General features: G+C 38.9%; 9 protein-coding genes and 1 long non-coding RNA gene across 20 annotated transcripts; 1 reads left to right on the top strand and 9 right to left on the bottom strand.

Annotated features, from left to right (window-relative positions):
• Window positions 1–38131: 38131 nt before the first annotated feature.
• hoxb1a (homeobox B1a) lies at window positions 38132–39812 on the bottom strand. The gene is made up of 2 exons (XM_078224496.1): window positions 39221–39812; window positions 38132–38475 (listed from the first exon to the last, which is right to left on the bottom strand). The coding sequence occupies exons 1-2, from the start codon at window positions 39810–39812 to the stop codon at window positions 38132–38134; spliced, it is 936 nt and encodes a 311-aa protein (XP_078080622.1).
• A 7617-nt stretch (window positions 39813–47429) lies between these two features.
• On the bottom strand, window positions 47430–50796 carry LOC144500784 (homeobox protein Hox-A2-like). 2 transcript variants are annotated; one of them, XM_078224230.1, is made up of 2 exons: window positions 49365–50796; window positions 47430–48748 (listed from the first exon to the last, which is right to left on the bottom strand). In XM_078224230.1, the coding sequence occupies exons 1-2, from the start codon at window positions 49726–49728 to the stop codon at window positions 48033–48035; spliced, it is 1080 nt and encodes a 359-aa protein (XP_078080356.1). In that variant the 5' UTR covers window positions 49729–50796; the 3' UTR covers window positions 47430–48032. The 2 variants fall into 2 exon arrangements, with proteins under 2 accessions (XP_078080356.1, XP_078080357.1); XM_078224231.1 differs by having other exon boundaries at window positions 47430–48745.
• Window positions 50797–54273: 3477 nt separating this feature from the next.
• hoxb3a (homeobox B3a) lies at window positions 54274–73209 on the bottom strand. 3 transcript variants are annotated; one of them, XM_078224216.1, is made up of 5 exons: window positions 73157–73209; window positions 61610–61676; window positions 59546–59626; window positions 56107–56637; window positions 54274–55260 (listed from the first exon to the last, which is right to left on the bottom strand). In XM_078224216.1, the coding sequence occupies exons 4-5, from the start codon at window positions 56519–56521 to the stop codon at window positions 54491–54493; spliced, it is 1185 nt and encodes a 394-aa protein (XP_078080342.1). In that variant the 5' UTR covers window positions 56522–56637; window positions 59546–59626; window positions 61610–61676; window positions 73157–73209; the 3' UTR covers window positions 54274–54490. The 3 variants fall into 3 exon arrangements, with proteins under 3 accessions (XP_078080342.1, XP_078080341.1, XP_078080343.1); XM_078224215.1 differs by lacking the exon at window positions 73157–73209 and adding an exon at window positions 63404–63533 and having other exon boundaries at window positions 59546–61676; XM_078224217.1 differs by lacking the exons at window positions 59546–59626; window positions 73157–73209 and having other exon boundaries at window positions 61610–63531.
• Window positions 73210–74765: 1556 nt separating this feature from the next.
• Window positions 74766–76812, bottom strand: hoxb4a (homeobox B4a). The gene is made up of 2 exons (XM_078224225.1): window positions 76343–76812; window positions 74766–76011 (listed from the first exon to the last, which is right to left on the bottom strand). The coding sequence occupies exons 1-2, from the start codon at window positions 76746–76748 to the stop codon at window positions 75692–75694; spliced, it is 726 nt and encodes a 241-aa protein (XP_078080351.1). The 5' UTR covers window positions 76749–76812; the 3' UTR covers window positions 74766–75691.
• Window positions 76532–96391, top strand: LOC144500783 (uncharacterized). Its single transcript, XR_013499011.1, has 3 exons — window positions 76532–76666; window positions 85695–86007; window positions 95689–96391. It is a non-coding gene; the product is annotated as an uncharacterized LOC144500783 (long non-coding RNA).
• On the bottom strand, window positions 89011–91409 carry hoxb5a (homeobox B5a). Of its 2 annotated transcripts, none has more exons than XM_078224224.1 (2): window positions 90726–91409; window positions 89011–89963 (listed from the first exon to the last, which is right to left on the bottom strand). In XM_078224224.1, the coding sequence occupies exons 1-2, from the start codon at window positions 91258–91260 to the stop codon at window positions 89713–89715; spliced, it is 786 nt and encodes a 261-aa protein (XP_078080350.1). In that variant the 5' UTR covers window positions 91261–91409; the 3' UTR covers window positions 89011–89712. The 2 variants fall into 2 exon arrangements, with proteins under 2 accessions (XP_078080350.1, XP_078080349.1); XM_078224223.1 differs by having other exon boundaries at window positions 89011–89966; window positions 90726–91405.
• Window positions 93072–95095, bottom strand: hoxb6a (homeobox B6a). Its single transcript, XM_078224222.1, has 2 exons — window positions 94526–95095; window positions 93072–93921 (listed from the first exon to the last, which is right to left on the bottom strand). The coding sequence occupies exons 1-2, from the start codon at window positions 95082–95084 to the stop codon at window positions 93662–93664; spliced, it is 819 nt and encodes a 272-aa protein (XP_078080348.1). The 5' UTR covers window positions 95085–95095; the 3' UTR covers window positions 93072–93661.
• A 4731-nt stretch (window positions 96392–101122) lies between the features above and the next one.
• On the bottom strand, window positions 101123–103960 carry hoxb7a (homeobox B7a). Its single transcript, XM_078224228.1, has 2 exons — window positions 103452–103960; window positions 101123–101938 (listed from the first exon to the last, which is right to left on the bottom strand). Exons 1-2 carry the CDS (start codon window positions 103849–103851, stop codon window positions 101703–101705), a joined length of 636 nt encoding a protein of 211 aa, XP_078080354.1. The 5' UTR covers window positions 103852–103960; the 3' UTR covers window positions 101123–101702.
• A 598-nt stretch (window positions 103961–104558) lies between these two features.
• Window positions 104559–110473, bottom strand: hoxb8a (homeobox B8a). Of its 2 annotated transcripts, none has more exons than XM_078224227.1 (3): window positions 109122–110473; window positions 106104–106814; window positions 104559–105718 (listed from the first exon to the last, which is right to left on the bottom strand). In XM_078224227.1, exons 2-3 carry the CDS (start codon window positions 106528–106530, stop codon window positions 105444–105446), a joined length of 702 nt encoding a protein of 233 aa, XP_078080353.1. In that variant the 5' UTR covers window positions 106531–106814; window positions 109122–110473; the 3' UTR covers window positions 104559–105443. The 2 variants fall into 2 exon arrangements, with proteins under 2 accessions (XP_078080353.1, XP_078080352.1); XM_078224226.1 differs by having other exon boundaries at window positions 104565–105721.
• A 3897-nt stretch (window positions 110474–114370) lies between these two features.
• On the bottom strand, window positions 114371–131774 carry LOC144500776 (homeobox protein Hox-B9-like). Of its 6 annotated transcripts, none has more exons than XR_013499009.1 (3): window positions 130965–131774; window positions 127735–128106; window positions 115913–116017 (listed from the first exon to the last, which is right to left on the bottom strand). XR_013499009.1 is itself a non-coding variant. In XM_078224219.1 (2 exons), the coding sequence occupies exons 1-2, from the start codon at window positions 131686–131688 to the stop codon at window positions 115776–115778; spliced, it is 966 nt and encodes a 321-aa protein (XP_078080345.1). In that variant the 5' UTR covers window positions 131689–131774; the 3' UTR covers window positions 114371–115775. The 6 variants fall into 6 exon arrangements, 3 of the variants coding, with proteins under 3 accessions (XP_078080345.1, XP_078080346.1, XP_078080344.1); XR_013499008.1 differs by lacking the exon at window positions 115913–116017 and adding an exon at window positions 125102–125759; XM_078224219.1 differs by lacking the exon at window positions 127735–128106 and having other exon boundaries at window positions 114371–116017.
• Window positions 131775–144179: the final 12405 nt, after the last annotated feature.

Genomic DNA, 144179 nt, shown 5'->3' with positions numbered 1-144179 from the left:
CTCAGTGAGGACACTCAGTGAGGTAATTCTACCTCTGAGCATGAAGGTACTTGAAATAACTCTTCAGAGGCCGGTGTCCCTTCACAAGATTCCCTTTATTTACAAACTCAATTCCATTCTTTAGAGTGCTTCAGATACAAAGTCAGAATCTGGAGTGCCAGTAGACCTGACACTCCCATGTTTATGTACAGATGCAGCTCTCTAATTGGGCAGGCAATTATGGTCTCAGTCAGGAAGTTCATACTACAGACCACATTAAAGTCATTACAGTTCTATGTTCAAGTTGCACTCCTGGGGTCTTTAGCACATAATCTAGAATGATGCTGTGACGCAGTACTGTGTGAATGCTGCATTGGAACAGTGATCTTTTTTCAAAATGCTAATCTGAGGTCCCTTCTGCCTGTCCAAGTGCGTGTAAAAATTCCCATGCACGGAATTTTATGGCCTCACTGTGGCAGGAGTGCGGCAGAAAAATACATTGGTTTTGGTGGGAGCGGAAAATCGCGCTGGTGGGTGGGGCTGTAAAATTCTGCCCAATGGCTCCATTGAAAGAAATGTAGGCAATGTCCCCCTAATGATAATCCCTCAACTGACATCACAAAACAGATTAGCTGGTCCTTGATCTCACCTCTCCTGTGGGAATTCACAAGTACAAATTAACTGACATAGAAACAGAGGCTGCACTTCTAAAGTAGTCTATTGGCTATAACATACTTTGGAGCACCGTCAGAACATTAAAGGGTATCATATGAATGCAAGTAATTTCTTTCTCTTGAAGTTTTTGAAAAGAATTGTCTGTGCTCCTTTAATGAAAGGGGCCTCAGAACCGAGAATGTTCAGAGTGCCTTGCAATTTCTACCCATTTAAACACTATAATAAAGTGCGGGAAGAAAGAGGCTTGTAGAATGTTTACACATTGCAATAATAATAAAGCAAATCAGATCACAGATCAATGGGGATGATAATGGTGTACTGGTTATGTTACTATGATAATAATCCAGAATAATCTAGAGGATGAGTTCAAATCCCATCATGTCAACTCCAATCCCCCATCAATCTGATTTATTCTTAACTTGCCTCCAAGTAAGTCACACACTTGTGTCAAAATACTACAGAGTATTGCTCTGAAATAAGAAGAGAAAATACTGGACAAATTCAGCAGGTCTGGCAGTATCTCTATAGCAGGATACAGAATTAACATTTTGAGTCCATGTCCACAGTTCTGTAGGAGAGTCACAAGGACTCAACATGTTAACTCTGTATCTCGCTACAGAGATGCTGCCAGACCTGCTGAGTTTGTTCAGCATTTTCTGTTTTTATTCAGATTTCAGGCATCTGCAGTATTTTGCTTTTATTTTAAAAATTTTCCCTGATTAAGGAAGAAGGCTTACCCCAACATGGTAAGAAGTTTAACAACACCAGGTTAAAGTCCAACAGGTTTATTTGGTAGCAAAAGCCACACAAGCTTTCGAGGCTCTAAGCCCCTTCTTCAGGTGAGTGGGAATTCTGTTCACAAACAGAACTTATAAAGACACAGACTCAATTTACATAAAAGGAGAGGATACCCCAACATGCACAGGGTAATTAGTGACTAGCAATAAATGCCAGCCTGCCAGTAGCACCCGCATCCCACATCATGCTGCAATCCATTATTTGTTGATAAAATTGCTTTGCAGTGTAGATATTTCCCATTAAGTGATCTGCACTTTATTCAACATCCATGAAATTCCACAGGTCTATTGATCTTGTCACCGGCTCTGCAGACACCTTCTTCTTTGATCATCTTCCTGATGCTGTGAGCAGTTACAGAACGCACAGTATCAACTTCAACTTAGAATCATAGAATCCCTACAGTGCAGAAGGAGGCCATTCAGTCAACCGAGCCTGCACCAACCCTCTTACCCAGGCCAAAGCCCCTTAACCCCACGTATTTACCCAGCTAATAGCCCTAACCTATACATCTTGGGACAACAAAAGGCAATTAAGCATGGCCAATCAAACTACCTGCACATCGTTGGATTGTGGGAGGAAACCGGAGCACCTGGAGGACACCCACGCAGACACGGGGAGAACATTCAAATCCCACATAGTTATCTAAGGCTGGAATCAAACCTGGGTCCCTGGTGCTGTGAGGCAGCTGTGCTAACCACTGTGCCACCGTGCCACCCCATTCTCGACTTGACCATTGGATTACAATCCTAGCAGTGAAACTACTCCCTTATTACTCTGGGGATAGACAGTCCTGGAACTCCAATTGACTAAACTGGCAGACAATGTTGTTTCATAGAATCCTACAGTACAGAAGGAGGCCATTTGCCCCATTGAGTCTGTACCGGCCACAATCCCACCCAGGCCCTATTCCCGCAACCCCATGAATTTACCCTGCTAATCCCCCTGACACTAAGGGGTAATTTAGTGTGGCCAATCAACCTAACCCACACATCTGGGAGGAAACCGGAGCACCCGGAGGAAACCCACGCAGGCATGGGGAGAATGTGCAAACGCCCACACAGAAAGTGACCCGAGGCCGGAATTGAACCTGGAACCCTGGCGCTGTGAGGCAGCAGTGCTAACCACTGTGCCACTGTGCCGCCACCGTTTCACCTTGTGTGTGGCTTGTTGGGCACCTGCTGAACTGTATTTGCAGTGTCCCTGGCATGGGCTTTGCTCCCTATTTGGTTAGGGCTCCTGGATACAGTCTCTGTAATTGTAATGTTCTCCCCACCCCCCCACCCCACCCCCACCCCATACCAAAGGTAATCATGGAATAGTACAGCACATTTGACCTATTGAGTCTGTGTTGGCTCTTTTAGGGAGCAATCCAGGTAATCCCACTCTACCGATTTTCTCTCTTATCCATGATTTTTCTATGGCAGTTATTAACTCCAATGTTGTATAACATTTGTTTGGACCAGTTTTGCTCCAATTGCAGTTCAAATCTCATTGATATTTATATCACATGGCATTTTGTCCCGATATCTGGGATGATGCAGCATCTTGCTAAATTAAGATGCATTTGAGGAGTGAAGGAGTAAAAAAAATGGATTAAAATTTCCCCTAAGCAACAGAAACTCATATGATGAAACTGCTTGACATAAATGTGAACAGAATACCCTATATCCCACCCCCTGCATCTTTTATTCTCTATCACATGCTGGTCTACAATTCTGTGGGACACCAGTCACTCTCTGCTACCTCAGTAATTCATGATTCTTGAACTGAGATGGTATCATCAGCTGGGAATTCAACCATGCTGTCATATGACATCTGCACATGTATGCCTTCCAGCAGGGGTCATTTGATGGTGATCAGGATCAGGAATCTCCCCCTCCCTAGCTTAAGGAAACAAAGGTCAAATATGGTGTTGCTATTACTGCCCTACCCTTTGCACTTTAAGATTAATTCTGGGAAATTGAATGTTAGTGGTCTACAATGACAAATGTGATGCATTTACTCTGCGAGCCATGTATTCATCTGAGAAAATTGGAATAATCCACAGAATATTTAGTTTAATTTAATAAATAAACCTTCCTTTCAGTAAATATTTTCAGCCTTTCAGGAATTGTGTTTAGAATCTGCAGAGAATGAGCACACCTGGATGATAAATAGTGCCGTCAAGGTCAGAGGTTAAGCATCACCTTGAAGCAATGAACAACTTGTAAATCATTAGCCATTTACAGGTCTGCCTTCCTCAAAGCCAAGAAAAATATGTACTTACAGAAGTCTGATTTATGTGAATCTAAGAAGTGAAAGAATCTCCTTTTATTCTTTTCAGAGAGATCAAACCTTCTGATAAAAAGCTCTTATTTGACCTTCATGACAACACTCAAATTTACAGATGGTTTTGTGATGAGGATGTTTTCTTGGAGTTCCCCACAAGGTGGGAGTGCCTTTCAGATTGAGAATGTCCTTGCTTCCAGAGACAGAGCTACAGATTAGTGAAGTTTATATGACATATTCTATTTTATCCCTTGGATGTGGACTTGCCAAATTATTGCCAGTTCAAATGCCCCTAAGAAGGTGATGGTGAGCTATTGTTTTGACAGCTGAATGGCTTGCTAGCTAGATAACCACATTGTACTAGAAGAGTAGATTTCCTTCCTTGAAGGACACAGTAAACTGGATGTGCTTTAGTGACAATCCAGTTATCACTGATACTAGCTTTTTATATTCCAGACTTGCTTAATTGGCTGAATTTGAATTTCCCAGGTGGTGCAGTGATTATTGAACCCATGTTGTCAGATCATTAGCCCAGGTCTCTAGATTACTCGGCCACTCATTTAACCACGACGCTAACGTATCTCAAGCCACAGTGCAGCTAAAACTCTGGCCTTGGAGAGTGTATGTATGCATGTTAATTGCCCAGACATTGCCTGTGCATTTAAATGATTATTAAGTGCTACTTAATGGAGCCGGCTTTTAAACATTCCATTTGAACATCTCTATGGAAGTGGATTGACGTCCTCTTTATGTTGCCAGCACTTGGCGCTATGCTATGCTGGGACTCTCAGGGACACGAGATCAATCCCACGAACAAAGCAAAGCCAATTTTGGAGCATTATACATGACCCAGATACAACTGATTATGTATTTCATTTTCTGGCAGTCGACCTTCCCTGATGTCAGGGGAAATCTTGATACACTCCAGCAATGTTAAAACTACCTCATTGCCCCACTGAGTGTTCTACCCACTGCCAGCAAGAAAGAATGGTGACCTTCACTGCTGTTGATCTTGGCTGCAAGCAGCGCTGCTGAAGCGAGATGGGGAGGGTATGGGGGAGTGTTGGAAAATCATCTCCTGAAGTGGTTCTTCACTCCTCTGGAGTGTTGGCTGGCTTACGCTGTAATGTTGCAGCCAAAACAAGGTCTGCCTTTGGTGACATTCCTTAAAGAGATTTGAAGGGACTCAGATTATTCCATTGGTGACAATCCCAGTGTCCAAGAATGAAAACCCTATGCAATGTGATACTTTTATTGTCCAGCATGCCATGCTGTGGCGTACTAGAATACAGGATTGTGATAAACATTCACTGAGATTCCCAGTCTTCCATATCCACTGGGTGGGATTTTCTGGCTTCTCCCATGAACCAGATCTTCTGTTCCCATCAAAGTCAGTGGAGATTTGAATGGCTCACCGCATCCTCCATGGGGAAACCCATGACAGCGGGGTTGGAATTCTCTTCCGCAGAGAGAAGTGCAGGCTGGATCATTGAATATATTCAAGGTGGAGTTGGACAGATTTTTGATCAACAAGGGAGTCAAAGGTTATGGCGGGAAGAAAGGAAAATGGAGTTGAGGCCACAAAGTGGTCAGCCATGATGTGACTGAATGGCAGTGCAGACTCGAGGGGCCCAATGCCCTACTCCTGCTACTAATCCTTGTGTTCCTGTGAGGAACAATGGACCATTTTATTTTGTTAAAGGTACTATATAAATGCAAGTTGTTGTTGTTTATGTTGCCAGCATATGGGTGATAAGTGAGAATCAGGCACTTCACCATCTGGAGCAGAGCGATGTGCTGTGAAAGACTGTCAAAAAAGCCTTAGATGTCGCAAGCAGTTCCCAGTGTAATCACTGTCAAGATGTAAGGATATGCAGCAGTCAATTTGTGCATAGCGATCTCCCAGAAACAGCAATGAGATAATAACCAGGCAACCTGGTCATAATAAAACAGAAAGTGCTGGACAAACTCTTCTTGAGTTCCAAAAAAGAGTCACATTGAACTTAAAACGTTGGCTCTGTTTCTCTCTCCACAGATGTTGCCAGATGTGCTGAGTGTTTGCAGACTTTCTATTGATATTTCAGATCTTCAGCATCCACCATTAATTGTTTTTATTAACCTGTTCTATTAATGTTGACTAAGGGATAAAAGTTTGCAGGAACAGGAAAACCATTCTCTTGATAATGATCAATTAATCTGTTTTAATGATGTTGGTTGAAGATTAAATATTGGCTAGGATACCAATCTCCTTCAAATAGTCCATGGCATCATTTGCATCCATGTGAATGGGCATATTCATTTTAAAACAATTTTAGCATGGTGTAATTTTCCAAGACACTTCATAGAGGCACGACCAGACATTAGATAGACACAGTCAGTGATATAGAAGAGGTGGGCAAAGGTTTTGTCAAAGGGCGAGGTTTTAACAATAGTGTCACTGAATCTTTTACATCACCCAAGAAGGCAGGCAGGTGATTGGTTTAATGTCTTATCCAAGAGACAATACCTCTGACAATATACTAAACTGTATTGTCAGTGAATGTCACATGCTCAAGTTTTTGGAGTGGGGCTTGAGTCCACTGGCTTCTACCTCAGATGCCAGAGAACCACCTTTGGGTCAAGTCTGGATAGGCAATGTGATATTGTGAGCACTGCTGATTTCCCAAGTTTGGCTGTTTTTCTGACTGGAAACATCTGGGAACAGGAAAAAAACTGGACAAAGTATGAGCAATCGTCATCAGTAAACTTTCCAAAAAACAGACAATAGGAAAGGAATGTATTTGCTTTGTGACATGCCAGCCCCTTACACTGACATATATAGCATCTCTCCCAACCAGAGGCGGGTATAATTTTATCTTTTAAAAAGCATTTAGATAGTTACATGGGTACGATGGGTATAGAGGGATATGGGCCAAATGCGGGCAATTGGGATTAGCTTAGGGGTTTTAAAAAAAAGGGCGGCATGGACAAATTGGGCCAAAGGGCCTGTTTCCAAGCTGTAAACCTCTATGACTCTATGGCTCTATGACACATCATGCTGAACTTCACACTGAAGTTACATAGAGAATCAAGCATGGAAGCAGCCCGATCTTTATAGCTCACCTCCCAATAAGAAAGTACGAATTCCAGATAGCCGTTAAGAGCCATTAATTTTTTATTCTTGATGAAGGAATGGCTCCATTTCAGATGATATCTATTGTCTTACATCCTCTGAATCTCATCCATTCCCTTCCTTTTTTAATAAATTTTCTGGGTTGATATGAGAATGTAAGAGCTTGGCTATGGTCCCATTCATGGTCGAATTGCCAGACTTGAAAAATGGTCACTCTTCAAGTGTCAGCTATGGCTCCGTAAGTCAAAAGGTTTTGGATTCAAGTTCTTGGGTACATAATCTAGGGTGTTGATTCAAAGCAATTCTGAGGAAGTGCTGCATTGTTGAAGATGCCATTTTTCAGGTGAAATGTTAAACAGAGGCCTGACCTGCCCACTCAGGTGGCTGCAAGCGATCCCATGGACTATTTGAGGAAGACCAGGAAAATTCTCTCCAGGGTCCTAGCCAATGTTTAACCTTCAACTGACATCATTAAAGCGCATTATTTAGTCATTATTAAGTTGTTGTTTGCGGGAGCTTGCTGTACACAAATTGGCTGTTGCATTTCCTACATTACAACAATGACCACACTTAAAGTTCACTTCAGTAGCTGTAAAGCACTTTGAATCACCCTGAGGTTGTGATAGGCACTATATAAATGCTGAAAATGCTGGAAAATTTCAGCAGGTCTGACAGCATCTGTGAAGAGAGAATGGGACTAATATTTAGAGTTAGGGTGCTAGCTCGAAAAGTTGGCTCTATTCTCTCTCCACAGATGCTGTCAGACCTGCTGAGATTTTCCAGCATTTTCTGTTTTTGTTTCCGATTCCAGCATCCGCAGTATTTTGCCTTTATATTGCTATATAAATGCTCCTTCATTCTTGCTTCTTGTGGAGTTTCATTATTCAGTGGAATCAAGAGAAGAACCATAGAATCCCTACAGTGCAGAAAGAGGCCATTTGGCCCATCAAGTCTGCACCAACTATCCAAAAGAACATCCAACCCAGCCCCCACCTCCCCCCTCTGCCCTATCCCTGTAACCCCACACATTTAACATGGCTAAACTACCTAAACTACACATCTTTGGAAACTAAGAGGAAACTTAGCATGGCCAGTCCATCTAACCAGCGGAAAGAGGAAATTGGAAAGAATTCAAATATGGTTGAGGCATGAAAGTGTATCTGTTAAATAACAGGTGTGTCTTGCAATGAAACTGCTTCCAGCATTCCTGCAGGGAAGGCACTGAGTACAATCCTCAGCTACTTTCCCTTAAAAGTTTTTGCAGCCAAAAGATATGGATCATTTTTGGCAGCTTAAGCTACTAACCAAGTCAAAGTGCTCTTAACCCTCTGCGCACCAATGAAGTAATTGTGATCATGTTAAAGTCCCACTCCAGAGACATAGAACATAGAACATAGAACATAGAACATTACAGCGCAGAACAGGCCCTTCGGCCCACGATGTTGCACCGACCAGTTAAAAAAAAAACTGTGACCCTCCAACCTAAACCAATTTCTTTTCGTCCATGAACCTATCTACGGATCTCTTAAACGCCCCCAAACTAGGCGCATTTACTACTGATGCTGGCAGGGCATTCCAATCCCTCACCACCCTCTGGGTAAAGAACCTACCCCTGACATCGGTTCTATAACTACCCCCCCTCAATTTAAAGCCATGCCCCCTCGTGCTGGATTTCTCCATCAGAGGAAAAAGGCTATCACTATCCACCCTATCTAAACCTCTAATCATCTTATATGTTTCAATAAGATCCCCTCTTAGCCGCCGCCTTTCCAGCGAAAACAATCCCAAATCCCTCAGCCTCTCCTCATAGGATCTCCCCTCCATACCAGGCAACATCCTGGTAAACCTCCTCTGCACCCTCTCCAAAGCCTCCACATCCTTCCTGTAATGTGGGGACCAGAACTGCACACAGTACTCCAAGTGCGGCCGCACCAGAGTTGTGTACAGTTGCAACATAACGCTACGACTCCTAAATTCAATCCCCCTACCAATAAACGCCAAGACACCATATGCCTTCTTAACAACCTTATCTACTTGATTCCCAACTTTCAGGGATCTATGCACACATACACCTAGATCCCTCTGCTCCTCCACACTATTCAAAGTCCTCCCGTTAGCCCTATACTCAACACATCTGTTATTCCTACCAAAGTGAATTACCTCACACTTCTCCGCATTAAACTCCATCCGCCACCTCTCGGCCCAACTTTGCAACCTGTCTAAGTCTTCCTGCAAACTACGACACCCTTCCTCACTGTCTACCACACCACCGACTTTGGTGTCATCAGCAAATTTGCTAATCCACCCAACTATACCCTCATCCAGATCATTAATAAATATTACAAACAGCAGTGGCCCCAAAACAGATCCCTGAGGTACACCACTTGTAACCGCACTCCATGATGAATATTTACTATCAACCACCACCCTCTGTTTCCTATCCGCTAGCCAATTCCTGATCCAATTTCCTAGATCACCCCCAATCCCATACATCTGCATTTTCTGCAGAAGCCTACCATGGTGAACCTTATCAAACGCCTTACTAAAATCCATATATACCACGTCCACTGCCTTGCCCCCATCCACCTCCTTGGTCACTTTCTCAAAAAACTCAATAAGGTTAGTAAGGCACGACCTACCTGCCACAAAACCATGCTGACTATCACCTATCAATTCATTACTCTCCAAATAACTATAAATCCTATCCCTTATAATTTTTTCCAACATCTTGCCGACAACAGAAGTGAGACTCACCGGTCTATAATTCCCGGGGAAGTCTCTGTTCCCCTTCTTAAACAATGGGACTTGAGCACAAAATGTAGGCTGACAATCCTAGTTCAATACTGAGGGAGGGCTGCACTGTCAAACATGCTGGCCAGAATTCTCTGGTCATTCACACCCCCTCACCGCTGCCAGCGAAAATGGAGAATTTGGCACTCAGCCATTCACTGCAGAGGGATTGGAGAATCCCAGCTGTGGGCAAGATTAGAGAATCTGGCCCATTGTCTTTCAGATGAGATGTTAAAGCTTGTTCCGTCTGCCCTCATGGATGTACAGTGAAACTCCCAGGACATTATGTCAAAGAAGATTAGGGGAATCTTAACTAACATTTATCTTAACCAGCATAAATTATCTGGTCATTATTCTTTTGCAGTTTGTGGGAACTTGCTATTCATAAATTATCTGTTGCACTTCTTACATTACAACTATGACTACACTTCAAAAGTACTTCGGGACATCCTGAGGTCATAAATGGCACAAGATAAATGTATGTCTTTTTTTCCTATTACAGCCCCGAATATTTTGCCTCAAATTCGCAGCCAATTTTGAGTTGGCTGCTGAATGTCCTTGTGCTGTGCCACTGAGAATAGTTGCTTATGAAATGGTGTCACAGGAGCTCCTGTGCTCACTGCATCACAGTTTTGTGTATGCTTCACTATTTAACATCCTTCCCAATGTCTCAATTCAAAAGCTGAAAATGAACATCTATTATAATGTCAGACGACCTTATCACTGAGGAAGAAAATCCAATTGTTCTTCAGTTTTGAGCGAGAGTTAATGGCAGTAACAATCTGAAGCATGTGTGTATGCCAATATCAAGGTTTTCCGTCACAAAAAAAATGTTTGTTAATCCTTTCCTTTCTTTTGCCTCCATCCTCCCGCTCTCGTGAATGTATTGGCTGCAATAGTAAATTTCTGCCAAGGTGGTATATCACATAATTTCACATAATGTACAATAATGTTGAGTGTCAATTGACTCATACCTCCTCATTGGAACTGACAAGTCGAACATTTTGAAGAAAAATTGCTCAATTCACGGAGAACATTCTTCTAAATAACTCACCTGCGCACTGTGACCAGATGACCCAGAAATTAGTCCAGAGATAAATTACACTTAAGTGGAGTGACATGCACATCCCCTCTTCATGCTATCGCCTGCTCACTCAGCACCCTTAAGTGTTCTCACACTCCTGACCCATGCAAGGCCCTCAGGTTCATGTGGATTAAAGTCTCGTCACAGCTCTTCAGACCATGCCACCAGCTGAGTTGTGCCTTGATAAAATTGCAGGGGAGACAATCAAATATAATAACGTCAAGTGTGATTTGTAGCATACATTCTGCCATTGCCTTTTGAATGACATCTTGTAGTTGTGCTTTTCTAAATCCCAACTCTGCTAATCCTTTATTTAGTTGAAGGCACTGCCTCTTGCAGGAATTCAGTTTCATGATCAGTTTTATGATCGTTGCCTGAATTGTCTGTGTACTTTTGTGAGCTTAAACAATGAGGATCAATAGCTATTTGGCAATGACAAGCATCACAGCCAATAAAAACAACAGCAACTTTTTGTAAAGCATTTTGAGATATCCTGATTGTTATGAGGCATTATATAATTGCAATACCTTTCTTTCAGTGATTGCTTTTTCATGCAAGTATCTGAGTTCTGGTGACACTGAGCAAGGATGCGAGATGCTGACATTGTCTTAGATTAGCCTGATGGGTAGCAGGAGTATCGTGTGCAGATAATTAATATGGACTTGGTGCCTATGTTGTGACGCAGAGGCTGTGCTGCCAATCAGGGGTGGCTTTTTTCTTTGTTTATACTGACAACAGATGAAGATGCTTTGACCACGTCCCAGAGGACTGTATACCAATTAAGCCTCTTGTATCTTCCATTTCAGGGTTATAAGAAAACAATTGGTTGTAGAATTCTAGATTCTTTTATGTTGTCCAGGCATCATTTAAAGAGCAGTACTGGCTTAATTCTCTCCTGTCTCCCCTAATTATGTTGGCTCTCACAAAAGCAGAGTTCCACAAGCTCCAGGAACCTTAGCTCTGTCAGAATTGCCACTCGTCATTTCCAGGTTTGGCTAATCAGTACCAATGGGATGTTAAACATGGAGGCATCACAAATAATCCCAATTCTGTTCTTGCACAGTTATCATCCAGTGAAATGATTGGATAATGTTTTATTCCTCCCTTTCCTAACTGCGAGACTGTAAGACTCTGTATTCACCTCCTCATTTCCTTCAGCGCAAAGAATTGAATCTGGGATTTGTTTTCTCTTTAGTTGAATCAGTAGTGCATTATGTAGTCTCTTTATTCATTGGAGCAGTTAACGTTTACAACCAAGTGTCACTTTCTCATTGAATGAAGTGGATTTCTGGGCCTGCGTAATAGTAAACATTATTTGCCCTCAGATCAAATTTATTTTATTTTTTGCCTCAATTTCCTTGCCTGTTTTCCAGAAGGCACTGATTCTTGCTGGGATACAGTTCCACAGTTGCCTTTAGTCAAGTCCTTGCATGTTACGTGTGAACTTAGGCAGTAAACTTAATTCAGACATCAGCGGTAACTGATATGGGTGCTGAAAAATTAGCCGTTTTATCCATTATCCACAAATGTGGAGGCTAACTGAATCTCATCTAACAAACCTCAACAGTGATTGTGTCACTCAATACACATCAAAGATTGAAGCTGTGACTTGTCTGGCATTTATGGTTCAGTTCCTCATTTACCAACTAATCTATACAGGGAGAAGATGCACAAATGAGGTGCAGGAGTAGGCCATTCGGCCCTTGAGCCGGATCAGCTCACATTCTGCCTGACCCCAATAACCTTTGACTCTCTTGTTAGTCAAGAATCTATCTAACTCTGTCTTAAAAATATTCACTGACCCTGTCTTCACCACTGTCAGTGGAAGAGAGATTCATGAGCCTCTTCTCATCTCCATCTTAAATGAGAGACCCTTTATTTTTAAACTATGTTCCTTTGTTCTACCTCCCACAAGGAGAAACATTGGAGGCGATTCTCCCACCCCGAACCGTTAATGTTTTGGCGCGTCGGCCTGGGAGAATCGCGTGTTGGCCACTTTGTGGGATTTGTGCATGCATTCCCGATGAGTGCGCATCTCCGAGCGCCAGATATCTGGAATGGTCTGGATCACGCTGGAAACTGGCGGGAACAGCAGGTAAGTTGTTTTAATCTGTTTTTAAAGTAAATTAAATGCCATTATCGGGCCTGGGACTGAAGTCTCCGGGCCTGCCAACATCTCCCACCCCGTCAGTGCAACTTCACTCTGGGGGAGTTCAGACTAGCTCCCCACTCTTGGGGAACTAGCAGGAGACCCCGGTAGAGTGAAGGGGGAACAATCGGGGCCCCCCAGGGGATTAGGTGGTGGTCTCCCTGGGCATGGGCACCCTGGCAGTGCCAGCCTGTGCTCCCTGGCACTGCCCAAGGGGCAAAGTGCCCGTGCTCAGGGGGTACCATGGCATTGCCCACAGGACACCAGGCAGCACCAGAGGTGGGGCCTAAGGGGGTGTGGCCTGCTTGGGGCAGTGCCTAAGGGGCAAGGCCTGCTGGGGGCAGGGCCTAGGGGGTGATGTGTGGGGGTGGGGGGTCCCGCTGCCACTGCCATTGGGATCATTTGGGGCAGGAGCGAGGCCCCAGTGATCGGGGTGGCCGGGGGGTGGGGGGGTGGGGGGGGGGGTCTGCCGGGGGAGTGGGGGGTCTGTCTCCCATGGGGCTGGGGGTCTGCTGGGGTGAGGGGGCTCTGCTTCCAGGGGTGTCTGCCTCCCATGAGGGGGGGGGACAAAATCTGCTGGGGTGGAGGAGGTGGAGAGGATCGTCATTGCTGGGAGGGGGGTTGGAGATCAGGAGGGAGGGTAGGGGCTGTCATAGGAATGGTCGTGGGGGCCGCAATCAGGCCTCGGAGAGGGGGGGGGGTGGTTGGAGGGGCAGCACTGTGAGGGTCCCGGGCTGCCAGCGATCAAGTTGGTCAACAAACTGCAGGCTGACAGTTTGGGGCCACTGTGCATGTGCAGAGGCCCAGAACTGTCAGGCTCTGGTGTGAATAGGCCCTGCCCCCTGAACCTTTAATGATTGTGACCTCTGCATTGCACAGAGTGTGGGAGATTCTTGTCTGAAGTTGCACGGAAAAAACAATCGTGATTTACATCAGTTTTCCCACAAATTCAGCACTTAGAACTTTTTTAGGAGAATCGCCTCCATCATTTCAGCATCCATCCAGTCACGTCCCCTTGGGAACTGATTTGTTTCAAGAAGATCACCTCAATCTTCTAAACTCCAATGGATACAGTCCCAGTCTGTCCAACCTTTCTTCATAAGATAACCCACCCATCCCAGGTGTTAGTCAAGTGAACCTTTTCTAAACTGCTCCTAAAGGGCAATTGTATCCTTTCTTAAGCAAGGAGGTGAGAATTTCTTGTCAGCCTAGCAGTGAGGATAATGTTGTCTCCATTATTTTGTGCAAATGATACAATTTCAGGTGAGGGGCAGATGTATAGTTCGACTCAAGACAGCAGAAGCCTCTCTGCCAGTTGTATCATATCACTGTTAGTGTTACATCAATGGCATCGTAGGACCTTGGCTGATAAAGCTGGAAAAATTAAAATTGGGATTACGTAAGAGGCCAGAATTGAAGGAACACAGAGATCGCTGAGGATTTCAGGCTGGAAGAGCTTACAGTGATGGGGTTTGGCAACATAGAAGGTGTAGCCCTGGTCTTAGAAATTGTACATTCAAATCCCATTGGGGCATTTAGTTTATCAAATCAGGAAAAGGAACTTGCTGCCTCAACTTGTTCTTTTTTTTAAAGAGTAATTTATGGAATGTGGGCGCAACTGGCCATCCCTAGTTGCCCCTCAGAAGATTACAGGTGACGCGAGTCCTGCATTGTATGGTTGACTCTTTGTCACCTCAGGGCAATAAATGCAACCTTAAAACTCTCACCAATATCTCAACAACAATATGTCTGTCGTAAAAGAAACCTTTTCACATTTAAACCCAGAGTGCAGAATTATTCCACTTGAGACTCTATCAGAGGTGACTGTGTCCCTCTGTTCTGTCTGTTGGGATTTCCCAGCAGGTGGTAGTCTCTCAACACACAAGGACGGCTGGCCTCGATGACACTGCCCTGGAGTGTCTGTCATCCTGTCCATTGCCCCCTCCAGAAAGTGCTGTCAACTCACGAGATATCTCGTCTGTTGGCTGTTCAGCTGATCCTCCATGTGTTGTGGAAAGGAGAGGGAATGCTCTGTGGAGTGCTCTGTCTGCCTGGCATCTCTCTCTTGTCAACATAGCAAGCCTGTGGGAAGAAGATAAGAATATGAAAAGGATTCTTTTCCTTCTCATCTAAGCATAAAGCATTTGAGATTTGATGCTTACAGTTCATGAGAAAAGTAAATTGTTTTAAATTGAAAATGTTCTCTTCCTTTAGTTTCCACAAGATTTTTCATGGTGGGCTGTATTCTAACTATTACTGCATCTCCCAGGTTTAGAGTTAATTTTCAGCAATTTGAGCTAATTATCTGCTCTGATTGATTGTTGCATACTGGCTAACTCTCGCACTGAAAAATGAATTGAATTTGCATTGTGCATTATCAGTTACAAATGTGCTAACACAAAATTCTTCTGTCTGATGTTCTAGTCAAGATGTAAATCCATTTAGAATAAACATACTAATGCCTTCATTTAAAAGCCGGCCATAGGAATTTCACACAGTGCATTCCATTCATTCCTAATATAAAAAAGCACAATTTCAACCCCTGTTACAGTAATAATAGCTCTGCTGATAACTGCGTGGTGTGGTGCTGTGCCAGTCAAAGCAGTAAAGTGCTGATTACAGTGTCTGGTCTGTGTTGAGTTAGTTCGACTCTGTTCATCTGATTTTAAGGAACTAAAATTGGCCTCTGTGTCTTTGGCTTAGAGAGGGGAAAGGGGAAGGAATCAGGCAATTCTTGAAATTCTTCATCAGCATCCGATGATCTCAGTTAAGAAGTGTGTGCGTGAATGTTGAGTGAAGACTGGCCATTGTGATGTTTTCGCCTGCCAAATGTCTAACTGACAGGCAATGCTTAGGCAGTTCGTATTGGAAGAATTGTCACTTGGGTGAGACAGCAGAGAGATGCTTTTGCCAATAGAGAAATAATTTAGAAAGAGTCGGTATTATCAGTTACTTTCAGGAGAAAAGGGTAGAAAACTAGAGGAATCTGGTTTTAAACAATGGGATAGACTTTGTTGAAATGTTATTATTCCTCCCAGAGTTCAGGGTAGGTTCATGAGATGAATAAGGCAGTCTAAAGTTTGATTCAGTCTCTCTTTCCATTCGAGACATTGTTTAACCCGGAACCAGGTTAGGTCAACAAGCACAGAGGTGATGTGTGAACAGCATGCAGTGTGAGTTAGGACGCAGGCAGCAGAGTTCTGAATGATCTCAAGTTTAAGGAAGCTGGAACAGGGAGGCCCGTCACGGTTTCATTAGAATAATCAAATCAGGAGGTAACAAAGGCACACATGAGGATTTCAGCTTCAGAGAATTCGGCTGGGGCGGGCGTGAAAATAGGCAATGTTATAGAGGTAGAAATAATCCACCTTGCCCATGATGCCAACAGCACTCATGATATTAATATTCAAAATTTATTGAAATAAAGAGACTAATAAAAATGTTTTAATGTTAGCCCTAACTTTGATTGTTACATTCAACCTATTAAGTGATCCATGTGTCGCTGATGCACTTGAGTTTAAACATTGGTATGAGATTGGGTTTTCTGCATGACCTGTCATATGGAATTTGGACTTTGGTGTTGTGTACGACTGACATTATCAATTCAGCTGCCCATCAAACATCACTTCCTCGGCCAAGACTGAACCAGATCTTTAGCAATCTTGGTGCCATATTTGAGCTGAGATAAGCTTCCAATCATGTATCCAGGCTGTAAATAAGACCACCTATTCCTACCTCCATAAAGGGCCATCTCCACCGTTCCCTCAGCCATGCCTTTGTTACCTCCAGACTTGACAATTCATATGCGCTCTGGCCAGTTTCCCATCTCCCAAAAACCTGAGATCATTCAAAACACTGCAGTCGTGTCCTAACTCACACCAACATTGTTCACTCTTCAATCCTGTTCTTGCTGACTACACTAGCTCGTGGTTAAATAATGCCTCGATTTAAAAATGATAATCTTTGTTTTCAAATTCTTCTGTGACCTGGTCCTTTCCTATCCCTGTAATTCCCTCTCTCCCTACCATCCTCTGTGAAATCTGCACTCCTCTAATTATGGCCTCTTGAGAAACCTGGATTTGAATCCCTCCACTATTTCTAGCCGTGCTTTCAATTGCCAAGGCCTTCAACTTTGAAATTCCTTCTCTACAACTCTCCTCCTTGCTACCGCGCTTTCTTTCTTTAAGATGCTCCTTAAAACTTACCTCTTTGACAAACCTTTTGATCATCTGTCCTCAGATCTCATTCTGCGGCTTGGTGTTGTATTTTATTTTCTAATGCCTCTTTGAATTGCCTTGGGTTGTTTTATTGCATTGAAGGTGCTATATAAATATAAATTCAAGCTGCTGTTTCATTTTTGTTAATGTCAGTGGAAATGAAAATCAAGAGCAACGTAGAACAGGCAGCTCAGTCAATATCACCTGCTTTACAATATCACTCAAAGTCAAAATTACCAGTACTAATTCTAGATTATGTCACTTCTTGTGTTCTGTCTGGCGTATTCAGCTTAGCAGAGTAACAGAGAGAGTTACGGGAAGTTCAGAGGTGGTTAGGTTACCATGAGTTTTTGAGATGGTGCAGGTCAGAAAACAGATGTGCATTTTTTCATACAACAGTGGAAACTTAGTACTGAAAAGTTTAACCACAGTTCTGCAATGGCCCTGTTCATTATACCCTCTATCCAGCTTGAAAGTGAGTCATGCAGATAACTAAAGTCTCAAGTCTGATCCCCAGTCGATATTGATTAACCTGATGTCAGTCAGGCAGTAAATTCCAGCCCTTTTTTACCCTCAGTGCTGCTAGGAAAATCAACCGCTGCTCCTGATCAATCTTCAGTGACTTCCATTAAGTTGTATCGGGTGAGAACGGGATGTTGCTAAATTGTGATGCCACATATGGTTGAATTCCTTTATCAGGCACAGAAGGTGATTGCTTGGGCAAAGCACAAGAAAATAGCTTGTATCAGTAATTAAAGCAGAGTTGGTGGTGTCGTGATATTGTCACTGGACTAGTAATCCAGAGGTAATGCTCTGGGGACCTGGGTTCAAATCCCAGAACAGCAGATGGTCAAGTTTGAATTCAATAAAAATCTGGAATTAAAAGTCTAATGATTACCATGAAACCATTTTTGATTGTCATAAAAGCCCATCTCATTCATTAACGTCATTTAGGGAATGAAATCTGCTGTCTTTACCTGGTCTGGCCTACACGTGACTCCAGATCCACAATAATGATGTTGACTCTTAAATGGCCTAGCAAGCCACTCAGTTCAAGTTTTTATGGGCAATAAATGCCGGCCCAGCCTGTGACACCCATATACCATGGATGAATAATAACTTTAAAAAAAAATAGAGTGGTTAGAGCAAGAAAGAATAAAAGCTTGAAAAATGAAGTCTAAACTGCAATGTACCAAGTGTGAGTTGGTAGCACTCTTGTCTCTGAGTGAGAAGATTTTGGATTCAATATTGCTCCAAGACTTGAGTGCAAAATTCAGGGTGACATTCCAGTAGAGTACGCAGGGAATGCTGCAGTGTCAGCAGAGGTGCCATCTTTTGAATAAGACATTAAACATAGGCCTAGACTGCCCCTCTCCATGGCACTGATTTGGGGAAGAGCAGGGGGCATAACCCTGGTGTCCTGGCTAATATTTATCGCTCATAAAAATCATCATAAAAACAGATTACTTTCTCATTATCATTGCTTGTGGGAGTTTATTGTATGTAAATTAGCTGCCACATTTCCTATGTCACGATATTGAGTACGCTTCAAATACTACGCTATTAACTGTAAAGTGCTTTGTGATGTCTGATGATTGTGACAAGTGCTATATAAATGTAAGTTTTCTTTTGCACTGAAAACCTGTTTGAAGATAAAATCTAGGCTAGTAGCTTGAGGTAATAGCATTGCTTCATTTGCAATGCTGGCAGTAGTGATATAAATAGATTAGAAAACAAATACTTTTTCTTCACCCGCAAGGTAAAAAATATGGTTCTGGGGGACAGGTAGTTTGAAATCTATGTCAGTCGCTGCTACAGACCATACATAAACAAATCTAAAATTGCAAATTCTCGTTTCAACTGAAGGAAACAGAGAATGAACAGCATTCTTTCAAACCACATAAGTTTGCGTACACTTATAAATTTAAATGCCCTGACTGGTGTAGATTTCTTGCTTTGCTTCCAGATTAGATTTAAAAATGTATATATCCTGGTGTCAGCCTTATACTGGCCTCTGCTACACCAGCGAAGTTAAATGGCTTGTATAAACTCAAAGTGATCATGATGGCACAAACCATATAGTGTAACTGAGGTCTGAACTGAGGCATGCAATATGATAGTGACCACACTTGATAAAGTACATTGTCGACTGCAAAGTGCTCTGAGATGTCCTGAGGTCATGAAAGATACTCTATGAATCCAAATTCTTTCCTTTGTTCTTTCATTCTTTCTTCTCTTTGCCTTCATTTTTCGTGACTGTGGATAAAGATAAGACCAGCTGTGATATCTTCTGCTATCAAGAACAATTAGGGATGGGCAAAAAATGCTGGCCAAGCCAGTGACACCCAAACTCAGTAAAAGAATAGAAAAGGCTGGCGGCATTCATTACCGTGGCTCCCACGTGAAGCATAACCACTTGGGTAAGATGCTGGCAGAACCATTATCCAGCATTTGAGAGAGGAGAGAACAGAGCTGGAAAAAATGGAAGAAAAAGATACTGACATCCAGATGCTAGTTATCAGACTATGCAGCATGGAGATTAGAGTTGAGATGGAATAGTCTGATTCTAATGTCTGCCATTTATCTCCCTAAAGGAAAATGCGAGCATATGCTGTCAGACTTGCAATCTGATCCCTGTCCAATGTATGTATGAGTTCAAAGAAATTGTTAACTATAAACAGTGCCCGGCTGATTGGTGTAAATTCCATTGAACATAATCTGAATTTCAAACAATTGGTTGTGTAAAAGGGAATAATACATAATGGTCTATGACACATAAAAGCCTGACATCAACTGACATCATAGGAGTTATCATAACTCCAGCAAATTCCTAGCTAATAAAAGAACTTGCATTTTTATAGCACCTTATCAGTTTCAATGTGATTCGTAAGCAATTAAACCCTTTTGAAGTACAATCATTCTCTATGTATATGCAAACACAATAGCCAATTTGCAAACACATTTTGTGCCCCAGAAAGCATGCAGAGATGAAAGGCACATTTCTGGTAATGATGGTTATGGGAATAAGTTGGCTGGGAACACTGTGTTCACTGTCAGGATCTGTGATGAGAACAAGTAAGTTAAGGTTTCATGTGTAGTTCATTTATCAGAGCTCAGTATCCAGTTAAATATTGGAAAGATAGAAGCCATTGGGTCTTGCCACAAACTCTGTTTCTGCACATTGATTCCATCCCAATCCCTGGCCACTATCTGATGCTGTACCATACAGTTCACAAATCTGACATCCTATTTGATCCTGAGTTGAGCTTCCACACTCATACTCTCCCCATCATGAAGACCTCCCACTTCTATATTCATTATATCATTCAACTCCATCCCTACCTCAGCTCATCTGTTAAAGAAACCCTCATCCACGCTATTGTTACTTCCATTCTTTATTGTTTCAATTGTCTCATGGCTGGTCTCCCACTTTCCACCTATCTGTAAATGTGAGTTCATCTAAAAACGTATCTATGGCTTCATCCCCCCTTATCTCTGAAATCTCCTCTAACCCTACAACACTCCATAATTTCTGCGTTTCTCCAATTCTGGCCGATAACATATCCTTGATTTCATCATTCCATCATTATCATCTAAAAATCCAGAAGAATGGACCCGAAACTGTGGAATTCCAACCTAAAGCAACTCTACTTGTTTCCACTATTATTGAAATGCTCTCTAAAACAATTCTGAAAAGAAAAACTGTTACAAAATCTTTCTGACCCCAAGAAATGAGTTAAAACTGTTAGAATATTGATACACAATGTAAATGATTCACAATGAGATACAGAAGTAAAGATCTCCGTTTCTCTGACGACAGCTTCTTGTGCTTACCTACCCCAATCATTTTGCTCCACTATTGAAATGCATGCTGTTAGTTTTTTGGAACTCTTTTGCTGAAGTTTTCTCCACTATGCCTTTCCATTTTGTTGCTTCTCTCTACTCTTTTATGTCCCTCTTAAAGCTAATGGTTGTCCCTCATCATCTTTCTGTCTTTGGCCTGGTGGTAATTTATCATTACACATCTCCAAAATGTATTGATAAAAATAGTTTAATTTCTGGGTTATCATCCTTATTGTGTGGTAACCACACAATAAGGGAGGTTGTGTATATGGAACACAGAATTGCACAGAATGACATAGAAATTGCAACTCATTAACTATTTGATCCAACTATTTGTGCCACAACTTTCTTTTTATTCATTTGTGGAACATGGGCGTCACTGGCTGGCCAGTGTTTATTGCCCATCCTTAGTTGCCCTTGTTCAGAAGGCAGTTGAGAATCAACCTCATTGCTCTGGATCTGGAGTCACATGTAGGCCAGACCAGGTAAGGACAGCAGATTTCCTTCCTTAAAGGGTATTAGTGAACCAGGTGAGTTTTTACAACAATCGACAATGGTTTCATGGTCATCAGTAGATTCTTAATTTCAGGTATTTTTTATTGAATTCAAATTCTACCATCTGCCGTGGTGGGATTCGAACCTGGGTCCCCAGAACATTAGCTAAGTTTCTGGATTAATAGTTTGGCAATAATACCACTAGGCCGTCGCCACCCCCTAAACCACCTTCTTCCTGTCCTTTCTCACCTTGCATTGTCAATATAACCTTCTAATGCTTGGAATTTAGTGGCAAAAATCATTAAATGGCTGTAGAGGTAGTGGATGCATTAGTGGTCATCTTCCAAAATTCTATACATTCTGGAACAGTTCCTGCAGACTGGAAAGTGGCAAATGTAATCCCACTATATATGAAAGGATGGAGAGAGTAAATGGAGATCTATAGACCTGTTAGACTGGCATCAGTAGCAGGGAAAGTATGAGAATCTATTATAAAAAATGTGATAACTGGACACTTAGTAAATAATGGTGGCATTGGGTAGCGTCAACATGGATTTATAAAAGGGCAATCATGTTTGACAAACCTGTTAGTATTTTTGAGGATGTAACTAGCAGAATAGATAATGGGGAACCAGTGAATGTGGTGTACTTGGATTTTCAGAAGCTTTTGGCTTCTGAAAACAGGAGGTTAGTAAGCAGAATAAGAACACATGGGATTGGGGGATGATACTGGCATGATTGAAGAACTGGTTAATGGACAAAAAACGACGATAGAAAGAAAAGGGTCATTATTAGATTGGCAGTCTGTGACTGGTTGGCTAGCACAAGGATCAATACTTGGGCCCCAGTTATTCACAATGTTTATCAATGATTAGGATATGGGGACCAAATGTAATATTTCAAGGTTTGCTGATGACATAAAACTAGGTGGAAATGTGAGTTGTGGAAAGATGCAAGGATGCTTCAAGGGGACTTAGATATATTAGTTGAGTGGCCAAGAACATAGCAGATGAAATGTAATGTGGAAAAATGTGAAGTTATTCACTTTGGCAGGAAATAAGAAGTGCAGAGTATTCCTTAAATGGAGAGAGATTGGGAAATATTGATGTCCATAGAGACCTGGATGTCCTTGTTCTTAAGTCCCTGAAAATTAACATACAGGTGCAGCAGGCAATTAGGTAAGCAAATGGCTTGTTGGCATTTTTGCAAATGGATTTGAGTATCGGGGTAAACCACAGTATTCTGTACAGTTTTCATCTCTTTACCTAAGGAAAGACATATTTGTCCGACAACGAATGCAACAATGATGCACCTGACTGATCCCAGGGATAGCGGGATTGTGTTGCGGAGAGATTGAGGAGACTGGGTCTATATTCTTTAGAGTTCAAATGAATGAGAGATAATCTCATTGAAGCATCCAAAATTCTTACAGGACTTGAAAAGGTAGATCATACAATCACAGAATCATAGAATGCCTACAGTGCAGAAGGAGGCCATTCGGCCCACCGAGTCTACACCGACCACAATCCCACCCAGACCCTATCCCCATAACCCTATTAATTTACCCTAACGCCCTGACACTGAGGTACAATTTAGCATGGCCGATCTGCCTAACCAGCACATCTTTTGGACTGTGAGAGGAAACCAGAGCACCCGGAGGAAACCCATGCAGACATGGGGCAAACATGCAGTCTCCATACAGACAATGACCCAAGTTGGGAATCAAACTCAGCACTGTGAGGCAGCAGTGCTAACCACTGTGCCACCATGTTGCCCTAGGATGCAGGAAGGATGTTCCCCCAGTTGTGGGGTGTAGAACCAGGCAGCGCAGTCTCAGAATAAGAGCTGGGCCAAATGTGGACTGAGAGGAATGGTGGGACAGAGGGTGAGGTGGTGGGGGGTGTTGAATTTCTTCACTCAAAGGGAGGAGATCTCTGAAATTCTCAGTCATTGAGTATATTCAAGACAGCGATGAACAGATTCCTTGATATTAAATATGTCAAAGGATATGGGAACAGTGAGGGAAAATGGTGTTGAGGTAGAAGATCAGCCGCAATGTAGTTCAATGGCAGAGCAGGTTCAAGGGGCTGAATGGCCTACCTCCATTTCTATTTTCTATGTTCCTAAATTAGAATCTAACAGAGGAGTTCAGATGATTTATATATAAAGAATCATAGGAGTAACAGGAGTTACTCTTGTGGTTGACATTTAGTAATTTCTTTAGTATTCTGCCTATGTAAAGTTAGGAACTTCCTACCTGATACAGAAAGCCTTCGTACTGCAGTGCAATTACATTGACAAAGTATTAGATCACTGTGTTAGTGATAAGAATCGTGTGACTGCATGTATATTCATAATGAGTGTCACATTTAGATGGTTTAATTATGGCTTCTTTAAATCTCTGTAAGTGTTATGCTCAGAGCTGTCACTCAGAGCTATTACTGGTTTAATGATTTATATGATTCAGTGTTGTCTTTGTTGAGCAGGTAGCAGTTTGAAGTCTGTGTTTGCTTTTGCAACATTGGCCAGTGGCACCCCTGCTTAATACAGACATCACTGCACTGCCCTGCAGTCACACAAAGCAGAACTCCCTGCACATAAGTTTAAACAGATGCAGAGAGCTGCAATCACTGCAAATGGAATTTATAGTGCCGGTCCCGTAAAAAGAAAGGGCGGGATATAAATTCCATTTACGCAGCACATTTCACAACCTCAGGATGTCCCAAAACAATTTGTAGCTCATGAAGTGTTAAATTGTAGCTGCTGTTGTAATGTGGGAAAAACACCAGCCAATATTGCACACAGCAAGATCCCGCAAATGACAAGTGATGATGACCAGATCATCTGTTTCATTGATGTTGCTTGAAGGTTAACAGGACACCTGGCAGAATTTCTTTACTCTTCTTTGTGTTTCAGCAGGTAATGTTCTCACCTCTGAGTCAGAAGGTTATGGGTTCAGGTCCTACTCCAGAGTATGACCTAGGCTGATACTGAAGAGCTGTACTGTCAAAAGTGCTAGCATTTGGGTGAAATGTTAAATGAGGCTCCATCTGCCCTCTCAGTAGATGTAAAAGATCCAATGGCACTGTTTGAAGAACAGCGAGTTCTCTTTGCTTTCAAGGTAATGTCTATATTCCCCCTCCCACCCTCCCCCCCAATACCTAAACAGATTACCAGCCAATACTTAAACAGATAATCTAATTACTTAATTCACTGCTGGTTCATGGGAGCTTGCTGTGTACAAATTGCCTGCTACATTTCCTGCACTTTAAAATTGGCAATAAAATACTTTTGAGGTTGTGAAATGCTCTACATAAATGTATTTTTTTTTAGTACTGGTTTGGATATCATTGGCAAGACATTGTGCTGCATAATAAAATTTTAGAGTCAGATTTATGTATTAATTTCTCTGCCTGCTATTATGACAAAGGCCTACCTAAAATAAATGAGTTAAAGCTTCTGTTAGCAATTTAGAGAAGGAAGTTTCTGTCTCCTCAGATTGTAGAGTGAAATTTTACCCCATTTATATAAGTGCCTGGTTGAGGAGCCAAAGGTAGAAATGAAAGATCTATGGCATGGGTGTCCAGCCTATAACCCATGCCACATGTGGTCTCAAAGACTTGGCAATCCTGCTCCTCCAAAGATCACAAGGCCTGCATCCTATTTGCACTTATTCCTTATTGAATGGCTTGTCTTGTTTTAATTTTGTGAGCCTGAAGATTTGGAAAGGACTTTGCGTATATCCAGTCTCATTGAGCAGCAATGGAGTTTGAGAGGGTAGACACAGTGAAGATGTTTCCACTTGTGGAGGAATCCAAAATTAGGAGCCATTATATAAGGTATTAATTAATAATCACCATAGGTCATAGATGCATTGTAGGGGAAGTTAGCTGATCCCGTGAGGAAGAAAGGATATAGCATAAGGGTGAGATAAAAGGGGGTGAAAGGAGACATGTGTGGAGAATAAACACTAGCATAGACTAGCTGGGCGAAATGCCCTGGTTCTATGTTGTAAAGTATATAATTCTATGTATATAACGAAACGTTTGTCTGTATTAGCAACTTGAGATTTATCTAATGGACACAACAATTCATATCCCATCATGGCTGTATTGAGAAGTTGAATTCAGTCTTTTAAAAACATCAGAAAATAACAACCTGATATCAGGAACAGTGACCCTGAAGCTACTGAATTGTCATAAAAATCTGATTGGTTCACTGGTGTTTGTCAGGGAATGAGACATACTGTTATTCCCCAGTCTGGCCTACATGTGACTCCAGTCATACACCAATGTCGCTGATTCTAACTGCCTTCTGAAATGGCCTAGTAAGCCTCGGATAATGTATCAAACCAGAAGTGCAGCCTCTCAAGAAGGTAATCTACAACCTCCCAAGGGCAGATGGGCAATAAATGATGGCAATGCCAACCATGTCCATTTTCCGAGAATAAATGTAATAAGTAGCCTTTGAGGGTTCAGAGATTGTATCAATATTGCCAACCAACGTAAACGTTTGGACCCCTTGCTCAGTTAGATTACTGCCTCAAATACACAATCTCCCTAAATTTTGCGGATTTTTAGCCAAGGTAGTGATTTAACCAGAACATGTCACTAACTCAATCCAAAGTAATCAGGGACGTATTCAATCCCATTATATGGGCCTCGCATTCTTTATTCCGTAATTAACCTCTTTGCTGACATCATTAGTGCAGTATTACCAGGAAGTCATCTGCTGTATATTACTGGGAAATTCTAACCCCCTATATGTTATAATGGATTACGAGATATTGTAATAAATATTAGTCCCATTACTTAAGGAAGGTCGCGACATTAATTTCTCAGAACCCTAATTGGTAATCAAGAAATAGATTAAATCGTGCAAATATAATTTCTGGCTCGTTATCAAGAATCATTGATTGTCGAAGAAAAAGGTTTATTTTCTGAAGTTGATTCTAGATTTCTATTTTGCTGATAAAGCCCAATAAAGTGAATTGACTTAATCTCTTGTTGGCTTTCAGTCTCTCCTCTTGCAAGTGCCTGATGTGGTTTTAATAGTGTGCACACACGCCTAGAGTGCACAGCCTCCAAATACGCTGTGAATCACCATCTGTTTTCCTTCAAATAGATTTTACTGAACTCAGATATTTACACAGTGATAACCTTTCAACCCAACGCGTCCATAAAAGGATTGTGTTATATTTTCACTTCGATAAAAGAAGCAATACCCCAAGAGTAGTTTTAGAGCCAGAGGCAGGTCCGTCACAAACACAGAACCTGGGCACATACTGAGATTTGAGTTTCTCTTTAAAGTCCCATTGTCATTTTACAGTGTTCTTATATATTTTTGATATGTGTATCGTTTGAAACCCGATGTAGACATTCTGCTGCCATGCAAAAATATTAATTTTGTTAGCAGTTTAACATTTATATTTTTCATCATGCGTTGAACGTTTCGCTGTGTTTTCTAAGGTGATCAAGGTCGAAGTCAGAATCGAGCGCATCAAGTCTGTCACAAGCTTTATTCTTGAATATACACATACACTAAATATTTATATATCAGCTCATGACACCGGCTTTTCCCAGCGTTAACACATTACTTTTCTGCTTTCTTGCTGTCTCCGTCGATGTTCATTGAATCTCATGTTTCGCACCTGTAAGGTCACCGTCAACGGCTCATGAAAATCCGACCTCTTCTCGTCTCGTTACTTGTAGATCAATGGGTTCAACCCTCTGCCAAGCGTTTGACAACTTGGAGATGGTCCCTAAGGTTTGGGGATAGCTAAGTGAAATATTATGCTATGACACTCAATATGTAACATTAATAGGACCCAGTTTATTCCCGTAATTCTCGCACGACGTTCTGTTCTAAACTATTAGATATTTTTCATAATAAATCTTTCTTGGCTCGGTCATTTTACAATTGAGATTATCTGGCTGTAGTTAGTCAGTGACGCCCAATGTCTAGATGTTCTAAAGTTAAGCAAATCTCAGTGAAGATGGTAGAAATGTAGGACAAACCTTTCCAAGTGTAATAACTAAAAGTTGTAATGCATGTTGGTATTGTACATGGCTGTTTCGGCAGCCATGTATACCAAGGCAGATAGTAAGTGTGATTGAGATAGATAGCTATTTATATTCATTTAAACGTTAGAATGCATGAAAGATACATAAATAACATGATTATTTGTATAGGAGTGTATCAATGGATAAAATAAGATATATCCATTATCTTGTAGTCTGCAGCTATATCTATCCGAGGGTTGTACATAAATATTACCTACATATTTATATCTGCTTTTGTATATCTGGAGATTTCTATTTGTCTCTAATTTGAAAATGTTCCAATACTCAATGGCGATGGTTTACCGAAAACTTAAGAAAGGTGAATGAAATTGTGCAAAAAGATTAAAGTGTTACTGTCACTGGCTGCCTTGATACGGGGGACAATCGGAGTCAGATCACTTTCAGATTAACAAACCAGAAATTACTATCTCACTGGTGCGCCAGTATCGCTGCTAAATATTCCAAGGTTGCGACGATTAGCATGATTTTGGAAAATCTGGGAAACTTTAAACAATTAAACGTTGAACGCGGTCATCAGAACCAATAGTACAGGGATGAAATAGCCTCACTAGACCTCTGATAGACGATAAAACAGTGCAGCCTTAATTTTGCCTGGATTTGCTGGAGCTTGCTTGTATGAAACGCGACTGATTGTACATGGGATGATTATTTACCGAACATACATGTTTTCTCGTTACATTGGGGGTGAAAGATTGCTTTGTTAATGAAAGCAATCGAGAATATTGATGGTGTAAATGAATATATAAATGAGCATTCAAGTGGAGAGTTAAAGCTAAACTCGCTCCTCATCATTGCCCAGAACCCCTGACTCGGAACATAATACATGATGCCAATGTCTCCGAAGGAAACTATTCACCTTTTTAAGGCCTGTCAATATATTGGCTATTGTTTAAACCTTCGGTTACTAATTTTAGTAGGATGGAGACTAGGATATGTGCAGCAAGACTATATTAGGAAACAGAAATTAACTCAACCTCAACACTAAAGTGAGATTATTAACTCGTGTCGATTCTGGAAGCAGCCACACTGTTTGTTATAAAGTGCAATAGGTTCTGAAGTTAGAATCGAAAACGAATAAAAGTTTCAAGGCTGTCACTAGGGATATCTGTACCTGGTGCCAAAAACTGAGGGAACGCTCTCTGCTTCGAATTGTCCTAGTGTATGTTTGCCAGACGTGCGTCCCACTGGTGAGAGTAGAAATAGCACAGTCCACTCTCCCATAGTTCATAACTGTACATATCAGAATAGGTTCAGTTCCAGTCAGATTCCATAAGTACAATATGTACCGTTAAGGAAACGAAACTTAAATGTTCCCAACATAATTAGGAAAAATACATGCTAGAAAGGTACTCCTGACATTTTTATCGTCCTCTACCTCCAGTTTGATCAGGAAATTTGAGAATAAACTAAAATGTTTGAAATTAAGCCTTCCATTTTCCACCTATTCCATTATTCCTGTGCTCACTTGATGATGTATTTCTAACATTTATTCACCTCCTAATCACTGGAGAGCGAGTTCCTTCTGGTTTTCAAATACAAAAATGTGTAATAATTTGATGTTTAATTTCCTGCCTTGAAAAGGCCTCTTGATGAGGGAAACCGCGCGAGGTTTGTGTGTATATGTATATAAAGTATCAAAACTTCACCTCTCGACAAGACCACCTGCACGTTTAGTGTTTTTGGGGCCAGTGGCTTTCGCAAACCACACATTTCAGTGTGAATGCCTTTATATAAATAACATACATTGATTTATAATTCCTCTTGTGTTGTAATTCATTACCGACCGTTCTTTTCCGTGTGCGTTTGGGTCAGTCTGTAATACTTTGAGAAAAGATTTGGATCTTTTTTTTCAAAAAAAGTGAACATTTTAGGATGTTCTCTCGGTCGCAGCATTTCAGCTTGAGTGCAAACATTTATCGACTGCCTTCGCGACTGGAAGAACGCAATTACATTGAAGCAAATTCACTAAAAATTATCCTAAAGTTGTTTCATTAAACAGCCCTTTTTGGCGCAGGTACTGATGTGAGACATCAGGATCCTCTACATAATACCCAGTGCGGAATTAGACCAATTTAAGACTGTGTGATTACAGACGATAAAGACTTACAACGTGTTTTTAAATGAATATATCAGCTGCTTCAAAAATAAGATTAGAACACAACAACTCGAATTATGGATTTGATCATATTGCACATGTAATTTTAGTATTAAGTTTCAGTTCCTCGCTCTCACCGTTAAGTTTTGGAATATGAAATACAATATTAACTTTGGAATTCAAGACGTGCAATATATCTGCTAAATATCAGAGTGATAGGATTCGAGTTATCTTTGTGGGATATGTGATTGCAGGCGAGCATTGCATTCGGGTTTTAAATGGGATGTGGTCGGTGGGACATATTTATGGAATGTCGGGTTCTGAGTACAATGGGGACTATGGATATTTGGATATTCTTTTGATCCACCGCTCCGGTACGGAAAATGTCACGCCACAGTCGGTGCAGGTGTTCCCAATTTTGACCACCAGCACCGGGGTTTATCGGTTTCTGTTCCCCAAGCTCTCATCATAGCAGGAGCGCGACCTGGGAAGTAGGAGCGGGGATCACCACCTTATACTGCTTACGAGTTAGGAATTTTAGTCGCTGCGATCAATTTCAAATGACCAACAGGTCTTGATTTCCACAGTGCTCTGTCAGTTATTGGAAATGTGTTTTAGGCAAAGTGTACACTCCCCTCGAAATTTATCTAATTCTTTAAACTATCCTTCACTACCCGTTTATGTACTAATAAAGAGAGAAGTTATGTAGGGATCGCCACCTATTAAGAGATAGGATGTAAATGTGTATCTATTTATCAATTTTTAGGTGCTTGTGGAAATCTCGGATAATCGAGGATTTTCAATCAGTGTAATTTATGTATTTGTTTGCCCAGCAACATTTCGAGAAAGTTCCTTGGACGTATGTTTTGTAAGGAATAATAAAATATGGTTTCAGTGATGTATCTGTCGAATTTCTTGACCAGCTCGTTGTTGACAGGGTACTTTGGTCGGGAATGCAATAAGACCTCCTTCCGGAGGCGCTTGTTTGTTTATGCGAGTTTCTATGCAAATAACGGTGGTGGGAGCAATCGGACTCCGAGGTGAGAGATATGAACTGGATGGTCCTCTTCAGACACGCTGCATCCCTAACACGTAGTTCCTGACAACGGGTGCAAGGGTTGCAGACAGTTTGAAGTATTTAGGTTTCTTATCTGCAGTGTACACAAAGATTGGAATTAAAACGAATTAATAATAATTCACAGAGGGATTATGATGTAAAAAATAACTTGCGGCGCAAAAATAGCAAACCCATCAGAGACTATTTTCCACATTACATCGCAAAGGGTGTTAACAAACCTGTGCCAATCCATATTATATATGTACATACATCTATTCATATGCAATGTGTTTGCCTGTATATATAATATATAAAATTAAATGTACAATATTTGCAAAATATGTATGTGTATTCATATTTGTGTATACTAGTTATGTATATATACATGTAAGGTGTGAGGAAACTCGTATGGAGTAGAAACAGCTGCATTGACCATTTCGGCTTTATTGCACAGAGATCGGCCCTTCGGTCCAACTGGTCAAAGCCAGCATTTATGCTATACAGAGCCCTCTTTTCACCTTCCATCACCTAACCCAATCAACGTATCCTTATATTATTTCCTCCCTCGTGTCCATATCTAGTTCTCCCTCAAATGCATTTATACAATTTGCCTCAACCGTTCCTCATTCTCACCTCTCTCTGGGTAAAGGTGTTTGAAGATGTTTTTCCGAATTTCCTATTGGACTTATTGGTGACTATCTTATATTTATGGTCCCTAGTTCTTTCACCCCTTAAGTGAAGACAAGTTTTGTGTTGTGATAATCTGAGCAATTCAATGGTTTAGATATACAAAACTTTTCTCACTTAATATATTACACACATAGATAGATAGAAAGAATGGTAGAAAGATAGATGGATAGATAGATAGATAGATAGATAGATAGATAGATAGATAGATAGATAGATAGTAGATAGATAGATAGATAGATAGATAGATAGATAGATAGATAGATAGATAGATAGATATAGATGGATAGACATCTAATATATTAGGTAGATAGATAGATAGATAGATAGATAGATAGATAGATAGATAGATAGATAGATAGATAGATAGATAGATACCTAATATATTAGATAGATAGATAGATAGATAGATAGATAGATAGATAGATAGATAGATAGATAGATAGATATAGATGGATAGACATCTAATATATTAGGTAGATAGATAGATAGATAGATAGATAGATAGATAGATAGATAGATACCTAATATATTAGATAGATAGATAGATAGATAGATAGATAGATAGATAGATAGATAGATAGATAGATAGATAGATAGATAGATAGATAGATAGATAGATAGATAGATAGATTTTCAGTAGAATGTTTCTGAACATTTATCCGTTTGACAACAACATTGATTAAGGGAAGTCATATTAATATTTTAAGAAAAAGTTCCCCAACAAAATATACACATGCTTAAAATTATTGGCTCTAATCTTCTTGGTAGTTTTTGAAGTATTCCCATGTGGTACCTTAACCCCAAGCACTGAGCATTAAAGAAATACTTCTTATATTTTTCAAACAAAATAATCGACTTCCTATAAATGTATGACTGCGAGTTTTCTATATATACGGGATAATGCCTCGCAATCGAGACATAAGGCTGAAGTTAGGTTATAAGCTGCCTCAATTAATGAACGGAAACTTTTAACGTTGTTTTCATCTGAATTTTTTTCCTGGACCTGACTGTTGATAGAGGCGGAGAGGTTTGATTTCGCCGCTGTTGTCAGATATTTCCGGGAAAAAAATCCTCTCGGCCCAATTTTAAATACTATACTTCTAACAAAAACGGGATGAATTAAATTCTCGCCAGAATTTGCGACATGCTGGGCCTTTTCACGTATCCTTGAAAGGAGTTCTGCTGGTGCTCGTGTTTCTTAAAAGAAAATAGTCATCATTTGTGATAAATAATGCTTAAGTTTCAGTTGCTGCATTTTCTGTAGCAATTTCCTTTCTCCTCCTGTTTTTCATAATGTAATGAATAAGAATTTATAGCTGTAATAACACGTTGCTGGAACAGTTCATCGCCGCGGTGTTATTACCGTTACGTCTTGTTTCATTGATAGATGAGAACTAAGCTTTTGTGACCCCGGTACAAAAAAATAAGCCAAATGAGAACATTCATTAATGCAATAAAGATTCATCTGAGGCAGACTTTGCTACGAATATTTTAGCGCCGTGGTGCTGAGTTAAATCAAATATTGATGGATTTTGATATAATAGTTGGTAATGTTTAAATAATTAAACTGATTGCGCCACACATGAAACAACGAAATACTTGGAAATATGGAAAAGAAAGCATTTGGAAACTTCAATAATTAGCTTCCACCCCTCCCATTATTTTTTTTGAAGTGTCTGCCTTTGCAACTTCATGATCAATCTACTTCATACCAAATAAACCATCAGTTTGTGCAAATGATCAGATTTTTATAAGGTCATGTTTTTATTAGGATGGTAATATCCCTATCTCCATAACCTCAGTTTGCGACAGGCGTGGCCAACGCCATCCATAAACTGCCATTAACTATTCATATATGCAGTGTAGATGCGACCTTTGACCTTCCCAAATCTAAATGAGTTGCTATATACCCTCTATCTTAGCACTTCCACATTGTACGAAATAATTATAACACTGGTTTGAAGAAAGGCGAATTTTTGCCTTAAAACCTGGGACGACAGGGAGAGAAGAGAGAAGCTTCCATCTAGTCCAAAGTTGACCCTAAGCGAGGAGCTACGAACACTTAATCAACAGTGACCCAGACTACTGAATTAATTTCGGCGTGAACTCTCCGTGAACCAAAGACTAGTGAAGGAGAGCTGACTTCTTGTGGCTGGCCCTGGGCAAACCTTTCAGCCTGAGTAAATATTGAACGAGTCCAGCTGATGGCCGAAATGAAATGGTCCTGTCAGGCAAAAGTAAACTTAAAGGGGGTATACCCAAATGAGCTGAAAATTATCCAGCCACTTCCTCATTGTTTTCCATTCAGGTCAAACTCTCCTTCACCTGCCTGCTGAGTAAAGATACACAGAGGTGATCAGTAATTAAATGGAGAAGGGACAAGTTGCTGTTAAATGCACCTCCCCATTCTCAATAACACTTTAAAACCTTAACTGAAAAACACAGGAAACAACTGATGGTAGAACAACATTCTTCTCAACTTTAATAACTTGCACACATGCATACTCAAAAGTTTAATTCCTGTAGTTTTTCAGGGAAGTGAAAGTTAGATAAGTCGCCGTCCTGATCTGACCTTCTAAATAAGTGATCTGATTTGGAAGCGGCCAAGGTATTTTAATGATAAGATAGAAAGTGAATTGAATCGGATTAGCAACTGTGCTCTGGACAATTCAGAAATCATGTCCCATACACCAGTGGGAGGGTCAGTCTCTTTCAAGTGCCTCATCCATTTGGGAACTTCAAAAATGAGCTTCCAATCCCCCCCCCCCCCCCCCCCCCCCACCCACACACCTCCCCGTAATTCGTGTATGATTCCCCTATCTGCTCCTGCGCAAGTTGTAGTACAAGTAAGAAGTCTCACAACACCTTCTTACTGTGTTTACCCCAGTCCAACGCCGGCATCTCCACATCAAGTTGTAGTAACCAGGGCTGTAATTGAACTTTACGAGCAATATTTGATGTAACATTTTCAGGCAAATATTTTATGACGATAGGCTGAATAGATAGGGACGTATTGCTGAAAAAGATGCTGAAATTGTGAAATAGAAATGTCGCGGAGATAGGCTGAATATCAATGCAGAAGAGCTGAAATCCTGGAAGTTATTTAAACTTTTGCCGATTGTTATCTTTGTAAAGTTGATTACAAGTTCCCTGTTTGCTTTTCGTTAAATACAAGAAGTATTTAATTTTGAAACGCGTGAAGTTGCAGCCAATTCAATACCGGTCTTGTGGAGAGAAAAACACCAATGACAAAGGTCTGTTAATAGTTCAAAGGGAACCGTCATAAATTTTATGAGTGCGGTTTCCTTTACATCAAAAGGTATCACATAGGGAGGTTAACCCAGCACCACCCCCCCCCCCCAAAAAAAAAACACAAGTGCAATTAACACAAAGTCGTCAGGAGCAGATGGTTGTGCCTTTGCACTCAGGACAGAAGTCCCTTTGAAATTACTTCTTTTTTGAACCAAATCCTCTACGGCTATGAAGAACAAGAGACTTCCGAACTTTAGCTTTTATTTATTTTCAGCTCTCTCACGATGTTTTTGGGGGTCAACACTGGAGTCATTTATTTATTTACATATTTACCGAGATGGGAGGGGAGAACGCGAGGGCAGTTGCAGCTTTTTGCTGGAGTCACCACTCCGAAAGCTTCTTCTCATTCAAATGAATTTCAAAGGCAGGCTTGAAAAAAGTGCGACACGAGAACTATGTGAACCGCACCAGAGTTTGTAAAGGGTTGGAACTGTGTGCGGTTGTCAGTGAAAATAAAATGTTGACCCAAGAGTCACTTTACATCGAAACTGTTAGACAGTATTTATTACTGTGGACGAATTCCTTAGATGTTTACAGTAAAAGTGCACAAAGTACCCCACAACCTGGAGGCACCGGGCAGTTTGCAGCGTTTTCCTCTTAACAACTTCCCGATTTCAGTGGAAAGCTGTTCTTGTCTTTTGTCTCCGCAACACAAACCAGCTCAGAAGGATTCCCTGGTTACATCATTGTTCTCCGGCACATATAGTCGGTTGAAATGCATGTTTTATCGATGAGGCTTTGCAGTGTGCCGTTTCGGGCGGAGTTTATGGTATTCTTAGGCGCAAGTAGAAATGAACATGCTGTGAAATGAAAATAATTGCTGGAGGAAATCAAATTTCCAAAAAGCAACACCACTTCTCTTTATTCTCAAGAACTGGCTCTCCCGGATCAGGCTACACTAATTCCTTCCTTTGCATTTTTAGATATAACTTGGCCTACTTCCCCAATGTGGTCGCTTTGTTCCACAATCAAGACTCTAACTTTAAATCAGATTAAGCTGACTCTAGTCTAACTTTCCTTGTGCAGTTTTCCGCATGAGTAAACTCTTCTAAAGGTGACGGTAGCACCGGTGAAAATAAATTCCAAGAGATCTTTCAACCGTTTTGTTTTGCCGAATAAAACATTTCGGGTTTAAGTTTGTCAAGGCGTTTGTGATGGGAGGTCGGGGTGTGTGTAATGTGTGCGATTGTGATTTTTGTGTGTGAATATTGAATATGTAATTTATACTTCTGCATATCTGTGTGGATATGTAAATAACTGTTACAGTGCGTTTGGGATTATATATGAATGTTTACATTTTGTGCAAAAGCTATATGTGCTTGAGTGTACGAGCTATACCTCAGAATGGGACTCCATACTTACAACTGAATCATGTGTGTTAGTTTACATAGGTCACGATGTATATATCGAATGGGTTTAGTTAGAAATGAAAGAGTAACGCATTATTGCATTGTTTTAAATTCGATAAATGAATCTGGTCTATTCCAGTCACCACAATATTTAGGCAGCGGCTATTGTAGAACAATGGTTTTCTTTAGATGCAACCACATTTTGCATCTAGATTTATGCCACAGGAACCAACCGGCGTGTAAATCTACCAATAGGGAAAATAAATTTCAATCTTTCCCGGATGATGACTTTGGAAGCCATCCGTCAAGTTTTGTTGTATTAATTGTACCCCACAGTTTACTCTGAATTTTGCCAGTCTCTTCATTCTCTCTCTCTTATATATAATGTAGATATACATGTAAAAAGTTAGAATTCTCCGCCTGAGATGGACAATGGTGTAATCTTCAGGCGGCTTTTGTTGACTTGTTTGTTAATCCCAGAGGCGTTTGGAGGTAAAAAGGTCACTTGTACATCCGGAGTTTGCTCTTGCATTCCTCGCTTTGCCTATGCATTTCTTTTAAAGAGGCTGTCGCTCGTGTTTGTTTAATGTCGTTCACGAACGATATTCAACCTACAAGAAGTGACTGCTTCGTTTGAAATCCCAGCCGTGCCGAGTACATTGGATTAAATATTTCCTGAAATTACCCATATTTGCAGTCACCGGATGTTGTCTTGAGCTGTTGATCTTATTTGCATTTCTTAAAATTCTTGTATTTTTTTCACCAGAAGGGCAACTTCAATGTCCCAAAAAGCAGCCATTCAGTGATCTTGTTTTGTGTGTTGCTTTACTTAAGGGCCACCAGCAGACAGATTATTGACTATAAATTGGAATATGTCATTGTGATCAAAGTGCAATAACCACAAGGAACAAAATACAGCTCAGGATCATTGTATTATCATTGATATTAAAGCTCCATCATTGACCCTCCCATCTTATATAATTTGTATTATTTGAAGAAAGACAGACAACAGGAATGAAAACAGCCAGGAAGCAAATTGTATTATAATAAGCAAATCGATTTTTATTGGAATGAGGTAGCTGAACACTAGGGTTGTAATTTGAACGAGGTGAGCATGTTGGAAGGGCTGTTAAACAGGTTGAGAAACCTAAACTGATAAAACTCAGTAAAACAGCTGAATGACAGACAGCATGATCACCTGAGGTAGAATTACTGCGGTCGCCATGTCTCGTGACATGGGCGATGATACTTTCTGAAAATGTGCTGCTGCGGCCGCCTTTCCGAGCGAAATCGTAATATCGACTATCAAAGGCCAGAGGCAATCTTTGTGCGTGCACATTCTCACATTACAACACATTTGGCATCAGAGCGGATCCACACCAAAATTCCTCACAATCGATATCATCAGATACCTGCTTCCAACCTTAAAAACAATGGAAAAGTCAAACATTTTCTGAATTTTTTTTTCTGGAAACGTTTGGTTCTGTTGTAACAGTTTCTGATTTAGGGACAAACAAACTTCGATAACACAATAGAAACAATATAAAATGCCAGAAAAGTGAAGAAACGAGATTAGTATTTGTCTTAACATTTAATACGCGTCTGCTACACTTTCCACTCAATTTCTTCAAATCTTCATCTCTTTTCTAAACCTAGCATGTGTCTTTTTAATCGATAACCCTGTTACATTATTAGTAGTGCAATCAAAAGTACCACAGATTTCATAAAACACACTCCACACTGCAGAATGACGGTATGCCTTTTTCTCAATTTCCTATATATACAAACAATTCCGTCTGAAATCACGTTTCTTAAATACAAAATAGACTGAGATCTACACCCATGCATAGACATCAAGGCTGTGTGAAACCAGACTCCCTGAAAAGTTACCAATAACTTAAGGCGGGATGTCAAATGGCAATATGGTGTACAGTATTACAACCATCAGTATCAAAATGTGGGATGGGATTCTGCCATTGTAAACATGGGAAAAGTGCAATGCTTTTTTTTGGTAATTTCCCTGAGTATAGCACAATAAAGAAGGGCAAATAACATCAGTAAATTGTAATGGAAGAAATTGAAGTCATATTCTCCTCTTTTTACATAAAAAGGTATTGTTATTTTGATAGCCTGAGTTAAGAGGTCTGGATGTTCTCTGATGTCGACGATCTGGGTGATGTGGATGGAGAGGTAGTTGACGACTTGTCCGATCCGTCCCCAGTTTCCTTTGCAGTGTTAACGGACAAGTGGGGAGCAAACCCTTCTTTTTCCCGCTTCTTCTGCTTCATTCTACGGTTCTGGAACCAGATTTTTACTTGGGTTTCATTCAGCTCCAGCGTGGCCGCTATCTCCACTCTCCTGGCGCGGGTGAGGTACTTGTTAAAATGGAATTCTTTCTCCAACTCTGTTAATTGCTTGGTGGTGAAATTGGTGCGCATTGTATTGGTCTGGCCACCTAACCCATAATCAGCAATTCTGGCTGCAAAAAACGAAAAGGCACACAATTAGATCGACCCTACATGAGCAACCACCCCTCCCCCACCCGCCAGCATTAACCAACAACTTCAGCACTTAGTGTTCCGGAACTTGATCGAAGCAAGAGATAAAATACAAGACGAGGCTTTTAGGCTGACTCTAACCCATCTCGTTGAACGACACGATTCTAAAACATAACAATAAACCTTAATTAAGTCATTGAAAATTCAACGCGAAACACTTGGTCCCTCCTCTTGAGTTTTTCAAATACATATCTTATTTTCAGAAAGATACATCTTAAATAACAAATGAGCAACTTGTATACAGATGTGAAGCTCCAGCGAATGGGGTTACACGGACAGACCCTTGCGCATCACATTTAAAGCTGCAGTCCCATTTTCCACAAGAAGCAGTCTGTCATTTTCAGGTCAGTTTCATAAATTCAGAATCAACCGAACATTCATCTCTTATTTACTTCAATTGATTCTGGGAAGGGGGAGGGGCGCCAGCAAATGGGTAATTGCAAAACCCATTCGAATATTGCAGGTCTTATTTTGCAAAGTTCAAATAGAGGGCAAAGTATTTTTCATTCACTGCAGACGCTTTTGGAAGCAAAAACGTGTTAACGTCAGAGTCATTTTACAATTTGGAAGAATTAAATTGTAAAAGTTGGGAAGTGTTTGAATTGAATTTTCGCCAGTTTTTATTTGACTCAGGGTGGAAAGGATTCGAGCATGTCTCATACTAACCTGTTTTAGGAGGGTTTCTTTTCACTTTCATCCAGTCAAACGTCTGGCCCGATGAGGATGAATCAGAGGTGCAGGAAGGTTCCTTTTCCCCCTCTTGAGATGGAGACAGATTAGCATAAATCCCATACGCCAAACCCTGTTGCTCTTGGCCGTAGGAATGCTGATACTGGCCCAGCCCTGTGACTCCACAATAACCTTCTGAAAGCGGATTGACAGTGGATGCTATATTGCCAGTATACCCCGAGCTTTGGAAGTATGCCCCATCCGATTCTTGGTTGAAAAAGTAATGGTGATTGTAACCCGGATTGCAAGTTTGGGTCGTAGAGTTGTTGGGACCTGAACTGGCGCATGGGTTCCCCAGACTGGAATGATGCGAATAACTGGCTGGCTGGTGCTGATGCTGGAGTGTATTGTGCGCGTTTCCTCCTACTAAGAATCGTCCATCACCATTGCAATTGTCAACGTTACCTGCACAAGGAGCGAAAGCTGTTATCCCTTGTTCTGAATGGTGGTAACCCTTGGATGAGTAGGCGCTCGTCCCACGATTACAAATTGCGTACTCTAAGAAGGAGTTCATCCTGGTATTGTCCATCTGCCAGTGATGGACGGTCAACCTGTTCGGGATTCTCCCTGCCCCTGAAACCCCAAGCACTATGTCACCCAGTCAACTTCCTCCATGGCTCGCTGGCAATCAAACGATATCAGTCAAGAAGACATTCACGTGACCCCGAGTCACCAATGGCAAGGGACCTCCTGATGTTAGTGAACTGTATGAGGTGATCCATCACCGCGGTGACATTTACATCACAAAAGCTTTCAATCAAAGTTATCCGCATCAATCTGATAGCAACACTTAAACGTCAAATCGGTCTTCAATAAGGGGGGGGGAGGGCGGGAGGTGGAGAGAAAGTTGGAATTATTCAAGATTGTCTTTAAAGTGTTAAAAAGATTTAGTCAAAGCAAGAACTACAGCTGCCTACAACTTGGGCATAATATCTTACAGAAGCACGGCAGAACTCAAGTAGGTCATCTAATATATATATTTCAATGTTTTATTTGAATAATACAAATAATAAGGGAAAAATCTTTGCGTTCTTGTCGATTAGAACAGTTTTCATTTGAAAGAAAATCGCGATAAAAGGTGCATAGCATCTCGCTTATCTTCGTTTGTAAAAGTCTAGACTACATGGAAATTAATCAAACGTCAAGGCCCAAATACAGAAAACATGTGTTGAGGAGGAGTTATAAAATAAAGCATCCGTTTGAAATAAATTGCGATGATCTTTTGGCGAATGCTGTATTGGATTAAAAGCTATGAGATGTCCATATGATTTTTGGAAATGTAATGTTCCTCATGGGATGTTTGATAAAAGGTCTCATAACAAATGTAATATAGATGAGTATTACCCTGTTAGAATTGTATGTTGCTTAATTACCGTTTTTTATGTCCCAATTTTGTAATTCGTTGGGATCTGCAGTAGAGTCATAAAACCATGGGTTAAATTTAGAAGTGTATTGTAATAAAACATATTCATGCTGTCATTTCTGTTCCTTTAGTGAAACTGTATAGGGAATTCAATAAAATACAATACATTAAAAATACAATGTAAATCCGACAGAATATTCCCCAAAATTTGAGAGTTGAGCCAAAAATAATGTATATTTAAAAGGCTTATTACGACGCCGTGGAAGTGATTGCTTTGCGGAGTAATGCATCCAGTCAATTCATCAATAATATAATATCTTCAAGAAAATAAGTTAAGTAGACTATATGCTTTTTTATTTAAAAAAATTTTTGTTCAAAAAAATGGTTGAGGCATTTATCTTATACACCCTTAGCCTTACCATAACGTTTATGGGTATCTGTAATAGATGCAGTGCTGACAGCATTACGGGAGAAATCAGTCATCTACTTTCTCAGTGGGTGCCATACATTACTTCCCAGCACTAGGACTGAAGTTTTGACGATTCTACACGAGGGAGGAGAGGGGGAGGGGGCGTTATTCAGTGGATCATAAATATTTCCTCGTCTAAAGTTTTGAAATGCATCTTACCTAAGTCAGCAAACTCAAGTCAACTAAAAGTGGCAGAATAGCCTGACAAAGTGAATAGTGATCATTCATATTTTGGAGGAATTGAAAGCATCTCGAACAATGTCCTTCACAGTCGAGTTTCGTTAGCTGTCAGGAAATGTACTATTATCTCAACATTTAAGCACGTTTAATATGTTTGACATAATAAGATGGTTTTCCCTTTACATTCTAGGTTATCACATATATACACACAGTTTAGTGGTGATTAGCTAGAAGCCCGGGGCCTACAATTATACTAATTTACTCAGTTAACAGAAAAAGATTAATTGTACAGTATGTGATGTGTCACTGTTGCACCTAGACATTCGAGCTGTTCGTCGTCCGCCATCTGTTAGGTTCATGGAGAGCTTATATTTTCTACATAATGATACCTTATCACTGTCACCGAATTCAAGAAACATTATTTTTGCCTTCACTCATTCAGTCGGTGGATCCATATGTCAAAGGCAGCTCTGGCAGCGAGCAATTTAAATGTTTGATGTCAGCTCCATTTTGCTGCTGCTTATTATTGCATTCTTCTCTTTAGGGAGGGGGAGAAAGGGAGAGAGAAATAAAGATATAGATGGATATTTTCAGATACAAAGGGAGGGATGCGAAAGAAAATGAATAGAACGAGGAAAGGGATAGCTGATAGGGATAGGGATAGAGAAGACGAGAGGTACAGACGACAAAGTGTGGAGAGGAAGAAAGAGAATGTAGCACAGAAATGTGTGAAAGAAGGATGAAAATCAAAAGAGAATGAAAGCACGACGTGTGCATGAAATGAGCTAGGGAGAGAGAGCGGAGTTATTTAATGGATATAACCATCATTGAGTTTTATTACAACTAGACAAAACCCGCAAATGTTACTTTAATTGTCAGAATTCCGAAAGAGACCCTCAATACTGGATGATGGTCTACAAAAAAAACGAATCTTTGGCTCACAACATAACACATAAGTAACTCAGCAAAGTTTTCTGACAGTAATGTCCCAAGCATAGTCATTTGCTGGAGTTTCACTGAACCGATGATTTAACACGTGCTGACACAGGATTGTGAATGAGCGCCATATATGTTGTTCATCGACCGGCTGCTTTTACAGGGTGCCAGATGTAGCCAGTATTGACCGAACAGACGACCTCTGGCGAGTAAAACTTATGGGTTGGCAAAACTGTACAGCCACTATGAAGCAGTATGCTTTGTTCGTGTTCGCTTTAGTTGTTGCATTTCGAGAAGATAGACCTGTGTCCGACCATGCATTCACCGTGTAGCCTTACACCTATTATGAAAGACATTTAATTAATCAATTGAAAATAACTGTACTGACACAGATTACTTAATAAACCAGCAATTTCCATTTAAGCTGCCTGTAAATGGAAAGAAGGTGGTTGACAGAAATGAATAGTACTTTCAAGCCATTCTGAATTGTTTTATTGATTGCGATAGTTGGGAAGCAGGGATAATGCATTTGATACCATATTATGCAATATTAGTCACAAGCATTTAGCTGAAGTGAACTAAAATACGTTCAATTTTCAGCGCTCCAAGTTCCAAAATCTTTGATAAAAGCAAAAAAACGTAAAAGCTAACGTGCATTGAAACTAGGCGAATTCTATCCTATCCAGTCATAATTGTAATTATGTGTTCAGAAGCCGTTTTCCCTCTTTAAATGTGAAAATGCTCTCATTGGCAATAGTTACTTTCAATTTAGCAGAGAAACAAAACTGGCCCGATTTAGGATTAGAGGGCCGTTTTTTAACGAGATATTGCAATTTGATTCACTCGCACTGACTTACAGACTTACGCCATTGTCAGCAAGACTTTAAACCCCTCAGTCAAAATTTTGAATTGCAGTTGCAGATGATCCCTCAGCAATTCTTGATGTCGATTTGTTTCTATGTCAGCATCCTTTAGCAATGCCTCTGTGATCCATTCATCCCAGTGACTATCAAAGCTGTAGTGTTGGATTCAATTTACCGAGAAAGGTTAATACGTTTTCTTTCAAAGAATTAAGAAGTACCTTATTTGAGAAATAAATGTACGTTTTACTTTTGTGTCAAAATCTTCACATATTTTGTAAAATAAGTAGTTCAATTTCTTCTCCAGTGCATCGAATTAATATTGCTACCCGAATGCAGTCTTAAGGGGGCACTGATGTCTGAAGTATCACATGAAGCCCATCTGCCCTACTGCATAAGGGGAAGACTGCACAGAGTAGAGTTAAGCATTGTTGTTACCCCCCCCCCCCCCCGCAACAGAAAATCTTCTTCTGTACTGTGTTTTTCCCAAGGCTCCAATCTAAACCAGATGTAAAGTCCCAATGGGTTATCCTGTTAAAATATTTCCAACACAGAAATGCTAAAAAATCAGAATCTTTTAATGGCAAAACGCTAAACAAAGGATCAAAGCCCATATGTAGGACAAACTTGAAGATAATAAAAAGATAGGTGATGAACGAAAGTGAGATAACTGAAGGAGAAGTTACAACTTGATTGCTAAAGGTCAGTAGATTATAAGAAGCAAAGGTCTGTTTTGAGGCCCTGGTAAAGAAAGGGTTAAAGAGCCGACAAGATTAAAGTAACAGCGAGAAAAGCGAAATGCTGCACTGCTAAATTGGTGTCTTGTCGAAAATCTGTTGTAAAGCATTATTTTCAGGCAAAAGCTTCGCGCACTTCAGTTGCCATAGCGACGTGTGCTGGCAGTGGTTGTCCATTTTCTGAGGTCTGATGGGATAGCTTATGTGCAAAAAGTATACTTAAGGTCGTTAGTACTTCTTAGTATATGCGATGAGAGGTGAAACGGTGTGCAAAAGGAATAGAACATTTCAAAAACGAGAAACCATGTGGTTTGTTGCAGGTTATAATGTTTCAGCCGCATCAATGGACGGTTCAATGTGGATAGACTATAGTAGTCCTTCACTGAGGCACGACTTGTAGATTTCTGTGTAAATAGGCAGCCTCTTTAAAGCACTACTCACTATATCCCAAGGCTTTTAAAGGTCTAATTTAGCGGCTGGTAATATACAAATCCAGTACCTGGCATTTGTCATTCTGACTTATATAATCGTTTTATTATTGACATTTAGTGTTTAATTGTTAAATTTATTACAGTATTTGTTTCTTAAATAATATTTAAGTTATAGTTCACTTATCTGTTTATTGACTTCCCAGTTTTTAAGCCAATCAGAGTACATGAAGAAATATGTCTGAACGATTGATTTTAAATTTATGAAATTGATCAGAAATTGACAAGTAGGAGGAGAAAAAAGGGATACACTATGTCTTTAAGGAAGGTCGGATTGAGTGGTTAGTTCCCATTTATTAAGGCTGTTCTGTGGGCGTAGAATTGATTTGTAATTGTCACTGGCATGTTCCCTGGACGTGCAGCAAGTTTTACTGGTCATTATGCTATGTAAAGAGGCGCTCGTTAGAGATTTGTATTGATACCACGTCAAGGTTTGCACATGTAAGTTGAAGGAGTTTCTACTCAATTAAACTGTCATGCATTTATATTGGAATAAAGCAGCGCACATAACTCTATGACAAGGTTAAATCTTAGAATTCCTTAGAATGGAGTCCACGCCCTCATACTGCATTAAACACATGAGCAGGATTCCTCTGACCAAGGGAGCCAATTTTTTAATCTGTTTTTAGAATCATTTAATAGGCAATGTAGCTCTATCTCTCTTCCTCTCTGTTAACATGTCTCTGCTTGTCCTCACCACTGTGTCTGACTCTGCGTTTCTGTTTATTTACATCTCTGTATATTTCTCTGTATCTATAGTTATCCCGCACGTTCTGATCTCAAACTTTCTCTCTTACTTTTTGTGCCTTTCTCAATGTGCCTTTTAAACCATTTATTGGTTCCCCTCCTTCCTGTTTACCCCGTCTCTGCAGCTTTATATCTGTTTTACTGTCCCTCACGATTCTTCTATTCAGATAATGAAAAATATGAAGCTTGTTAAAGAAACAGCATTAACGTTGCCCGCCTCTAGTCATTAAGCATGAATGTTTTATTGTGTGATATGCATTTTCTGTTGAATATTGTATTGAAGCCCATCAATTAACAAGAGTTATATGCAGTCTGTGCTACAAGAAGCTTTGAAAAGGAGATCCAGTTATTCCAATAGGAACAGTGCCTAAAAGATGAAGCGAAGAGTAAGAAAAGATAAAATAAAGAAATGAGGGACAAAGGGGGGTGGGGGGGGGGGCTGAAAAATTAAAACATGATCTAATTTAGTAAGTGTTTCAAGGTATTTTGAAATCATTACGAAACAAAACTTGAGATTTTAAAATACCATTCAACAAAGAATACAATATGCAGAGTTAAAATACTGCAGAATATTAGCAAATGGTGAGAATGTTTTGTGTGTCAGACCACACGGCGCCATTTTGAGGCTGGTAAGGCGGGCCTGGTGATTCTGACATTTGCAGCATTTTCTGTGGAGCATTTCCAAAGGCCCTACCAAATTTCTGCCTTTCTTGGGAAACACCCGTGACTAGGCAAATGCGTAATATGATTTATTTTTATGTCACTGCGATTGATTTCTCAAGATGACCCCCTCATTCATAAAGCAGCTTGATATATGAGTTTAAGCAAAAAAAAATTACATCTTGTAAATAAACCTCCCTTGGCAGAGCGCGGGGTGGGGTGGGGGAGGGAGCACAACTGCGAATAAAAAAATGGACTGATGATCGATGTTGTTAGTTATTTTCTGGCCAGTTGCGCGAAGCTTTCCTGCTCGCACCCTCTCTTCGTCGGGCAGTTTCTCCTGCCTTACCCTATATTTTAGCCGCTGCCTCTTTTGTTGTCTCTGCTGCACATCTGGCTCCAATGTGTAAAATTTTAATTTCTGCCTCTCCAGATGTTATGTTATAATTTCCTCACCATCTTACTCTGTCGATCTATCTCACCATTCATTTTATCGCGATGCTATTAAATATGAGAAACGTGGTTCTTGCTCTGACTACAAACAATTCGAGAGACCCAGCCACTGATGCAGGAAAGCCAGCGGAATTGGGAAGGTTCGCGGCAGGAAGGGTATCCGGCTGTTAAACCACCCGCCAAATCTCTCCTCCTTCACCCCACCCCCACAAAACAAAAAATGATGCTTGATATGAAGGGTAACCAGCCAGCATTGCGACATTGTGACGACCCTATGTAACATGGAGGGGGAAAAAAACTGTAAGAGGAAGGACATACAACGCCAGACATTTAAAACAGCGCATTGCACCAACTCAACGGGATTAAATTTCACGAGATAGGCACACTATCAGATAGTTGTTAAATCATTTCAGTCAGTAATGGTTAGTGGAAAGAAGCGGATTCGTTTGGATGGATGGGAACATTGAACCCCTCAGCCCCTCCCCCACAGGGCATCTGTGTTTATAATAAACTTCATGTTTTCCACATTTCGATCAGCTGTTTTAGGTCCGATGATACCTAAAACCCATTAGGCTAAATTTAAAATGGACATCATATAGAATAAAATAAATCTCAACGCATGTTGAGCAATCTGCCCATGAAGCCTGTAGTACTCTTTGCTCCACGTTGGAGATAACTACTTTAACCACTTTCAGCCATTTTTATATTAATTCTTCAAGTAGTGTTCTACGGAATTACACTGCAATAATATCAGAAGATTTATTGTTCCCCCCCCCCCCCCCCCATCTCCCCCCTCCCAGAAATTGACGGAATCAGGGAGCTGGACGCTTCAATTCAGCAGCTGGATGGAACGTTGGTTGAATAATAGTTGATCACTCTGATACAGGAACGGATGGGGGCGGGGAGAGGAGGTCCAACACAGGCAGAAATGGCATTAACATTCCAAATCTTTTTCAATACACATTTGGTCTACCCATTTCACTGAGCCACATTCAAGCATAAAGCGAGCCATATGCAAAAACATATACATTATGCCCTTGACAAAGAACATTACGGAGAGAGTAGCTCCAAACGATGTTAGAACACTTGGTTATGCATCCTATTTGTTGCTTAAAGCGATGGAATGGCACAACAACTAGGATAAATAACTCCTGCCGTTTTACCATTATAGATCCAACATGACCAATCCAAATATTCAGGGTAGGCCTATTTCTCTTAGATTAAAAATATTGTGATTTCCTTTTTTAATCATGTGTGAGTTACTTTTTTTGTCAACATACAGCGAATATTTTCTGCGTGAGCTATTTATGCTTTAATTCTTGGTGCATATATCTCGAAAAAAAACACACTAGCAGTCACCTTGAAACACAGACGGTGAGGTTTCATTAAAGAATTAAGTCGTTTTATTTAAACTATGAAAATAATGTACAATAAATAATTTAAAGTTCACTATTTCAGAATTTATAATAAATAGGCTACCTCTAAAACATAAAATAACTCGTCACAGTTGTCCTTTTGGGAGCTATAGGATAAAACAGCTTTACTATAAATACAATTCCGATATATGTTTTCCTGAGATAGTAAACAAGAGGAATCTACATTTTTTTACGTCTTGACGAATTTAGGAAAATGCAACTGAATAAAACCGTATTTAATTAAATACCTGTGCAATAAAGACTGCAATTCGTGTAGACTCCAGGTCAAGGCTGAAGGATAAATTATTTACTGTGAGATCAATCCTATATCACACAGACCTTTCTTTAATATCCCACATTACTGTAATTTAAAAGAGGAAATAATGAGCATAATTTTAAACATGGCTGTATTTCTACACGGGCCTTATGTCTTGCGAATCGCTACTGATAATTAAGGTGCTGCAAGTCTATTGTGCAGAGAGCGCTGGTGAAAAAATCAAAACTGTCCTCGGGGATATCCACAGGACTGTCGATGGAATCCTGCAAGCTGGGAGATAATCCATCGGAGAACGGCAGATAGGAATCCGAAGAAAACATGTTTAAATCTGGCAAGGAGACCAAATCCAGGTACTCCGAGTTGAGAGTGTCCAGACCAGAGCTACACATCTGGCCTGTTGTAAACCCGTTTTCAACACTGGCCGTCAGATAAAAGGGGCTCTTGGCTTTTCCATCGCTGCCGCACACAGTCAGGTCCTGCAGGTTTTGGAGTTCTTTGCTCAGTGTGTTTTGGTTTTGCTTTTTTGCTTGTTCAGCGCAGTTTTTATATTCTAAGTAAGTTCCTGATGCTTCGACAGGTTGGCTGTAAGGCGATGACTCTTCGGCTTTGTCCTCTGGAAGCGAGCTGTTGGAGAAACTAGCCTCTCCGTCTTGATTTTCTTTATACTGTGCTTGCCGCTTGTGCTTCATGCGCCGGTTTTGGAACCAGACTTTAACTTGCCTCTCGGTCAGTTCGAGTAGGGCCGCGATCTCCACTCTGCGGGGCCTGCACAGATATTTGTTGAAGTGAAACTCTTTCTCTAGTTCCAAGAGCTGCGTATTTGTGTAGGCTGTCCTTAATCTCCGGGAGCTGCTGCTGTTATCCTGTTCACCCTGGCCTTCTAACAATAAAGGGTAGAAAGAGAGAAAGAGAAACAGAGAAAGACCGTGAGGAGGAGTGAAAGTAAATGTTTAACATGCCCATTGAAAAAAAAGCTGCAGTAGTTTCTGTTGGACCAGAAACCGTCCTTTCACAAATTAAGATTGAAAAGTAGCGTTGTAAATGTTGCTTTCTCGCAACCGGTCAATAAGTAACATTGTCCTTTAATTAAAACATTAAAATTAACAAATTCTTCCAGCAAAACGCATCTTGCCCTTCCTCTAGTTGTTGCAGTTTATAAGAGTTTGTTCAACATGGCCGCCGAGAATGCAAATACCAGAATCTACAATATATCGAAACACTTCTGACAACATAAATCGCATATTAAAACAACATTAAACAAAATATTACAATAAATCAACATTTTAAAGCACTGGATCCATCAGGCAATTATAAATGCATTTCATAAATCAAACAGCAATAAAATCCTAGATTAGCACGCTGCTTTGTAAGGCGTTGTCATCTATGCTCTAATTGGTATAGATTCTGCACACTAAAGTTTTGTAAATTACGTATTTTGCTCTAAAAATATATAGCTTAATATAAACGTGCAGAGGAAGTCTCGGCTTTGGGCAGACCTGTCGGAGACTCCACCGTACGAGAGGAGCCAGGGACCGGAGCTGACAATGACAAAGGTGTTTCGTTGATTTTTTTCGACGACTTTTTCTCTTTCATCCATGGAAACTCGGCCGCGGCAGCAGATGGGAATGAGCCATTTGGAGGCCGCTTTTCTCGACTTGGCCGCGGCTGGTTGCTGCTGGGATTCAGGCTCGGGATGGTCTGCTCAAAAGGAGGAGGAATTAGTGTCGAGTGTGAAAGCGTCGAGTTCTTGATTGATGAACTTTGAAATGTATCAGCGACAGCAGGGAAGGACGTCAGGCACTCGGCAAGCGAAGGCTGGCTGTTAATAAAACCAATCTCTCGCTCCAATTCGAAATTCATGGCTTTCTTAATCCCGAATGGAGAAAGTTATGAATATTGCAGGTCGAGAAAAAAAATATTTTCAGGCTTTAATTCTGTATCTCTGATATTACAAGGCGTATGGGGACAGACTCTATTAAACTGAGGACCAGATTGAAATTGGACCAAATTCGTTGTCACATGATTGGCGTTGCCCAATAGCAATTTGTTGTCTATGAAAAGAAATCATTATCTCTGCAATTGATCCAAAAAAGTGAAGGAAAATTCCACTTTATTTTTATTGTCAGAATTCTAAATTTACCTCCAGATTTTACCAATTCTTCTCATGCTTTTTGTTATTTTGAAGAAAGCTGCATGTTGATTTAAAAAAAAAATTCTGCCAATTATATCAGAGTATTTTGCAATTCAAGTGAAGAAGATTTGCACCTAAAATCTGGCGGCTTGAGTAATTAACAAGGTACCTCATTAATCTTCAAAGTTTTGACAAGAGGGCCTGTAACAAAATAGAACTTTCACAAGATCAGCCAGGCAGTTGCAATTTGCCTGTAGGAAAGTTCCAAACCTTTTAAATGCTTGTATCATTGGACACAATTCACAAAATGTGCTTTTTCCAATTATCGAATGGATATAAGTGCTATTACTATAGTTTTTCAAAGCAGAGAAGAGGTTTCTGAAACCAGGTAAGTATTGGATTTTAATTTGAGGTAGGCTTGAAATAGTGAGAAACTATTGAGTAACCATTTTAACCTATTTATGTATCCTGGAAAATTTTACTGCAACACTTTTCTCGCTATCTATTTATCCATTCAGTTATCTATCCCGCTATCTATTTATAGACAGAGTTTCCTTTTTGAGGTGTTGTTTTTAAATTACTATCATCCCAAAAAACTTGTTTAAAACTACGCAAGTTTATTGAAAACTCATTTTAAATCTACTGCTTCATGAGAAAACTTGTGACAATGTAAAAAGGAGACATTTATTTTTAAAAAGTTATTTGAAAGAGTCACTCGCCTGAAAGTTGCAACAAAAATCTTTATAAAACGCTGAACCCTAGGAGGAACTGAAAGCGGCCACGATCAATCTTTCCCCACAAAATGGCTTGACAGCTAAGGCTTGGAAGCAAACACAGAAGAATTTGCTTCCCCATATCAAATGCCAGGAAGTGAAGCTGGCCTTCCTTTCTTATCATTTTTTTAAAAGCAGGGTGACGAAATGCATTTAGTTTTAAATCAAAAGCCGCAAACACATAATAATAATGAATCCCTGACTTCATGAGAACTGAGTGAGGCTACAAATGAATAGTCAGATTAGAGCCCCTTCATGTTTTCAAGGGAAATATATAAAACATTGCCTTGGTTTGGCATGCAATCCCTCCTGTTAAAACGTTGTGTGGGACGTGTAAATGAATTCGTGCGATGGGGCCTAGAAACCTTTGTTTGCCAGACATGTGTGGGTGCAAGTATTTAAGTGCGGGCCCCTTTACAGGCCGCTGAGATACTGAAACCATTCAGAACAGAAGAAATCTATCCTTAACACTGCAAGAAAATGATCCCAACATTAGGATCTTTAATTAATTTTAAAATACGTCTGATCCGGCCAGTAAAATTAGCAGCAATTTTTGCTGCACCACACTGTGATTCATTGAGTGTGAGGGTTGCAGCGGGAGCATTGACCGAGGAATAATTGGTTAAAATGTGACGTGAGACAAGGCTGTATGTAACATGGCGTGTGGTTTTGTTTTGAATTGGTAGCTGCGGAATTATTTTCATTGTGCGCGTATCTTAAAACGACACTTATTTTTAGCTGTGAAACTCTTTGATCTTTGAAAATATAAAAAAAAGGCTTACGAGTTAAGAAGCGATAAAGTTAAATATTTTCCATTTTTTGGTGTTGTTTTGTACTCAGTCTCTCTCTGTACACATATTTAAAGGAATCCAATATAAACAGTGAAATAAGATTCTTGGCGCTGCAGACAAGTCTTCAAGTAGAGGGGAATATAGAAAACAATGTAATTAATTAAGTAACAACCAATAGTGCCAAAAATTGCTTTCTTGATGGTAAAATACTGTTTTTCAGTTGAGATCTGAAAAATGCTAAATGATTGAAGCATTTCTGCGGACCGCCATCAAAAGCAAAATGTGTTCGGGCTTTTTTGCTGGAAGCTGTTTTTTTTCTCTCTGGGCAGCAAGAGGTCGAAAATCGAACAATATGGCGCCGAATCGTTTTAGCGCTGGTTGACATCAGCTGCGAAATTGTATTTGGAAAACTCTGGAGAATTGTTATATGATCTCAGGAAAACTTTCACACAGATCTGTGGCTTTTAAATGATCCATATCACTATGCATATGATTCGGAACTGACTGGGAGAGCTTTGCCTTTCATGTTGGTACTACAAGAACATAAAATAAGTTCTTTAAAAAAATCAAAGTTTTGCAAAAAAAAATCAAACATGATGGTCAAATCATCAGGATTGCGTTTTAAAATGGAGAACATTAGTTAAGGAAACACTAAATATGATTATCAATACGTTGGATATTAGAAATTATAACTGATGACCGCTTTAACTCGTGTTTGGTTTTGTTCTAATGTTACAGCAATAAGAACATATCGACGAACTCTTGCCTTGAGAAATAAGTCACAAAGAAAATAAAGCAATTTAATACTTTATGTTCAGCAATTAATTTTACTTGCCTAAGAATGGGAAGTACTAAACATAATTCTTGCTGTTCAAACAATTAGTGTACAGAAAGCTTAAAGAATGAGTCAATGTAATTGGTTTGTGGGAGGTAAAATTATCTTTTAGCCGCTGTTAGAAATAAATGCTGTGTTATATGATTAGATAACCAGAATCACTGTGCATAGCTTTCCCGAGGTCGCTGATAGGGTAAAACCATTGTTAGGGTATAACCAATGTGTGGTTATGGCTATGTTTAAAGTGGTTACTATAAAAGGCCTGTTTCATACTGTTTTAGAGCACGAAAATCCAATAAATCTAATTTTAAAAAGCACAATCAAAGTTTTGTTAGAACAGTAAGCTCCTCAGATATTTACATTCTGCAATTTCGTATCAACAACTGAATAATTGGGAAATCAAATTAGGTTTTCATGGTGGTTAATACTATTTTCCCATGCTTCAGATTTTATGGAAATCTTGAGAGTAAAATTCATTCTCATACACATCCTGGTCTCATAACATCACTTTATAAAATGAATTGATTGCCAGACCGAGGAAAACATCTTTCATTTTGAATGGAATGGGCTGGAAATGTCTGTGTACTTTGGCAGGCTGCTCATGCTTTGGTCTTTGTTTCTGTTGCAGATCCAATGACTGCTTTGCCCAGACAGCACGTGGTGTCTCCTTACACTGGATGGAAACTTTTTACCCCTTAATTCCTGAATGTTTGTGTAAGTCTCTGGACCTTGTTTGGTAATAAAGATATTTACAAGCTGGAGAAGTGCTTCATTCTTTAGTTTTGTAAGAGGCATTATGTGAGCACTGCCCTCCGCACAAATCCCCTCCCCCACTCTGATATTAGAATAGACGAGACATATAAAAGCAGTGGAATGATTAGGCAACGATCTATAAACGAGTTAAATTTTCCTACTGGTACCAATGTGTGTAAGCGTGTTTGTCTGTGTAGGAGTAATGCAGAGAGAGCTTAAGTGCATGATTTGAATAGCTTGACCATCACAGTTGCCTATTTCAGAGATAATGGCTAATGTAACAGCCTATTAAATATTTTTTAATGGTTGCATATATATGTTATATTTCCATGTTATGATCATTGATACATAAACCATACAACAAAAATCTGTTAACAGGAGATTTATTCCAGAATTGTTTGACAGACAACTCTTAGCAAGGAAAATAACTACGAAGAAGGCAAGGAGTGTCAGAAAAGGAGAATTTGCTATATTTTTCTAAATCATGACTATACAATTACTGTCCGATTCTGTTCCCATGCCTTCAATATAACTACATTATTTGTAGGTACAATGGTAACAGAAAGCTACATTTTTGTTCTAGTTTACATTAACTAAAATAAACTTGTTTACAGTGACATGAATACAACTGCTTTGACAGGTAAATACTAAAAAGTACAGATTTTTATTTTTTTATATAAATACGTATTGTTGGGGATAAATAATACAAAAAAAGAAGAAATATTTTCCTGGCATTAATCAATAAATATATCTGAATGTTCACCAGAATAGACACATATTGAAAGACGCACCAGCTACTCATTTTTAAGATTCCTTCAAGGCCGAGTTGGAGTTGTTTGCCTCTTATGAGCTTTCTCACCCATTGAAATGTAAACAATAAGTGCAATACAGGTGTCCAAAGGAAATTCAGCATTAGCAAATACCCAAAATGTCTTCACTTTTGCTTTTTTCAAAGGACAGAAGATTTGTTAATTTACCCTGTTTCACGATAAGTCCAAAAAGGAAATGTACCTGTACAACCTTTAGGATTGTGCATTACCAATTTCAAAGAACCCTAAAGATTGTAATGGGGGGGGGGGGGGGGTGGGGGGGGGGGGGGAGAAAGGGTGGAGGGATCTGGGAGTGAGGAGAGGGCTGGGGTGGTGGGGTGGAGCAGGGATACTCTGTAGAGGAAGGGTGGTTGTGTGAGGGGACAATATGAACAAAATATATTAATACAAGTCAACATACATGAAACAAGAAGACACAAATAAGGGAATGGGCCAAAGAGGTATCATGAGAAAAGGAAAGGATAACTCGTTATTTACTTCTCTTCAGTAAAACTCCCTGCTTAGGCCTGCTACAGATGGGTCAGCTTGGGAGCTTCTTGAATTCTTCCCTGAGAAGGATGATGCGATGAAAGGTCTGTGTAGGTTGGATGTGGGTCACAAGGTCCATGGTGCTGACTGGGAGCCATCTGAGCAGCACCATTGTAGTCCATGTTTGTGGATGGAGGGTGAGAAAGGTGATTGAGGCCGAAGAGGGAAGGCCCCGAAGCGGACATAGAATCCACATAGTTCCCGCCAACATACACAGGGCTACCCTGCAAGTTTGGTGTCCCGTAGTTGCCATTTCCCTGTAGTACGTGGGGGTCGTATTCTGGAGCTGTCCCAGGGTATCTTTTCTGTTGCTGAGATGGGCAACCTTTCATTGGGTTTTGGTAACTCGAGGTCATAGCATAAGCGTTCTGATGAGGTTTATTGAAAGGCGGCGGTGATGGGGCGTCATAGGCAGAGTTGTTAGCAAGCGGATGCATGGCGTTTACAAATCCGGTGGGGGGCTGGACGGAAAGCGGGGGGCTTCCAGTGGGCGATTGTCCTCCGGAAGAACTCACCATGCCTTTCGTTTTTTGATCCTTTTTGTACTTCATCCGGCGGTTCTGAAACCAGATCTTGATCTGTCGTTCACTGAGGTTAAGCAGGTTCGCCATCTCCACTCGGCGAGGTCTGCAAAGGTAACGGTTAAAATGGAATTCTTTCTCCAGTTCCACCAGCTGCGCGCTGGTATAGGCAGTGCGCGCTCGCTTTGAGGCAGAACCCGGCGGGCTTTTGTCCCCGCTGACATTTTCAGCTGTGAGCAATAAAATAAAGATAATTACCTCTTAAAAGTGCACCGATCTGAACAAGAAAATTCTCCACATAAATTTAATAAGTCTTGAAAGAAAAACAGAGGCGCTCCCTTTAACACATCAAGGCCTATCATTTCACAATAAACGTTATTAAAAGTTCTATACCCCCAACACCAGAAATATGACGTGGGATCCCTGGAGCTCAGAAAATTGAATCATAATCATATTGACACAATGTTTAGAACAATATATTCCACAGTTGAAGTGATACACTTAAAGAGGACAGGCCAAATGATGTTTTGCAACGTAACCAATCGTATTATATAATTATGACCCATCCAAGATCATGCTTATAATCAAGAACTGCTACACCGATATGGTTAATATTGTTGTTATTAGTAATTATATTAGTGGAAGCAGCATTAGTATTTATAGGGTTGTAGCAATTTTTGTATTACCTGCGTTTTATTACTTCACTTTTTGATGTCATGTCAACTTTCTGGTTTCACAATCAACCAGTACGTGACCTTTGTGCATTCTGGGCTGTTTAGGAGCAGTGGCATAGTGTAACACATTTATTGAATTACATGGTAGAACATGTTTCAGTTTCAAAGCAAAATAATAACTATTTGAGAATTTGGAAGACGTGGGGGTGGGTGGGAGGGTGGGGGGAACAATATGTTTTAATGTTAACAATGGGCCAATAAAGTGTTAACGATGTATAGACAAAGGCTTTACATGCTGCAGAGATTTGAAAATAGTGTTTTTAATGTTTTGACTTAAATAATCTTGCAGCCTTTTCATTTGATGCTTGAATCCCTAAAACTGCAAAAAGAAAGTTAGTGTACCTGTGGTGGGACAGTTGTTATTTTTTTGCTTGGAGTTTTGCCGTGACTCTTTCATCCATGGGAATATCTGCTTGGTGAGGCTGGGTGTGGAGGTGTGGGAAGACTTGGGCAGAGACTTGCTGGTGCCTGGTTGTGTCGAGTTGTTGCTAGGATTTTGGGGAGGTGAGACAGGTGGAGGTTGGCGGTGCTCGGGGAGATTCGAACGCATGCAGCTCCCATTGATGTCTTTAGATTTGGGATGCGGAGCACTAGTGCCAGCTGGCTGAAGGGAACAGGCCGACCTCTGGTAATCACTTTCAACGTGAGAAGATGGTGGATAGGGTTCCTGCGCCACTTCATAGCTGAAACCATTTGCTCCCTGGTATGTGTATCCACCGAATAGAGTACAGTTGTCGTAGTACGTCGTTTTTTGCATCTCGCAGTTTCCCAATATTTATTTCACAAACTGTCAGGGTCCTTGCACCCTTATCGAATAACATTGGCACCCCGATTCACGTGACGTTTTCTTCCAATAGCCTCCTGGCAGTTGACCTAAGGTTAGAAGAACCACAGAATAATAGTGGAACGTGTGTGGATCCATCTTACATACTCAAAAGCAAATGACATGAATAGCGTTCACCACACAAGCACAGCAGATGCCACGGCTGGTCTTGATTCCAGGCTATTTTGGACTGCAGAGGAGGGGACTCTTGCACTGAGCCCTGGAAGAAAACTAAAAAATTCACATGGCCAACTGCAAAACTATTTTAATCGAGATCAGATTCAACATTAGCTCACAGCTAAATTCTTTTGGTTTAGGCAATGTTCCAAAAATGATAATTATTTATGAAAAAAACTTCAGACAAACTGGGATTGGCTATCTTAGCAGGGAGTTACATAAACTTTCACATCCAGTTCAGTTAAAATACACACAAAACATCGTTACATTTCATTTCATTGCCCCTTGCTTGATTAATTGTCATGCTGTCAATATTCTAGATTAAAAATCTGACCTACCGCTTAAAATTAGGTTTACAGCTATTGTTATAAAACGGAGCTGCCAAAATATCAACATTTGTAAATGTACAGCGTTCATGGCGGGGTGAGATTTCGCCTGAAAACATCTGGTTTAAATAGAAGGAAACTTATGGATGTTTCAGTAGCGATGTATTCAAACTCTAATCCGAAACATACTTTTATAGCCATCATAATTTCTTGTTTAACGCGGCAATCTAGAATTTATATCTCTTCACTCCTTTGCTGTTAAGAGGCAGCACTGATAACATGGGATAAAAGCACAGAAGAAAAACCCATAAAATGAGATAGCGCTGAGAAACAATACCCATTCTATATACACAGCACTTAGAGTCTCTTAACCATTTGGGACAATTGTTTTCTGAAATTGGACACAAATGTATTTAACGTGTCTGCTTAAAGTGTGTTACTGTGCCATAGTGAAGGTGAGGAAGTAAGTGCTTTTGTTCCTTTTTTTTCTGTCCATGCCCATGTAAACTAGATATGTTTTTGGACGGCTTATGCTTGGCCTTGCGGCGATATTTTAGGGCCCTTTTCCTCTTCCCCGCCACAGCTTTAACTATTCATGATGGATCGGCAAAGATACAGGGGATTGTGTTCTCCATGACCAGAATTTGAACCTCTCTCTTAACCAAGAAACAAAAAGGATAATAGGTACTGTCTTGGAAGGTGCTCTATAATTTGATGTATGAGGGTCAGCCGACCAACAAAGATTTTTTTTTGGGTGAAAAATGCCCAAGGACTCCCGGAGCAGCTCAAACCGCGAGACATCCCCGGCACAATCCCCACGCTGCTCGAATATACACAGTTTGCATTTCTGCTGCAGACTCGCACACCACTTTCCAGTTTGTGCTTCAAGTACAATTCCAGTTTGACAGTTTTTAAATGACCCGAAGCGCTTGACAGAATTAGAAAGAGCGCAACAGAAAATCGGCGAATTATGTCCGAGAACCAGCCAGTTCTTCCTAAGGCTTGCACGGTTTCTCTCTCTCTCTCTAAAAACTAGTTATTTTGAAATATCAATTTTTGTATCTGACATTGATTAAAGATACGTGAAGCAAAATTATTCGAATAAGTGCAAGCAACACAATTCAAATGCTTGCTTCTTTGTATCGCGTGCAATACCTCTCGCCATGTTAAATGTGATTTAACATTTATAACGACGCTAATGCTTTTTATAGTTTATAACAGCGGAATGTGAACTATCGGACGATTTGGCCTTGAAAATATATTAAACATCTCCATTTGTGAAAGACGGAATTAAAATATGTTGGCAAGATCGATTTTTGCTTCATGGGATCTTTATTACGCTCTCGCGTTTGCGTAGAATTATATATAATTTATTCGGTATAAAATATAAAGTAAAAGGTTGGACATGTATTTAAAAATCAAACAATGCATTCAAATGAATGCAAAATTCTGGAAAAATCGAATAGATCTGCTACAAAATGAGATTCAGTCGACACGGGCTACCTGCTTCGACATTCTTTAAAATATAAAATCGGATTTTATAATACAGGAGTTTACGTTTCTGCTTATTTGCACTTCGCGGGGTTGGTACAGCCGGTTGTCGGATACTATCTTTGTTCTTTAAAGCAGGTTCAGAGTTCCTAATTGGTTACAATCAGAAGATAAAATGCACAGTGAAATTGCAAGCTTTGCTTTCAAAGCCGCATAGAGAAATCCCCTTTCCACCCATTGCAACAGAGAGAAAGCGTTGCAAAGTTTTATTTACCTATGTAAACATAATAAATTCTAAAAAAAAGACCCGCCTTCAGCCGGGTGCTACGGATGGACTGAAGGAAGCTGTAGATTGCAACGGAGTTTAAGCGTGCCAATAAAGATAGAATTTTACAGCAATATAAATGAATGGTTCTATTTCTAGTGGTGCTTTGGTAAATATAGAACAGAGTCAGAAAAGTCAGGCGTGCTCCAGTCGCCGGTTGCCACCATGTTTCGGAGAAGCACAGAGGCTTGGAGAGTAATATCCTAAGATTTCACTCCCCATAATCCCGACACGCAGTACCTGCAGATCGCAAGTCCTTACAGAGCTAAACAAGCGAAGGGGCATTTGATTGTCCGAAATGTGTTAAATATACAGAAAACAAGCATCCTAGCTAATGGGACAACAATAGGGGAAGTCGTCATACACCTTAAATTATAGAGCACCGTAAGACGTCCACGTAAATATGTCTTAAATCACAACTGAGAGCTTGGTTTTGAAAAATACTCCAAATTAGCCCCCCAAAAGGCCCAAGGACCGGGCTCCGTGCTGAATTCAGATACAATGTGAAACAGTCGCTGCGTGAAAGGAAGCTATAGCTTGTGAACTCTTCTTGAACCGAGATTGAAGTCATATGGTCATAAATCACTGGGACATATACTCCGCCATTCACGAGTGATAGCCTATTTGAGTCCAGCTTACCTTAGCCACTGACGATAGAAGCAGAGCAAGACATAATATTTCAGATTCACCACGCAATCGATAAGCAGGAGTTCCCAAATTCTTTTATATACATATAAAAAAGGAAGGATAAAACAGCTGGTTATGGCGCTGAAATTCACTCGTTGAAGGCAACGGCAAAGAAAGGCGAGATGGTACAGCTTCAAAGAACTGTAGAAAGCTCAAGGCTTGAATGGACAGCCCTGATATTATTGAGCCCTAGACTGGTACGCCCTACTCACAGATAACAATGGTTTCTCAGCATTACAGGGCACAGTGAACTAGAAAGGAAACCCATATATTCGGTATGTTTGTTATGAATACGTATGTATATATATTAGAAGCACGGTTTTAAGGGGGAAAACGATTTCTTTCTTGAGTGCTGGGCAGGCAACGAGTGTTAATCCCCTCGAAACACAGCGTCACAAGTGAAAAATTATGCTAATTAGCGACGTGGTGGACAAGGCCTAGACTAAGATGGCAAGCTCGCTGTTTGCTTCACGTGTTTGGCAATTAAGTGTCAGTTTATGCTAATATATTTTTCGGGCAAAGTGCATCCTTTCACCATTCAAAATATTAATAAAAGATATTATAACAATAAAGTGAACTTCTCATTGCACAACTCAACAAATATAGGAATTTCCATCTATCGCCTTGTTTACTTAACTCGTGAAATGAATCATTAATTAATAATTTATTCACGACAAAAAAAACTTTAGTGCCCGTCTGGGTGCGGTAGAGAAAAAGAAAATGGACGCAGCGTAAGGGGAAGGAGGAGGAGGAGGTATTTCTGTTGTGTTGAACATGTAGCAACGCACAATATGCAACAGCCTCTCTACAAACTTTTAATGTGGGCTGGGTGCTGCACTCGCTTGGACACTTAAGGTGTTTTTTTTAAATAAAAACAATTCACTCCTGACAATGGGGGAAGAGAGAGAGAGAGAATTGTCACTTGAGTGAAAGCCAATGAAAAAAGAATTTGGAACTTAAGCTCTTTTTTATGCATGCCGCTGCTTCTGTCGTTCATGGCTACGTAAGATTTATGACTTCATGGCACCGTAGCTGTAAACAGTGTAAAAGGGATAGATGTTGCACTAGTTAGGTACATGAAAGGGGAGCCTGAACGGCGTAGGAGGAAGACAGACGAAAGAATCTACAACTCTGCAACTTTTATTACGCCTTCATACTATTCTCTTTTTTTTGCCAACTAAGTCTTTTTGGGGGGTTTTAAAAAGCAATTCAGAAGTCCGAGACCTCGTTGATGCTTCACTTCTGCTGGAATAAGTGAGGAGTCGAACGGATTGATTTTTGTTAACGTACAGTGATTTTCTACAAGAGTGCTGAGCTGCCAAGGTATAACTTCACAAAGTGAGACTCGAATTCTTGCCGCTAAAGAAACGAGTCCCTCCTGCTTAGAAGTAGGACAGGTTACAGAATGTTAGACAATATCGTATGCCATTTCCTAATCGTGACATGGCTGAATAAATAACTTTGCAACTTCGTAACTTGTAAGACTGAACGATTTTCGGCAATCACATTTTCCTGCACTTATCATTTTGCTTGTATTCTACTTCCGCGACTTGGAGAAGAGCCAGTTTCACCTCAGTGATTTCATCAATGAACCTTTTTAAAGCATTTGCTTCCAGATGGAAAACACAACTAACACCAATTTTGAAATACAGCTTTTTTAAATTCGAATTTTCGTGTGGTGGTAAGATATTTGAACTTGCTTATGCAGTTTCAAATGTTGTCTGTATAATTCTTGTGGAACTAATGATTCCAGATCATTGTCAACAAAGTATCTGATTTAAACCTTAAACAGACTTTAACCAAAAAAAGCAATTGAAAACTTTGAACGCGATTTTAAGGTGTTATGTACCTTGAACAAGGCTGGCACTAAATACATCTATGCAACGTATGCCAGTTTATCTAATAATAGGTTTATCAGCCTATCTATCTATCTGCCTATTTTTCTATCTGATAGATAAACAGAACACTGAATTGTGGGAAATGGTTCAGGTATTAAGTGAATATAATGTGACTTACCGCAGTAGTGCTGCTAGTCCTTGAGCTAAGGTGTAGCTGCTGACGGGGTCTTTATAAAGAGCCAAGACTGCAAAAAAAAGGAAAGAAAAAGACAAACCTTCGATCAAGGAAATCGTTACAAAATCGAATTGGCTGCACACCACCTCTGAGGAAATCGACAGTGTATTCGAGCAAATGACAACAAGAAACAGCTAAAAGTGGAGCGTCAGGAATTAGTAATAATGCATTAGAAACGGCACTGTAATACACTCACATGAAAACATCAATTGTCAATGCTTTCATTTATATATTTATACATTATTTATACTTAGATCTGATCATCCAACCAGAATTTTGACATTTCTAATTGAATTGATATGCTGTGTATATTTTTTGAAATTGCTCATGTAAGGCCATTTGTGCTTAATCATTTTATTTCATGTTTTTTGTGGGATTCTTATCTAATGTGGTCAATAAATTAAATCTATGTTTACTACCCTAAACTTCATTTAATTGCCTGATTTTATTGTGTCCTAACTAACGTTAGCCTGGCTATAGTTAAAACACACAGCATTTAGTCAGTTTTATATATTTGGATTATGCAGGCTTGTCATTCAATGTTGGGCCTTCAACAAACATGAATATTAAATGAATGTGTTATTTTAAAGCATTTGAATCTTCCAATTAATTTTTATTCGGTATTTTATTTTGAACGGTTATTCAAAATTAGAATGACGACGTTAAATGATTTGAAAATTGGATTTATATTTTAAAATCAATTGTTCATTATATTCCAGTTCTTCTACATAACAAAAAATAAAGTAGAGCAGCTGATGTTTTAAATCGTGAAAATATGGGCATTCCTCCTCTATGGTTCTGTTATTGTTTCCTGGTTAAATATTCGTTAAATTTTGCCCCCAAAGGTATAAATTTTGCAAAGATAAAGCACATAGGCTTTGTGAGCTCCCAGTATAAACGTGTTGTTACATCCAAAAGCGGCAACAGTTACACATGTTTAATCTTTACCTTTGTTTAATATCGAATGACTTAAATTATTAATATTTAAAATGATTAAACGCGAATGGGTGAAAAGGAGAAGTAATGCTCTTGAACTAATCTTAATAATAAAGCTTAATCACTTATATGTGACCAAAACGCCAGCACCGTAGCAGAACAAAGAAGAAAGCCTAGGATACGGGTTAATGCAGGGATTCACCTAATAGTTTTAATCAACGAAAACCCTTTGTGTTTTCATATAAAACGTTTAAAACGTTGAATTATACATTTATGTGAACTTTAAAGGGTTTTCGCGGTATTTATTCGTGGGCAGAATCCGAGTGGTGGAAGAAATGCCATCGAAAAGGGCTAGTTTTTTCGCTGCGGATTACTAAACTCATAAATTATTTACCTTGTCTGGGAAACAAATGTTCATGAATCATTGGGTGCTATAAACGGCTATCTTTAAAATTCGTTTTGTTTTTGTTTTGTTAAATTAATATAAGGACATCCAACGAGAAAAAAAAGAGAAGGAAAGGAGCATTAATATCGATGCATGAAGATGGGTCTGAATGACGACTCTTGAATCCAACGCATATAACCTCACACGCGCGCATTCACAGTTGAGTAAAAGACATTGAGAATTATCATCCGGGTGAACTGATTTACAGTCTTTGAGTATCAGGAGCATAGTTAAACATTTGCAGTTGGGCTAAGTGGATAAAAAAATAAAGGAAAAGAAATAAAATATGTCTTGGCTCATTGTGACAGATATAAGCCTCTCGCTGAATGACCTTTCCTTGAATAGTAATAACTCACCACATTAATGATCAATCAACGGGAGGGTTTGAAATGTCTCCAAAATAACAATCCGTCCCATTATCCCAGGCTTTCTCTGCGATCGCATATAATCCTTTGATAAGAGATATTGGACGGCACACATATCTTCCCCCTGACCCGATTTATTTTTTAAATGGTCTGCTGTAAATAATCAGAGCACTGACTGGGTGATCACAGCCCGGAGACACAGGCGAAGGCCTTCCATCCAAATGCCAGAGTAAATGCGCTTGGATTATGCATTCACGTGGTCAGTACGTCAACGTTTCCCCATTTTATACAGACTTTAGCAATTGTTAATTGAACTCTTCTTTTTTTGTGTTGGATCGCTGAAACTCACGCATTTCAAAAACTTCTCGCTTTCTAGTGGGTGACGAGAGGTACTCTGCACTCTTACTGTTTTCCATCGAAGATGTTTGCAAAGGTAGGTTGCTTTTTTTAAAAAAAAGTCAAAACAAATTCATATAATTAGCTTCTTCCAAGAAACCAGGGCCAGGAAAAGTAGAGATTGAGTAACTTCTTTTGCTTATTTCCCCCGCCCTCTCCAACTTTCGCTGTAAAAGGAAAACACAGCAAGTTGATTTTTGAGAAGGCAAGTTTTACTGGGACGCCTGTTTTGGATCAGAACAGATAACCTGTGGTCTCTCCACTCTGCTATGTGGAACGCTGTGATAGTGGGTTTGGTTTACACCCACGCACAGTCTGTCAAAGGAAAGCGGGACTCCCAAAATTAAACGCCTTATTTATTCTTAACAGGAAAATGATTAGTTCACAGCAGTGCACTTTCTTTAGCAAAGTGGTCATACATCCGATAGTAAAATTAGCAGCCTGTCTCTGATTTCAGGAAGTCTTATATTCTCCCATTCGGCATATTTAAAGTTAAGTTGAATGTAAGCTTAATTTTGAAGAACAAATTATAGAATAATTAATGGACAGTCGTAAAACATGTAATATACGCGTATAGATTTGTATGCAATTTATATTACACCAAGAATACGAATTTAACCGAAAATTATTTATTTGACGCTCTATTTTGGTTAAGTGTCGCTTGAAATCGAAGTTGTGATTCCAGCTAAGAACTATTCATCAAAATGCAATGTACCAGCACCATATACGCTCATCGGAATGTGCTCAGATGTCTTAGGTTAGGCCACAGTATTAAAAGCTGAAAAGAATCGCCTTCATTAAGTAATGTGCTCTTCAACATTTAAGGAAGTTTATACGATAATAGTGAATGACCGCCGTGCAAAAAAACGTGTTGCATAATGTACACTGGCACGTTTCCAAATGTACCTTCTCATCTGACCTATTAATGCATAACTTGTGTTTAATGTGACATTTGACCTGTAGCACAGTGACGTGCTGTAGAGCGGTTTACGCTCTGCAACTTGCCTCGTATCACTGCCTTCTCGTTTTACTTTTCAAAAAACCTAACCCTAAAAATTACAAACTAAGCTAAATATAGATGTTGACTTAAATTAACGAGAACGCTGTTTTGGGGGGTTTGAGAATTCCTGGCATGAGTCAAAGAGAGATCAATAGGGTTACTGTACAACCAGAACAGAGGGTCTTTGATCTACGAAGCTAAACTGCATTGCAGTGACAAACTATTCGCTTAACTTGCGAGATAATGCAGGCGAAGAGGCTGTACGACAGGAAAGAGTTAATTTTTAATAAGAATGTCTTTAATGTCATTGTTCTTTTACTTTGCTGCCAAAACGTAGAAAGAATATTTCGGAACGCCCTTAAGAATCTATGCTGGGTTAGGTTGTTTCGGCATTTACAAAGAAAAAATGTATCAAAGAAGCCTCTAGTTTTCCATTTGGATATTATTCCCATAAAAATGGCCTTCTGCTGTAAAACAGTTAGCTCTGCTTATATGCCAAAAACGATTAAATTCAATTTGATTATTTCTAGATCCATTCAGACGCCTGCAGTTGAATCTATCTTCCACAGCATACCAAACACTTGGTACATTTTCATTTTGCCGGAGGCTGGCCACAGAGTATAAAAATGATTTGTTAAAAAAAAGGAGGAATTTAATGCAAACCCATTTTCTGCTAACATCAAACGTCGCCTTATCGCTCGTCGTCTATCTGGCTAGGAATGCCTGAGGAAATGGAAACCTATTAAAACGTTTTCCGTTAACAGAATGTTGTACTCCCATGAATTGGAAAATGGTCCAGCACTTTTTGGCACTATTTTACAGTGGCGCACGTTTTACCAGCAAAGCGTCCTGTTGTATTCTAAACTATTATCAGCAGTGATTAGTAAAGCAAAAAATATTTTCGCTTGGAATAAGAGTAGAGGTGGAACCATTCTGTAAAGCTGAAAGAAGTAAGTAGTTTCTCTCTCTCTCTCTCAAGGTTCCAATGAAAAGACCAAGAGATTGAGTTGAGGCACTTTAAACGGCCAAAGCTGGATGGATCTTTAGTTTGGGAACTTTAAAAGTCGCGAGTACAATAGGTAAACACTGTTTATCCAGGTCATAAATCATGTGCACATTCATCTTGAGGATAACACCCTATCTAAAAATGCTTTTGAAGCTTCTTCCACGAACTCGGAGGTGTTAACAGCCATCAAAGGTAGACCCAAACCAAACGTTTGACTGTTTGAAGGATCTCTCGGAAGTTTGAGGAGAAAAGGATTTTTCTGTAGAAATCTTCACAGAAAAGAGAACTTTTGAGGGGGGGGGGGGGGAGGTGGAGAATCACGGGGTGGGGGTGAGGGGCGGCGGCGCTTGGTGTGGGAGAGGCCACGTCTGTCTTAATCCGTTACACACAAAAAGTCAGCAATAGTTCACGGAAACCAACCGGGGACCTCTCTCTCAGGTCAAACTATAGGCCATTAATTATATCCACTCTGGAATTCAGAGCTGCAGAGGGGGAAAAATGTTTAAGCTGCAGCTTACTTGGTTCGCTTACCTGTTGGATTATTGCAATGGAACTTGGAAAAAGATCACTGAATTTGGTCTTTCATCACAGGTGGCGGAGCTCAGCTATAACCCCCACGGGAGGAAAAATATTTATTGGACTCTGGTGGATTTGGAAAAAAATGCATTGTGGAAAATCGCGGGATTGCCATCGAAAGATGCATTTCTTCGCCTGAGAGGAGTGAATTCAATAGTGGCCATACTGCGAAGTCACATCCAGCCGTTAACACGACTAGATCTTTGCCTGAACGGACTATCAAGAAACAAAACCGAGTAGTTTAATTATTCCAGATGCTTAATTCTGTACAAATTGTTAAAAATCAAACTATTATTCTAAACTCAGCATGATTTAAGGATAGGCTGTTGACAACGGGAGGCAATACAAAAAAACCGACAGAATGCTAAATGGAACATGAAATAAAGATGTGAGTTAACGTGTCCAATAGGAACGGGCCTGTTCGTTGGATGTCAGGAATGATTTCCGTGTGAGCTGAGGTATCGTAGTGCAACATTAGCCCGACTCCTTTAAATACGGAGCACGCCAGTTAAATATTTTGTGATATTCAACAGCGGGCTAGAGTGAATGAGAAATGCAGAAAGAGAGGGAGAGACATACAGACGAGAAGAGAGGGAGAGAAGAAAGCAATAGCGTGAGAGAGGGAGGGAGAGACAGATGGGGAGAGAGAAAAAAATCACAGAATGCAGCAATGTTAGTTTTTAAGCACAATGATACAGTCCTACTATGTCAATTTCCTAACAATGTCCAAGTGATTTATAAAATGATTACAATCATTACTTTCAAGCAAATAAACCTCAAATCTCCACGGAGTGCGAACAGGGCATCACCTTATCCTATTTTTGTTCCTCCAATTGCAACAATTTCGGACAATTGCTCCTTAGAGACCGACTACATTTCAACACAAAGGAATGGAAAAACATGGCAAATTTGGCACCAAAAATACAAGGTTTTCGGTGATTTGAAGCCAGCACTGAACAAAAAAAATTACAAATCGTCATATCTCGTAAAAGAGAACTATATACCACTGGACCCATCAAGTGAATTGTTCCTCAAAATTAGTTTCGTTTTGTATTATCAGTGAAAGGTCAGAGGTTATAGTTATTGCATTTTCACTTTTCTAATAGCCAGTCTGGGAGCATGGAGCAGCATCACTATAATTTATTACCTTGTCTGTGCTGGAGCTAATTTTATCGGTTATTGAGAGGCGTTGAAACGCCTTGAATTGCAAAGTCAAGAACAGTACATACATACCTACAATGCTGATCGTTTAATTATGCATTCTTTAAGAAAATATATGAATTTAGATTGAATAAGTTTACCCACGCTGACCGCTTAGCTTGGCTACCTTTGTCCATGCTAACAAATATTATTTTACAAAAGATTAGCAGCAAAATTAAGTATATTTGTAGCATTTTAGTTGTGATCCATGTCGTATGTCCTGGATCCATTCTTATTATTAAGTTTTCATTAAATACCTCTTACAATATTGTGATTCAATGTTATGAACAAAGCATAAATTACCTAACCACTCGACTCTTATTTAATAAGCGATTTGTTGATAAATTGTAACGGCTGTATGTTTAGTTTTGCTTCCTATCACTATTCAAATATGAGGAAATGTAAATATATTGACATCCTCGCCCATTCTTCTGCACGGTGTCTGAGAAAGGCTATAGTACAGTTCCCATGGAAAATAGTCGTAATTTTTCATTAATTTTAAATAGCCATATATAGCCCAGCAAAATGTATTAACAGGGAGAAGGGACATGATTTATTATGAGGAGTATAATTACCTGTATATTAAATAGCCATCTTATAAGGGCAACGTCTATTCTGAGAGTACGTAGGGTTGTTTCCTTGCAACCATTAATACATTATCATCCCTTTAAGAGGATTTTATTTAAAGTATATCTGTTCAGTTTGAAGGATTTCAACGCAAATGAACGATGCAGATAAGGGAGAGAGCAAAGCAATTATGAAATCAGACACCATAAATAAATCTTAGACTCGTTCACAAAGTTAATTCTGGCAGCTGATGGATAAAGGAAAAGAAACAAAGTTAAGGAGGAAGGAGTCCAGAAATCACAAAACTTGAGCAACGATCCTCCTGTTTGTATAGTTTTGTTGTTTTTTTCATGCAGTGGAATGTGATCTGCAGGAGAAAAAAATTAGTAGACAACGTGATAAAAATTCCAAGAACTGAAAAGAATCAGGCATAAAATATTGTTCAACATCTCGGCTCGGTTTCAAATGTTACGTTTTAGAGTTTTTCTGTTTTTGAAGTAGATTAGCTTTAGTCTTTATGTCCTGCTTTCTATAGAAGTCGCCACCGCTCCTTAAAGAGAGGCGAACGAACAAAGCCTTTAGGAGGGGCTTTTCGTTGAGTGGATTGGCGCCGCATTGTCAGGCTTGTTTTAAAGCACAGCTATCGTCTGTGCGGATGTGGCTGCAAATTTTCTACGGATAGAAGAAACTGCCTTTAAGCCTTAACATTTTCAGAATATAAGAGCGTATTTTGCCTTTCCGTGGTATAAATTATTTCTAAAATAAAACCCACATTGCTACCAGCGCCGCTGAACGAATGTAGTGCCATTGAGCATGATTCATGTGTGTTGAGGGCACTGAGTCACATTATTTTTCCATTTTGTGCTGGGAGTTATCAATTAATAAAGCCTCAATTGAATCTAGGGTCAGACTTGCAAAGAAATTTACACATCTTTCCTATGGATGCTAAGCAATATCCAATTGTGTTCTAATATCGATTTGCTAATGCCTTACCCCTTTCTCTTTTCTCAGGAGCATTTTTTTGGCAAATGAAGAAAATCGACATCCCGAAGGCCTGCCAATCATAGAGCAACTCTGTGTTTTCATTGTTTCCCCCCCTCATTTACAAGCACACACTATTACTCAAATATTGAGGAAAACAGATTATGTGCTACAATTTGTTAAAAGACATAAGACTTTGTCAATCCATCCAATGGCTGCCTACATTAACTTTATGTAACATACACAAATATATATATATATATACGACTACCTGAAACATATATATGTATGGCAACTACAAAAGAACAAAGACAGATATTCCATATTTATGACATAAAATACATTGCGTTCATTAATAACTTAAAAATTGTTCCATGTGTTTGTTCTCAAGTAATAGTGTTTGTTATTGACGCCTATGTCTTGTACATTAAATAATTAAATGGTTAATAAGCATTTTGAGGGTTTCATCTTTGTTAAGCTACCAGATAGAATATACAGTAGATAGAATTTACAATAGATAATTCCAACGAAGCCCTGTGTAATTATCAAAACAAACACTTAAAAACACTTCAGATAATCATAATTAAAAACGACCATTAAATATCCCTCAATAAGGAAAAGATTGCTATTCAGCTGACAGATAATGGTATTTTGAAAGGCACGCGTGTTTCAATACTGACGTTCCTTGCCTGCTGCAACCATTAATATTTAATGCCAATCACTGAGTTATTCTAATTTTACTACATAAAGGTTTGCACTAACGATCGGTGTTAAATGTTACGCTGCTATTAATGGCTTCAATTTGACTGGCTGGCGTCCAACCGCAGAATAAAAGGACCGAGGCGTTGTGGAAGTCTGTTAGTCTTCGCTCATTTTCAAAATTGGGTTTCGCAATTCATTTCTGGTCACCCAAAGCGCCTCCTTCACTAGGTTTTTATTCCAATGAGGGGTTGTGTTTTAAAGAATTCATACAAAACTATCCATAATTGGTAATCACGGATGCTGTAATTTAAGACCCCCAGCTATAGCTTTCATATTATCCTCTGATCTATTGCTACAAATGGCCCGCAATAATCAACTCTGGGGAGAGGATTACAACCTTCCTCATTCCTGAATATCATCACTTGCACATCATTCTCAAAGAGCATGATTTATCACACAGACGAACATAAACAACACACAACTTATACACAATGGCATCCATAGTGTTGCTGACATATTTTGCAATAAATCAAGAAAGCAAGAAGAAAAACATTCACAGAAAAATCAAAGAAAATGGAGAAATAAACAAACATACCACCGTGGTAAATTGAAAAATATGAGGAAAGACACTATTTGTCAAATGTTATGACAGTCTTGTAAAACATAAATAACACACATAATATTTACATACAGAGACACGAGGCGCTGCAGCTGTACTTACAATAATCCAACCCACGGTGTGCCTCTCTTCCCAAATTGTTTTATTCCAGCCTCTCTCTCAAGTTATAGGCTTGTTTTTAAAAGGACAGTAGAATTTCACGTCAGACATTGGGAGACCATGTCGGCGATTTACCGACGAATACATATCTATTCTGCAACAGCTGCATTAATTATTTAATGAGTCACGTGATCGAGGGGGAAGGGGGGATTTCAAATTCATACTCCAAGGAGAAGTGTCACCTTCCACTGGGAGGGCGGAAAATATTTCATATTCCTCTTTATTCCCAATGAATTTTGTTCTCAAAATTGCATCAATTGCATTACTAATGATTCTTCTTACAAAGAGGGATTCAGAGGTTTTTGCAGAGATTCTGTAAGGCAAGAACTAAATAGAAGTGTGACTGTATCAATGGACTCAGAGCTTTCTATGCCTCGCTTTTTGTATGCTGAGACGCTTCTTCAGACACACAACCATGACCACCTTTTATGGCGCCGATGGTATTCTAGTTATATATATATTAGACCTAGGAACTGCCTTTTTTACTCCACCATAAATTTGCTTCTCGCATGCATTGTTTTTCCAAGTTTTCTACTCCCCGTTTTCCCCTTTATATCATTCTTTTCTGTCGCACAGTTGTCTTTGTACTACTGTAGAACCAATGTTTCTTGTACAAGAACAATCCCTTTTCACTTACACAAGGACACTGTTATTCCCCCTGTTACAAACCTGGCAACCAGTCGCCACCCAAATACCTCCCAAAAATTAGAGTAGTTGCAAGAATAATGCATTTTTATAAAATCCATTCCAATGCATTTTGCAGTTGTGACATTATAACCATTCGGAGCAAATCTGTGCTAGGGGACACTGAATCTGTTATTGGCAAAGAGGTGTGAATAGATGTGGGAGATCCTCTTTTTTCACTGGCAGTAGCAGTGCTTTGGAAAAAGCAATAATCTTAGTCAGAATCATTCTCCGAGAAACCAATTTGACACAGTGCTGTCTAACTTGGTCTTGTTTTAATATTCTCTCTGCGGGTGATTCCTCACGGGCAGACTAGCAATTGCAATCGGTGTATTTACAATAGCACTAGAGGTGATTTCGTTACAAGTTTTAAAATTCCGCTCTATCTAGCCCATACTAATACCTGGAACTCGGCCTTTGTTCTCGTCAGAAACCCCAACTTTTTCAGAAAATTATGATGACATAATTTTATGATGTCCTGAATAAATCTCATCCGTCATATTTATTGCATTCTAAAAGGGTGTTAGAAAATTCCAATGGTTTAAAAAAGGAAATAAAGACTATTTAGTTATAAAAGCCTCATAAATACTTCGAAAAAGGAAAGGATTGAGGGGCGGGGACTTCTCAACTAACAAAGGCAACCATTTCGTTTATTTCCTTTTAACACACATTTGAAACTTTCCTCTAAACTACATGCTGAATTATTGCATTCACGTGTTTATTGCCTAGAACAAGCACTAACGTTACATTAATAAATTGGAGTTAGCGAATTCAGTAAAGGTGCGGAAACTGGGCTTCAGTTCACGCCCTCTTAATAGAATTTGTGTTCCACGGCAGTTGCTTTCTTAAATCGTGAAAAGGTGATATCTATTTCTCCTCTTAGTGAAGGAGGACATTGAGTAACAATAAGGTTTGAATTAGGGCGTTCACTTCTGAAGCGGGGCTTTGATAGGAATAAACTGCTTTGAAAAGCCCAACACGTTGTATCCATGGAATGTCTCTTTCTATTCCTCTCTGCCTCTCCCTCCTGCCCGACGCTCATTGTCCGCAAACAAACGGCATTTAAAGATTTTTTTAAAAAGTCTGGCTAAAATGTTATTGTTTTCATTAATAGACAAAAACTTTGAAATAAAATTTCAAGGTATGTCAATAAGTTAAATTTTCTACAGAGAAAGGGCAAGCTGAGAACAAAACAATGGTCTACTTTCCTTCTCAACGGTTGGATTTTTAGAGACCATCTTTAAATGTGTTTGCAACACGCACACACACATACACACAGCTGTGTGTGTATCTAAAAATCATTCCACAGCCTACTTTTAGCTGTCACTGAATATTAAAAAAAAATTCAAAACTAACATTCAAGATCGTCCATCTTCTCTAATGCAAGTTGGAAATAATTGCACAGAAGCAAGCCTAACAGAACGGATACTATTCGGCCACGCAGCACAGAATTTAAGTCGAATGAACGAGGGGTAACCCTGGATTTTTTTTTATCCTTTAGTATTGAGAATGTTCAGATAGAACAGAGTCATGTCTTAAAGGTCAAGGGTTTCAGAGGTCAGACTGCTAGAATAAAAACAGCTAATCGGATAGAAAAGTTGTCCTTTCCGTGAACCCTTTCGGCCATCCTGCTGACCAACCATCATGCTGATTTTATTCCGTAAGATCCATATATACTTAAAAACACATTTTTAAAAATAAGCAACGAAACGCAAACTATAAGCAGATTCTACAGCCAATGCATTGGCTGTGTGTTTAAAGTTGCACAGAACGAGTGTGCGTTCACATTTAATTGTCAAAAGAACAACAAAGCGATTCAAAGCGAGGAAATTAATTGGCTTTGTTTGCTTTTACCTTTCCTTTCAGCATTTTCCTTTTTCGAACCCTGAGCATTTTTACGATTTTTAATCATAGTTGAGAGGGAATCTTCCGGTGTGACTGAGATATTCCACGCTCTGCCCATATTTTTAAAGAACCCTCCAGGTCGCTCACCACTTTTGCCCGGGACCAGCCATCCAGATTTGCTGTTGAGCAACAATGGGAGAAGTATTTAAAGAAAGCAGTGATTAATGATTTCAAGTTAATTCTCACATTTTCAGAACCTCTTTGCGTACAAATAATGCCTGTGAACTTTAGTTGTATAGCATGCATTCAGAGCCTTTGGCAACAGTCTGGCAGAGGGTGTAGGACTGGCTGGCCTGTTATCTGTGTCTATGAATAGAGAAAATTGAGCAGCGATTGCCGAGATTCAATGAATAATTCTTATATTATTAACTAAAGTAATTGCTCCTCAGAACACTTCAGAATTATATACCTTAACGAAAATGTTACATTTGGAAAGGCTGCATTTCACATCGTCTCAGTTTCGTGGGACCTCCGGGGGGAGGGGAGGCGGGGGGAACACAAAACACGTATACATTGGTTAGACAGAGTTTTCTCATATAAGCGACAGATTGTAAATCGTTGCATTGTCTCCAAAGGCAAAACGTGATCTAAGAAAATCAAACTTTATTCCTATTTCTTCTGTGACAGTTGAATATGTGAAATCTTATCAGGTTGCAAAACACAGTATAAACGATCATCAAAAAGGGCACATTGTATCATGTGCAGATCAATGATGTTTTTCTGGTTGCATTTGGCATGAATATTTTTGAAGAATGGGGATGGGGTAGGGTGGGATTACCAGTTACAAAGTCAAAATGTAGTTTGGTAATATTATTTGTTAAATTGCAGGACTAAGTCAAAACACGTGCATCAGTGAATTAAACTCTTGAACCAGAGAATATTTCTCCCAAATGTAGAATATTGTGTTGTGCAGTGATATAAATTCCAGTTAGGTTTTCTTTCGATATTTGCTGCATTTTCAGATTCCAGATTGCATATGCAATGTGCTATACGAAAGAAAATTAAAATTAATATGGAGCTTCATCTGACAAAAGAGGTCATTTGTCTTCTTGATTATCTATTTGCTTGTCAAAGCTTGAACCATTACACCCTCCAATCCCTTTCCAATACCCAAACGCACATGCACAAAGAAAAAATGCTAAAAGGTATAGTATAAAAAATAGAAATGGATTTAACTTTAAAAGATTAAGGATTGTACAAGAGAAAAAAGAGATCTGGTAGTGATCCTAAACAATTAAGAAATAACAGATAACTAGAGTGAAGTAGCCAATCTTTAAAAAGAGTGTTTTCCAAACTTATTACTCTATTGTATTATTGTACAATACATCTATATCCACAAACAGGTATAAAGGCCTTTAACAATGTAGGATAAGCATTGCATTTGTTTTGAGGTGTACCCATTCTGGCAATATTTCCACCAAGCCAATGTCCTTTGTTATCACCCTGGCCAACTCACACAGATGGATGAGCTTAGAAAAATCTGCAGTCATGTCACCAGATCATATTGCTTCGAGAATTGGACCAGCAGACTAGGTATAAATAAACAAAGGAAAAGATACACCTTGAAAAAAATTTATTTCGGTTATTACTATTTACACGTATTTTGGTCTGGATGAGAGTCAATACATACAGAACAATGCAAGGACATAGACTGCTAACGAAAATACAAACTCCTGTGGGCCCGAACGATGTAGCTGCTAAACTTCATAGTTTGGAATGTCATAAAGAGTGATAAGGAAATTAAAACAGTTTATCTACCTAACCGTCCACTTCTTTCAGCTAATGTACAATTTACTAATACTAAGGCCAGAAGCAAGTATTGTATCGTGGCTGTACAAGTCACATGCAACATTTTCATAACACTTTAAATAACTTTGTTGACATAATTTATTCCTACATATGATCTTTACACGTTTGCTTTTAAAGTCGAACTACATACATTTTTATTGGCACCGAAAGTAATATATTTGGGATCTTAACGTCTGAGGAAATGGAGTACATGTCAGTGTAATATTCCAAAGAAAATACCCAAAATGTTTCTTTTTGTAAACCCCATTGGAAAATGACTTCGAGCTTAAAACCACAAGGGCCATCTTGCCGAACTGCTTCAACATTCTTGTTGTGAGTTTGTTTTTGTGTGAATAAAAGACAGTTTGTCATCCCAGGTTGACGAAACGGAGCCTCATTTATTAAAGTGTTCGTTTGCTGTCGAGGTAATCGTAGGCATAGAGTTCATCCTTTGTACCACCAAGTAAACATGACAAATGGGGAGACTTTGGCGTGATTAAAGATGAAACGAGGATTCATCTTTGCCAATCTCTTCTGAAAACTGCAATCTACAATATTACTTATGGGGGAGGGGTGAGAGGAGTGGGCAAAATCGGAGTATTTACAGCTTAGACTTTGCCATTATAAATAAACAGTCTTTCAGTTAAAATTCTATGCTTATGCGCGCGTCTACCACTTTCTCTCCCACAAGAGCAGCTATAATGTGGCTGATGGTCCACTTGGCTCCTGGTTCTGAGAGCTTCCTTGCGATTGATGACTTGCAGAGGATGAGGAGCCTGTAGTAGACCTGATTTTGGTATTTGGCAACTTGTGGTCCTTTTTCCATTTCATTCGCCTGTTCTGGAACCATATTTTAATCTGTCGTTCTGACAGGCAAAGAGAATGGGCTATTTCCACCCTGCGTCTCCGGGTTAGGTACCGATTAAAATGGAACTCCTTCTCCAGCTCTAGAACTTGCTGCCTCGTGTAAGCAGTGCGGGAGCGTTTGGGTTCCCCTCCTTTGTAATTAGGGTTCACTGAACAAAAAGCAACAACACAGAAATAACTGACTGAACACCACGAATCTCACAAGGAATAGAATTAGTGCACTTAAAGTAAGCATTAGCGTAAGAAAAATGTAAAAGTTCACTTCTATCATTAACTGCTGCTCAAAGAGATCTGAGCGGCTTGGACACAACACATCAAAGGCACATGGCCAGAAGTGTAATTGTACTGCAATAAAAATTTATGGAGGATGTGATTACTGACCTCCAGATAGGCGATCGTAAATCTAAAGAATGGCTATTTACAGTGGGTGCAATAGATCCCGGGCTTTCAGGTGGTAAAAAGCCCAGGCAAACGACTCACCGACGTTTATATGTAATTTCTTCATCCACGGATAAACCACAGGCTCTTTGGAACAAGGAGTGTTTTGGTTGCTGAAGTTCTGACTGCAAGAGGGCGGTGGGCTTGGAGTCACCGAGACACACTGGTGGCCATGCTTGTCTAAGTGGTTCTGCAGGCCGGTCTGCGATTGTACGTGACCCCTAGGCGCCACGACTTGCTCGCCCGAGCCCTGGAGGTTGCTGCAAGAGGAGTAGGGCTGCTCGCTGTACGCTGACCGCGGGTACATCGCCTCATGCTGGAACCCGGGCTCCCGTGCCCGGGTAAAGTATTCCGGAGAATGGCTTGGTAGGTAATTGTTCTGAGAATACTCTTCACACGGTGGAAATTTAGGGTCCACATAGTTAGAATTAATCAAAAACGAACTCATGACCTTTAATATCTGAAATGCAAAATAACTCAAAATTTTTTCTAACCCAGCCGTTTTTCCTGTTACCTAAACCCTCCTACTTTACTGTCAAGTGAACAAAGTTAGGCGTTCATGTGACACCGGCAGCCAATGGTAGGTCCCGTTCGATTCCCGGATAAGGAAATAGAATTGGACGTTGAATGCTCCCAAGCTTCTCCCCTAAACAGTTTTTGATTACAGCATTTAATGTGCCTTTTTTATTCCTAAAACTTGGCAAGTTTGCAGATAGGACCTTTTTCCTTTAAGTCCGCTTTGCAGAATTGACGTCGTCCAAACGGGTTTGTTATATGATCACTGGTTTCTTACCAGTCGATATCACTTCCAAAAAAAAGACTTAGCTTTGCAAAAAAAACATAAAATAGGACGTTATATGTTAGAATCTATCCATGGCTTGTAAATCTTTTTGTAATGGCAATGCTAACGCCTTTGCAGAGCTTGGGGAGGAGGAAGGCGTTTTGGCTGGCAAAGATAAATCGGGCTGCTTTGGATCAATAGAAAATTCATCAACTAATTCAGGACACCTAAGTCAACAAATTGCATTTAGCAATGCATTAGTCTGGCGATTTTCACCCAGAATATCTCTAGTTGAAACGATTCCCTGCGAAACATCCCCAGAATACGTACAATTAAAAAAGAGAAAAATATTTCAGAGGTAACAACCACACGCAAGTCTAAACGAAGTTGCCCATGTTCGATTAAGATCATGGTCCCAAAGAGTGGAAGGAATATTAATACACGTTTGCCTATTGCTACATTGAATGCATTTCGTTGACTTTAATTAAAAGTGTGCACTCTGCAATGGGACAACTACATCCTTTTTATTTGTGAAACCGCAATGTTTCAGAATTCTCGAGAAGACATGACACAAATAACTGCAACGTTTTATTAAAAATGATACATATAAACTCTGAAGAAATCCACAATTAACTGAAATTAAATAATTGAAGATGCTCATATACTTTTAATGTATGGTAGACTGCAATTTCATGGACAGCAAACGACATGCGTGGGGGTTTCGAATTGATTAATTTCTAAGTCATAACAAACCCTGTAAAGCTGACCATTTTAACGGAGGTATGCGCGGGATTATCGAAAAAGGTAACAGTAACATTCCATATTTAAATGACGTAACAAATACAGCACCAGAGTGCTGAGAGTTGTTGCAACAAGACTGAAAAGGGAATAAAAAGGGCAGCACGTCATTCCAAGCAGCAGTCTGATCCGCAGAATCAGGTAGATGAATACTATGTTTCGCTTTTATTTATTTAGCTATAGTATCGATTTGTACGAAGAAGATTCTAGGCGTGAACATATTCTTCTGTCTTCCGGGTGAATGTTGTAGCGTTTGTGTCGACTACATACTCCCCTAGATACGAATTTGTGACCACAACTTTGTCAACACAAATTCGGATCTACAGGGTATATATAGAGGACAGACATATTTTTCAGCATTTTTGTAGCCCAGAGACGTTCAAGAACATCCATGTAAATGTGCACGCATCATTGAACCAAGTGCACATACATGTGTGTGTTTTATATGTATCTGCACAACTTGAGTGAGGACCCCTTTCTCCGATTTCTTTCAGCAATTTGTATTGTCATTCATGCATCTTTTATGAAAAATGAGGCGCTCCGTTTTGCAAATGTAACGAAAGTAATGTCAGTAAATTTTGAACAAAGTATTCTGGAAGAATCCAAAGAATCCACTTTGAGGGCCAACTTCGAATTATCGCACAAGCACACAGCCAGCAGTCAGATCTAAAGCGGCCAGATAGGAGGATAAGTCACATGTGATACTTTCCCAAAAGTTTGTTTCCAGCTGCAACAGAGACAAAGAAATTTTCTTTATATTTAATTTATTCAGAAGCAGTGGAGGAGTCTGCACGCAGTGGTTACATAAATCTTACAGCAAACATTGTGAAAATCATGCACCCTCCGCTCTGATAAATTCCTATAAAAGAATGAGTGTTACTGTGATGTACCTGGGTGATTTATCTTTATGTAGCACGCGGCCCAAATAGTGGGTACTAAAAGACCAACTAAAATGACCCGAGTAATTTCCTTCAGGGTAACACCTTTTTTTCTTAAATACAATGGCTGCCATAAATTGCCCATAAAATTACATATTACAAATGTTACCAATCTAAATTAATTTACGACGGAGAAAAAGAAATACCAAATAGTTTTAACACAAAACTCTTTTATGAATAGGGACCAATGTTGTTTGCACCATCCGAACTTGTTTCAAAGAACCCTATTTCCGATAGTAATAAAACATTAAAATGATACAGGGACTCTCAGTCCTCCCCCGTATATAAAAAGACTTTATGGCTTTTTTTTAAAAAGCCCCTTTTTATAGGACTAGCTTTACGATCATGTTGATCACTGCCATTCAAACCTTCCAAAAATCAGAAGAGGAATTTTATGTAATGTTACTCTGGTCCAATAGCTTTGGCCTTTACAGCTGTGTCTTTTAAACATGTTTTCACTATCGCAGTTAAAAAGGAAACGTGGAGCTCTTTCAAAGGTGTCTTTTCATAAAAGATCATCCTAGTGCTTTGTTTAACTCGCCGTAATAAAAATGTCGACATTTCGGAAGTTTGGAAGATGAATATATTTACTGTCCCTATCTGCTCTGCATTTCAAAAGAATCTCGCTACAGATTGCTATCCTAACAGAGGATGCAAACATCAGCGGGATGGGGGAGGCCTTTTCCCCTCCTGTTTGTAGCTTGCCATAGGAGAAGTGAAACGCAGGCCTCAACCTTACTGTAGCAAAGGACTCACGACAGCCAATGATAGTGATTTAAACAATTGAACATGCAAATACTATGAACATACTAAGTATACTTTCTGTATTAATATAAATATCAACATTCTTTATATATTTAGAAACACGGCGGCAATTAAGTGATTGCGTTTAATTTTGCATTACTGGTATTTAAATTACATATTCTGATCATTTTTGCAAAGTTATTTTGTGATATTCTGTTTTAAGCACACTCAAACGCACACCTCTCTCAACATCGACCCCAACTCTTCCATCTAATGAGGTTAGTTCAAGGCTAAACATGTCACCAAGTTACTCCTGCATCTTAGAATACTTTTCTGATTGCGTTAAATCACATACATACCCTCTCACACACACAAAAACCCTTTTGTCTTTCTTCCTCTACATTCTCAAATTATACATTACAGAACGCGCTGGTTTGGGCTTTGCAAAAAAATCGAACAGAGAGGTCGAAATTACCAACTTCAACACAAACATATTCGTTCTCCTTTGTCTGTTCTTGCACTGATAACATCTAGTTAGAGTAAGGCTTTCCAGCAGCCCTCTTTTTTCCCCCATTCGAAATGCCTAGCAGCTTTTTAAGAAGTGGCCGAGAACCGGCCTGGTGAACATTTTGTTTTCTCCCTCAGTTTTCGTATTAATCTCATACACTGACAGTCTTTGTTAAACACCAAGGCGTGCCGTGCGTCCGAGTACATTTTAATATTTGTTAGACGCTTTGACCTGAGTTTCACCCCGCTCTTGGACTCTCCCCCTCTACAAGTTCTATAGTATGGATAGGTCTCTCAGTCATATTGAATTTTGCTCAGGTCATTACGTTTGAGAAAAATAGCAAGGCAGGAGTTTACCCAAAACAGCAGTAAAGATCTGGAAATTCTCTCAAGCATTGCATGTTCTGTGATTCCATTAGCATCAAATATTTATTATACAAGTCACAGCTCTAGTCCTCTATTGGCAGATACGTACCCAGATTCCAATTTGAATAACAAAAGTAATTAATAGATCTGTTTTCTTGTGCATGCTTAGTTGCATGAATATGAAATGTTATCCTTTTCACAGTTGCATATTTCATGTATTATTACATTGGATTAGTCAAAGAATAACATAAAGAGATAAGGCATCAGGCGAATAAAAAGCCCCAGCACATTTCACATTTTGTGCATGTGTGTAACAGCGAATTGATTTAATTTGTTGAAGACGATTGTTTTAACACGTCAGAGGATTTTCTAATTAAAACTAAGGAGAATACGCTCACTCGACACAACCCCCTCCAGGCAAATGTCAGCAAATTTGTTGATGAACTTATATTCAAACTTGCTCAAACTATATTTCATTTCCTTCTCCATTTTCTCCTGATGCATTTTCTATCTATTACCAGATTAGTAAAACTGTCTCGGTACAGTGCTAAACACGGAGACATGCATTTATAAATATGTTCACGTATTTTCCAATTCCAGCATGTTATTTAGTATACAAAGTAGGAATTTCAATTTCATGCGAGGAGTTTGGTGAATGTTGATTTTGAGTGAATGTTTCGGTTACGATTGAGCAAATTGCAGGTTTATGACACCGATTCAATCAATTGTTGTTAGCTCGACGTTCTTGGCGAAATGCATTGTTTAAGTCATATGTTTGTTGCCCATCATAACACAGTCATAGTTGGCATTAAATGATATAAACATCCCCATGGTGCTGTTACTGTTCGTGTTGATGATTACTTCCCCTCCCCCTCAAAAAGAACCTTGTATATTATAGAAACTACAGTGGCCTAAAATAACGAATTTAAGGTATTGAATAAACAAGTATCTGAACAGACATTTATAGAGAATACATACAAATACATGCGAACTTATGAACAGAAAGAAAACAAAAGAACGCCCATGTGATTTCAGGTGAATATGATCTTTTCGCCATTTCCGAGTATAGACAGCTTGTTTAGTGCCGAATTTAAGCCGATGCAAAACAGTTTTATATGCAAAAATAGTGTTTTGTATTCCATTTATACCAGCGAGTGGAAAGTAAATATATAATCCCCACTTTGCCATAGTGACCATATTTCAAAAAGTACTCAATTTGCTGTAAAAGCCCATTGGGGAGACCTGAGGACGTGAAAGGTGCTATGGAAATGCTTTTATATATATATATATATATAAAGTACAAGTAAGTTATGTAAGACATAAACATAATCTAGTCATGATTTTTAAAAACCCTTAAATTCCATTCGTTCTAATTTCAGCTATGGTAATTGAAAATAATAAATATATCTCTGCTGTCTTTGTAAAAAATAAGAAAAGGTATGCGGTTACACATTGATTTCACGCTTACAATATTATCTTATATAAAAGCACTAGTTTCGATGTGAATGGAAGACAATGCAAGGTAACTAGAAGAGCATGTAGCCCCTAATTCTCCCCTCACTCTCTATAAATGTGTGTTTGGAAATACTTCTGGTAGCTTGCTACACAAAATGTTAATTCAAATGTAAGAGCTTGTATATTTACTTTGAACAGATTTATTGCAGAGCAACTATAGTGTAAACAGATTTAAAACGTGTTCGGTGCGCAGAACGACCCCAAAGCCATTGCCTTGCAGACAGATTTAAATGCCTTACTTTGTTTAAATGATCGGACAACATGGTTTGCAACACTTAAAAAAAACTTCTATTGGGTGTAGTAAGCAACAAATACGCATTAATAATAATTTAAAAAGGACTAATACCTACTTAATTTAAAATACGTTTGACTCCTATGGCAAGAAGTTAGATCGATCTTATTATTTTCTTCACTTTTGTAAAATGGAATCAAGATTCCCACAGTCTCTCTGAATGGGAACACTTCATTCTAAGGGTCTATGTGCAGGTAACTGGATGAAAATTCTAAAAGCAAATGCGTGGAGAAATGAAATGTTTAAGAATATGCAAAATAATTTTAGAGTCTCGTGTTACTGCTTTTCGTGCCTGACCTTGCTTTATGTGATACTTTAAACCCCAGCAATTCGTCAATTAATTCCAAAAACTCTGTCTCTACTTTTTAAACTCCCTTGTGCTTTCTTTCTCCATTTACACCTATACATGTCAAGATTGTATATGTTTGAAAATCTGATGATTGTACATGAGCTCCAATTTTACGCGCTATTTTCAAATTAACTTGTATAATGTATACTTGACTTGACTTATCTTATGTCCTCTTGTCCTGAAAAATCAACAGACATTTACTATTCATCCTTTTTCGTCATATCACCCATTATAAATAAACCGTTTTTATATCCATACAAGTTGACTCTCAAATGATTTTAAAAGCTGATTACATCTGGCGGGAATTATTTGTCTTGTCCATTTGTGTTTTCAAAGTCTCTTATAACCTATACCGCAGCTACTTCCGTCATGGATATTGTGATTTCTATTTATTGTGCAGTGTTCTATAAAAGGGATCAATTAATCCTCCCTGTTTTTGCAAAGATCGTGATCAGGATAGTTAGCTGTTACCCCCACCCCCACTCCCACTTCTCTGTCTCTCTCCGTCTCCCTCGTCTTATTTTACCTACTTTGTAGATTGTTGTTCATTGCTAAACTCTACTTCCACTTCCACATCATTCTTCGGTATCATTTTCTCATCTGTGCCGATAGCCAAGATCATCCCTTTTACCATTGACATCGAACTGGGTCTATCTAAGCAGACAACACCAAGTCACGCACGACGTAAACTTTTGACCCTCCACTTTTTGACCCCTTAGCTATAATGCTGTACTAACAAGCCCCCATGAACAGTTTCAACATCGCAATCCTCAGACAGTATTGCTGTACAGTTTTGTTTTCCCCCCACGAGGCTCGATTTTATTTTAACTTTAGTGCTGCTTCACTTAAGACATATAAGCTAGAAATCGAAAGGTTTTATTGAGATACTGGAATTTCTTGAAAGTTGGGTTTGAACTCTTCAAAAATATATTCTTTTTCTTACCGGCACAGTTTGAATGAATTTATATCACTATTCGTCAAGAAAAATGTACAAACTGAAAGGGTGAGTTTTGAAGAGACAAATGACTACAGCACTTAGAAACTGCAGATAGTGCATAAGTAGAACATTTTGGGGAGATATCAAACAGACTCCTCCGACTCTGTTCCACCAGATTAACTGCAATGGAAAGGCTGGTAAGCGTTGTGGCAGAAAGGAGACTATAATGACTATGAACTTGGTCTGAAGCGGGCTCTGGTGGCGGATCCGACACGTTACATGTGTAAAATAACCCCCCTGGTTCTGTTAGTACTTATTTCAAATTCTGCTTATAAATCCGATTTTGCTTGCGGAAAAATATCTTAAGTTGTTAGTAGCAAGATTTTTTTTCGAAACCTTTGTCAGTTTTTTCTATTGTCTGCGTTACGTGTGACGTTACACTGGCAGTAATCATGACTTGTTTAATAAAAGCGGAGTATATTTAATATAGGGAAGCAGCTCATCAGAACAATCCCTCAAGAGATGAAGCATTAACAAGGGTTTTATATTATCTTTGTCATCAGATTGTGTAATAATTTTAGAATCTTAAATGCAATGCAAAATTAAATTAAACCAAATTCAATTCAATTCAATTAAGTCGTAGTCTTATTCTTTAAACGCTGTATAACGAATACTGGATAAAATAGTTCAGGATATTGGTAGCACTTTCTTGAAACTGAACGAATAAGGTTTTCTATTGCAAAATGTCTCGTTCAGATGCATAGCAAATGTTAGGCATCAACCTTGTTTAATGTAATCATGGATTAAAAATCTGCAAGGCCTGTGGACCATAATAAAACAAAGCCTTTTCTACAGTATGGGGAATATTATGTTGCCTGATACCAATTATATTTTGGTTTATAGTTTTTTCTTTCATTTAACAATTTATTAAATGAAGTAGATGTATCGAAAATAATAGTTATATGTAATTTAAGATCTCACCTTATGCCCGTGTTGCATTTAATTAGACTATGATATGTATGCTGGCCTCGCTTAGGTCGCACGTTCTGGAACAGGGTGCCGGTTTATGGCCTAAAGTGATCCCAGTTACTGGCGGTTGAAACCACGGGGAAGAGTTAATGATAACGTATGAGATATGAATGCTTTTATCTATGCGTCTGCAACTAGATGTTTAATACGGCGATATAATCATCTGACACCTTTATGACTCCGTCGCGCGTTTGTGTGACTGCCTTTTGTTCCCGTTTCCCCCTAAATTACAACCTTAACCCAGTCCTCCTATCCATCTAGTGACTATAAGCGCACCAGATGCACATCACCTTAAGGAAAATACATCACCTTTAGACTGTGCATTTAACCTGATAGGGATGATTATCGATCCTGTACGTTTCTGTGGAACAGATAATTCGCTTCTGATAGTATCAAGAACAGATACATCTGTGTTAGAAGGGGAAAGAAACAACACCACTTTCCCTGAAACCAAATTAGTAATGTTACAATTCACTATCGATTCACACCATAAACGTCGATTTTCAAAGAGGAAGGGAAGCCCGGTAACTTCAAATAGATTGGGAATGAGTGGGAATGTTATTTGTGTTTTAGAATTAATTATGAAATATTTATAATGACTTTCTTCCTAGTTGAGTTAGCTGCAATTGGAACCCATTCAGTATATTTCTCGAACAGGGAAAATCCAGTCATCAAACATATTTGATGCTATTTAGCATCCCCTTTCTTACACTCAACTGTAACATTCTTGGCCGGGTTTAATATTTTTAATAACTTATCAGTGTCTACCAAGAGCCTATATATATTTGTCTTTTTCTATAATTATTTATGCTCTATCAGTTTCTTACTTACACTAATTATAAACTATTATATCAAAGTATTTCCTCAGCATCCTGTCTTTAAATCAGGTTGAGGAATCTAAATGAAGGGCCAAATGTAGGACACCGCCAAGGCTGAAAAGAATGGTGGTGTAGGAAGTGGATCTGAAAGTGACAGATTATTTTGTTTCTGAGCAAAACAATGCGATATTGCAAAGAACGGTCTTATCTCAAACTCAAAACCATGACCCATTTTCGCTGTAATACTCACACGAATAAAATATGTATTCAGGAATTTGAAAAAATAGCATTAATTGTTTCTCTCTCCCCTTTTACAACAGAACGTTGAAGAAAATCATTCAGTTCCACTGAACACTGTGAATAAAATGAGAAATGAAATGCAAGACCACAATGTACTTCCTCCATCAGGGATGTGTTTTCCTGTTTACCCATTGGATTTCCTCAGCTATCAGCGCGGAAAGGCAATAAAAAAAGATGACAGAAACACTTCGACTTTCTGAGAGAAAAAAAACTTTGACTCCTAACATTGATTTAAAAAGCTCCCTCCCCCGCCCCCAAACTGCAGACCGGAAGCGGCGAGAATTAAAAACTTGACGGATTCGAGGACTATGTCACAACAATGATTATCAACGGGTGAGAAACTTGACATTTACTGATGAGAAATGTCAAAGTATAATTTTCCTCTTGTGTATCTACATTTCTCCTTAGACTAGTTTGTGATCGCACAAGTAATCTTTACAATGAACCTCAGAATTTGCAGACAATTGTCAGATTAGCATGACAGGAAGTCCATTACAGTAAGGGTGATACTCTTGTTAAAGAACTGTAATATACAGTAAGTGCAGTATCTAAATAAAATCTAACTAAATTATAAAAAGTTAGTCCATACTTGCTTCGGATAATTATTTGCTGTAGGATCAAAGGATATCTGTTTGCGTTAAGAATCTCTTTAGCCTAACAAATTGATATAGCACCTATTCCCCTGTCTCTCACTTCAACTTGAAACCCCAAAGGAAACATTTTCGTATAAAAGTCTGCACAACGTTCAATTAGTCGTACTTAAGAGTCACATTTCAAAATGATGACATTTATAGAGGCTAAAAGTCTGTAATTCAAAACTGACAGCACTGCAAAAGTTAAAGGCTATAATTTTGAAGTAGTGATTGGGTCTCGAGTATGAGTCCAGAACTGTTGCGAACAGTATGGCGCACTTAATAGTTTGGAAATATTTTACTAGTCCATCATATTTTACAATTGGCGATGGGTGTTTCTGGACATTTTGGACATTTAGGCCTTCTAGCGCATATTAACATTTCTGCTGTTCCCTTGCTCACCTTGACGACATAGTGAGTACTAAAATAGCTCAGAGGTTCGGCACCCCAGCCTAACTCAAACCTACTGATGGAAAGTTGAAAACAAGTTTGCGAGACACCGAAGGTGAGGCAGTGGAGAAGGTGGGGCGGGGCAGTAGTTTAATCACAAAAAATCATTATGGGTCAGTCTGAGATTAGATTCCACCATAACATGGCTGCTTTTAAGTAGCGCCCTCTTTGCATTTAATCTTTGCAAAGTTTTACGATATTATACAAGCATTGTTCTTGGATGTACCTTCCTTTAAACATTAAAACAATGACGATCCATTTGACTTATTTAAAAAGATATATAATGATTAATTTTTCGGCATTCAGTTAGTGGGGGTGTTTGCATTTGGAACACTAATAAGCCAGTTAGTGCTTTAAAAATAATACAAAGACGTCCTTGACTGCACAGGGCCTTCCTCAAAAGGCCGATTTCCTTTTTAAACAATATATGTGAATATACTACAAAAGGTTACACTAATCCACACGTGACAATGCTGAACTGCCCGTTTTCCAGAAGAATGATGTTCCAGGAAATTACAAAAACGCGGTTGATATTTTGAAAATAAAACGCAGTTAAGGTAGAAACGAGGAAACTGCGTCCAGGTTGAGTTAGGTTTTGTATCTGGACTATTAACAAGAGTAAACTTTACACTGGATCAACAACTAACACTACAAATATGTTTGAGCATTCCTACCCCCATCCTTGCTCACAGCTAAAACTTTCAAATTCATATTTATTTTAATCTTTGCTCCAAAGTAAAGATTAACAAATCAAGTTCTAAAATCAAAGCACATTTTTGTAATTGCATCAAGTACACGGAAAAAACGAATTCTCAACCACGCAATATAGAAAAAGAAACTCAATGTAAATACAATTGAACATCACAAACATTTAAGTCTATTTAAGTAAAATAATCGGCCACGAGGAATGAGGCCTATTAATCCGTCCCACCTTATCTTACGTCTTTTCACAACTTGGGCCCATTGCATTGATTAAGGGATGGAAAAATATATTTGTAAAAGCTATAATCTTTCCACTACTGTCAATTAAACATTTTTAAGGTTTTTGTTTTATTTTGGACGCTTCTCTGCGCTCTGTTGCCAGGAGCCAACGCGTCGTGGTTTATAGTTCGACGTAACTTACCTTGGGCTGTACAGTTCCATGTGATTTTAACTGTAGTCAGTAAAGGTTTTGGACCCTACAGGTCTGTCGAGAGAGTCCTGCTCTATTCCTCTAGAAGACTAGTCGTATTATACGCTTACAGTCTCTGCAAACCCAGTCAGATAAAGTTCAGCGTCACTAACATTACACAGAATGTGAAATATATTGTACCTTGTCAACTCCCCAGAACCATAAAACTAACTTTAACGACCCCACGTGACTTTTGAGAGCCAGTAGGGGTATCTGCCTGCGGTATGGGCGATTTTTACGATCTAACTTTGAGATAAATACCCAATTCATTTGACATCCCAATGTCATACCGACTTCTTGTATATGTAGTTTGTTATATTCACAAGGGAAGCAGGCACTTTGCAGGATAGACCTAATATTTGCTGTGTGACTTATCAGCTACCGATAAGTACTGGGACGTTCATTTGGTAAGTTGAGTTTAAACTAAACTAAAGGTTACCTGTTGCACAAAAATGAAGCCAGGTTTACAAAAGGAACGCGTATAATTCGTCATGTAGACAAACTTCGAAACAGTACACCTTGTTACTGTACAAGTCTCTTGGGACATGGCGCAGAAATCAAGTCCGAGACACCCTATTTTTTTCGAAAATACACGACAGCAGCGAACAGAAAACAACCCTGTTGAAGTGTTTATCTAGAAGATGACGGGTTCAGTTAGATCCAGATGCAAGAAGTCAACTCACATAAATACTGACTTTAAATATAAACGAGCTACTCAGCCGCGCACGCAAAACAGTAAGACTTAGATAAGATTTAGGATTCAACATGAACGCTAAACTAATAGAACCAGGTATGGTTACCTTATAATAATATCTTATAGAAGTGATTACAAGTGATAAAACGAGAAGTAATCAATAGATGTTAATGAAAATTCATTATGTGCGTCGTTAATGTGCCTTTATAAAACACACAGGACATGAAGTTAAGATATCAAAAACACGTAACAATATTCAAATGTCTACTAATATTTATTATATGAGATACCAACAATAGGTATTCCCCAGATGCAATAGAACGCATTGCACCGGGTAATAAGATACCAACGTATTTACTGTCAACATATTACACTTCAGAGATAAGGGATGATTATCAGAAACTTTTTACTTTATTTCGAATTAAGCTACAAACAAATACAAAAAGCTTGTTGGCAGCAAACTGTAGGAGCTAAGCACAGTTGTCATTCACTTCCACAGAAAATATGCCATTTATCACTCTGCCCATTACAGACTAGCTATAGGCAACATTATAAACTTTTTTGTATTATTTACAACCATTATAACTCACTAAATAATCGTGTACAATCATCGCTGATTTCAGAATCTATCCACATGTATTACCAAAGATTAGAATTCTACATGGAATTTCGACATACAGACGTTGCTTAAAATCACGGACAGCATTAAGGACAGGAACTTACAAGAACGTGGTTATATTTTTCAGAGGTGATAGTGCAAGAGCAAAGATTTCAGCTTTTCATCAGCGTGTGGGAGGGAAAGAAGATCAAATTGTACAACTTGTGTCAATTATAAATAAGTTATACCATTTACAGTCCACAAAAACCATGCTACTTTTTCAAGACAGCACCAACAGTTCACTGACACAGATATACTTAAGACAGCAACAAGCATTTAACAGCGGAAAGACAACACAGGTTAAAAGAAAAAAAATGTTAGCAGTACCACAGGAAAGTTTAATTCATCTTAAATATTTAACAACACGCGGAGAAAAAGGTGCCTCGCTGTACAGTACTGGTGCACGGTGTCTGTTATTTTTACATTTGATTTGTTAGGGTTGAAAGGCGCTTGCTCCGGCCGTCATACTCATGCTTTTCAGCTTGTTGTCCTTTTTCCATTTCATTCGCCGGTTCTGGAACCAAATCTTGATCTGCCGTTCTGAGAGACACAGAGCATGGGCAATCTCTATCCTCCGCCGTCGGGTTAGATATCTGTTGAAGTGGAACTCTTTTTCCAACTCCAACGTCTGAAAACGTGTATAAGCAGTCCTGGCTCTTTTCCCGTCGGGTCCACCCATACCATCTGCTAATAAATACAGGAAGGGGTTTTTTTTAAATCCAAGCTGAATTATCTATCTCCTTGAAAAAATCATTTGAAAATATATTTTACACTAGGAAAGTTGGAAGATGATCTCCCCCACGGCCTCTCCGGACATGTATATCAAAATGAAAGTATATTGTCCCAATCTGAATTGCTATTAATTATCATTTTCCTTTTCATTGTCTGACTATGTAACCTGTGCCTTGACGGCTGCTCTTCTAATTATCTACACACAGACACACGCACACACACACGCTCTCTCACACACACATACCAGATATGAACAGTCACACACATGCACATATACATGTTCATACATTTTTTAAAAAAGTCTGAAATTGCAAGCAGATCCATGGAAAATGGGTCACGGCAATACTGACTGTCTAGGGTTGCTGCACAGTTCTCTTTGTTATTATGCTGATCTGTGCAGCACAATTCTTAGCTTTCGATACACTAGGATCCCATATACCATAAAATATTTGCAATTTATCCGCATTAAATATAATTATTTTAATATTTACTGAATTCTGTTGGTCGAATTGCGCATTATATTTACACACACGTTATAACATTGTTGTTTAATGATTTAAATTAAATTTACGGAAAAATGTTTAGTTTAGTTTCTGTAGAGCAAAGAAACACATTGTTCATATTTTGTGTCACCTAGGTTGCACAATAGGACACCATGAATTATTACCTGACCACAGAGCAATATTTAGAGTGATAAACAATATTAAAGTGTACCATGGCCAATGTGCAGTTTTCTCATCCAAGGAAATATTTGTGGCTGCTGTTCTGGTGTTGTTGCTTGTGCTGGTTCTTGCTGTGCCCTGGGATGGTTGTTGTTGTTGGTTGGAGTGCCCTCTTCGGCATCCGAGGATGCTCCGGCCTCGTCCATTTCTGTAAAATTACTTGCTGAACTAGAGGAGGTAGTCGGGTCGGATGGGGAACCCTTGACTCCGTGACTGTCCTTGCCGGAACAAGGAAGGGGTTCTGGAGATGAGAGGGTGCAGCTCGCTGCTTGCCTGAACCTGGTTTCTGTAGCTGGAGGATAGCTTCTGGACTTTTCTGTATTAACCACTCCAAAGTGGTTAGAGGAAGCTGAACGGGTGATGCTAAGGTCCATACCATTGTAGTTGTAGCCGTAAGTGCCTGAATGCATGGTGCCTGAATCCCTGTATGGTCCGTTCTCGGAGCTGCTCGTCCCATAATTAAGTAACTGATAATCCGGGCCATTTTGATAGCGACCGGAGAATGAGTTTACAAAGTAAGAGCTCATTTGGGTTTTTTTGGGTTGATTTGTGGTTGTTAGTCGTTATAACCCAGTCCTGCACGATTTATGATATATTAATGAATTATAGAAATGACTGTACTTCGTTCGCTTCTATGTATGCGGCCAAATATGGGGGGTGCGAGTCGGAATCACGTGCTTTTGTTGACCAGTCGTAAATTCTCACTGATGACCTCAAGGGGTAATTCATGCTCTATGGTTACAAATAATGACGATCCGAGAATCGTTACGCCATGTGAATGCGAGGTTCCAAATGGTGGCCAGGTTTGCAGAGTGCGCCACCTACTGGGCTCCGTCTCAATTACACGAATTAATGTCATTGCTTATCTATTAACATTGGTATTGTTGTATAAATAATAAAACAACAAAAAAGTTACCTTTTAAATTTACCTACCTCAAATCAATATTTTCCAATATTGCATTGCATTTTGTTACACATCTTATTTAACTTTTGACAGTGCATTTGTTTAAAAGCGCTAAAAATCAAATATGCTGAACATAAAACGGCTATTCAATTATCTTGCAATTGAATTGGAAATCACGTTTTATAGCTATACTTGGAGTGGAGCAATTTATTTCGTTTTTTGACCAGATACATTTAAAAACAATTAACTTGCCATCCTTGACTAGTCAGTTAAATGTACGCGCGTTCATCGACTTACCTTTGGTCCTGTCGTTGTAAGCATTGATATTTGCTAATTTTATCGTTCCTGTATGTTTGCGGGACTGACATTCGTTATGAAATGTTGCGTATAAAGTATGCTTTTTTTTCAAAAAAACTTTTATCTTCAAATTGCACAGACTCTTTCAAGACAAGGGAGAGACTAAATTTTAGAAAGTTCTAATTTGTACCCTGGGGCACTCCATGGGCTGCTCGAGCAGCACATTTCTTTTCATTAATGTGCTTTGAAGGAATCTACTTAGAAAATATGTTTGAACTACCTTGTATCACCTCCCCAATTCAGGATTAATATGCTCTTTTAAAAAATTACCATGCAATTTTTCTGATTTAAGTGCCAAAGTTAACAATGCTAATTAACATTCTGGAGACACGACTCTTTCATTTGCGTTCTTTTATACAGTAAGCACAACCCCACTAACGTTCTACGATCTTTTAGCGAGTCCGCGTAAATCCTTCGTACAACTCACCTCCTAGAGGTTCGGTGAATAATTAGCACAGGCACTCCAGCATTTCTGGGGGCTCAATGTTGTCTTATATTGTGTGAGGAAGGATTAAAGTTCTAATATGCATTATACAAAATGTGATGGGGTTTGCGGGCATGCATCGTTATGGCTGCAAGCTCTAACTCCTTTTTAAGGAAATGTGAGTTAATAAGATGGTGGCATGACTGGGACGCACATCTAGATAGACGTATGCCGAGAGGCATTCGCTTGCTTGTGTAGCGGAGAATAAAATATCTTGAAACCAGAAAAGCAGTTGTGAAAAGCCGCAATATCCTGTGCTTCCTTTCTGCATATGCTGGTTGCGAATTTCAAAGATTTGCCTGGTATCATTAGCCAATAATGTTTCTATAATCCAGTATGCTTTTTAGAAGCGGGCAATAAGCTGATTACTGGAATGAAATTTAAATTCGAAGGGAAATCAGAGATAAATCAATTACGAGAAATTCAATGAGGACTGTCAACTTTTTGTTTTGTGATAGATCGCAATCTAGGCTTGGATAAGCTATGAGTAGAGATATTGAAAATGTAGTTTTTATAATATGTCTGTCTGTCAAATCATCAATTGGTTTTCATGCATATTATGATTCTTAAATTGAGAAATACACATTCTTTTTAGAAAAAAACTTTTTATTATCATTCCAAATAAAGATGCCTCATTTTAAAAAAATTATCACGCATGCTACAATCACATTAATTTAACAGAAAACAAATAAAAAAATAACCTCTTACTCCATTTTAAGATATTTGCTTTTATTTTTCTCTCTCCGTTACGAAAACAATCCAAAATACAATATTTAGACCTCATTGTGTGATTTACACACGCACACACACACATTTCCACACACGCACGCATACATTGATAAAATAAATCAAAAATAGTCGCTCACATTTCACAAAAAAACATCCACTATCATTAACTTGAGAGCTGAGACGAACGTCAAAGAAATCACAATATTGCAACAGCTCAGTTGAGATGCAGAATCCATGGAATACTCCTAGTGTTTTTAAACTATTGACACCAATGTAAAATATTGCCTGTTTGGCTAGACCAAAGGAATGCATAACTTTATAATAAATCTCACAACAAATACGGAAATGTACAACTCCACTGGTGCGCAACAGCAAACAAAATGTAAACTTTTAATATCCATTATTCATTTTTAATTGAAGAACTGCATAGCGTTCCCCTTTCTTTCTGTTGTTTTCACTCTGCTGATTTTTCCTCTGTTTCCTCTCCGCTTAATTGCGAGGAGCTGAGCAATTTGTTCTCTTTTTTCCATTTCATGCGCCTGTTCTGAAACCAGATTTTGATCTGGCGTTCTGTGAGGCAAAGTGCGTGTGCAATCTCTATCCGGCGCCTTCTGGTCAAGTAGCGGTTAAAGTGGAACTCCTTCTCCAGCTCCAGAGTTTGATATCTAGTGTAGGTTTGCCGCCCGCGTCGTCCATTTGGATTAAATGCTGAGGCTTTCCATTAAAAGTAAAGGAAGAGGGGAGGAGAGAGAAGGGAACAGAGAGGCAGATGGACAGACAGAGGGGGATAAAAAAACAGTCGATTATTATACGTAATATGGAAATAGTACTGAAGCATATAAATGACAAGTGAATCGCATTGATTATATTGGACGCTATACGTTAAACTACTGAGTTTGATAATAAACTGTTTGATGAGTACCTGCGATTCTAAAACGTTAAATAATGATTTCCATTCATAGTATGGTTACATTCTGTTCAATTAAGACTTTATAACTGGTGGGCCTGTTGGCTGCACAGTAAAATATTAAGGGAAAGTAAAGTAACAGATGATGCCTCATATTTAAAGGTCAGCGTTGCATTTTATATACACATGCATATTAATCTTCTGTACTAAACGTCGGGTTTTAATGAATTATTCAGTATCTCAAAATATGAAATGTATTAAAGAAATAATCGAACGTTTAATTTTCTTTTCTGAGAGGGGTTTAAGAAATTAACTGCTCATCTATTTCTTGCTAAGTTCAATGTAAACTTGTATTGAAAAGTTTTCTTTCAACAAATATGTAAAACGCAAAGTATAAAGGTGTAAACTTACCACCACTGGAGTTCATTCTTTGCATCCAGGGGTACACGGGAAGCGAACTCTTCTGATCATCAACCTCGCCATATAAAATTCTGTTTTGTGCACTCTCGTATTTACGTTGTTCAGAGTTAAAATGCGTTGGATCTTCCAGTGAGTGGTATTTAGAATTGGTAGAAGAGGCGCCGCATGAAGGGTCTTTTTCCCGATAAAAACTAGGGGCACCGTAATCACAGGGTGTCCGATTGCACCCATATGCTCCGTTGGCTTGTTGGTAGTAAGAGGGTGACGGGTAGTTTTTATCCTGCATGCTTGTAACCCCATATGTGGCCGGGTAGTGTCTTAAAGGATCGTAACCGGAGGAATATAGCGGAATCTGCCCAAGGAAGGACTCTTGCCCACTGGCAAGAGTCGCCGGGAAAGTGGAGTTCACAAAATACGAACTCATTTGTTGGCTGTGCTCTGTTATGATTTGTTGTGTATTAGTCCAAGTGCCTGTGCTATTAGCAGTTAGCGAGATGGGTTTGATTCGGGATGGCCAAATGCCAGAAAGGACAGCAGGAAATATAACCATCTGATCATCGACTGACCAATGGCAATACTGTTTGATAGGAAAATAGCACCCATGAGGGACTTATCCATGAATCAGAGACGCTAGCAGAAACCGGCACATGTGATGGGAAAAAGTCCCAAACATAGAGAGAGAGAAAAAGAAAAATCAACAGAAACACATAACCTTTAGATTCACTCTGCTAAAATGAATCAGATGTATAAGAATGCTGAAAGTTGTGCATCTGTTTAGATGCCTGTGCAGACAGTGAAATAATTTACTCACTCAAACTAAAGAGACAAGCAAAATATAAAGCCATCCAGTATCCGTGTATTCAGATAATAATTCACTAAACACTTATTAACCCAATTTTATTGCTTTCTCCCTTTTTAATCGGAGGTCGGTTTTGTGTTCCTCACTGGTCTGGCTTGCATTATGATTGTGAAATTCAAGATTCTTTCAGTATGTTTTACACATAAGATGTTTCCATTAATATTTCCAGCTCTGAATGTTATTTACCATAATAGTTTCGTTCTCATATTGTGTTGGATGTATAGAAATATCTTGGTGACTTGTATATCATACACTCCAGAGATCCTGATAGTGGTTTGTTGTGCTTGTGTTGCAGTTTTCTCTGTGTAAGAATGTGGTTCAGCGATGCGGTTTAACTTTGAGGCACCAGAAAAGGGGATCAAAACAGCAACTTTTAATCTTTAATTGAAACTACAAAGCGAACGGAAGAAACTTTACAAAAAGAAAAGACAACTAAACCAAACACCCAAAAGGGAATCCCCAGCGGAGTAGGACTCAAAACACTCACTGCGAAGAATCTCCAATTTTATATTTTAAAATTTCCAGAATAAAATTATGAACAGCATGTTTTTTAAAAAATGCTATAAAAGACAAACACCGAACAATGCAGAAAATAGCTAAAAATTCAATAAATCTCCATCTTGTTAGATAATTGCCGCCTTTGTAAAATGAAACGATGGTTGCGTCCAAAAGCAGCAAGAAGGACATTCGCTGATTGAAGTGTGAAGATATGTAACTGTTTATATCAGTGAGTACACAATTGATAGTCTCATTCCGTGTATTTAAACATATACGTGCGAATATTGCTTAAAGTCTATTGTGTTAAGTACTTAAGTACTTATTGTGTTAAGAGATAGCCGGGCGATATCTAGGACTACGCACAGGGTGGAAGTCTCGACATATTCAGATGGGTACACAGTACTTCAGAAATCATTGAAAATTGTTCTTCTGATTTCTGTACTTGATATTATGTTGTACTCTTAAACTATGTCTTCTAGAAATAAAATATTTTGCATTGCAATATTTGAATTTCGTAATGTGTATTTGTTCAAATGTCAGCTCCATTAGGTTTCCCGCTTTAAATTTACTTGTCAAATTCACCATAAGGTTCTTATTTTTAAAAAATACGCAGACATGTTGCGTCCGTTTGTGTGATTAGTGATTTCTTTAAAAAAAAACAGTTTTGGCCACTTTCATTTTATATAAAGATGCATAAATATGTTTTCAATAGATATAATTATTTTATCATTTATGACTATTAAATGCCACAAGTGTCAGAGAGTTTGTGTTGGACTTTAAGGATTTATTTTTAGCAGTTCCTCTGGAAGGCATCACTTCCTGATTTCAAACATCTGTTTCAAAGAATCATAAACTGATTAGTGAGCACATGGCAGAAATTAAAGAAAGACTTCTCTCTTGGTACTGGTTCATTTTCAGAAACGGGTTGTTTTCTTGTTCTAGAAACAGTGCTTTGAGCATGCTGAGAATCTATAATACAAGGCAAAGTGATACATTTTTCCACCTGAGAGAGCCCTAGTTTGGAATTGCTTGTGGAAGCGGCAGTTTCTGGATTCAAACGAAGTGTCTCCAACTTTAATCTGGAGCTAAGTTTTTAGTTTTAAAAAAAATAATTGTTCTAATTTCCAGAAAAACTTTGAACAATGAGTTTGGATATGCCTTTCAACCTTTCAAATAGCATTAATATTCGGGGGCAACTGCTTCCAATCAGCTGCAATCTGATGTTTAATTTCTTTTGCTAAACTTTCTTTCTTTTAACATCTAGATCCCCAAGTATGTTTTTATATCGTAACTTTAAGTTGATATTGTTTCAAATGTTTTATTTTGAAAAAGATTGATACTGCATGTTTTTCATATCGTTCTAAGCCTTGCACATAACAAGATGAGTTCCAATCAATGTACGTGCATTTTATGTATATATAATTATGTTTAACAAAGTAAAATCAGTATAGACAGGGTTAGAATTTTAAAACCAGATGGGACAAATATTGTAACATTTTGACTTATTCGGAGCTCAATCATTCCAATGCTGAATTTCCAAGGAATTCTGTAGTTGTAATTAAAATATACCAATGTTTTCATCTGACCTTTAATTACTAAATAAGCTATATTGTATAAAAGAACAAACGTTATATTTGGTAATTTCACCAAACATTTTCGGTTTAAATCTGTTATATATTTCTGCCATCCCGACTATGTTTCCTTTTACTGGCCATCGAAGTCGCCGTTTACTTTGCGTGTCAATTTCAACATACATTTGTCAGGCAAAGGATAGAAAAACCGCTTTGAAAGTGTGGGAAGGTAAAACTAAACGGGGCGGTGAAAGTTCTATGGATCTTGTTTATTGCTTATAGGTCGGGGCATTAAAGGCAGAAATTCGTTTATAACCAGTCTGGTTACGCTACAAATGAGGGGCCTTGCGCATAACAGAATTGAGTTGCAGCATTGCTATCTGCCCAGGGATGCATAACAAATTCGGGCCTTGCCCTGCAATTTGCTGCTAATCGGATGTAGGCAGAAATGTACTCCTATGAGATCTGTATGCAGAGGAATTTTACAAATCTCAGCTGCAGATTAACTTTGACATAAAATTCGATTTCATCAATCCCTTTCGGCTGAAGCATTTCTGTCTAATGCGAATTGGCTGCTATTAAAATAGGGTGTTTGGGAGAGAGATACTGACCATCACAATACATTGGCGTTCGGACACATCAAGGTTATGATTAACTGTACTTTCTCTTTTACGTATACACAGAGCTCATTTTTTCCATTCAACAGAATCGCCAATAAAATCAAATCACAAACGTTCATGGTTCGATTCTACTTAGTGCAAATGTTGCTTTGAGAGAGAGGCAGCAATAAAGGGAAAACAAATATATAACTTGCTACAGACCAAAAATGAAAATCGCTGCAAACTTAGTTTAGTTAAATCCGCATGCACCCATACACACACATCTTATATAAACATATTCTGTGCAGCAAATTCTGCAGATAAAATGCAGCATGTCTCTTTTGCTCCCTATTTCCCGACTTCCTCGACCGAATGGAACGCAAGGTGGCAGCAGAGAGCAACAAATCCCGCCTCCTCCCCAGCACCCACCACCAGCTAAAACGCTGATAGATTTATATTACATCAATGCAGAACTACTGGGCCTCTTGGTTGCTAAACATTCTAAACCACGGTCAACTAAACGCCATCTTATATTATATCATCGGACTGTTATCCACTAACAGTGTAAGCTGAAACCCTAATGCTGTCCAACAGAAAAAAAAACTGTCGCATATCGTAAACGTTTGAATTTGTATTCCAGCACTAAGAGCTCGGCTCAGAACAAATTATTAACAAACGGGAAACACAATAGGAGGAAATATTTCTATTACAGCACAATTACAATACGTCAGTGCGTCAGCCTCGGTGACACTGCCCGTTCTAATTGCTGTTCTGGATAAAATTGTTCGCGTAATGAGCGACCCTCGAGAAAAGATTAACAATCGCGAAGCTCATTTAACCTTACTATGTCGCAAAATCCGTCCCCGAACACAAGTATACATTTGTCAACACGCCACAGCTATTCTGGATAACTGGTTCCTTAATTAAATAACAGACATGTGAAATAGAATCGAAAATGGAAAAATAGCAATTCCAAAACTTGCGGTCTCTTAGCTAATTTGGAAAAATAACTTTCCACAGCCCATCCAAATTGCAGTCTCTAAACACAAACTCATTAGAATAAAATGCAACAAATATATTTTCTAAGTGACGTCAACAAGTCCCCCTTTTCTGCGAGATTTTTCGCTGAAATTCTGCGCAAAACCATTGAACATAATTGTAAAAAATCAATTGGAAAATATGTCCTAATATCCGTCTTACCTTTGCAACAGCATCTGTGATTTTGTTTCGATCATCCTTCTCTCACTTTGGAACCAGCGCGATTTTTTTTCCACGAACAATATTGTCCCAAACTGATAGCCGTCGGTTAACCTGCGGCCGCAGACTAAGCGGGGTTCATGCATCAGTCATTTGCACGGAAATCGGAATTCGAGCCTCTTTGAAAAATGATATCATCCACATCACTGAGATTTGCGCCACTCCATCCATTGCTGAAATTCCCAATCGACAGACAAGTGGTAGATTACAAAAAAAGTCTTGTTTACTTTGTGTGCGTGTGTGTGTGTATGTGTCTCTCTCTGCCTGTGTGTGTGTTTGTACCTCCAATAGTAACTATCAAAGTTTGAAAAAAAACCCCGATAGAAGCCCTGAGGAGGACACAGGACCGACCCAAGGTACGGTGGCCAAAAGAATACTGCAATATACTCACATGGGAAATCATAAAAAGTTCATGTTCACGGTTGCTATCCACATGACCGGCAGCGGCCAATCGAAGGACCGATCCACTCATAAAGTTCTATCACAAAGTTGTAAATTTTCATAAAACAACAAGGAATTTATTGCATTTCTTCATGACTACCAACAACAGGCCCCCTCGCCGCCATGTTTTGTGCTAAAGCAAAATGGTAAAAAAGAATATTTTATTAAATGTTTTCTTACAAAATGGCACTGTTTGCCTGGGTTATCTATGTTTTATTTCGTACCACGTTAAATAAACCCCCCATCGTCTCCTCTTTCCATAATCCGTTCTCCTTTTTAACAGAAAGAAAGGTCGCCAAATAAACTTTAAAAATCCCTTTTGCGAAAATCAGGCAGTCCTTTGACTTATTCCTTTTTCGTGCCTTTGTTACTCGTCTGATTCACGTGAAAGCGACAGAAACCTATGATGTTAAATTATTAATTTAGTTTGGCGTAGGTGAATCAAATGCTCCGTTTAACGAAATTTAGCTGGGTTCACTTTAAAAGCCGATTTTCACATTTTATCCAATTCTTCTCCCCACGTTAATTTTAATGCTTATTATTCTGATTTTTGATTTTGGAGGGACAACACTGTATCGTCAATCCCATAACATACCGATTTTCCTGATCACATCAGAAGAATTCACTCTTCCTATACACCCTGAATTGAAAAGGACAAGAGCGAGGATAAACCAACCTGGAATTTCGGTGACCCTGTTTAATTGACTGGACTTATCTCCACTATCTATATGGCGCAATGCGTCTACAATATATTCGGGTTACTTCTAAATATTTTAATACCAGAACTATTTAATATATACAAATTACAACCGTGTATGTGTCAAAATGGTACCAACAATTTCACGCATTTCCAATGTGTGTTAGAAGAACATTTCCTCCGCTTTCTCACAAAAATATTTCATTGGCGAGGGATACATGTGAGATATATAAAGCGCACTGTACAATGCACACATTCAACCCACCATTTAATAGTAATTCCGCAATTGTTAAATTGCTAAAATGTTCGTCCTTCTTAACGGACACCTAACCTGGCTACATTCTCTTCATAGAGTGTTGGAGCTTTATTTAGATGGGTTTACGACTCTTACGGAAGTGTCCAGGATGGTTCCAATGCCTTTGTTGTGTGGAATTGTTTAATCAGGAGAGCTGGTTTTAAAGACGCGAGTGCTATATGCTGGAGCACAAAACCCGCAATAAGTCCGGGAGAAATATTCTTTGAACTGGGTTATTCTGGTGGAGGAATTGGTGTAGACGCATAGGTCTCGGCATTATATATTTTCGTTGATGGCTAGATTGTGATTCTTACTATTGGTATGTCTGGGTGTGTGCTGTAGGAAATATCAATATTAATAGAGGAACACAATAACGAAAAAAATCCTAATTTTATTTCACAAAACAGTTTACATCCTTCATATCTAAAGAGCGAAATCTCAACTCAGCAAACATAAATGGTCCATATTTAAATATCAAAAAATGTACAGAGAAGTTACACTCAATACTTCCACCAGAACACCATTTTACATATTTAACTATAACATGAGTTTACACGGGACACATGTCAATAATCTGTACACGGGTTGGGACTACACACAGCTCCTTTTGGAAATTATTCTTAATGACAAGAAATGACATCAATACAGTAACAAATATAAAGTCACTGACATTGTTTTCCTTTAAATACACCAATACAGCAAGCTAATTACAGTAACACAATTCACCACATCAAAAAGGCTAACGCACAGACTATATATAACTGTACTTGTACAATATAGATTTGGGTTATTCCCTCTAATCTGTACAAAACAAACTACAAGTAAAACTGTTACAGATTTAGGTAGTATTCTGTTTCAGTGTTAAGAAATGGGGAACAACTTGTTCCATTTGCTTAAAAAAGTCTTTTAAGTTTATCCTTCTTTTTGAGTTTTTAGAAGTTGTTTTTTCCTTCATTCTTCTTGCTTTTCCTCGCCTGCATCAGGTGGACTGGTGGCTTTGCTTTCCTTCTTCCACTTCATCCTCCTGTTCTGGAACCAAATTTTTATTTGCCTTTCAGTCAGGCAGAGAGCGTGTGCGATCTCGATGCGTCTCCGTCTAGTGAGGTAGCGGTTGAAGTGAAACTCTTTCTCCAGTTCCAGGGTCTGGTACCGGGTGTAGGTCTGACGTCCCCTTTTCCTGTCTGAAGCTGGACCACGAACAAGGAAAGGCGTGGAAAGAATAGGCGAAACAGAAAAGAGAGATGACAAAGAATGCAGCAACAGCTCTCTCTAAAACAAAACACAATTCCTACTCTCCACTTTTGCCACTATTTTAACATAATATCTAGAATATCCATTTGACAGATCCAATAAATTACTGTCGGAAACTGACTGATGACAATCAATATAAAGTTTGTTTTAATGCTTTATTATGAAGAACGAAGGAGCACTGTGTGGGGAGTATTTAAAATGTTTACACAGCACTTACATGCTTGAAACAACTGTCACGTAATGAAACTCAAAAAACATATTGACTTTAATTTTCTGTTTAACTATTATTTTGAAACAAGAATGTTTGTAGTAGTTTCACAACTAGAACCTACTGATAGATGACGGTTGTCCTACATCCTAGCCGCAGTCTGCATTTGGTGAATTAATGTTATGTAACATGAAACTGACAGGTAGTTAGAAAATGGATACTGCGATTTATTTGAAAGCACAGCTCGGTGGTATACACTGTGCCTGCACGGTTGGCCAGGGGAGCAACAATCTCCAAATTCAGGAAATCCCCTCCAACTTTGCACTTCGCTAATATTCGGGAGAAAATAACGCAAATGTGGGATAGGCGCTGAAAGAAGCCTCTCACTGGCCCGGTTGAAAAGAGCTGTTAAAATGGGAGAATTGTCTAAGTGCTCACCCCCCCCCCCACCCCGCCCCCCACGCTACCCACTCCTACCTCCACCTCCCCCGCCCCCCATCCCCGCCTCCCACCTCCCTCCCTACCTTACATATTACACAAGTACAAACTGCCGCATTGCTTTGCCTGGGCCAAAACAACGGTAGGCTGCGCATTTAAGTAATTCCCATTGAACTGAAATATCTTTATAAATATTTAATGCTAGTTTTTGCGCACTTTTTGTAGCCTCCATTTGTCATCTTCTCGCCATCCCTGATGTATTCCGCTTCAATCACCAGCAGCGAGCCCTCCCCACCTCCTACCATCACCCCCTCCCTTGCCAGCCTCTTCCACAACACCCAAAGCACGTTGCAACTTAGAAAGACGGAGAGAAACTTTGAACCGAAAAGCAATTAATGGAAATAGGCAGGAAAGGGGGAAAGAGGCGAGTTAAGTCTCATGGGATATTCCGGGTACAATACGGTTTTTGTTGGAATTAAGAGCACATATTGGCAAAATGTATAAGAGCAAGAATGAAGGTTTCTCTGAAATTGAGTGCAAATTGAGTTGTCCTCAATGTAGAACTTTGCAGATCTCTATTTGTTACTTTATGTTAAGATAGATTTGATAATTTGTCACATGGAGCTAATAATATACTTCCAAGTCAGCGACTTTATTGCTTACGGGGGGTGGAGGGGGGGGGGGGGTGCATTGCATTTTATACCCCTGTTTCGTGAACGTCATAAATGAACACGACACCATAATGCAATAAAGTAATTGACGGTCCCTCCAAGAGAATTCATTTTATGTGACTTTTCACATACCTGAGCTCTTCATCCAAGGGTAGATCCGGAAGTTCTCGGACTGGGGGTCTGTCTCTCTTTGCTCCGACTTGCTGCAACTCTGCTTGCACGAGTCCCCAGCGCCGCACATCAGTGATGAGATGTTGTGATCGAATGAAGAACAGTGCATGTTAAAGGAGTTCGCGTTGAGGCCATAAGGAGACGTGTACATGGTCGGGGTCTGGTGGTGAAGGCTGTTGGCTGTGCTGTACAAACCCGGCACAGTGGCTGCGTAAGACGCCGACCCTGAACCATAGCCCGACCGCTGGGAGTTTGAGGCAAAGGCGCAAGAAGTTGGTTCCGAAAATACCCCCGTTGGAAAAACAGAAGTTCCGGCTGTATATTTCGAAAATAAAGCATTCGCATAATACAATGAACTCATAATTTGGCTGGTGATTTGTAGGCCGGGACGTTTCAGTGTCGGTTTTACGAGGTACGGTGATATATTACGGAATTAGAGTCCAGATTTACACCAAAAGAACCCCCTTTTTCCTCCCGATCCACGTGATATCGGCACGTGACACTGGGGGCCAATGAGAATCAGGCTACCCGCGGCTTCTTTGGATGATAAAAAAATTATCTGATCAAAAGAAAAAATTCCTGCATCCAAGTCATAATGTGACTAACTTTAAATACAGGCTGAATAGGACGCAAATTGGGTTTATAGGCTGGATTGATCTATCATTTGGATGGGAATTTAAATAAATCGATTCGCTTTCTCTAGTTTGTGTTCAGCTTACAGTGGAAAACACATTTGTCAAAACAGCTTTCTTTTAGCTGGCTTGTGTTCTAACATTGCGCTCTATGAGTTCCAATAATCGATATCTACCTTGATATGGATCATTGACCGGAGGGGAGATCTTGGGACCCATTTTTCGAAAACTATGAATGTCATTTCTACACAAACCAAACAGATATCAGTCTACTGTGGTAGTGTCACAGCTTAGTCCAGGATGAACTTCAACTTGTTCTTTATTTTTAGGGGGGCGGTGAGATGGGAGGGGGGAAGGAATTATGAGTGCAAATGAGTCAAGTGAACTGCAAACATAAACAGGTCACTAATAAAAAAGTCACAAAGACAAATTGAGTCAGGTGCGAAAGCAACGTGTTATTGATATTTAATGCTCAGTTTTCAACAATATTACCTATCCGTTTATCTATCTCGACAAAATATGCACAGTTTCTTTTTGCCAAATCCTTCCATTCAAATAAAGTCTATTTCGGAAAAAGAAGCCGCGCAATTTCACAGTTCTGTTTTCGCTTGTAAAGGTTATTGTACCCTTTTCCGCCGCTTGCATGTCCAAACAATAGCCCAATCTCATGTATAACATTAATGGATCACCGGTTCTTCTCTCTCACCAACCCCCCAGCCCCCCCCCCCCCCACCCCACCTCCCCCAAATAAAGCAATTCACGTATACAGTAGACTTGTCTCACAATTAAAACTTAAGGACCAGTTTCTTCTTGTATTTTTTAAAACAGCCTTTTCTTCTGCACATGCTAATTTGGAGAAAGCAATCTTATAAATACAACAGAGACGTAAACAATAACACAATCTAAAATAGCTAAAGCTTAAATAGGCAGCTTCATGTTGTCGGGATTTTTCTTTAAGCTAATGGTCATTAGCTGAAATAGTGCATACAGCTTAAATATTCTACAGCAGTATTTCAACACACACACACACACACACATACACATTAGGACATTGATCTATGAACTTCACATTTAAATACTTTTACAAGAATCCACTTGAAACAACTACAGGGCTACACAACCACATGTATATATCTGGTAAAAAGTTGGGATACTCGTTTTAATCTACACCTCCATACATTTGCATACAATATTGTGTATCAAACAGTAATCGGTAAAATTTGTTCTGCTTCTCACACCCGCACTATTTAAAAACTGTCTACATGATTCTATTCATACCCCCTCGGGTTGACGTTTTATGTTTTAAATTAGTTTTTTATTATTAATCTTTTTCTTCGTCTTCTTTTACTTCCTTTTCCTTTGGGGTTTCTTCTATTTCGGACTTGCTGCTGGGAAACTTGTCTTTGTTATTTTCCTTCTTCCATTTCATTCTTCTGTTCTGGAACCAAATTTTGACCTGCCTCTCGGTCAGTCCCAGGGCGTGTGACACTTCGATCCGCCGTTTGCGAGTCAGGTATGGATTGAACAAAAATTCTTTTTCAAGTTCTAGTGTCTGATAGCGACTGTATGTTTGCCTTCCCCTGCGCCGTCCTGCAGCTACTAGGGAAGAGAGGGGAGAGAGAGGGGGACCAAGAAAGAAAGCTCAATGAAGCTCTGTAGTTTTTAGGCGAAGGGTTCTAAAACAAGATTTAAACACTATTAAACAGTATTCAACACCGTAGGAAAAATACGCCATAAAACTGCAATAAAACTACAAACAGCATGCAATATACTACACTTCAAAAACCGCTCCAGGATCATTAAAGTATAAAGTAATTTACAAGTACTGAACTTTACAATCATAAAACACTAAAGTTTCAAAGTTTCCTTTATTGGCTCAGGAAATGAACCTTTCTGCGTTTTAAATGTATGTGTGTGTTTTTTAATCCCTCTCCTTTCTGACGGCCTCTTTATTTCTTGCTGGCCCGTGTCAAAACCTCACCTTGCGGTCTCATCCACGGGAACAGCTGTGTTGGAGATGAACTCTGTTCTGAATTCTCTGCTTCTTCTCCTAGGCTATTCGCCGTCGACTTGCAGTCGGGATATTGGATCAGTTCGGCCTCTTGCTGGGCGGCGAAAATTGGCTGTCTTTGCAGGGCATCGTAGCTGTAGAAACTGCCGGCATCCCCGTGACACGTCACCGCACACGGATTTTGTTGGTACGCGGAGGTGGAGAGGGTAGCAGCGCCGTGGTGGTAAAAATCCGGGATCTGGCTGGGATGTTGGAAGCTGCCCCCGGTGCCGGGTCCATAAACAACGGTGGGTCTGCCGCTCAGGTCCTGGGTGAACCCACAGTCATAATAATTGGGGCGCAGAGTCTCCCCACTTTTATACTTGGAAAACAGCGAATTCACAAAGTAGGAGCTCATTGGGAAGGACTAAGATCTTTCTGCTCAACGGAAGGAACTTAGTGTTTGCTAATCAGAGAAACAAACAAGCCAAGATCTTTTTTTTAAATTAAACCTTCATCTTATTGATCTCAACAAATAGGGTCCTGGTATCACATCTTCGTGAAGAGGTTCACTCATAAACAGTTTTCTGTGATTTACTTCAGCCCAAATGAGTTGTTTCATATTTTGCCGTCTCTTTTCATGATAATTTGCATTTATTACCTCAACCACGTCCTATTGGCTTCGCCTACTCCGTACGGACACTGCACCGCGTGAAAAGGGAATGGTGAGAGAGAGAGAGGGAATGAGAGAAAGATAGAGAGGGGGGAATATGCGGATTAATATATTCAACCATGTTCATTACCGGGATATCAGCCGCTTTACAACAGATGAAATACATACGCCACCAAAAGATTGATAAGGGGAAGTATCCGCGCTGTTGTGGAGTAAAGGATAGACATTCAGATGTTAATTTCCAAACCATTTAATGAGAATATGCGTCTCTTTTAAAGGTCAGAGTTACATCAACAAGACATGGCAGTACAGTAGCAAACCAAAAATCTAATTACTATCAACTTTGGATCTAATTGCTATTTTTCCTCCCAAGTTATTGCAGCGTAGCGACAAGTACAGTAATTGACAAACGCAAATTATTTGGGTTTTTTTTATAAAAAATGTTTTATCTTAAGGAAGGGGGGCATCTAGTGGTATTTAACAATTTAATGACCCGTTTTCCTATTATTAATAAAGCCTTTTATCTGGTACTTGGACGGACCCTGGAACAGTAACAGTCATCTGAGAACTATAGGAAAGAGATTAAGGAACTATAAAGCGTAATAAAAGCACAGCCTGTTATTGTTTATAACATGCAGTGAACGGCAGTTAGTGCTTTTACGAGAGGCTCTGCGCAGAGCTGTAAAATATAGGTTTTCTGAAGAGGGCACTCCATTGTCGCTTAATATTTTAAATACAGAGCATTTTTATACAAAACAACTGTTATGGACTATTTGCTATTGGATGGCATGTTACACCTCACATTTGATCTAATTAGAGGAGTTTTACTTTCCAATCCAGAGGTTTCTTAGTGAAAGCAAATGCACTGGTTCCTAATAAAGGTTCATGCAAGCTAGCACAAAGCTCACTAAGACGCGCATTAGTCTGCTCCGAATATATTTTCTCTTTATCATAGATCTGATATTTATTTATGCTTCTGTATATGTATATAATATAGTATATATAGTTGAAGTGATTTACAAAGTGTTAACATTACATTCTAAAATCGAGTATAAACTTGAGTATTGTAACCTTTGCTCACATTTTCAAACTGACCGTTTAGTTTTAAACCACTAACGAAACATCATAGTGATGATTTATGGTAAACCTGCATTATTTTAAGTTGATGGTTTTTTTGGTGATAATTGAAAACAAGATATTTCCTATCGCCAAGTAATCAGAAATCGGGTATTGTCAGGCCGAACCATTTTTCTAGCAAACCTCTTTGATTCTTTGATTTTGTGAAGTAGTCAAAATAATTTATAATCGATCTGACACACCTTGGCAGGTCTCCCGATGCATACTAAATCTAATCACGCATTTCAATTATGTACAAATGGCTTATTTTGGGTTAGCATTCGGATTGTCCATAAAGAAAACCCACAAGTCTCGTCCAAATCAGCAGACTTTACGCCTTCGTAACAGTTAAAAAGTTAGTCAAAATAGAACTTGTTAGGATGCAAAGTGTAAATGAAACTGTCGGGTATCGGTAACAATGCGAATCGATCCAAATATTATCACAACTAGCGCACAATATATACCGATATTGGAACTTTACATATTCTTATTTTGATTATGAATCTTTCAATCATCTAGTCTCTCTATCTGCCCATTGTTAATTTGTCTATGTATCACTTTGTCCTTCGATTTATCTCCAGTCTATACACACACACACATAACATCATGTTCCTTTATAGTCTCCCAATAATTTGATGTTGCAGAAACACTGGTGATTCTTGTGCTGCAGGTTTTCTTCCCATTCTGCAATGTAATGGCATACCTCAGCTGGCGAGGAACGCACCGATGTTGTAAAAGTATCATCGACTAAAGTTACTGAGTACAGCTGAGGTAGGAAATAATGAAAAACACTGATAAGAAAATGTTATTAACTTCGAGCACGTGTAGCCTGTGAAATCTGCTCAACTGATCAAATAACCCAATAAGATAACAGTGATAAAAAGGCGATCGAATGCCTTTTAAAGGGGCGGTGTGTGAAGTACCTCATCAATTCTTTAAAAAAACCGATTCCGTTCTACAAACGCTCATGCTTGTAAATGATTTGCTTTTTCTATAAGTGGCCTTCTGAAAAAAGATCTGCTCGTAATAGGACTAAATGAACTCAGTAGTTCAATAATTCATTGATAGGTTCCTCTTTAAAACTTTTTCCTTTCTGACTACCGGTACCTTTGGCTCAGCTTAAACTATTTTAATATTATCTTCTTCTTTTCTCAAGGATCAAGGCCAGCGTTTCGTTTGTAATGTAAACTTTTACTTTCGATTTTAGTAACGGTACTTACTTTCTGTATCCGCTTCATTCTGTTGAAATGTGCCTCGACCTTGACGCAATTAACGCTAAATATAACGGAACCGATTTAAAACGGGTTTACTGTGTTCAAAAAGCTAAGTTGATTGAAATGTACTAGTGGTGGGACATAGACCAAGCAAGTACTTCAGAACGTGGCGAAGTTTGCACAAAAATGCTTTGTTAAGACGCGATCAGCTAGTTCCTTGTTATTGTAACCGACTGATTATCTGAAGATCTTTTTGAGGTTTGTAGAAATAAAATGATTTTTTGGCGACAAAAGTAAACAATATCTACGACTTGCCCACTGTCCGGTCCGTGAGGGCCCACGTGATTGCTGTTTATTAGGTTTCAGGGCCATGACGTGCTTTAGAGGGTTCTGGACTGTTTACTCAATATTGTTTTTCTTTGTGTTTTGATGTGTTTAATCTCTTTATCAGCCACATGATTCACTTCATGGCTGTGATTCCATTTTGTTCGAAAGTGTTCAAATACATTTCCTAAGTTTAATTATGAATGCATTCACATATTGTGAATTTCATTTGAAATCTCTATAAATCTTTCTCTCTCCTGCACATAGGCACACACACACACACACGTGCGTAACGATATTCCAAATATCTATCGTGAATGTTGATACATTTGAACATACACATCTTAATGAGAGTTACTTGCAAATGAATTTTAAAAAGTAAACCTCCTTCCAACGACACTGTTTACAAATGGGGTTCTTTTTCTCTATTTCTATATATTCTATATATTTCCTCTAAATTTGCAATCGAAGCAGATTTCTCACATTTAAGCACTCTGTTCTGATAAATATAAAACAGCACAGCGAGATAGGATATTATAGGTGTTAATACTGACACATTAATTTCACTTTTCATTCAGCTGTGACTGTTGCCTGTTATAATAAATGGGATGACACAAATATTACTGATATATTTATGTATCTGTATTATTCTGTATTTATGTATCTTAATCAGCTGAGATATTATTGATACGTTAAGCAAACGCAAATAATCGAATTGGAGTTTAATCTAAAATTAATAGAAAGCCAGGATCTTGTGCATAAGTGAAAACATTACTAACTTTGTCAGATTTGAACTGTAAAACCACAGGCGTGTTATGTTCCTATTAATGTGTCACATGTACAGGCACAAAGGTGGAAATAAAGGGATGTACACGCACACAAGCACCTTCATTCTTATGAGTACGTAGCCCGCGGGATTGCAATTGTAAAATATTATGTTGTTTATTTTCTATATAGCTAATCATATGTCTTCATTTCTTGGGAGAATCATGTGAAATAATTAAAAAGCCAAAAATAAAGTATTACCAGAAATGTTTTATATTCGGCGTCCTTGTGTTAAATTCTATTTTTAATTAACTTATAGGTAACCTGCTATCTATAAAGGTTATTGGAGGAACATGCGGCATAGAGAAAGACTGAAATAGAGGGGAAAAACAAGGACAGAGACAGAGAAAGATTATTCCTACTAAAGTATAATTTTGCCTTTATTTGGACGAAATTCCAGTTTTGCTTTTACATAAGGTTATAATCAGTTCAGTTCTATGCAAATTCGAATTCAAGAAACTGTCACACGCATCCTTTCCGTTATATGTGAAAAAGCCCTGAAGCTTGATTTAAGTACCGAGATAAACAGATAAAGGGGTGGTTACCTAAATTGTGCATGTTTTAAAATCATGCTACAAATAAAAACGAAATCAATAACCTCTGAGAAAAAATAAATCAGCAAGATCTTGGACTAGTCCGGAGAAAATGTCCATGCGGATGGCTATTACACTGAAAATGTGTGTGTGTGGCTTGTTGAAAGGAAGACAGTCTCACAAACAATAATCGATATCTATACAACAGTCGAGGATGGATTCAATCGAAAGGCCTGTGCACTGAGATGTGAGAAATGTAACGGGCCTGGAAGTTCATTTGGAAGCGAAGCATCCCGAGGTGTATTTTTTCGACGTAACTTACTTCTATAAGCAAATACAATATGTTATTCTCCCAATGTATTCACAATTTGAAATAGGCAACTGCGAGTCAAACATGCAGTTGTTAGGTGTTTAGTTGTGTGGAGATATATTTAGAAGTGCGAATTCCTAGCATTTTATATATTTCCCAAGTGTAGCAAACCTCGTGATTTCTCTATAATGGGGACCCGTCTGTAGTTATTGACGTTAGTCGCAGATTGGATTGTGGAATATTTTGCCGTAAATGGGCGAACTTACTTTATTGTGCTGTTTTCTCGGGCTTATACTGCAGTTTGAAAATAACAGAACTGCACAAAACGTGGTCCAGATGAAGTCATTGTAATGAAGATAAGTTTCAAATTATCATTAATGATAAGTTGCATTCGAAATACTGAACAAAATAGTTGATCGGAGAAAAGCCTTTTAGGATTAAAAATGTACATATTATTTTAAAAGAGGATCAAACAAGAAAGGCAGGGGAAAGTAAAGTGGAAGCTGTATTTTTTTTAAATCTGGGTGTTGTATCTACCGAATTCCAGGTTCTTGTACTATGTCTGCAGACTTGTCACGACTGAGTTTTGGTGGAACAATGCTGCCACCTACTGGAATCAGGGCGAAGTATTCTCGACTTCAAAAAAAAACAGGGTGAAAAAACATGAGCAAATATGCGCAATAGCACGATAAAATCTGACTATAAAGAATTCATTAGGCCCAAACCGTGGCAAAGGAAGAGTGTTTAAGCTCTTCAATTCCTTCGACAAATACAATTGGAGTCCGTACCAATAAACCACATCCTAAGTGTCGTGCTGCAGTGGATTGCTAACAATCTGAATTCCTGAAGGGCTGTAAAGAAGGGGAAGAAGAAAAAGAAAAAAAGGGAGGGAAAGAAAGCTTTCAGGACTCTATTGTCTCCGAGTCCGAGTCTAAACAATTGGGCATTCTGCTTCAGAATAAAGTCCCAGGCATGGGCGCGGGGTTGTAAACACATCCAAAGACCTTACTCCAGACGTCTCGCCAGACTCTGTATAGGTTTTTATTGCAGCAATTTCTGGCAGCCTGAAATGGTTAGGAAGTAGAACAAAAGAGGGCGTCGCTTGCTTTAGAGTCGAAAATGCATGTTGGTTACACCACAATATTCACCGCGATTTTCCCTAAACAAATCCAGTTCTTATATATTTCCCTTCAGAAATAAAACACAAAGCTATATTTTTATTGCTTGGCGCCTCCAGTTGTAAGTTTAATTTAATAGCTTCTGAAAGTTTTCCCTTTGCTGTGTTTGTTTTACAGACGTTCAATTCTTAACCTTCAGAAATTTATACCCTATAAACTTTTACAACGGTCATATTATTTTATTGCAGCACACCACACTGAATTTCCTATAATGACAGACAACTTCCTAGCTCCTCCTCCACCGTGCTAGGCTCATTTCTGCCTTCCCCTTTTAAGTGTTTGTGTCTCTTGTGTTTGGGAAATAATGTTGAACTGAAAATAACTGATATTATATTAGTTCTAATATACGACACGCTGATACTGTAATTATTTAGTTCAGCGCAGTAAAGCTGTTTAAACGGCCACGTAACCCTTTTCTCTGCTATGGAGGTATTAAAGCGCTAAGCATAGATTTATTTTTTAATATAGCCACGAGAGATCCATGGCAGCACTTCCACTGAACCAACCTAAACAGCAGGCTTTTAAAGTGGCGAGAACCCCTCCCTCCCGTCTAATTATCCTTGTTGCGTTGTCAACAATAAGATAGCAACAAGAAATGTAATCGACAGAAATGCCATCTAGCATGAACATTCGATAGAATTGACCAGCTTTTCTTTCCAAGATGGTGAAATAGACATCTTACTCTCAGAGATTTGTGGATAGGAGTGTTATTTCTTGTTTAGAATGTAATTCCTTTAAGTTAAAGACGCTTCATTAAAATGTCCCATTAGCTATTTGTGGACAGATTTTTAATGACATGGTCTAATTGAGTGTGTAATATTTAATTTCGTTTTTACATTTTGTTCTTTTATCACATTTGTCAATAGAATGTATAGCACATAGGTTGATAGGTTCATGCATTCATTTATTTTAGTTTTATGTTATAATTCTCATCTATAATGTCTGTGTGCATAAATCCATATCTGTCTATGCATAAAGGTATATATATGCACTCATACGTAGATAGATAGATAGATAGATAGATAGATAGATAGATAGATGGATTATACATACAGACACCTATAAATTATTTAACCTGCTAAATGGTGGGGTCGACTTAAACCCTCCAAAGAGAATAAGATTGCTGAAATAAGGTCTCATTTGTTACAAAAATCAGCTTAAATAGGTCCACTGGAGAAATATTAATTAGCACACTGATTATAATAGTGAGCAATGCGAGTAAACTATCAGAATATCGATAACCTTTCCTTGTCAATAGTGTATGGAAGTTATTTCAGAATATGTAATCTCCTTCATGTGGAAGCACACGAAGAGTCTACTTCTGAATTTCCAGAGCAATTCATATTATTGCAAAGCTGTTATGCTTATTGTGCAAAACAAGAAGTAATGAGCTCACCACTTTCCGATATGCATTGGATGATAAAATATGCAAAGTAACCAGCATATAAATACCTTTAGGAGTTTTGTTTCGAATTTGTTTTATGCAAAGGACAAAAAACCCAGGATGTTTCAGATCCTCCAATGACAAGTACATGGAAAATAAGTGAGCAACTTACGAGATATCGACCAATTCTCCCAGGGTGAAACCCTAATTTCTGCATTTTCCATCCATACCAACAACCTGAGAATATGTCACACTCAGCAAGACTCTGTGTTTGAGATTCCTTCATAAGACGGAGGCATTTCATTGTTTGCGGGGACACTTTGCTAGTTTTATGTTTCCCAGCAGTTGCAGGCGTTACTCTACTGACGGCCCGCCATTGTGTCCAGTCCTGAGAGAGGATTTATCGGGAAAACGGGATAAAAATACTGAGCTGCTTTCTATCCGTTGTCCGGTATAAGCACTGGCTTTGTCCTCAGAAATTGTTTCGTGGTTTATCAGATAACTAATTTGGTTTTGTTGAACATTTAGGAGTTGACTTTCTGCTCAGGCTTCTAAATGCCTCTGTTCAATGTCTGTAATTATTCAGAGACCTTATTTAATAAATACCGCGATTTTCCTTTGTTTTCCTGGGTCTGGTTCTCGTGCATGCGTCACACAGAGAGCTTCACATTCACAATCAAGAATGAGACAAGACTTTAACAAGGTCACGGGGAAATTTCGTTTCCAATTTTTCAGCAGCATTTTATTTTGCAGCCGTTTTTGATACATTCACATATTTCCATCTAATGATTGTGGTGTTAGGTGTACAAAGAACGGTGGGTTCAAAATATTTTACACCATTCAGTGGGTTTAATTTATTATTATTATTAGTAATAAATCACATTAAAATAGTGCAACCGCGCGCTGCTGTTGTCGAGAGCTCCGGAAAAAAATAACTAAAAGTGAAGGTCACCTAGAAATGGCAATCATTTCATATAAAATAGTTAGTTCGTTTACCTTAAATGCAAAATCTGCACAAACACAAGAATATAAGCAACACTTCCACATCAGACAGAGACAGAAAGACTGAGAAATATTTAACAAGCTGTCACCAGAAATGTTACTGCTTCTAAAATGTATCCCTTTGAGCTGAACCGTGTTGTCCTCTTTTTATATAACCCGTTCGTCAATCATAATTCGCCAGATTATTCCTAAACAGTATTTTATTTCTAAAATGTCATGACATTCTATACGACAAATGGTTAAATTTCGCTTCGGCAGTTAAACTACAATATTAGAACAACGTTAAGAACGAGCCACGTGGTAAAACTACCCATAGTTGTACAAACTCTTAGCAAAGGTGAAAGCTACTAATTTTAACCTTAAGAGCATCGTACTGCTCATTAAAACAAAACTGCTAGACCCACACTCGAACACACAGACTAGGGATTACAGAAGAAAGAGATCGTAAAGTAGATTATCAATCGGTTTAAACAGTAGTTACAATTCCATTGAAAAACACAAATTCTCAAATCAAAGAGATACAGGAATCGGGAAAACAGTACTTAAATCAACCGCAATATAATACGTCTTCGAAATGGATTATAAACATTCGTTTTTGCATGTAAACAATTAAAATAAAGTCGTGCTAAATCATTGGGATCAATAAAGATTAAATATATATATTTAATCGTAGGTTAAAAGAATCCAAACGCTGCTTTGGAACGCGGTCCATCCGGGTCTCGCGTCAAAGGCCAAAACCAAAGCATTCACAGAAATTGTAGCAATTTATAAATAACGCGAAGTTTCTTTTTAAGCCATAAAGAGAGAAAAGGTGGCGGGATAAAAGGCTCGCTGCTCTCTCTGTCTGTTATAGTGGATGAGAATGAGAGGAAGTTGTATCTCCTAATATCCTGCAATAAAATCCTTTACACGTGACTCTATTCCCTGAATGAATGCACTAAAATGTTCGAAATAAATAGCCGAATTGCTGGATGTTAAAACCTTACATTCTGGCCATTCTTTGCTGTGGATGCATGTTGACTTTCTCAGAACTACCGTGCTTTAAGGATATATTGCAGTGACAGCAAAAACCTGCTACGCACTAAAGTTTAAACTTAAAGCTAGTCACTCGAATTCTTTCACGTGCTCCTTACTGAGTCTTTTCATCTTCATCCTCCTGTTCTGAAACCAGATTTTGACTTGTCTTTCAGTCAGGTTGAGAAGCCGAGCTACTTCGTGCCTCCGGTCCCTGGTGAGGTACATGTTGAACAGAAATTCCTTTTCCAACTCCAGGGTCTGATACTTGCTGTAAGGACATCTTTTTTTCCTTGTCGAGCGAGCGTGTAACCAGTTTGCAGAAGGATTGTCTGAAGATGAGTGAAGGAAAAATAATCAGATCAGAATAAGAATAATATTGCGATCATATTTTCTCAATGCACTTCTAACATTACAATGCTTATGGTAGGATTTTCCCAAAATGATATCGATGGAGCTAAGATTCAGCGAGCATATGTGCATGTATGTATGTGCTGTACTCAGTGCTTTCCCTCAGTAAAGTGTATGAGTAAATTGGAAACATTTGGGCGTTCTCGAGTGGTTTAGTTTTTTTTGTTCATCATCACGCTTGCATTTGGGAAGTAAATTGGAAGACCCGATTGCACTGCATAAATTGTTTGATTTCTGCCTTGTCTGCAGCTTGACACAAAGATGGTGTGCCGCACATTTTTTTTTGTTCACAAGTTCTTCAGTAGATTAATTCAAACGGAAAATAACAAGAGGGAATAAGTTTTATTCATTCATTAATTTATTTATTGCCTCCTGGAAGACAGACCGGCAAACCCGTCATTAAAGGTTTGCAGGTGGTTACTTGTGTAACCCATAAAACAGAACGGAGGCGTATAAAATAACAAGCAATATAAAACCAGTTAAATACTTGTGGCCAAACTGGAAGCAAACTGCCTTTTAATTGGAACCTTATTTCAGTCGCGTTTTTGCGTGAGGCTCCTAAACTATTTTCATTCTAAGATAAATCAAGTACATTTCCCGAACAACTTACTTTGTTCTGATGCCTCTTTGTCTCCCTTCTCTTCACATATACTGTCTTCATAGCACGGCGCTTTCCCGGAGCTAATAGTTTCGCTCTCCAAATACTCGCCATGTATTTTTTGGAGCGCTGCTGGTAGTGTTTCGCCGCCGGGACCCGCGAGTACCTCTGTTTTCAATGAATCGTGACCGCTGGAAGGCATCCCGGGTAGGGAGACGGCCCTGGGGGTCGGGTCCAACCAGGACCGCATGTACCTGCTATCAGGCTGAATGGGATGAGACTGGACGTATGGATGGTACAATGTGGAGACATTGGTAGAGGACTGAGCGTACACGGGGGCCCAAGAAGTACCGAACACGGGGGATTTCGGTTGAAAATTGCAAGCAGGAAATTCGGGGTGCTCTGGGACCCCCGGCTGTCTGGAGACTATATACTGACCCGAAGCAAACTTTGTTGCAGGCGATCCCTCGCTTTCATGACTTATAAGTGAATCGACAAAATAGTTACTAATAGCACCAGAGATCGACATTATCAAACATCATACACTTCGATTCATTGGGAAATTATATGTAAGAGTAGAAATTGTTCTCTCAACTTCTCAACTAACAAAGTAGAGTTAGCTAATATGTTGTGGGCTATCTGCGAAACGATTGGTTAAAGTTTTCATGAGGCCGACAAAGCGACAATAAAACGTAAATCAATCCGCAATGGGGGTTAAACAATTAACAGCGCCCCCCGTATTAACTACTTTTAGAGGAGAAATGGGGATTACACAACGAACAGTATTACACATATATATAGATTGTGCAACTACCCTTAACAATATAAGACGCGATTAACTTTAAAAGACAATCTTTTAAGGGACTATTTTGCTTCCTAATTAATCTTATCTCGTGTGACAAATTCTCACACCGGTCTCATAATCGCCAGTCTTATTGTTGCTGTTATTTGCTTAAACCTATAACATAAGAAGTGTTAAATGCAATCATCGTAGCAGATAATTCTTGTGGTATTTGTGTTTGATGGGTACAAGAAACTGGTGAGGTTGGCGGTTTGGAACGCCCCAGATTTCCTTAACAATATTAGCTCGAGGTTTTAGTTCTATTGAAAGAAATATGTGTGCGTTCCCTGAGTAACAACTATAGACATTGGATTGGTGTGAAAATGCGCATCACAAACCATGAGAAACCTTACCGCCACATTTTCTTCAAATTTTAATTTGGACAAAAGTCCGCAATTAAGCAAGATTAGAACCAATTGGATTTAAGATAGTCTCTCGTTCCAGTTCCTGTATTTTCAACCAACTAAGTATTTTAGTCCCCATTGTGATCTTTCAATGCTCACAGTTATATTAAAGACACGCTACCTATTATTCTGTATTATCACGCTGCGTGACTTTAAATTATCCACGAAGGAGAACGACAAGCCGATATTTAAACAATATTGAACTCCGGTGAATGAGTGAATAATTCCAATGTATTAAAATTCTCCATGAATAGTTACAGGTTAAAGTTACGTTAAAGCCACATCTTCCCTTGTTATCGTTTCCATTTGTTTTAGGAGACGCCATTTCCATTAGAATAAGTGCCAGGAAAGGCATTTGTATTTGTGTCGTGGAGCTGGGGAGAAACTGTGAATGGAAGTTCTAAGATCACTTTCGACTAGTGAAATGCGCAAATACCGAAAACATAACTGGGTAATTGGGGATTTATTTGGGGAGAAAATCGTTCGGCTACCCAATTTACAAAACCACTTTCTTGATGTAACTCATTAATGAAAACTAATAATATTTAACTTTGCATTTAACAAATTCATTTAGAAGGTTGAATGAAAAGAGCTTGATTGACATAATTGAGCTGACGCAAAGAAGTTGGGTTTGAAGAGATTTGGACATTAGTCAAACCGCAGAACGAGCAATGGCGGAAGCAAAAAGAACAAACACAAGCGGTGAATGGTTCATATGCAGTTTTAAAGTATATTTTTCATAGAACCAATTTTGTCAACGTTTGATTTTATAAAATTGCTGATGCAAAACAATTCAATCAAGGAAGAAATTAGTTTAGGACAAAAATAGATGTTCGTTTCTTTGGACTCATGATGATTCGACTAACATTTCAGTTTTAATTTTTGGACTGTTATGATGCTTGGCAGTGGACTCGTTACAACAGTGGCTTCTATTAGGCTAGCATTAGTGAGGATAAAGACATTGAATAAATCATAGGTTTAGGTCAACATCTGATTATTCGTTAATGTGAAGATATCCTGAATCTCCAAAAGGATCCACTCGTTGTAAAAATATTTTTCAATATTTGCAAGAAGTTGGCTAAGCTTGTGAGTACCATTGAGAATATCCAAATATTAGAACAAATCAATGTAAAACTTAATCAATGTGCTTAAACTGGCTGTTAGCATCATGTAAGATGTATTTCACAAAATGTACATACTTGTTTTGTATTTTGATTTGACTTGTTGGGGCTGGTATTGTATTAAATTAAAAACAACTACCGTAATCTCTTAAGTGCATTTTCATTCAAAAAGTTCATTTTGCCTCTTTAATGATATCAAAAGTTTAGGGTAAGCGAGACTAAAATTAATTTCGGTCTATTTTACACTTCAAAACTACATTTTAAAACCCGTTCTTAAAATTAGTAAGATGCTGAGAGTTATGTTTCTGTTTAACGTGAATATTATCCAGTCTAAATAGTTTAGGGAGAGTATTTCAACGGGAGAATTTTGCAGTATAGGGCCAGCTAGACTTGCAGATCTAGTCCGAAAATTGGCATTAAATTGGTGTTTTAGTCAGCAATTTATCTGCATATGTTGATGATTGCTGTATATGTTGTCAAACATTGCGGGTTCGAGCTGCGATTATTCAACAGATTCGTTTGAAATGCATTTATAGATATTTATTCTACTTATTCTGAACTTAATTTCAAAATACCACAAATATGTATTTTCTAAAGTGTGAACTATCAGAAAATTAACTCATCATTTCATAGATCAAATAAATCCAAATAAATTATTTTGTCTGTTTGCTCAAAGTATGCCAAGGTTGTCCCCTTATTTTCTGCTGAGAACGACCACTCTACTGTGCAAATTGCTGCACAGAGACACTCGCCTGTCTTTTAACTCTATTATAAGGGACAACCTGACACTAGCATCGTCTTTGTTCTTTCCCGTTGAGAATGAAATTCTGGATATCAAATAGACTCTTGCAATATACTTCCTTTATAATTAAAACTTGTCTTAAACGTACAAGCCGCAGTTTATATGAAGTGTTGAATAACATATAGTCTCACGTTAAATCAAGTAAAAAGATGCACTCTCAATCAGTTAGTAACAAGGAATAATTCTGTATTAGGAAGTGAATTAAGAGAGATGTTTTTAAATTTAGAAGCAATATTATCTATTTAGGACAGAAGCAAAACTTAACTTGGGCAACAACGATTGGGAACCGCATTTCAACAATATATAAAAGGATAAATGAGCATATTGGTCCATTTCCAGTACACTTTCTGGCACAATAACGTATTTGTATGCTCTTTGGGGTAAATTATTGGGCTTTTCGTGTAAATTGTGACTTCATATATTATATTTTAAACGCCCTTTTAAAATCACAGATTCGAATCTCTGTCAACCAAAAATGGAATGTCTTCAAACAACAGCAACTGACATTTTGAGTAGGGAAAGACCCGTCGTTCGAGGTCGCTGCAGGCCATTTCGGTGCAAATACCACATTTAGATTTAAAGAAGGCGGTTCAGCTTAGGCCTAACTGTACAGGATTTGGGACCCGTTGCACTTGCCTCTACAGCACTTGTGCAATCCTATCAACTTGAGTCGTATCAAAGCAGTTATAAACGCTCCAACATATTTAACAGTTAAGGGCTTATTTGTGGCATTCTGCCCTTTAGCTCAATTCATAATCCATTGGATGTGTGCAAGTAAGTAAGAAAAAAACCCAAATACCATCACATTAAATTGTATACTGCAGATGGTGAAAAATGACAATCAGCTACAGTCTATAATTGGAACATTCTCTGTAATCAAATTGTTGTTAAAATGTGAATTCATGGTTTTCCTTTTTCCTTTGATGAGGTTCTTTTCTACAAATCACTCGGCAGGCTCAGTGACCGCTCTGTATGTATCTCTGCATGTGTTTTAAACAGTAGCCGATACTTAATTTTCAGTTTCCAAACTGACAGTGAAAGTGAACGAATTGAAGAACATCTGCGCAAACCCCCTGAAGTTATACCTTCATACATAAACCAAAAAAAATAGACGAAGGCAACATTAAAGCTTCATCATCTGGTGGAACGTCTAATTGGAACCTAGTCTTATGCCTTTCTGCAATTGGATGACTCCTGTGAGATATTGCCAGATGTGGCTCACTGCAGCAATATGGATCCGGCCTCTTTCATTTAATGTAAAGTAACGTTGTGATAAACTGAGGATCCATCGTGAATGATTGAGTAATATTTAAATTATAATTTATGACTGAACACACTGCATTATAACTAAACAAAATCATATCATTACAACAAGGCTGCAAACCTTAATAACTTGACACAGTGGAACTGTAAAGCCCTCTGAACCGCCAGTGTACAACATTTGTTTCCATGCGACCATATTCCAAGTGTTCAAAAAATACACAAAAACTAAATTAAGATGGTAGAGAAATGAACCGTGCTATTTTTCTGCTCATTTTCAACCTCGCTTGGTGTATTTTCAATTTGCCTGTTTTTAAAACCTAAAGTGACTTCTTTAATGCACATAGACAGTGCAGATATCAGTGGCGACTTAAACCTGATAAAACACTTCACACAACTGCGCAATCTACCTCAATCCACCTATCGGTGTTGTTGACCTATATATTTATCCATTTATTATACTTATAATGAATCGATTTATCGACCTACGCAGTTATTTCTAAAGAATAGAAAATTGGATCTAGCTAGTTATGTTTGCAATTACGATACAAGTCCAAAAGTATACGTTTACAACTAGAAAAATATTCACAATTTGCGTTATTTAAAACTTTACTACACTATCCATGCACATGAATAGTTACTTTAGATCTATCCGCATATCGGGCAGATGGTTAATTAAATAGCTGAGTACTTCAGATAATCTGCAATAACAGTCCGCGCCAGGCATTGTTAGTGGAACCATCTTCCATATATTTATAATATATAAAATGTTTCGTCACAGAAACCATTCCTTCGGGTAGCAAAATACCAGAGATTCTTGTTAACTAACATCCATAACTTTGCGATGACAATAACTGGAGTAATTCAGGCAGTTTCTTGTCACTGCGATCAAACAGAATCCCAACAACATGAAACTACCTAAGTCACACAACAGTTCCATTTCACTTGCGCCATAGATTGGTTCTAACGAGTTGAGTTCAATTCGATCATTAAAATGAAGACCATCATTGTGAATTATGTATTTTGCTAGATATTATTATTTAAGGTATTCTTAATTAATAAAAAGATCTCACATTTACAAGAAAGGAAAGGAAGGGAAACTATTTAGAAATCGCACAGTTGTAGGCGGCTTCAACGTTATAACTATGTCTGTTTAATTATTCTAGCAGGGGCAGCTCACCCCATTTTGGCCATGCTTCGGTAGTATTTACCTGTAAGAAGCTGAAACAATTGGCGTTACTATACTGAATCAATACCATGTTAAAGAATCAAAGATTTCACTTCCTAACACAGTCGGCAGACTGCTGCAACAACAAACTTCAGCAGATCCAAACATTCAATTTTCTGCAAAGCCCATATGGCTGAAACCGGCCTTAAAGGGTCGCTGGGAAAACGACGTTAACGTGACAACAATGCCCTACCATTCTCATCATGTTTTCCAAAGTCTTGAAAACAAATTTGGACAACAGTTAGCGAGTTTCCACTTGGAGTTTGTCAAGGAAAGTAAAGTGCGACCATTTCCTGATCTCAAAGCTATGCTGTGCAGAATGCCGCTCGGAGCCAAACTGCCCAAGTCCAACAAGTCCTACATGACAGCAAATTGCCAAACATATTTATAAGCCATAAAACTTTACAAAAGCGGACGTGGTCGTCCTTGGAGCATCGTCAGTGCCCATAGTCAGTAACAACCGTCTGGATGGTATTTAAATCACCGACACCGGATACCAAATAAATTTCAAACTGCAGGGTTTTCTTTAGGGGTGGAAGCATCGGAATTCCCTGTCCTTTTTTCTCAACCATCAACTTGTCCATTTCAGGTCAATTTCACGGGTTCACAATCAGCCAACCAACGTCCATGATATATACGAGCCAGACTTGATGAAAGAGCCACTAAAGAGCAAATGGCCACAACAAAACTTAACAGGCTTTTAGACATTAAAAAAGTGTAAAGAATTACAGAAATGCCAAACACAATTTTATTGTTATTTTTAAATCTGCATTTTAATATTAGTCTGTGATCAGGCCCAGAAATAATGCAATCAATTTAAGACGTGAAATATACAGGACATGCTATTCAAGAAAAAAATACTTTCAACACTTACTTTGCACCATGAAAGTAAAATATTTCATTTTAACAGTTATTTTTGAATGGTCCTCAAATATTAACAGATTCTTTCCTGGCCCTCTCCCACAAATGTATTGTGCGGAGTTCACTGTGCATAGCAGTAGACATCAGGTAATGGAGAGAACCTTAAAGTCTTTGGTATAGCAAGTTTCCTTATATGTTTTAAAAATAAATATTACATCTTATCTGCCATTACACATTTGTCAATCTGAAAATCTCTACCTAAAAAGACACACGCCAAACTAATTGAGAGGACAGACTATCATAGTTTGTCAGACAGTTTGATGAACATTTAAGAGACACATTATTCTTAAGCACAAACACATTTTAATTGTAGTGTATAATCTCCAGTAAGATTGTAGTTCACTGCAAGAATGATAATCGACACTCATAATAAGTTTGAAGCTGGATTTTAACAGTTTGCTGTATATTCACATCATTTACGCAACAGAAGTTCTAATCAACAACTATTCATCTTCCCCAGGTCAGTGACTGACGAAACAATTGCCAGGGATTTTATCTATTTCAGTTTTCTGATATATTTAAGCTGCAATTTGTACTGTGAGTTCATGTCAATTTATTGGTTTTTCACATTCCATTCACATTTCGATGGGAAGCTTTACGTCACATCTCTAGTGTGGAACTGAGTAAGAAATTAAACCATGAAATTAGGACTAAATCTTGTTAAACAGGTCGGTGTCCAATTACACCCCACTAAAAATTAGATCAATGGAAGTTTTCAGTAATAAAATTGAACTAGTAGCTAACAGGAATCTATGCCTTTTCAAGGGATATGCGCCAGGTGTGGAGGCCAACTCATGAATATTTTAGCCATTTGACGTTAGTCAAAGGAACACAAAAGCTGTATAAGCATCTGCCTTCTCATAACAATTGTAATAAGATCATTAAAAAGTGTTCTATCTTGATTTTTGTTTCTTAGTTTTAAACGCTTATGTTAATCAATTTGGATCCAATTGATGTTTTATGTCTTCTGCAAATCTTTCTGTAAATCAAGTCTTCAGTTATGAGATGCCGTTTTAAGCCGAGTGAACGGTAAAACATGTAGTTAATCTGCAATACACTGAATGCACTCCTAAACAATTTATCGTCAACATTTTAAGACGTTTCAGTATGAAAGACGTTGGATAATGCAAACATTAGTATTATAATCGCTATGAAGTCCACGTGCAATATTCATAGTTTGGATATTTTCATGTACTGCTGTGTCTGTGTATTGATAAAGAACAATAAAGTTAATTTTAGAATCCTTCGAAACATTTTAATAATAAAGCTAATACTTGACATTAACTTGGTGAACTTATCTACTGAATGTACATGACACCAACGAAAACAATTGTACATTGTTTGATATTATTGTTGCAATGCCCATTCAGTAACCTATATAAATAACAGTTCTTGTATACTAAGAAGCAAGAAGGATTCATGATAGGCCGATCATTTCTGGAAATGGATTTTCAAATTTATACTTTCTCATTACTTTAAGAAACAGCTTTGTTTTAAGACGAATCATAATGCATATATCCATGAGTATGTAGTAATTCAAAATATACCCTTTGGTAGACCGAGGATTTCCCACAATTATCGACCTCTAATTGCTTCAATATGCCTGCCTATTTTCAGGCTAGTTTCAAACTATAATTTAACAAGCGCTTCACTCTTGTGCGTGAAGTATGCATGCGCAGATGGCGTACTATATATAATAGGTGTCGATTTCTCTGGTGACCCCTCAGTAAGAGGAAGTGGTTGGCAGACGTTAAAATGATTACTTTTGTAAGCATAAAACATAAACGTGGCATTAACTATACATCGATTAAATCCAAGAAAAGGACAACATTGATAAAGCAAGTCAGATTTTATTGCATTCGTGGAACATTCTTTCAGCTCCTTTCCTCATAGTAAAGCGATAGGACATTAAATTATCTGATGGCAATTAATGAGCTTGGCCAGTAAACGAGTCTTCAGATTGTTCAGTTTCAACAGCGAACCAGTAACTTTTTGTTATGTTCAGTTATTTTGAACTTGCAAGTCCTTCATCCGGCTTTGTCCCTTCTCCTTTGTTGGCTTAATGTTGTTCTTGTGACTAGACTTCTGAACTTGCAACCTCTCCCCCTCCCCCAACACCATTAATATTGTTGTAACACTGCAACCACTTCAACGAGACGCTTTATTTCGTCCACCGTCTCGTATATGTTTGATTTTGCAAAACACCAATTCTTTCATCAGATGGGGAACGTTGTCGATATTTCTCGAACTCTGTGCTCTCTGCTCATCTTTTTCAGTTTCATTCTTCGGTTTTGAAACCAGATTTTGACTTGTCTGTCGGTTAGATTGACGCTCCGGCTGATCTCCAGGCGGCGCTCTCGAGTTAAATACATGTTAAAGAGGAATTCCTTTTCTAATTCCAGTGTCTGTTGCTTGGTGTACGGGCAGCGCTTCTTCCTTCCGCCCTTCGCCGTCAGCCAGTTTATCGTATTCTCAGCCTTTGCACTCTCTGTCAATCGGGAAAAACAGATTGTCAAACGACCTGCAGAATAAAATGGATTCTGTTCTTCCTCCCTTTCTTTTACCACCAACGAGACCAAGGGTTGCAATAAAGGTATCCCAATTGAGAGCGGGGAGGGGCAAGGCTGTCGGCACATAGTCAACGAGTTCATATTTTATCCTGATTCTCATTAGCACATGTTGTTTCAGACCGCAGCATTACCTGTTCTAATGTAACTTCATATCCTATCAAAATAAGAGTTTCACCAACTTTTCTTAAAGAGGAATCGGGCACCTGGGCAACTAGCTACAATGAAGGCCTAAGGTTTGATCTAAAATCTTCAATACAGGTTGCACTAGTGTTCGATTGCTAACGAGATTTAGATGGAATAAGACATGACAAACAATACATAGCACGCCTTTCCCTTACAATAAAAGTCCCAAAAATTAATTGCGAACATATTGTTGAGTTTAAAATGCAGCTAATATAGCTTGACCATGGCAGACCATACGTCTCAAGTTCTAATTAATAATACCAATTTTCTGCTAAGAAATTGTTTACCCAGTTGAAAATAGACAAATTTAATTCCTGGGTTATCTCAGAGCATTTAAACGCCTATTAATTTTCCTGAACTAATGATTTGTCCAGGCGACCTTATTAAAGCTTGTTTTAGAACAAAACGGTTGCATTGCAAAATAACCTTTAGCCCTTACAATTTCGCCTTTAAACTGGATTTTCACTTAAAGATTATGGCTTGTGGGGGGAAGAGAACATTCTCGGAACAGGCGACGGGAAAGCACAAACATGGGGACAATTATTTTCCACAGAAAGTCAGATAAAGTTTCTCCAAGCTTTTAATTTTGCATTATTTGCTGAAAATCTTACATCATTTTGGTTAATTTTAATGCAAAAGTTGACGTTTTTAATGATGTAATTCGCCATCCTGTTGTAAGTTTTGTGGTTCGTAGTTTTATTTTTAAATGTAACATAATCTTTGGGATAACCCTTACTGTATAAAAGACAAATGTTGTCGATGCCATGAATATCGTTGTATTTGAATTGAAATTGTATGAACCGAATCCACTATTAAGAAAAAGCTCAATGTTTACAAATTGTAAATACAAATCTACGTTTATTAACATCTTTAGAGTTTGTATTGATAAAACACAAGCTGTTTGAGCTCCTAGAACACGACAAAGTGTTTTAATGAAATTCTATACTTAAAATATGAGTTGACATAAAGACGATAAACCACGAAATAGATGGTTTTCAGGATCAGAAAACATTAAATGTAATTTCGTTGATGAAAGTTATGCCCACACAGCAGGCACGCTCTTGACTTTGTTGAAAGGATTTAAAACAATGGGACCTAGGAAATGGTTTATCCATTCAGTCACTCGGTGCATAAACTTGCCAAACTAATAATCTCCTAAAGAAGGGATCGATATAGGTTAAATTGTCGGCTCGTGCAAGAAGTAGCGGATTTGGTGCAGGGGATAGTTCCTTACCAGCCAAATTTCATTCAGCTTCAAAGGAGAAATACAATAAAAAAAATCTGAGTCTCTGTTCAAAGACGTTATAAAAGAAATAAACGCAGAAAAAGCTGCAAACAACTCAGTAGGTCTGGCAGCATCTGTGGAGGGAGAACATTTCAGGTCGTGACCATGCATCAGAATGACCTGAAATCCTAACTCGTTCTCGCTCCCTCCACAGATGCTGCAAAGTCTGCTGTGTATTTTCAGCATTTTCAGTTTTTCTTTGAGATTTTCAGCATTCACTGTATATTGCTTTTGATCTATACATGAATATTGATTGGCCAGGCCCTTGCCTAGACCTCAGGGAAGTATTTTATCTACTATATTCCGCATCCAATCGTAATTCCCCAGTATTAAACTCATTTGCACAGGACCTTCCTGTTCTTAAACATTATTTAAAATCAGAAACTTGTATTTAACAATTCGCAAATTTTAACAACCGGACTCACATTAGGAAAGTTGCTGGTGCCTGCTTTGACCATCCGGTAGCAATCCATTTATATGTATTTGTCATATTTTCCAAATGGTTTAGAGGAAAATACGTGAAAGTCAGAGGGTTTCATTTTATTTTTTTCCTTTTGAACTGCGCCTACCAAATGTTCTGAAAGGTCCAAAACGCAAAGAACTATATGATAATCAGTGTGAAATCACGTTAGACGTCTCCAAATAGTTTTCTTTTCTAGATGTTGCATGTCGATTTGTTGTTTCTTATGCTATGGGTGAAAGTTGCATCACGTGTTACATTTTCTGTTTAAATGCTGTATCCTCTTTGGGTGGCTCCCGAGATGAAGATGGAAGCTGCATTGTGTGAGCAAATAGACCTGAATGCATTTAAAATGTGGATAATGACTCAACAAGATTAAAGTGACCGGAACAGCAAGGGCTTGGAAAGAAATACGGTTCTACAGAGCCCGGGGTTCAGTTTAAATATTACAATGCAAATTTATATTATGTTATGAACAAACAGTTAATTATTCATTCATGAAAGTATGTTAGTAGCATGCTATAAAGCTTTATTGTACAGCAAATTATGTGTCTGTATCCTGCTTTCGGGTTTAAGTAATAACCGTCCTTATTATTTTATAACAACAAATTAATTATTATTAGAAACTGTGTGGAAATTAACCAAGCGCTGTGAATGACAATAAGCTATTCCGTTTAACTGTCACTTTGTTACGTACAAGTTCAATTTTAAAAAGAGTCAAAATCTCAACTCAATGTAAGGCCTCCATTTTTATTAGCTACTTCGTCACGTCATTAGTTCTTTGTGTGAAGCTGACGTTACTTCAATGCAGCAAAGATGGCGGAAGCGTTGTTGTGGTAGCGTGTAGGTTTCTCTTAAGAGGTTTTTGACATCTATCAAGAATGGAAATTCCATGAAAGTCAAATAACCTGAAACTAGGTACACCAGCTAAGCTGTGCAATAAATGAAATACAGGGGTTATATGTTGGAAAAAATTAAATAAAACGGAATTGTTCAATTATATTGCCCCATACTAGAATTAAAAGTCAACGAGGACTGAATGTTTTCTTAGAGATCAACTAATTGATGGAAAAGAAATCAGGAGATCCCCACAGCTGCAGAGAAAATATATCAGTAAATTGTAACAGTCCCCAACCAAGTCTTGTTGTTAGGTTGAACAAAACTTTCCCAATTCAGAATCACCCAGTCTGTGGTTTGAGTGCTCACGGCTGATTTCGTCTAGTTCAATGAATGCACCATTGCGCCCATGCACAGTTCAAGATGTGACAAGAATGAAATACAGGATTCTCTCTCCTTAATTGGGAGATAATTTAACTTCGGAGGTGCTCTATGGGTATTCACTGGGCCAAGGGGGCACCTATGACTATTTACAATACTTTGACTCAAATTCTAAGTTTAACGTGTGCTTAACATGTCTCAGATTTGCATAACAATAAACGCATTTGTATGCCCCATTGTTACTTGATGCTTAGCACAGTTTCCTCGTTTGTGTCATTTGATTGTGTGGGTAAACACTCAATAAAACCAATGTTTGCTAAAATGTTTGCTTCAGTTCACCATTTATGTTTAGATCTCAACAATACACAAAACAGACACAAACGGGGAACCAACCACTTGAACTGTTAGGGATTGCAAAGTTTTTTACGAATTGTTTGTCGACTTTTTCGCAACTGAAGTGTCGTTGCTTTGCAATGTTTCATTATTTAATGTGTCTGAGAGTAGGTGGAGGAAATCGGTTATGGTAGACCCACGTTAATTATAACTTCCTCCCAATTATTGCATCCTGGTGTTTATCCATATTTTCTTCTGTGTAGTGTTTCAGGGTTGGGAGGTGGAAGGGTTCGAGATTATAGTTACTTCCTCTGAAAAGTTTCCTCGGAAGATGCAGAAATGTGTCTTATTGATTACCTCAGAAAGAATCGGCCAATAACTGTTTTGATACACATCTCATTTCTCATGTGTTAGAATCAGATCAGAGCCATTGGAATCATAGATACCTGTCAGGGAATAGTATTTAGAGTACCTTGGATTACAAATTAGCATGTCCGTTCAATTTGTTTGCCCCTGTGGTTCTTTTATTCCTAACTTACTGAGCAGCAAGTTCCCATATATTACCGCAATACCTCTGCAGCCCTGTGTGATGTAATTTCTCTTAGGCGCCATAATCTAGCTCCATGGTAACAAATAGGGCTGAAGTAGACATCACGCAGGGCCACCTAACTCATTTTATTTATATTCAGAATTTAGAATTTAGAATTCCATCTGTAGATTGTTTTTATACACGAACCTGTCGCTCGGATACTTGCTCGGCCACTGTCAGACTCAAATTCAATATATCAACAGTCACAATTGTTTATTTTAAACATCGCTGGTTGCCAATGCAGTGTTTGCATCAAAATTTTAAACTCGAATATTTGTTTGTGTATTCATTTAAAATAATATTCATCAGTACATGTGTACGTTCTTATAAATGCCTGCACCAACTAGCAATCCCAGCAATGTTACACACATATATATACACATTGCTGCATATACTAAGATAGCCATACGAACGGGTAGATTATTAATTATCCGATCAGTTCAATCAGTTCGCCTCTGTGTATACGTGCATTATATACATCTGCAACCATATAGATAGGCCCATATAACGGAATTATAATATGATACATATGCATGTTTGTGAACATTTACCTGAGCATATAATTATTTATTTATGTTCATAAAATCATTTAGCTATACGTAAGTATATACCTGCATTTACGTAATGTTTTACCTTTGTAATGAAACCTTTGTAATTTTAATTGTATCGGCACTTGATCTAACTGCAGTATTCTTCTTAAGCATGTCTTGCTTTTGATAATGCTCATTGTTTTTGCCTAGGTGAGTTGTTTGTATTGGGGACTTTTGCAGCGATTTCCACTGCAGCTAAGGAGTGGCCTTCAGGAGAGGAACAGTCCGCTGTTTTGATCTTTAAAAGGGCACTTAAACGTGTTTGTAATTTACTCTGCCGTAAGGGGCCGGTACTATAAACTACTCAAGGTATTAATTTGTACTGAGGGATCATTGTGCTGGAGACAAAAAGGCTCCTTTATAACCTAAATAAAGTCACCTTGCTGCGGATGAAATTGCGGTATATGTTCCTTTTCCGACTGCCCTGTAAATGTTTCTCTTCCTTTCGTTCATGGTTTTACCCACCTTTCATTTCCTTCTCGGGGAGGATTTTGTCGGAACCACGAAACTGGAAAGAGGCTGTGTCTTGTACAAATGTACTTTCTCTTCCCCCTGCGTTCTTTCCCGGGTCTCCGCGGCCCGGATCTTTGGCGGTGCTCACTTTTAATTCTTTTTCACCTGGTTTTGAGGAGGACGACGTGGCGAAAGAAGAAGTGAAGGAAATGCTGGATTGTATCGAGCACGGAGTAGTGACTGGCGGTGGCTGGTTGTAATCCGTCGGTTTGTTTGATGAATAGCTCGGTTCTGAACGGAAATAGTTGGGTATGGGAACGCTGCCACTGTCACTTGTGCAGCTTTCAGAAATCACCCTTGGATAGACTGAGACCTCAGAGTGCGTCTTCGAGTGCTTATCCCCGTCTAATAAACAATAGTTGGCTTCTTCCTTCACACTGGACGTGAAGGAATAAGAGTTTATCTGCTGAAGTCGGCCTGTGTGGATGGATGGTGACTGGTTTACCCACCCTGCCATGCCTGGCACGTACTGATGTGGAACCAAAGCTATACCTTGCTGGCTGTTCATCTCCCCTTGTTTACGATGTGATTGGCCAACTTGCCAATTCTGTACCCCGTAACCCTGGTTCGCCCTGGAGGACAAATAACCCCCAGGACAATAAGGTTCAGCCCTTCTGGAGCAAATTAAAGACTTCACTGAAAAGGAGCTGGGAGCAGAATTCTCCGAACATGACATAGCTGCAGCTTAATTTGCTGAGGGGGGTTGGGGGTGGTGGGGGAGGAAAAAAAAGGTCTTTATCAAACTGACATTTCACTTGGACTCCTCAGATACCGGCTGCGTTCAACTTCCTCCCAGTCAGCCAATCAAATTCATGGCAGCCCCCGTAGGCTCCGCCTACATCACGAGGGTTCAGAAATGAGAAGAAAATTGATGTATTTGTGAGACTTTGAAACACCGGTTATTGTGACAAATACAAGATTGTTAATTCAGCTTTGATAACCAAATTAGAGAGAATCATGTCCTGGTCCACAAATGCAGACTCACCAGTTCAAATTAAAGAACGTGGTTGCCATGTTCTGTGACAAAGTAAAACAGAACAAGGTTATTATTTGCAGGTTTTTTTTCAGACAGTATGGCGACAGTAGGGACGCTGGAGGGGCTCTGTGCTTTTTCCAAGTCCGTTATATGGGAACCCATGACTGAAGTAAGGGTTCAGTGGAAATAAGGGGAAGGTTGAAGTTAGAAATGTACCTGTAGAAACAATATATTAGTTTTCAGGAAGAATAAAGACTACACCTCCAGAAATATTCACATTTATAGTAATGCGATAGATAAACAAATGCATATAAATATATTGGAACAGCTACATGCTAACTTATGGTTTTAATTATGACATTAAGTTAAGTGGCATTTACAGCATCCCTTCTGGGATATAGAACTGGCAGTTAACTTAAGGTGAAGTCAAGTATATATATCTGACACACAGACACCAACAGGACATTAAAAGTTTATGCTTGCTTTATTTGCTAATGGGGTATTTTTCACATGATGATAGTCCGAGGGTGCGGAATCTGCAGTTTCCCATCCCTGAGCATTCATGCAATACTGCATGAAAATATGCAGCTTAAGTGGCTTGTAACCTGCAACAAATGTTTAACTTTTGTTCTAACTTCACCCCTTGGTCCTCTGTTGGATTAAAAGAGAAGGGGATTCAGAAATAGCCTCGTTTACCTTCACCTGCAAAGTTATTTTAATCATTTTTAGCTTTAAAATTAGTTTTTAAACAGCAGTTAGATTTGATCTATTTTTCCATTTAGAGCTCCTCAAACATGTTGTCATCTTGTGTTTCTCAATAACTGGAAATGACAACATATTTTCATACAGCTTCGACTTTATATTCCGGAGTCTTTCCTCTTTTTGTCTATTGTATTTTTGTTTGAAGTCTTTGCGTCCTATATTTGTTCTTAATGTCTCACATACTTCAATACACCTACTTATTTTTGTACTCAAATTTGCTCCAGCCGGTTAGAGAATTGGACACATAAATAAACAGTCAAACAAATAAATGAGTAGATCATTTGACGAATGAATATGTGGATATTGTGTCTCAAGGAAAGGAATCTCACGCTTACAGTAGAGTTGTGCCGAGCTGCGCACTTAAGAGCCCAATCGTTTCGTCATTTATACATAACCATTAAATCTGACTTTATGCACCCCTAAGGTTTTCAACTAAGATCAAATCTCCTGTGCAAACATGTTTTGCAACAGCGATTGAGTCAAACTAGTGTTTTTTAAAAGAAAAGCAATGGCTATGTAAGTTATCTGTTTCCCGAGAGTGGAATATTTTATATCTGTCAAATTCAGGCACAGACGCCAATGCAGTATAAAAAATCTGTATTAACAGAAAATGAAGTTTTAACTTTGAAATACTATACCCCATGGGATGTTCACGCTCCCAACTGTAAATATTTTAGGTACAGAAAAAAATTAAATCTGACGATGACAGATAGGGGCATTTTTATTGACAACTGGCTAACTAACTACAGATTTGGCGCAATTATCCTTTTCGACCTCAATTAAATCTGTTTTCGTGACTCAAGTTAAATGTGTACAGTCCGCACATTTTTTCATCGTCTGGAAGCAATGCCAACGAAATCCGACCGGAACTCCATTGGTTCGCCCATTACTAATTCGACACCTCTCATACCGCTTGTCGCCCCCACCCCCGAAAAACATATCCTCTAAAATGCAAAGAAAGCACCTTTGTATGGATAACTGGACTTAGTTACAATTTGTAACCGAGTAATATTTCAGAGCAGCAACAGGGGATTGTAGCATGTTATTGCCACGTGGACGGGGCACGCGTGGGGGCAATTTTCCACCCCGAACCTGCAGCAATAATTTCACAGAAATGACTGAGGAGCTGCTTGTGAGAGAATAAGCAGATGATTATCCTGGCTCAAGCTCATTACAAGGCCCTAGAGTACGGTATTCTGGGCAGCCGTGTAAAACAATCTAAAGTGTGGTCTATTGTATTTGAGAGGTCGACAAAAGTGGATTCATAAGCGTTATACAGTGACAGGAGTGCAGTATCTGAATAAAGAACATCACACTGAAACCTGCGTCACTAACTCCCAGCAAGGCATGTCAATAGCTAATATTGCCTCCCCCAAATTAGCAAATTAACCGAGAATACAAATGCAGGACTCAGAACTGTATACAACGATCCCACACTACATGCAAATCTATGTGTATGTGTGCAACCCATACTGCATGTAACTGCGATCTGAAATCTCATTTACTTTCTATGATTCATCTGAACACAACATTGCATACTTCTATTGATCGACACAATGCAGCTGGATATTGTAACCAACGTTGCATGTAAATAGCTGATATACTTGCGGGTATATGATCAGTGGGCCTGTTAGAAGTTAGAATTTCTGCTGTCATACTTTATTAGGAAAATACTGTGGCGAAATTAGGGATTCGTAACCTCTTGCGAAAAATTGTAGAAACTGGGTTTAGAAATCATAACTTGATAGGGAGGCGTCAAATAAATCTCAAAAACATGGAGATTTGGGGTGCTTTTAATGAACAGTCCAGCCTCAAATGTGACTAAGTAAATAAAGAAGTGAAATGACTATAACCACTATTCGTGATTACTTTGGCCTCCACAGCTCACATCAAGCCGTCCCATTATTTAAGTCTAAAACACAATCTCTTACACAAGAACTTACGTGGCATTCTTGCACGTAGGCCTTAGTAAACACTGCATGCTTCCAATTTTAACACATACGCCGCTGAGAAGGCAGGATTTAGCACTCAGCGCGGTAAATATGTGTTGAGTTTAAATAACATTTATTTTGCATCCTTTCCCATAAAACTCTTGGGGATTTTGAACTATTAAAATAACGCATATCATCCACAACATCACAAATAATACATTTGCACAGAGTTTTTTTTATGTTACATGACTCGTTTATCTTTATCCCGATAATATCGAAATTTACCGCGGAGGCTACAAACGTTCTGAAATGTAAAGCTCAGAATCCAAGAGGCTCAAGATAAGAATTATTGCGCCGATTAAAAAACACGGAGGCAGTATTGAGTGCAGAACAGTGTCTGATGCTGGTGTCTGCTTGGTGAAAACGAGCCATATATAATTCTAAGATATTTTAAATCAGATTTATACAATTAAGCTGACAGCAATTGCAGCAGGAACCCCGCACAGTGATTGTTTAAGGAAGAATTGCAATCACTGCGCTGAATGTAACTGAAGAAACCTTTTTGAAAGGGTGACATTATTTTCCTAGATTGGAAACACGGTTCAGTAACGACTCATTAACAGAGCCTCACTGAGCGGGGTTGGGGAGGGGTGGGGAGCTGGGGAGGGGGGGGGGTGGTGGTGGAGGGTGGTGAAGGGCGGGGTGGGTGGGTGGAGGGAGCGTGCTGGACACTTACAGCAAAATGGCGTCAGAAGACTAATTGCCTAGGAGAAATTCATACAAATGCTGATCTCCAGAAACGTACGCAAATATATATTGCTGTCTGTTACACAATGCCAAATAATAGTATGGGATTCAACAATAGACAGTCAATGCTAACGGAAAGTTAGTTCTAAACTAATATTGTAGGCTTATGGCTTTGTCTGGCTTATTCTTAGCATTTATGATTTAAAATCTAAATAACGTGACTTTTGGATCTAAACTGGATAAACGTTCGGTCCTCAGCACTGAGTCCAAACTAATGGTTGTGATCTTATCCTCCACGAGCCCCCCACACCCCCTCCCCCCCCCGCCCCCCCGCTCACCCATCACCCTCACCTTCTCTGTTTCTCCTTTTCTCTCACTCAGTCGTTGGGTCGTTTTCGTTGAAATGTACATAAGTAGGAAAGTTTAAATACTGAACCGTCCCATAAAGAACATGTTTACTGGGTATATCAGTGAAATTGTAATGTTATCGAATATTCAAATACTTGCATTTGTGCTGATTCTTTAATAGAGAAAATAAACTTCTTAAATCGCTGCAGTGATAATATCTACATAGTTCTCAAGAAAAATCTAGATGTATAAATTAACAACCACATTGGAATATCAACATTTTAGGCCTATTCGAATCTGTTCATTTTCAGTTTCTTCACGAGGAGTCCGTACAAGTGACTAACAAGGAAACTTGCCTACGTTCTCTCAGAAAACCGATTGTCAGTAAATAAAGTTAAAGCAATGGAATATGAACTCGAATCTCTGCACAATGGTTACTGACAACACGGATTCGTATTTGTTACTAAGCGGTAACTGTAGTCTTTTATTTTCAAAGATGGGTATATATTAATACATTTAAAACATGATGGAAACTCCATGTTAATTTGAAACGACCCGATTATATTGACTTGAAGATATTAGACAATTTTACCAATTGTAAGCTCGGAGTGCCTCATAACTAATAGATTTCTAACTTAAAATTATGTTGAAACAGAAGTGCATTTCACTCCGGCATATTTAATCAATTCCTTGCAATATTTCTACATCTTTGATGTAATTTCGTTGCAACGTAACCAATGTACAGTGTTCCACCCAGACTCCTTTGGAAACCAATCAAAGCTCGATCGGTAGCGTCCAAAGCATAGTTTAAAACTGTAGAACTTACAGGAAGACGGTGTCATGGTTAAGTTCGGAACTTGGATCCCGCACTTCTTTTTTACAGTTAATTTCGGGATCTCACATGAATGAAATGAATGAAACGCGACAGAACGAAACAAACCATGGACAGACGACACAATGCACCAGGAATCTACTTTCCGACAGAAATTTTCCCTCGAAACATCGGTTTACGGCTAACCGCATGAAATGGAGTCAGTTCACATTTCGGCTCGTGGTTAATATGTCCTTTACTGGCAGCATAAATCAAACTGGCTTAGTCAAGAATGCTCCTCTGTATCTAACTGTTTGCCTGTCTTTCTATCAACCCGTTTGCCTCAATTCTGCCAATTGTAGATGACGTGATCATTTTCCCCCTTTCAGCCCTTTAACCCATGATCGCAAAACTGTGCAACCTTTTTCCCGGATTGGCCTGTTTCGCAGGCAGGTCAAATTCAAACTTCGTTCAATAAATTATAGTTTGCGATTCACCTGTGTTGTGCGAATCTTTCGATGTCCTTGTCTTATTTGTCCCCTGGACTTCTAAATTCAATTCCAATCACCACTGCGCATGTATCCACTTCAATTCCCTCAAAGTGGAGGCGATATCTCCGCATCTTCCTTTCTGCAGACTATTTGAGACTCTTCCATGCTCCTTCTGAAGTAGAACAAAGTTGTTCTGCATAATTCTCCAGGATAATAAACAGAAACTCGACACCCGCAAAAGTGAGGCCTGGACATTTCTGTCTTAGTTTAACAATAGGACAGTAAGATACATGAACGCTTCTGTAATATAGCCCAACAATAACCCCCTCCTCTCACCTAAGTTAAACAATGTTCCAGATTGGACTGTAACCGACATTTTTAAAAAGCCATTGATACTTTTAAAAGTACAATTCAGATGTGAGAGTGATGTGCGCTCAATTCCGGGATTTGGAAAATGGCGTCTCTAAATGAAATGCAGATTCCGAGTTCATTAAATTAAATGAGATCTGGCAACTGATTGGATGATCATTTGAAAAACACCTTTCAGTAAATTACAGTTTGTTAGCTTCCCATCAGCATCAAGCCAGACTCCTCGCCGTCTTATAGAACGAAGATAGCAGAATGATCACTGGTCAACACTTCTGACTTATTAATGGTCCAAATAAATCCATCCACTGGCCTATTGTCGGTGCCCAATGGCTCTGCAGTGCATCATTTGCACCTATTCCTCTCTGAACTTGTTTCTCACAAAGGAAGATGCCGAAACTATTCGAAGAAGTGTTTTTTTTCTTATAAATTTGCACATTTAGAACCAGAATCCTCCTGTTCTTTTTAAACTAATCCACATTAATGATATTATGATCTCAAGTTTTCGTCTCCTAACTCCGGGTAAGGTCAAATCAGTTAAAAAAACCAAAACCCTATCGCAGTGGAAACACTTGCAGTTTCAGCATTTACTAAGATTGCAAATGTACCTAAATATATCTGTCTACAATCTACATCCGTGAAACTGATCGTTTCCCGCTAAGGTGCAGACGGACAGCAAGAGAGCATCATTCCTTTGCAAAACATTCAACTCAAATCACAGAGGATCACCGTTGCATTATTTTCAACCCTTGGTTAATTTGGTAGCATGTATAACTATAAGGAATTTCTCTTTCTTCCTTGAGGAACTCCGAACACTGAGTTTGACATTGACGGCTCCTGTTGCAGTCATTCAGCCGTTCAAACTTTTAAATCTGTTTTTTCAATGTAACATCTAAGCTTTAAAGATACTCTAGCATAATGGAAAACTGCATTTCTATTTCTCCGTAAAAAAAACCTTATATCACTTCATTTGGATATTTCTCAGCCACCGTAACAGCAAGGTGTTCTGTCTGTAATAGAGGAAGAATTATAGATTCGGAACACCTGCAGACCTGTTGTTTAATTGCCTTGACTTCACCAATTTAAGCTATAATTTTTCAGCACGTTTGAGATTTCATCAAAGCGATATTTACATGACGCAGAATTAACAGTTTGATTTTAGTTATTATTCTTGTTATTACCGCACGAAAATTAGAATATTAATTTCAATTAAAGCTTAAATAAAAGTTAAAAGGATTTTCTCACTCGCCTGTTTTTCAGTTTTAACAAGTCGAATAGACTTACATATAACCCGGTCATCTTAGCCAAACTAGCAGACCGAGATAATGCGTCCGTGTCAATTCCATCTCAAAGCTAGCTTTAAACCATTACAAACAACTGTATTTTATCTCGGCAAAGCTTGAGAAGGAGAATTTCCATGCAGAATAAAAGAAATAACACTGCTTATTTGTTTTAATTGGTTCCATGTTCGCGGTATGCTATATAATCTATCTATATTACTTAATTGCAAGCAAACCTTGCACATCCTTACCATAAATTCGCCTACTTTGACTTCCTGGTATCGTCAAAGTTACACTTTTAACATGAACTTGGAACAATAAGGATCTTATCTGTTCGTACAGGCAACCTTAGGCAGTTATGAGCATTTAATACACATAATACATTATAAATGACTTTCCAAAGAATATTTGGGGTTGTAAACTGATCTCTGCACAAAATAATTTTGAAAACACCATTCAATCAGTCCAGCACTTAAATGAAGGTGCGACTATTTCACTGCACAAAATTAAATGTGAGCTCTTCCTCAATAAATATTTTTGGCCGTGTTGCAAAATTAATAAACACCGTCACATTGTTCGAAAATAATGGACTCTTTCACTGTCGCTTGCGAGACGATGTTTACTCCATAAGCTAGGAGGATTTTGTAAGACATTTACTGAGGATTCGCAAGAAATGATGCAAACCTATTAAAATATACTCTCCATTATCCGTTTCAATTTAGTCATAGGAATAATGTAATTTATAAATGGGGCTTCATCTGGTAATTTAATAAAGCATGATTTTTCTTTTTACAATATAAATTATTCGAGAAGCTGTGTATCCCTGTTAGTTGTGCGTTAGTTGTTAACATGCATATCGGGTTAAACATTGCAAAGGCAGAAGAGACTCACCATAAAGGTGTACTAAAGGTCAAAAAGGTCAATAATTTTGCACCGATTATACATCCAATTAGGTGGTCAAAGATTCTGGGTGCTTAAGGTTTGGGAATGATAAGTCTGCGACATTTGTAAATTCCATTTGCAAATTGTCTCCATATCGAAACTATTTTTGTCATATGGTCACACAGCCCTGGACAAACTGGAAAATACAAGTCATAGCAGCAACACTTCAAACTTCCACTTGAGGTCGCTGTTGCTTCGCAAATGAGCCGAAGGAGACCTTGGCCTTTATGCGTCTGTCTGGAATTCAATTGAATTAAATTCAAGGGTACAAAAGCATTTTTTTTGTACTTCTATTGGTAGCATTAAAAAGCACTAACAAAGTTAGATTCCATAGCACACCACAATTTCAGCGGCCTAGTTCACATCTGTTTATTATAATTATAAAATAAAATGCAAAAATAAAACAGCTAAAGAACTCGCCTCCTAATTAATTCTAATAACATTCACATGTGAATCGCTTTTTTTGTCTTGTGTGCTTTATGATATTTAACTTCTATCGATTTAGAATGGGGGGAGGCGATCACTGTGTTGAATGGATTGTCTCTTTATATATTATAGAATAACAGACCAGTTATTTTTTAAGCTCTGGTTGAAAGGTTGTCTGTGGATTGTTCAATACGTGCCGGGGCTTCCTACCAGGGTCAACGATTGATGTTGGTATTCATGCAGTTTTGAGTTACAAAATAGGAAGATCGGGAAATATATGCCACTTTGAAAGATCACTGTACATTAAACTGTCTTTCATTCTTTACTGTTTTTCCAATTAGCCACTTCAAACTCTCAGACTAACCTTCCTGCTGTTTTCAGTTAGTGACCGACAAAACAAAAACAGACTACTCCACTGATGCAAAACATTTTTATCAGTCTGCACATTTTTCCCTGGTACAACATCCACTAAGGTTCGATTATCATAAAGATCAAACCGCGTAACGAGCAGAATTAACATAATTAGCAGATTAACCTGAAATGAATCATTCCTTTAATTGTGAATAATACTGGCATCAACATTGAGATCAACATTTACTTTCGTCCTTCTTTTCAACGAAGATGGCGGATTCTACACTTGAAATTATAACTGAAACAAGATATTTCTTGCAGAGCGGATCATCTGCAATACAATGTCAGACCGAATGTTAAGCGTGTTTTTTTTCGATGCTTTTCTTCAGTAAAAAAAACACATTCTGTGATCAGTCTTGAAAAATAAACATATTAAAAAATAAAGGAAATTTGTGTAAAATCAAACTTTGTTGAGAAACTTGAAACTACTCCCAATGCCAGGGATCGGAAACAAACAATAGAACCCCAATAGAGTAGCTGAAAATCAAACAATTCATTATAAATTGGAGCATTGTTTGTAAACAGAGCGCAAATCAGCAGCAAATTAGGCGAAACTAAGCTACTAAACATATAACAAGATACCTGGACTCAGCTGGTTTTAAAACTAGGAATCTAAAATAACGAACTTGGGAGTTCTATCATCAGGTGTTACCAAAACACCTTACTGATATGGAAGACAGAATCCAAATCAACGCATATCAGAGAACATTTGCTCAGTTGCGATATTTGCTGTTCTTTCTGTGGTGGAATTGCGGAACTAAAAATCAACGTGGGGGTGAATGCTTAGCGGGAGGCCCCCGGGAATTATACTACTGCGCGAGAATTCTGAAAATGCAGTGAAGGAGTTAGAGTCCGATATAAAGGCAGCAGGGTTCTGATTTCCCGAGGTATCTGGATTTTCTGGTTTGCTGGCTGCCATTAATTTGCCTGATATGTTATTCCCGCCCTTTCGTGCATCAATCTCCCGTTTCAATTTAATAAAAGCTTCAATAATCCACACAGGGCCCAAAGCATTACGTCCAAGAATCCCTCTCTCGCCAGAGGTAACCTCCGGCTACCAGAAACGTGCAGTCACTCACCTGTCAGATTGTTACGGTGTGTTTAGAGGTTCCCCCCAGACACTCATTTGTTGCTTTAGTGCAGTATTTCTCCAACCCCTCAACGACCATGGGCTGTAGACGCTGTGCTCGTTTCCTCTCCCCGTTCGAATACCCGCTGCAGAGTTGATAGCACAGTGCATAATATTACTGCTATTAGGGCTTGACGCTGATTGCGCCACCCTGCGCATTATGCAGATTGCCCGCCGTTACTGTTAAGCTTTTCAAAAGAACGCTTCGTTTTACACAGGCGGCTGTTGTATTTATACGAAGTCGGTGCGGTGTGTACTTTCCGCCTCGTTTAATCAGTGGGATTTATGCCAAGGAAGGTTCATTTCAAAATGAGTCGTTAACATGTTATTAAAGATCAGTGAAATCTAACTGTAGCCATGGCAACGGTTGTTGTCTCTTATTGGCGTAACATGGCAAGGTTACAGAAGACTACCTACTGCGTCAGCCGCTGGAAGAGTCATCTTCCACACAGATTGTTACTAAATAGATTCACTTTCCGTCAATGGGAAAATCCAGCGCCAATTTTGAACTTTTTTTAATTCTTCTTTCTTCTGCTTTGAGGCCACTTGGAACCATTAACAGATCGTGAAATTGATCCGTTTGCGGAGTGGTTTAGAAGTTTGTTCTGTTAATGGAATGTGTTTGTCTTGACCTCGGGGTCAAAGGTGACCTTGACCTGACGGAAGTTCAAAGACAGTGCTTATTAGACCAGAAGAAGAAAAGGCGGTTAGGCATTTAAAGCAGCTGGATTTTCTGAGAAAGAGACAGAGAGAAAGAGAGGCAAGATAAAAAGCGAGATGGGAAAGAATGAAGGCGAGACAAGGGAATGAAGAAAAGGAAGACGCGGAGAGGAAGACACAGAGTGAGAAGGTTAAAAAAATAAATGGAAGCAGAATTTTACAGTGAATCGAGCAGCATCCTTGAAGAGAAAGAATGTTATCATTTTGGGCAGGATGATACAATTTGTCTTTTAATTATAAATGTTCAGTCATGGTAGTTTTTTTTAATTAAGTAGACCAGGCAGCGGGGACAGAAAAAGGCGGACAGTCAGACAGTCCGAGGCAGAGACATGAAGATAGAAAAAGTAAGACAGAGAAAGACGTGGAAAAGATGAAAACGGAATCGATAACTGTACATCACGGGGCTGGGGGAGGGGGCACACAGGCAGGGAAGAATTAGATCATAACGCATCAGAGAGGCAAAAATAGAAAATATGGATCATTCATTGAGTTGTCAGAAAATGCTTATGTCTCTTTCCCCATCGACACGGATCTCGAGGAGCAATCTAAAACTGATTTCATTGATATAAATGCACCAAAACAAATGGACGTGGCAGAGAAATAAATTTAGCCGAGAGAATTAAACCACAATGACGAACATAGCCCAAATGATCAAAACTCCATCTCAAGAAGAATGGGTTGTGGAAAATGTGTACAGATTTTTGTACACAGTATTGGCCTTACTGTCCTCGTAAATCCGTTTATTTCACCACATAGCGTTCTGGTCTCTCCCAGTTCAACTGTGTATTTGGGAAGCTGAGCATTTCTAACTGGCTCTCGCGCGGCCACCCCCGACCTTTCAGTAAGAACTTGAATTTTTGGATTGATCTTCGCCCAATCGGTTAGTTTTAGTTTAAAAAACAAAGAGAGAAACAAAGCGTGTTTAAACTCAACAGGAGAGGGAGAGAGATCTTGTTCTAGCCGATAGGTCGCAAAGAAACAATTAACATCGTGCGTCAGGGTGGTTCTTAGCTTGCCACCACACCCATTTAATGACTTCAGTTCAACTTTCCACAGACACGCAGACAGGGCGATATAAGGACGGAGAATAGTGGAGAAAGAGACAGACACAGACAAGGAGAGAGAGACAGACACAGACAAGGAGAGAGAGACAGACACAGACGAAAGTATCAGAAACGGACAGGGAGAGAGACACAGAAAATCTTTCAGAATATTGGCACAGAAATACATCTTTATGCTGGGCGCATGTTACAAACGTACTGGACGCACACCATGTGTACACGTATACGTTGGGTACGATTTATGTACATGGCATGGAAATGTCGAGTGCGTGCAGAATGCATACTGGACACCTGGTGAGAATAGGCTAGATACATACCATGAACACAATGGATGCATGTTAGATATATGTTGAGTCGGTGTCAGTGCATGCTGGTCCAATGTTAGGCGCATGATGGGTATGTTAGGTGCATAAAGGTTACAGGCTGGCTGTGGTCAGTATATGATGGGCACATGTTCACTGCACGCTGGCTCCATGATAAGCACATGGTGTACATCAAGACTACATGTTCAGTACATGCTTGGTACACGCTAGGCGTATGCTAAATACGTGTGCGCAATATGATGGTTTGGATCATCTTTGCGCATATTGAGTCTATGTAGCTGTATGTTGTTTCCACGCGTAAGCTGAAAACATCCTGTGCCAATTCACCACCATTTCCTATAAAGGAAAAATGTTTGTAGAGTGGTACTAGATGAGCAGAAATTTCCTCCAACGAAGTATTGGGTAGTCAGAGGCATTGTCTTCTGTCCCCGCAGAGCCACTGA

The sequence above is a fragment of the Mustelus asterias genome, chromosome 11 (genome assembly GCF_964213995.1).
Source record: "Mustelus asterias chromosome 11, sMusAst1.hap1.1, whole genome shotgun sequence".
Classification (NCBI taxonomy): domain Eukaryota; kingdom Metazoa; phylum Chordata; class Chondrichthyes; order Carcharhiniformes; family Triakidae; genus Mustelus; species Mustelus asterias.
This window is presented reverse-complemented; position numbering and strand designations above follow the sequence as displayed.

Coding starts and splice junctions, on each gene's coding strand:
- hoxb1a (XM_078224496.1), bottom strand. CDS start 39,812: ATGGACAATACCAGGATGAACTCCTTCTTAGAGTACGCAATTTGTAAT. Junction 38,476..39,220: donor AAGAAACCCTCCTAAAACAG/GTTAGTATGAGA, acceptor CGTTTTTTGCAG/CCAGAATTGCTGATTATGGG.
- LOC144500784 (XM_078224230.1), bottom strand. CDS start 49,728: ATGAATTTCGAATTGGAGCGAGAGATTGGTTTTATTAACAGCCAGCCT. Junction 48,749..49,364: donor TACGGTGGAGTCTCCGACAG/GTCTGCCCAAAG, acceptor CTTTATTGTTAG/AAGGCCAGGGTGAACAGGAT.
- hoxb3a (XM_078224216.1), bottom strand. CDS start 56,521: ATGCAAAAAACGACGTACTACGACAACTGTACTCTATTCGGTGGATAC. Junction 55,261..56,106: donor TAACAACTGTCCCACCACAG/GTACACTAACTT, acceptor TATTGCTCACAG/CTGAAAATGTCAGCGGGGAC.
- hoxb4a (XM_078224225.1), bottom strand. CDS start 76,748: ATGAGTTCGTTTTTGATTAATTCTAACTATGTGGACCCTAAATTTCCA. Junction 76,012..76,342: donor GAAATTACATATAAACGTCG/GTGAGTCGTTTG, acceptor CTTTTTGTTCAG/TGAACCCTAATTACAAAGGA.
- hoxb5a (XM_078224223.1), bottom strand. CDS start 91,260: ATGAGCTCTTACTTTGTAAACTCATTCTCCGGTCGCTATCAAAATGGC. Junction 89,967..90,725: donor AAAACTGCACATTGGCCATG/GTACACTTTAAT, acceptor TGTATTTATTAG/CAGATGGTATGGGTGGACCC.
- hoxb6a (XM_078224222.1), bottom strand. CDS start 95,084: ATGGTTATATTTCCTGCTGTCCTTTCTGGCATTTGGCCATCCCGAATC. Junction 93,922..94,525: donor AAGAATGAACTCCAGTGGTG/GTAAGTTTACAC, acceptor TTTAATGGAAAG/CCTCAGCATTTAATCCAAAT.
- hoxb7a (XM_078224228.1), bottom strand. CDS start 103,851: ATGAGTTCATTGTATTATGCGAATGCTTTATTTTCGAAATATACAGCC. Junction 101,939..103,451: donor CCCTTGGATGAAGAGCTCAG/GTATGTGAAAAG, acceptor TTCGTGGTCCAG/CTTCAGACAGGAAAAGGGGA.
- hoxb8a (XM_078224226.1), bottom strand. CDS start 106,530: ATGAGCTCCTACTTTGTGAATTCGCTGTTTTCCAAGTATAAAAGTGGG. Junction 105,722..106,103: donor CCCGTGGATGAGACCGCAAG/GTGAGGTTTTGA, acceptor TCTCTTCCCTAG/TAGCTGCAGGACGGCGCAGG.
- LOC144500776 (XM_078224218.1), bottom strand. CDS start 131,688: ATGTCATGTTCGGAGAATTCTGCTCCCAGCTCCTTTTCAGTGAAGTCT. Junction 125,760..130,964: donor CCCCGAGAAGGAAATGAAAG/GTGGGTAAAACC, acceptor CCCGATTGACAG/AGAGTGCAAAGGCTGAGAAT.